Source organism: Heptranchias perlo, chromosome X (genome assembly GCF_035084215.1).
Source record: "Heptranchias perlo isolate sHepPer1 chromosome X, sHepPer1.hap1, whole genome shotgun sequence".
Classification (NCBI taxonomy): Eukaryota; Metazoa; Chordata; class Chondrichthyes; order Hexanchiformes; family Hexanchidae; genus Heptranchias; species Heptranchias perlo.
In genome coordinates this window covers 6,015,987-6,138,171 of record NC_090370.1, presented here as the reverse complement: position 1 = coordinate 6,138,171, position 122,185 = coordinate 6,015,987, and the positions used below count along the sequence as shown (strand labels likewise).

Sequence of the window (122,185 nt, the reverse complement as noted above, 5' to 3'; positions counted from 1 at the left end):
AATTTTTACCAAGATAAGAGTATCAATATATGGTCGTCAATATAGATTATGAGGTTACTAGTCTATAAGGCTAATAACTGTTTGTAATCCACATTGGTGAATCTATAATACTGGACCTATCATCATGTTACTATGTCCAGGCTGGTCACAATTCAACTCATTTGGAATATAATTATAGGTCAGCACTAAAAAACAATAATATATTCCTCCCTCTCCAGAATACAATTTACTGGTTGTTTGGGAATTCCAAGTCAGTCTTGAAACTGGAGTTCAATTCTTTGTGACATTACTGGTCCTCCATCTGTTTTGAAAAGGGAGGGTGGGCTGTCTCATGAGATGCAAAATAGTTCTTAATGTTTCCACATTTGCCTCCAGGACATTTTGAAGCACATCAGTTTTTCTTGTGAGATTGCAAACATTTTCTTTCAAATGAAACTATAGCATGGAGGTCTTGTGATTTCTCATCCAAGCTAGTTAACTCTGTGGGGCACTGAAAGATGGGTGGGTATTTACTACATTATCTGCCCAGGTTGGCATAAAAAGAACAATTAATCAAGTATGCCAAGGCTGTACTGTGAGGGGTGAATGTACATCATTAAAAATGTTTGTAGTTTAGTAAAATTCAGAATAGAGGTTAACCAACTATGACTGTATGTTAAAGCTCTGTATATTTGAACATTTCATAGACATTAAGTTGGAAGAAATTCTATTTTCCTTCAAAAGGATCAGGGGCTTTCCTTTGGATTAAAGAAATTAATCTTTGACTAAGTTGCCAAAAGAACTTGTTTCATAATACCTTTTACGCCCACTTTCCAGCTCCTGTGTTGGTAGAAAGTACCAATAGCCACCAAGTAGTTGCCTCATGTGTATTTTCACATCTAAAGGTTTATTGCCCTTCTGGCTTTTGTCTTGCATCTCCTGAAATTCATAAAAGCTTGATTCTTTTTTTGAAACTCGATATCTAAGTAGCAGGTATCAGAGATCAAGTAATGGGACAGTTCACTCCCAACTAGAAAGCAGACAAGTTCAAGTTGAGTACATTTCACGAGCTCACAGCCAGACACAGCTCTATGAAACAGCAAGGTCTTCCCGTCTCAGGAGTAAGGGAAATTGAGGCTCGTTGGAAGTCCCTACTCGATTTGCATGTCCTGCTCCCGGATTGTGCTGCACTAACAGCGGTCTTTCGGAAGTCTGCAGTCCTGACTGTCCCACCTCCTGGCTAGGAGAGGATGTATGATGTCAAGTGCTTTGCCATGGAACCAAAATATGTGAAAATAACACACTATATTCAACACATTATGTTGAAATAATGACCATGATTATTCAATTAAAAATATCTTCCAACCTCAACGATGACAGTAATAATGTTTAAGTAGGTCGTGGTATTCAACAAAAATGAATCATAGCTACTCTTCAGATTAAGACTTCTCCCACTTCAAAGTTTTACTCAAGATGCCTTTACAATGTGTTTTATAAAAATAGAATCAAATTTCCTTGTAAAACTATTATGACTGGCACCAACTTCATAGGAGAAAGATATAGCTTGAGTGTGAAGCTCTTATCAAGCCAGGATCTTAAGATAGTAGCATGCCAACCATCTGTTTTCAAAGATATTAAAAGTCTCTGTAATACTTTAATCATTTGATTTGGATTTTTTGTTTTTTTTTAATTCTGAGAACGGAACGCTTTTTAGTTCAACGGCTGACAAAAAATTGTCTTTGTTGCTGAAGAATTTGCCAAATGCACTGCTGGCAGACGAAGACAATCTAATGACAGAACAGTAAGTGAGTTCTGCCCAGGCTGACGTACAATTGGAGGCAACAGAAAGGAGATTGGCTTTACCAGAGTAAAAAAAAGGTGTGTGCTTAATACTGGCAGATGATAGGGTTGCAATTAGCAGCAAAGCAATCTGGTACAAAAGTACCTTCTTTGTACTATAATAGTTATTTTCCATTGGTTTGCAGTAAGTCATTAAGTAGCACGGTTTAAATATTTAAGTTTGGCGATTTGAAGGGTAAGGAGATAAAGGAATTGGGTAAGGAGATAAAGGAACTGACGGGTTAGGCAGCAATGCTGGAGACAAATGGCTCCACACAGTGGTGGTAAGCTTGGCTGAGAGAATACTAACCTTCTGCTATTAACTTTATTTTTGAATGATTTAATATAAGAAGAGAAATTAAAAGACTGCTTTCTTTGGTTTTCTTGGTCAATGTGTCCCTTTGCGAAGGGAGTCCTTTGTTGACTTTCCTTTTCTTTCTACATCTTTAAAAAATAAATCAGTGCTGTTGAGAGGTCTTATTGCAAAATCCTTCTCACAAAGACAAAACAAATGAAAAGCAGGAGTTCAGATACTTCCAACATTGACACTTCCCTCTGAAACAAGCTGATGGACAGGATTCCAGTGTCTTATTACACAGGGAGAGTCGGAAAAAAAATTGCTGGCAGTTTTTTTTTTACAAACCCACATCAAAGGACTTGCCCAACGGTTCTGAAATGTTTGCTGATTCATAGATAACACTATAGCTGTTCAACAAGGTGATTGGTGTCGTTTTAACATTCTATAATGTTTTTATACATGACAGAACTCAGTGTTTTAACAAAAATTAAACTACTCGGTGACAATACAGAATGCACAATACTTTGGAGTGGAACGAGTACTGAGATCTGATGCGTGAGGTGATTTAGTTTCACTCTAATGCTATGACTGGCTCCCATCTCTGATTTATAGCGACAGCATTTTCTACTTGTTTATTCTTGTTTTCCTCTTCTTGTCATTTAAGCAACAAAACACTTAAACGTGTACGGAACTGGCAAACTAATAACAGGTGAGTTGATTGAACGGCGAGACATCCTAAATTCCCTGCTTCGCTCTGATACTTCTGCTTAACCAATAGTTAGATGTATTCTGAAGACAGTGGAGCCGATCTTTGTCCTCACCGCCAGCAGGATTGGGGCGGTAGCGGGATGAAAATCGCGCCTTGGCACTTTTACCGCGCTGTTCCCGCTGTCTCTCCGTCCTGCTACCATTTTGGGGTGAGGACTTGAAATGGGTGAGCCAGGCACCCATCAAAAACAGGCAGGCACTTCATTAGCCCCTACAAATTGGAGTCTTATGACGCCAATAGGACCCTGATGCAGTTCTGAAGCACCAATGGGTGGAGCATGCGCCATGCCCGCTACGCCCATTGGTACTTGGCATTGAGTGGCCTAACCATCAGTCCTTAAAGGGACCGCTGCAGGCTGCTCCAAAAAAACTATTGTTTTTAATGTTTGCAATTATGGAATCAGGAGGAGCATTAATAGCCTCACAACATTCAACTCCCTTCCCGAGGGCTGACCCTCCCCTGGAATCGCCGCACCCCCTCCCCTGTTTTACTTACCATGACTGACTTAACCTCCAGGGGAGGGCCACATCTTTCCTACAAATCCTTGTCTGAATCTGTCCAATCAAATTTCCGCCCCTGCCACAGCACTGAAACAGCCCTAACTAAAATCACAAACGACATTCTCTGTGACTGTGACCGTGGTGCACTATCCCTCCTCATCCCTTCTCAACCTGTCTGCAGCCTTTGACACGATCGACCACACCATCCTCCTCCAACACCTCTCCTCCGTGGTCCAGCTGGGTGAGACCACCTTCGCTTGGTTCCAATCTTACCTATCATCCACAGACATGGGGTCACCTTCCACATATAAGGAGACGGCACCCAGCTGTACCTCTCTACCACCTCTCTCAACTCCTCCACAGCTTTTGTGTTGTCAAACTGTTTGATGGACATCCAGTCTCGAATGAGCCGCAATTTCCTCCGGTTAAACATTGGGAAGACCAAAGCCATTGTCTTCAGCCCCCTCCACCAACTCCATTCATCTGAACCAGACTGTTTACAACCTCAACATCCTATCTGACCCCAACCTGAGCTTCTGACACCCTATCTACTCCATCTCAAAGACCGCCTACTTCCACCTCCGTAATATCGCCCATTTCCGTCCCTGCCTCAGACCTGCTGCTGATACCCTCATCCATGTCTTTGTTGCCTCCAGACTCAACTATTCCAATGCTCGCCAGCCTCCCATCTTCCACCCTCCTTGAACGAGGTCATCCAAAACTCTGCTAGCCGTGCCCTAACTCGCATCAAGTCCCGTTCACCCATCACCCCTGTGCTCACTAACCTACATTGGCTCCCGGTCCCCCATACACCTCAAATTTAAAATTGTCATCCACATCTTCAAATCTCTTCATGGCCTTGTCCCTCTCTGTAGCCTCCTTCAGCCTTACAACTTTTCCCCACCCATTCCTCTGACTCTGGCCTCTTGTGCATCTGTCACCTCCCTTCGCCCCACCATTACTGGCTGTGCCTTCAGCCCTGTAGGCCCCACGCTCTGGAATTCGCTCCATAAGCCCCTCCACTCCCTACTCTCCTTTAAGATGTTCCATAAAACCCATCTCTTTGACCAATCTTTTGCTCACCCCTAGTGAGACATTCTAAGGCACTTCAGAAGAGAAAGGCAAAATCAGACACTGAGCAGGAATAGGGAGAAAGTTAGGGAAGGTGGGCAAAGGCAAGATCAAAGAGGAAGGTTTTCTGGAGGCTTTTGAAAAAGGGGAGAGAGGTAGAAAGGTGGAGATGTTTAACGACAGAATTCAGAGCACAGGAGGAGTGATGGCTGTAGGGTCTGTCACCAATGGTAGGTGGGAGGGGGAAGCACACAGTAGTCCAGACTCCAGAATGGAGGGTGTAAGCTGGGATGTAGGGCTGGGAGAGGTTGCAGAGGGATTGTAAATGAGGGTGCACACCTGAAATGTCTTGACCTGTATTTTCTCCTTACAGGTGCTGACTGACCTGCTGGGTATTTCCAGCATTTTCTGTTATTAACTGCGGAGACCGGCACAGACCAGGGTACACACCTAGTGGCGACAGCTAGCAACTGCAATGCCCCTTTGACAGCGCAATGGGGGTCCTTTTCAACGACGCCGTGTGGGGGCACTGCAGATCGCTCAGCCATTGTAGGATCCGCCCGATTTTCATCTGATTGACTTCAATGGGATCAGAATCGTGTGGGTTCTACAATGGGCAGGCAATCCTCTCCGTGAGGTTACTACCCAGGCAGCAAAGTTGAAAATGACCCCCATTCTCTCAAACCTTGAGTCTGTGTCCTTGTAGACTGCATAGTATCCCTAAATCTCTCCAATGTTTACCTGAATAGATCTGCCCCGAGACTACTGAGCAGTTATGAGAAGATTTCTGGAGTGAGAAACACTGACAAACTAACTGAGGTTCATGGTTTGGGTGGAAGTGCTCCCCAGCATTGGCTATTTTCTTACTGCTCCTGGGGGAGAAGAGATGGGGCCTCCTTCAACCCTCTCTCTATCTCTGCTGCCTGTTCAGCAAATTCTTCTGCGGGGACAACTCACTTTCCCTTGGGGTAATCTGTACTGTCTGACGACTGGTCCTCTGAGGGACTCCACATCTGATTAGAAATTGTTTCATTTGCGGAAGAAACAGATTCTCATGTTACCCTGTGCAGAAGAGGGAGCAGGTATTTCATGGGAGCTCAGTTCAGACCAGTGAATCTGTTCCTACAGGTCCAGTGTTGTATGTGGTGGCTATCACGTCAGTCACCTGATTATACTCTTGAATCCCAGGTATTCTCTATTATTCCATCAAAAAGGTCTTTTCCTTGTAAACACATATTATCCTGTGTCAAAAGGAGGGCTTGGAGTCTTCTTGTTTGAAGCTTTGCATGTTCATGGACTTGCTCTCTGAGAAGCTCCAACTGTCTTTTTGTGAACCTCGATGGGTCTTGAATCACTCACTGATTTGACCTTCGACCTGTCTGTTGATGGTACCACAGAGGGCATCTATAGGTAGACATGGGTTCCACTCAAATAACAGAAAACATGGGACATAATCCATAGTTGAATGAGGAGTGATATTGTAAGTATACAATTCCAGAAGATATTCAGCCACTGCTTCTTCTGGAGGTAATATCCGGACCAGGTCATGCATGGTTCCGTTGAATTCATGCTGTCCAGTTCCTTGAGGGTGATTAAGGAGTTATCCTGGACATCCTTATCCCACATGACTATCACAGCCTGGCAACTCTCAATGTTCCTTTCCTGATGGACAGGGAGCCTCAGGATCCATTTCCATGACGGTGGCCTTTTGATCCTAGTGAGAGCTGCCTGCATTAAGATATTTTCACAACCATAATTAAAAGATTCAAGGATGGTAAAGTCCACAGCTATCACTTATAATGGCCTGGAGGCCACTAGCTTTCCCAATGGCACCTGGATCTGCTCTAGTCCTCTCACCAACCATCACTCTCCTACTGATTTCTGCCACCAACTTTTGGCCTTATGTACTAGCCATTACTCAAATAAGATTTAACGTGGATATTTAGGCTCAAATCATGCTGGTTTATTAACATTTAAACAATAGAAAATAAATAGGAACAAAGGAGTAGAGGGTGATTGTGGCCTCCTTGGTAGGCTGAAGATGCCTCGAACTGGTTTCTGGCAAGACGGAAAATGGCCCCTGGAGCTCCTCTTTCTGCAGGCAGGAAATGAGGAACCATGCCCAGACCAGGATACATGCCATCTAGTGGCCAACATTAGTACCTGCATCACCCTGTGGAGAAGATATTTACCATTTGGTCACATCACTCTTTGTATTAATACAGTCTTATTTGGCATCAGTGAGCTTTCCCATTCAAGTTGTCATTAGAATTTATATCATCCATTATTGGCTCAATGTTTTTTCTCTTTAGTGTCACGTCATGGCACAGGAAAAGCTTTTCCTTTAATAGCTTGCTCAGTGGGCAAATACACTGCCTGGTGGGGTACTAACCCATACAGACCAGGAAGTTCTCAGGTTTGATCCCCAGTTTGTGCTGATTTAGCTAACCTTGGCCAGGGTGGCAGTAGGAGTGATACAATTAGCCACAGCAGGTGAAGAATTAGCTTGGGTTCCGATTACTGATTGTTGGATCACTGCTGCTTGTGACCATTATGTGAGGACTCAACTGGGATGCTCCCCTGGAGTCAAATAGCTGTCTCGTTTCATTCTAGAAGATTTCCCACTTGTGTTAGGCACTGGCCAGCAGCTGAAATACGTGGGCCCATATCAGCATGGGGAACCGTAACCCAGAGTGAGTCAGCACCTGCAGGAGAGGAGGGAAAAAAACTGGAGATAAATGAGAGTCTCCTAATGAGATTTTGATGTGTTACGAAGGCTGGTGTCACATCAGCTGACAGGAACAGAGTATTTTACTGAAATATCATACTTTTTTGACAGGATATCATCTGCATTACAAAAACTATCAGGATACATTACAAAGTGCGAGTGGGTCCTTTATTGGATTGTGCTTGTTTACACACTTGTGTCTGTCTCATTTGTGTCCACAATGGCCCCAAACCATCTTTGGACTGAATGCATCTTTGTAATCGAGCCCTGACCAATGACCATCCATTGTTGTCGACATCTTTAAAGGCAGTGCATGTTGTACTCACAGGGTTAATATTTTTAAGTCTAACTGTCTCCCTTTGAAGCTGAGACCGAGTAATGGAATGCCATAAACATGACACACGGGGCCCCAGAGGCTGTTCCAGCTCTTCCAGCTGTTTGATCTTTCAGACTTACCTGTGGTTAGGATCAGGCTCGCACTACTGTGGGAAAGCATCACCCAGACTGCAGGTTATGAAATACAAATTGCTTTTGATTATCGGGGTGGAGGGGGGGGGACAGGGGGGATGTGAAATTCAGCCCTTTGTTTTCAGCCAGTTCCTTCTGCATTTTAATGTTTGCTTTCAGTTTTCAGGAAATTTGTAGATCAAAATCTCCTTCCCATTGTCGTGGAGCATTCAGATTGTGTTAATGATTAAAACCAAATGCAGGAAGCACTGAATGTACATTTAATTACATCAAACTGCAATATGTTGTTCGTACCAACAGAGTTAATAGTTCTTTGACAGGGCTGATACCTTTCCGGGGATTGATGTTATCTGCTGTACAAAGTAACTGCCTTCAAGACCGGAAATAATTGTGTATTAACCGTACCAAACTATTAGACTAACCAATAGCCCAGTGTTCCATCTTATGTGGGACTACCATCTCCTACTGATAGACCTCGTGTGTTTTGCACTTCTCTGCAGGCTCTGAGCTTCAGTTTAATCAATGATTTGTCATTAAATAAATGATAAGTGTAGATGGGGAGAAACTGTTTCCACTGACAGGAGGGTCGATACCCAGAGGACACAGATTTAAGATAATTGGCAAAAAATCTAGGGGGGAAATGAGGAGAAATTTTTTTACGCTGCAAGTTAACATAGGAAATCGGAGCGGGAGTAGGCCATACAGCCCCTCGAGCCTGCTCCGCCATTCAATAAGATCATGGCTGATACAAGTTGTAACGATCTGGAATGCACTGCCTGAAAAGATGGTGGAAGCAGATTCAGTAGTAACTTTCAAAAGGGAATTGGATATATACTTGAAAAGGAAAAATTTGCAGGGCTATGGGGAAAGAGCAGGGGAGTGGGACTAATTGGATAGCTCTTTCAAAGAGCCAGTACAAGCACGATGGGCTGAATATCCTCCTTTTGTGCTGTATGATTCTGTTACCTTCCTTTCAGAACTTCCACCAATTGTATTTATTTCAGTTTTACAGCATTGTCATTAGTATTTCAGTTGGCTAACAATATTTTCATACCATCTCTACTTTTTCCTACATAACAAGAACGACTCCAAAAGTAATTCATTGAAGTGCTTTAGGATGTCCTGAGGACATAAGGCGTTAGGTAAATGAAAGGTCTTATTTTCTCTCAACTGAAAACAACCTGCAGTACAGTTACAGACCGTGTCCCTTCAAACTTGGGTTGTGGTCTGGAGAAAACATTTTAAATTTTCGAACACAGGGTGAAGTACTGGCAGAGGCAGAGATGGGAGCAATCTGAGGTGATTAACCGAGATTACAAAAGAAGCACATTGATGTATCATCAAAGCGCAAATAAATCATTTTTCCCCATAGTATATTGGCAGCCTCGCAACAACACTAGTTTATAAGATAAGTGCATATTAGCTTTTAACAATTATTATCTCGTGTATGCGGACTCGGCACGCGCCTCTGAGTCAGAAGGTCGTGGAGCGCATCACAGCCATGCCTAACCCTGTCCACACCCAGAAGGAGTCACTGGATTGTGATCAGGAACGTGAACCCTGGGTGATCTTCCACCTTCCTAGGCCAAGGGAAGAGAGGGCCATTGTAGGGTTCCCCCTATCTTTATGCCTGGCAGGGACTGAACAGCTGTCCGTCAATCAACATTATAACACATTTTGACACAATTTGTGTCATCACATTGCAGAGTTTGGCACACACACAAAAATGGGTTTCCTAAAACCGTTTCATGAAAACAATGTCCAATTAGTTCAGCAATTTGATACCAGTTTAACTGCCAGTTTTTGCATTGATTCAGAGCAATTTGGTAATGGAAACTTCAATTGTTGCTACAGAAACTGTCACTGTGCAAGGACAATCAGGATGAATTGGTAGTGTGATTTCTTGTGAAATATTGGAACACACTGGATAAGCCAGTCCATTAATAAGCCTCTTGAGACAAACCAATCTATTAGTCTACGAGTCTCCTGAGTGCATTCCTCTTATACAGGCCAGTCTAGAAGTAAGTCTGGTGAGTGGCATATTCTCTGTACAAGCCAGTCCGTTACCTCCTTTGGATAATTCCATCTTTCATAAACAGTATCAGTTTTCCTATTGCTGTTTTCTCTGTTCTGAGTCCATGTGCATGGCCCAATTGTCTACTTGACACATGCATGCTATAATGCCATGGCTGCCAAACTTTTCTGTTCATAGGATTCCCTGCAAGCATTGTCATCCTCCCAGCTGCCTCCTATCCCAACTTCCGAAAGGTTGTGTCAGCTACTCAAAGGAAAACGGAGCTATCATTGAAGAAAAGACTTTTCTTGTCATACAGCAACAGGTATAATGTGCTAGTAAGTCAACAAATGCAGAATTCTAAAGACAGCACAAGATGAGCCCAGCCTCAGCCAGATAGGAATTGAATGACCCGCCTTGCTACAATGCAATGGACTTAACATTTTTTTAAAAATCAAAGACTCTTTTAGAAAGTCACAATCTAATCAGTTTAGTCCCAGTACTATAGCCGTGTCAGCCTTGGCTCAGTTGGTAGTACTCTGGCCTCTGAGTCAGAAGGTCATGGGTTCAAGTCCCACTCCAGAGACTTAAGCACAAAATCTAGGCTGACAGTCCAGTGCATTACTGAGGGAGTGCTGCGCTGTCAGAGGTGCCGTCTTTTGGTTGAGACATTAAACCAAAGCCCTGTAAAGAAGAATACACAAATATGCACCTCATTGTTTTAATAGTCAGCCTTCATTATGGGAATCTCACTCTCAAGAAAGTTGATACAAGTTCCTTGCTCACTTGCCATTCCACAATGAAGGTCAGATCATAACATTATCACTCCAATGATAAGTGATAATTTCCACAACATTCACCTGAGGAAGGAGGAAGCCTCCGAAAGCTTGTGAATTTCAAATAAAATTGTTGGACTATAACTTGGTGTTGTAAAATTGTTTACAACTCCAGTGATAAGAACAGAGCTGTGTGAAACCCTCTAATTGATTGATACACAACAATGAAAAATATAAATGTTTGATCTTATTCAAGGAATACATTCAGCAAAGACATACTTTGTGGATGTGAATACAGTGGTAATTATTTACCTGCCAACCTACTAGGATTTACTGGAGTCTCAAGGTACCTATCCCTGTTTCTGCACTATTGCAGACTAAAGCTTCAGAATCTGTCACTACCTGCACAAGGATAACACAGGCTGAAGCAGGCCTGCTTAACAAAGACTAACCTTTACTCTTCTGAAAGTCTTTTTAAAAATTTATTCTAGGGATGTGGGCATTGCTCGCTAGGCTGGCATTTATTGCCCACCCCTAGATGCCCTTGAGGCAGTGGGCCTTATTCTTGAACCACTGCAGTCCGTGTGGTGAAGGTTCTCCCACAGTGCTGTTAGGAAGGGAATTCCATGATTTTGACCCAGCGACGATGAAGGAACGGTGATATATTTCCAAGTCGGGATGGTGTGTGAGGGGAACGTGCAGATGGTGATGTTCCCATGTGCCTATTGCCCTTGTCCTTCGGGTGGTGGAGATCGTAGGTTTGGGAGGTGCCGTCGCAGAAGTCTTGGCGAGTTGCAGCAGTGCATCCTGTGGATGGTACACACTGCAGTCACGGTGCGCCGGTGATGGAGAGAGTGGATGTTTTAGTGGATTTTTCTCCTCAGATCAATTTTAAATCCTTATAAAGCAAGTGACAAGCATTGCTTCCAAATGTAGCTTTGAAGGGCAATCTGAATGTAATGGGTCTTTCCATTTGCTGACCTCCTTACTAACTTTGCTCTCAGATAATATTTCATTTTCTCAAGTATTGTGAAGCATTTCAGTTTTATACATTGCTCTCTTGTTATACAAAATGCCTGGCTTTGTCCTTCAGGTACAAATTCAGATTTGTTCAGAATTCCTGGCAGCTCCAAGTCACAGTGTGTAGACAGCGTTGAACTTACTCTGTGACCACAGACTTGGGAAAGCCCAGTTTCTCGTGCCAGTTCAGTTATTTATTTTTTTACATTGAAGATAAACTCCCTTCATATTCTTCCCTGGGGATTTGCCCAGGCCATGCGTCAACTGCAGCTAAGTGGACAGATGGATTACCTGCTCCAAAGTCTCCATTACTGTGGCTCTGAATAGGACCCAAGGAGGTCGGCCAAATCCTGCAAGGTCTTCAAATGTGTTTATTGTAGAACAATTCACAATTATTGAGAATGTAGTCCTTTAGATATTGTTTCTCCTGAATTCATTTGTACTCTGCACAAATTCCTCACAATGGCTGAGTTTCTTCTGACTCCTTCAACTCTGACCTTTTAACATGACATCCACTTCTTGCTCATCATTGCAGGAAGTTCCATTACTCTCTCCCACTACAATATTGTCACAATAAAGGCTTTGCATAATACAAATACAAAAAGATACAGGGCAATGTATAAAAATCCCTAAACAACTTTCTCAATACACTCAGTTGGACCTTGTTATTAAAATAAATCTCTGGTTAAAATAATTTTTTCTGGTCTGCAAGTTTGTAATGGTGAGGATTGATAGTAAAAAAAATTCTAGAAAATTAAATTAAGTATCTGTTGTCATAGCAACAGGAACATGTAATACAGAATGGGACAACGTGATATGAAGTGACTAATCACCACTCTATTTATAATACGTTAAATTTGCTATGGGCGTCAACACTCCTTATTTGGGCATCACCATCCTGTGACACAGTTATGCCAGCAGCTGCACACTTCTACCATTAGATGGAGCTTCATAAGCTGCAGATCCCCAGCTCTGTAACTATAGCAACACTACTGCATTCTAAGGGAAATTTGCTTTATTTGTGTCCAAAGCCTGGGGAGATCCACTAGTGTATTAGGAAACACCTGGCCATAAACAGGATTGAAGGTTGGAAGGATAGGCCCAGATAGAGCTGATCGAATGCTGCATGAAACATGGTGAGAATGTCATGTTAAGGCAAGCAATCAAAACCGAATAATAATGTATGACAAAGTTAGAGAGGCATTCTGGAGTATTATTTGACAGGTTTTTTTGACAGTTTTACAGAATCTTTCCTCAGGATATTAAATGGGTTGGGTAGAGTCCGTGATAGAGTGAATTATATGTGGTCTATAGAAGGGATAGGCTTGATTGGCCTTTCCTCGTTCCATGCTTTCTTATATTCTGAAGACATAATTAAAGGTCTGACTGGCACAGTAGGTCAGAATATCACCTTTCACCTCTGGGATCTGGTTTCTAATAGCTGAAACTTCCATTGGTTGCATAAAGCTATGGGCATCTGTTGCCCTTCTCTCTGAAACATTGCACCTTTCTCTGATAAAAGCTACCAAATAAACGTTCCTTCCCTATTCTCCGCCTAAAAGCACTGCATTTTGATGTCCATAAAGGCGGCGATTCCCAATTGTTCAATCAATCATGGCTTTTTTCTGACATTGGAATACGTGGTGGGTGCCATCATCTGCATTTAAAATCATCCCTCACTCACTGCAAATAATCTACAAGAGAGAAAACCGCAACAGAAAAGACTGCTCAAAAGGTGTATATAAGAGAGCGTAGAATGGGCACCCCACCATGCAGCCTAGAGCATGGTGAGTCAGAAAATATACTGGTTTATAACGATGGGAGCATTACATCATGTAACGCACAATATGTTATTATACAATAACAAAGGGAATGTTTATGAAGGTAGCCCTTTCCTAATAAGCATAAAGAGACTGCCCGGTGGAAGGTTGTCTACTGCTACATGGAGCTGTGTTTAAATTAACCTGTCCCTTTAAGGCCACAAAGCGTCCTCCCTGTGGGAAAGTGCTCTAAATAGGCATCTCCTGAGGTCAGTTAGAGGCTAATTGCTATCGGAACGAGAAGTTTGTCTCTAGATTGCAGCTGCATGTAAATCTCTGGCATACCTTGAGGTCAATAAAAGACTAATTGCTGTTGCTGAGGGAAGCTAAGATTGTTCTGTTTAATGAATATGATATTTGAGCTCATCGGTTGTAAGTGTGACTGATGTGCCAGATGCAAGACTTTTATACATCCCTTGGTGTCACTTGCATTCAGTCAGCAGTCCCACTGTTGCAACGGGGTGCAGGTATGTGGAAATGGGGACGAGGTGCACCTGTCCAGCGTCAGAATTTAGAAAGAAGTTTGTAAGAGATCTCCTCAGAGACAGCAAAGTGTTTTTGGACTGGTTCCTAGAAAATAAAGAAATAAATAATTTTCCTTACCTGCTGCAGCAAGATAAATGTACGGATACCACATTAAATAAATAAATCTACTTATATAAAGAAAATGTGGGAGAGCAGGAATCCAGGCCACCTGCAGCCTAAGACATAGACCCTGGCCTAAATCGCAAGAATGGGGTCATGTCCGTAATCAGGGCCGGCGGACGGCTGGCATATGTATGGGCACATCAGAGGTGCCTGCCCTGTTGTGCCAATGGAACTCGGAGCAGTGGCCAGCCTCAAAAGGGGCATGCAGAGTGATAGAATGTCAGTCTCTGAGATATGGCTTTAAATTTTGCCCAGACCTGAAGTTATCGAAACCTCTTTTTTTTTGTACTATCTCTCTTACCCCCCCACGCTATCACAGACTGGTGAAGTGGAATCAGTCAGACCATTGTCCTTCCACCTCTGGGAAATAGAGAAATAACTTGAACGTAGGCAGTTTCAACTTAGTTTCCCGTGAAGGGGAGCCCACAACACAAAAGGGCAATCTTGAATTTCATTAACTGGCATCGAAAATATGTTTAACCCTCAGAGAAAACTTTTAAAAGCATTGGCAGCACTGAAGCTGACATCTACTGGTTTTAAGAGTTACTAATTGCGAACTGAAGCCGCTCAGCAGCCCGTACCTGTATTACACAGAGACTAAGCACTGATCCTTATGAATTGCAAAATACCCAGGAGTTTATTCTGACCATAAGAGTCGGGTTTCAGTGGTTTTTGAATAATGTAAGGAATTATCTCGGCCTGTGATACGGCCAGCTGGAACGGAGCTGTGAATCTGAATAAGGCTAGTAATGTGTGACATGCAGAGTATAAGTATATCATATCCAGGAGCTGCTACAATCACATCTGTGAATTTGGAAAAAAACGCTTAACTAAAATCATTTGCTAACAATCTGCAGGCCTCCTACTTTGTCTAGTTCTGAATATTTTTCAAATGATTTTTCACTATTTAAAACTATCAACTTTGGTCAAATGGATATCCATTGCCTTGTTAACTATGCAGAGAATTGGCAATGAGGATGCCTAATTAGTTTCTTTGTGAAATGAATGTGGAGATTGAATGTCTGTCTCTGGCTGCAGTCACGTGTGTGAATGTCACCAACTTGATATCAGCACTTGTCTTTAATTGTCAGGTTGATTAAATAATACCTCAGCTCAAATTGCTGTTGGAATTTTTGTGCCCACTTTCCAATGAACAGAAATTGTGTCCGGAATTGCAAAGGGATTCTTGAGTTTTGAGTTATAAACGAAAAGGAATCATTGTTGTTTTTCAGGTGTCCATTAAGATGAAGACTGCCAACCCTGCAGAACAGAACATTGGTCACATTGCATCTAGTGCTGCCAGACCACCACTCAGCCAGTTGTCAGAAAAAGAAAGATAGACTTGCGTTTATATAGCACCTTTCATGACCTCAGGATGTCCCAAAGCACTTTACAGCCAATGGAATACTTTTGAAGTGTAGTCACTGTTGTAATGTAGGTAACATGGCAGCCAATTTGCACACAGCAAGATCCCACAAACAGCAATGAGATTATGACCAGATCATTTGGTTGAGGGATAAATATTGGCCAGGACACCAGGGAGAACTCCCCTGCTCTTCTTCGAAATAGTGCCATGGGATCTTTTACGTCCACCTGAGAGGGCAGACGGAGCCTCGGTTTAACGTCTCATCCGAAAGACGGCACCTCCGACAGTGCAGCATTCCCTTAGTGCTACCCTGAATTATGTGCCAAAGTCTCTGGAGGGGGACTTGAACCCACAACCTTTTGATTGAGTGGCGAGAGAGATACCCACTGAGCCATGGCTGACACTCTAAGAGAGCTTAGGTATTTTTTTTTCCACATAATTTCTAGAGGTGAACATACATAGCACACAGCATTGTCAGCTATCAGCGTTGTCAGCTATTTTGCAACAAACTCCCCTGACGGCTGACTGAGTAAATGCACAGCCCAATGTGGTACCAAGCCATACAGACGTGGAAAGTCTCGGGTTTCATTCCTGAACCACGCTGAGTGAGCTGATATCAGCAGGGTCCTGCAATTGACCTGGTGATGCACAATACCAACAATTCACATCTGACTGAATTAATCTAGCATTGTCGGGGGGGGCGCGAGGGAGAGGGGGTGGGGAATGAGGCCGGATAGAGTGCTTCTGCAGATGTGAGTATCTTCTCTTGATTAAAAAAATAACAATTAACAACTTGCATTTATAAAACACCTTTAATGTAGGAAAACGTCCAAGGCGCTTCACAGGTGGGTAATCAGATAAAAATTGACACCGAGCCAAAGAAGGAGACATTAGGACAGGTCTTGGTCAAAGAGGTAGGTTTTAAGGAGCGTCTTAAAGGAGGAGAGAGGCAGAGAGGTTTAGGAAAGGAATTCCAGAGCTTAGGGCCTACGCAGCTGAAGGCACAGCCGCCTGTTGGTTACATAGAATTACTTAGAATTTTACAGCACAGGCCTGACAGGTCCATGCCGGTTGGTGTTTATGCTCCACACGAGCCTCCTCCCCTTACTTCACCCTATCAGCATATCCTTCCATTCCTTTCTCCCTCCTGCGTTTATCTAGCTTCCCCTTAAATGCATTTATGCTATTCACCTCAACTATTCCATGCGGTAGCAAGTTCCACATTCTCACCATTCTTTGAGCAAAGAAGTTTCTCCTGAATTCCTTATGGAAATAAAAATAAATATCGCACAAAGTCAAAATCTTCCCCAATCTCTGCAGCGTAACTGGCCCTGTCATTTTGTTAAATTACTGCAGCACATATGTTACCAAATTGTATCTGATAATGCTCCTGTGAAGCGCCTTGGGATGTTTTTACTTCGTTAAAGACGCTGTATAAATGCAAGTTGTTGTATAGGTCCAAATACATCATTTATAGTAAGATGGTCATTAATTACAAGGACTGGTTTACATTCTACACATAGACCTGTATGTAACCTGTAGATCTATTCCTCAAAGGCAGTTCTGTCATGCTGCCGAAATTCAGCTTGCAATAGAATTTTCTTTCTATTTTGAATTGATAATATATACATTGAGAAAATGTTATTTTTGAAAATATTATTTTTGGCTCAGCCCAGTATTAAAAAGAATAGTTCCACATAACATTGTGCAGCAATTTGAGCATGCCTCCAGTGGATGGAATGTACTTTCTGTTCTATCGACAGTGATGTGCAAAATGCTATTGTTTGCCATGGGCATATAGTCGTGGGGGCGTAGATTTTCAACTTGCCGCCTGGGCATAAAACTGGCATTGCGGATTGGTTGCCCATTATAGAAACCGCCCGCTTTTCATTTCTATAATGGGCTGATCTGCAACACCAGTTTCACACCCAGGCGACAAGTTGAAAATCTAGGAACATCAGACCAGGAGTAGGCCATTCAGCCCTTTGAGCCTATTCTACCATTCAGTTAGATTATGGCTGATCTGTATCTTAACTCCATTTACCCGCCTTAGGTTATCTTCCATAGCCCTTAATACCTGACAAAAATCTATCAATCTCAGTCTCAGCCTCAAATAGCTTTTTGGGGAAGAGAGTTCCAGATTTCCACTACCCTTTGTGTGAAGAAGTGCCTCCTGACAGCACCCCTGAACGGCCTAGCTCTAATTTTAAGGTTATGCCCTCTTGTTCTGGACTCTCCCACCAAAATCTACCTCATGTAGTCCTGGCACGGCATGTAATCACACAATTGAACATGCACACACTCCCCGCATATACACACATGTATAGCACATACATACATATACAAACATGCATAGCACATAAAATACACTGTGTTGCAAAGTGCAAAAAGAATCCATCAACTTGAATCACATGGTACATTATTTCAATTTGAATCTTATGGTGTAGATTTCTTTTCCTCCATTTGTCACGACTCAGCTTCATTACATCCTCTTTATCCAAACGTTTCTTAGTGTTTTTTTAATATTCTATTTATTATTGGATGTATTGTAAAAATAACAAACCTGTAGGAGTGCATTTCAAGCCAGTAACTTTTCTAATAAGAGTTCAGATGAAGTTCACAGACTGCTCAAGCCTTGCACTCGTTGCTTCTGATAGTTGAATTACTCAGTGTAGCGCTGCCTGGTAACACAGGTTTCTATTACCCTATATTTACATGTTTGTATATGCACAGGCATACGTGCATCTGTGCACACATATGCAATACGCTCTTTACACAGGGAGATGTACGTATCAGTGCTCAAGTGCACAGAGGTCTCATCATCCCTCTGCACAGATTTGTGTTCCTTGCCTTCAAACAGGTATTACGAGATTACCAAGCACTATTTGCTTCAGCCCCTAGCAAACCGCTCAAAAACCCGAAAACATTAAATCCCACTTAATTACTATCCGGCCCCTGGCAGATAATGGAGTCTTCTTATTTTACCTGAAATTGAGAGAGAAAATAAAAAGGTTCTAACAATTTGACTTATGTGTGGGCTGCTCTGGTGCTTCGTGTCCAAACAGGGAGAGTGCAAGCTCGCTGGCAGGGTGTTGTGGAGAGCAAGGTTAGTGCAGTGTCTGGGGGAACAATGGAGCCCACTGTCTTGAGTTGACAATGTGGGGCAGCGGGGAGCAGCACTGTGTAACAGCAATTGGCAGACAGGTATGACTGAGCAGTACCTTTTCCCCTCAGGCTGGTGAGGATCGCTCATGCACTTCGCCTGACCCGAGCTGCAGTCATTTTCAAACTTCTGATCAGAGAGAACTGACGATGCCTTTAGGGGCCTGCCTCTGCTCCCAAAGTATGAAAACGGCAGTTAATGTTTAACAACCAGCAACTATGAAACAGATAAGCTGCGGAGTTCAGTGAATACAAGGCATTCCAGTTCTGCAATCCTGGTGCCTCTGACGATATCCTTATCCTTGCATTAATCGTTTATATTGTACTACATACACTAATAATAATGGAAGCCTGGGAACAATTAAAAGGCAGCAATCACATTCAGATGTTGTCATAAGTTGGAAGCTTGAAACGTGTGCAGTTTGTAATCACCTGAATCCCAAAGTGAGATTTTAAGACTGTAAAAATCAAGAGGTGCTATATTATTTAAGAATATATAGATCAGGAATGGAAGGTCATTTTGTTCAGTTTGCATTTTTATTTTATCTATTAAAGCAATGCCACGGAATATCAATAACTAGTATGATCCATGTCACTGATGAGATAATGTTCATATTGAAGGATTGCAAAGTAATCATTGTAAACCTATTGAGTGATAATCAACAGTTGGATTGCTGTCAAGATAAGAGGTCGGCCATTTAGGATCGAGATGAGGAAATTTTTTTTCACTCAGAGGGTTGTGAATCTTTGGAATTCTCTACCCCAGAGGGCTGCGGATGCTCAGTCGTTGAGTATATTCAAGATTGAGATCGATAGATTTTTGGATACGAAGGGAATCAAGGGATATGGGGAGCGGGCGGGAAAGTGGAGTTGAGGTAGAAGATCAGCCATGATCTTAGTGAATGGCGGAGCAGAATCGAGGGGCAAAAGCCTTTTAGGAGTAAAAGTACTTTGCCTCAATTTTTCAATGATATCTTATGAAATCCTTTAAGAGATTAGCTGTAGTGTAGTGGCACTCATCAAAGGGCTATGAAACAGTGTTAGCAGTTTAATACATGGAGTGTGAAAAATTTACCATAATCTACCTGTAAATTGCAAACTGCCAATCTAAATTTTCTATACCATGTCACTCATGCTTGATAAAAAAAACGTGCTCTCACCTGTTCTTACTTTACAGCAGTGTTACTCAGTAACTTTTCATCACGGGCAACAATCTGAATAACTTCTTGTTTAAGGGTCCTGTCACGAGTGCTGGGACATAGCTGTCACAGTGAGCTCCTGGTTTCATTATGTCACATTGGGCTTTGCCCAGTGGAGGCATGGAACTTTGTCACAGGAAGAAGGAAGCATCGATATAAGGCAAAAGTTTGATTAATCGGTTCCATTTTAATAGGGCTCGTTACTTGCTGTATGGATGCTCGGATGACCCTGTCGCCTAGCAACGTAACCCTTTCCACCTTTTGCTGGAAAGCAAGGAGAGGGAACAATACTGTGAGGGAGTCCAAAACAAAGAGGCATAACCTTAAAATTAGAGCTAGACCATTCAGGGGTGATGGCAGGAAGAACTTCTTCACACAAAGGGGAGTGGAAATGTGGAACTCCCTCCCCCAAAAAAGCTGTTGAGGCTGGGGGTCAATTGAAAAATTCAAAACTGGGATTGATAGATTTTTGTTAGGTAAGGGTATTAAGGGCTACGAAACCAAGGTGGGTAAATGGAGTTGAGATTCAGATAAGTCATGATCTAATTGAATAGGGGAACAAGCTTGAGGAGCTGAATGGCCTACTCCTGTTCCTATGTTTCTATGAATCCCAGCTCAGGCATCATGCCACAGCCAGGCAGACTGTGAAAGAAAGTCCAGATGGACTGGGATGTTATAAATGGAAAGCCCAGTGGTGAAGGATAGAATACCAGCACCTAGTCATTAGTTGTTTCCAAGCCTTTATTCATAGAGATTCCCCTAACACACACACCACACCCCACATAAGCTCTCCAGGATACCAGAGAGTCCCCAATTGATACCCACCACCTGAATACAATTAGCACTCATTGATAGAAATCATACAATTGGGAGCAGCAAATCTGCAGAAGGCCACAACTAGGCCCTTAGCCCTTTGATGAGTGCTCTGCGCTACAGCAAATCTCTTAATGGAAACCAGGTGCTCTGGCAGGAAAACCAGCAGGTTGCACCCCCTGCACCTTCATTCCAGGGTTTAAAGTAGCTCTTGACTTTCACTGAACTACATTGGCTCCCAGCTGAATGCCAATTTGAACACTTTTCCTTCCAGAACAATCCTACGTCACTGCATCACTTGTCCTCGATTTTTGTTTTCATTTTTTTTTACTTTACTGATGTTACTTCAGGCAGGCTTTTGAAGTACATATTTTAAAAGCAACAATCATAATAGATACTACTAAGCCATGGTTCAAAGCTGGAATTTTTTTTGGGGGGGCGGTGGGATTTGTAGCAAATTGTGAATTATCCTGGAGTTTAAAAAATAAATGTGCACAAATCCCCTGCCCTGGATTGTATGAAGAGCTTGGAAGATTTTTTTCTGACGCAGAGAGAGTTGCAACTCATCACATAAAAGTTGTTTTCCGAATGGCCTCTGCAGATTGACAAGCTTTGTGACCACCGTCCTCTTAAGAGCATGTTGATCTGCAATCAATCTCTTATTCCATTTCCGCTCCACTAGATGTTTCAGCATGAAAAAGGTGAAGGAGTTTCCTTCAGTTTTTTTCATGCCGCGTATCAGATGGTCTTCTGGCACGTTTGCGCTCGTTTTGGAACTGGTTCAACTGCTCTTTACTGGTCACTGAATGATGGAAATGCCCACAGATTCTACAAACAATTGTAACGATCTTGATCACTAATCTCCAGCTCTGCAATATATTATTCACAAGATTTAACATATGTGCAAAGCGGGCCATTGCCAAGAAAGAAAAAGGTTTAACTTTGAAATCTTCTTCAAGATTTGTTTACCCAAAAACAGAAAAATCCAAGAATAATATTCCCATAAATGTCGCATGAAAACAGACTCCAGTTTCGTGTCTTCCTCCAACTTACGTTTTCTTGAGATTAAGAAAAGTAAAATAAATCTTATGTTAATGTTTTTCTTCAAGAGCAAGGCAAGAAACCGAGGCTAGTTTTCATGCTACTGATTTTAGTTTCTTAGAATATTATTCTTGAGCTTTCGACGGATTTTGAGGAATACAATTTTGAAAGGCGATTTGTCTTAAGCAAGAAAGTTATTCTTGGCAGAGTGCGCACTATCATAACCACCCATCTACATAGTTTCCAACTGGTTTGACACCATTGTCTGGGATAATCGTGCCTACTGTTAAGTTGTTTGGCTCGATCTACTCATTTGACGAGGTATAAAAAAGTATGTAAACACACATTACCGTTTGTTCCAGCTTAGGGTCGTTAACTGGATACATTATTCTGAACGTGTTAGGATTCATTTCTTGAATCAAAAATAAAGCTTTGCACAATTGAGTGATACCTCAGTGACGGGCCAAGGGCCATAGTGCAGGAGAGCACCAAGTTTGAATAGAGTAGGAGAGAAGACAGGGTAAGCCTAGAGGCAACAATCCTCAGGAAGCAGTGAAGAGAGGACGTCAAGGTTGGGTTTTAAAAGGCTGTAGATTGTAGGAAGCAGAGGGGACTTAGGGAGGTTAGCAGTACCATAAACAAAATAAATTAGAGTGGGAGACAATGCGATGAACTTTTAGAACCACTGGATTTACTGCACAGAGGAGCCCATTCAGCCCATCGAGCCTTTGATGCTACTCAGCTGTTCAATTGGGGCTATCTACTCTAATCCCATTTCCCTGTCCTTTATAGTCTTTGTTTTCAAATTTGTATCTAATCCTTTATTAAATGATGTTAAATTGTCTCTGCTTCAATGGCCATATCCTAATAATCCCCTGTGTGACCAATGTCTTCTATCATCCCTTTTTGCTCTTCTAATGATAATCTCCATCTTCACTTCCTTGTCGCTAAATTGCAAACCAGTGGAAACAATCTTTCGCTATTTACCCTCAAAGCTTTTCATCTCTTTGAAAACCTCTAGAAATTTCCTCCTTCAACTTCTCTGTTTCCATAGAAAAAGCCCCAATCTTTCAAGCCTCTCGTCATATCTGGAATCTCTCGTCCCTGGTGTCATCCTAGTGAATCTTTACTGTACATTTTCCACGGCTAGGGCAAACTCACTGATGCCAACGCTCCCAGCAGGGAGCTGTGATTGTAGGGAGCACGGGTCGGAGATGGAGCTACAACACCACAGAGCTGATTCTTCAATGCATCTTCCCTTTGAACATGGCGTCCCGCTTAGGGTGGGATTGATAAATTCACCCTTCTGTTTAACAGTGAGAATGCAGGGAGGAAAGAGAGCTAAAACTTCCAACGAAAGGCACTGTGAAACATCTCCCTGACTCCCAACGTGAAAACTCCAGGATACCCGCTTAATCTTACAATCTATATATTGTTCAATCCTGACCAATTACGTGCTATAGATGACATGTCTATGGTCCAAGCAGCACTAAAGCCTTAGTGTTCCATACAATATTTGACTGTCTGTACCTGTACTTAACCTTTTGGCTTTCAGTTCTGTTGTTAATCAAATATTCCTGCAGTCCCTTTAAAGGAATGAATCTGCACAGCATTCACTGTTATTGGGGGAAGTCTATTGCACATATCTACTGGGGAAAAATGTCTTCTAATCTCCAATCTTGCTGGGGCTTGCCGATTTGTGCGCTTGTGTCCTCTAGTTCTGTGATCTCAATTTAAGTTAAATAACCTGCTTTCATCTATATTATCTATGCCTGTCAGATTTTAAATATTTAGATGATGTCACCTCTCAATCTCCTTATCACCAGTAAAAACAAACTCAGTGCTCTGAGCCTCTTGAAAAACATCAATGTCCTTAGCTTCATTGGACTATCTCTGTGAAAGGTTCTCTAGCCTTTCAGTTCCATCTCTTGTCCATCTTCTCCTTGTAGCCATGTTTCTGAGATGTCAGTGAAGGCAGTATGCTAACTGTGCTCCTTGTATTAGGTTAAAGACATTTAATCTTAACCCTCAATAGATTCCTCTTCTTATTTTTTTTTTTATTCGTTCACGGGATGTGGGCGTCGCTGGCAAGGCCGGCATTTATTGCCCATCCCTAATTGCCCTCGAGAAGGTGGTGGTGAGCCGCCTTCTTGAACCGCTGCAGTCCGTGTGGTGACGGTTCTCCCACAGTGCTGTTAGGAAGGGAGTTCCAGGATTTTGACCCAGCGACAATGAAGGAACGGCGATATATTTCCAAGTAAATACTTTGACTCTGAGTTTCCGTTTGGATTGCGCTGGCTTTTACAGCGCAATCCGGCCGAGTCAGCGCGAAACATTGCGGATTTTTGATTTACACAGAGCGTAAATTACGCCCAGCGTAACTTGAGTTTCCGCGACGTTTTGCGATGTCTCAAAAAAAATTGCGTTGAAGCCGGCCCTGCTAACAAAACTGGCCGTGCCCCCCCCCCGATCAAAACGAGGATGGTGAGTTTCTGCCGATTGCGCCAGTTCGAGGGGGGGTCTTCAAATTAAGTTCGTTTTCTTAGGCGCACAGGCACTAGTAGACACATTTTAAACGTTTTTAAATATTAAAAAATATTTAATTTACTAAGAAACTGACTAGTGTACACCAATGAAAGTAGTAAATGCATCAGTATAGTTTTTTTAAGTAATTTTCAGTGATTTAAAATCAGGTTTGTCACAGGTACTTATTGTTTGTGATAAACCCATTTTCAGTTGTACGATTAAAACTGCACCAGGTTCGCAATCTTAAATACATCTTAAATACATCAATGAATATTTTTTATTGCAAAAATAAGAATAACCGATTACGTTATGTTAAGCTGCCGGATTGCGCTGATTTGTGGCAGATTTTCCGTTTGTGATTATGTTAATGCATTTCGTGGAAACTCGCAGTAAAAACCAGCCGGCGCAATTTTCAGGCGCAATTTGCGCCCAATTGCCGATTGCGCCCAAAGCGGAAATTCAGGGCCTTTATATTTGCATTTCTCTCTTTACCTTGGGCAGGATTATTTCTTTCTTTCTCTTGGCCAGAACCATTTTCTCTTCTGTGTTTACCAACAGCTTAGTCTCTCCCCCACTGAATCTAGTTTAATTAGCATCTCATGTTTTGAGCCAACAGTGTGGCTCCCACTCTCTTTAATTGCAGATCTTTCTTCCTGTACAAGTTAACAAGCTCCAGAAAAACTCTAAATTATCTACAAAGTCAATCTACAAAGTCAGTTCCCTTCTACACACACGATTTTACTAACTACTCGTTCAACTCAATTGGCGTGTTCATTCCCTCCATGTCCCCAGCTAGCACTGGAAGCAATCCAGATACTATCAGCTAGGTACTTTTCACTTTAAACTTACCTATCCTGTATTTATATTCTTTCTTTCGTTCCTCCAACCTGTGATACCCCATTTACCTTCACATATAACACCACTGCTGCTTTAAATCCCTACTCCTTTATCAATGCTTGTTTCTATTTCCCTTGCCCCTCTTGCAGCGGTAAACATACACTTCTATTAACATTATCCCCCAGCACAACAGTTCCGTTTCCAGGTACATGTCCCCATGTATGCCACAAAGATTTGCTGGCCAATCCGTTGCCCATTTACTGATGGCCCATGACAAGCCTTCGCACAACCGTACAGTTGACCCTGCATACCCATAGGGCACAAATTACAGCTGCAACTTACAATTGGAAGTCCTGGCACACTCACATCTTCAAAGGACATCACACACAAAAGCATTGTTATACAACAGTTACATGGGTAAGATGGGTATAGAGGGATATGGGCCAAGTGCAGGCAACTGGGGACTAGCTTAGTGGTATAAACTGGGCGACATGGACATGTTGGGCCGAAGGGCCTGTTTCCATGTTGTAAACTTCTATGATTCTATGAACCAAGCTGCATGATGCATGGTCACTTATTGACACACAGGATAGACTGAAGCTTCAGCTCGGATCTGTCACGGTGCATGTGCTCCTTAAACTTACAACATGTCAATAGATAGATCGATTTTTGTTAGGCAAGTGTATTAAGGGTTATGAAACGAAGGCGGATAGATAGAGTTAAGATACAGATCAGCCATGATCTAATTGAATGGTGGAACAGGCTCGAGGGGCTGAATGGCATCTTCCTGTTCCTATGTCAAGATTGCTACTCTCAAAGCAACACAAAACATCACCTAATACGAGGGAACAGCCCAAACAGGAGATGGGCTCAGAAATTAGAAACCCTTAACTGCAATGGAACAACGGTTCTGCTGCTCCCCTCATTACATTAACCTCCCCTCCATGGTCTGATCCAGAAAACACAGGAAAAATACATCAAACATTAGCTTCTTTCATGCCATTAAATCGGAATTTAACAGGCTTCCCTTTAATGGTAGATTACAATGGCTGGAAATACCGCTGGGATGGGCTTCTAGCCAAATAATAGATGTTTGAAGGGGTCTGCTTGTGGCCCTCATTAGCATGTTGAACACATGCATAATTAAGATCCCGCTCTAAAGGAGTGAGAGTTAATTGAACGGCTGTAAAGCCCCACCCAAAACATGATTGTGGTACAGGTTAGGCCACGACCAAGCAAGAGCACTTGCTACCTGATTTCCCAGTCCTTGCTCCCCAAATCCCATCGGCATAGCGATACTGCTGGTCGGAAAATCCACTGTAATAACTGATATGAAAGCGCAGCTTAGACATAGAATATTACAATATAATTGCCGGGTGCAGTGGCATGCAAGTGTAATCGAGCTGCTGGGAGGCTGAGGCTGCAGGATTGCTTGAGGTCAGGAGTTTTGGGCTGCAGTCGTCTGTGCTGATTGGGTGTCCACACTAAGATCAGTATCCACATGGTGTTCCCAGGAGAACCTGGGATAACCAAGTCTGATAATAATTAGAATTGCTGGTGGTAACTATACAACTATTTTATTAAGCCCGTGGCAATTTTCCACATTGTACAAATCATTTCATTTATTCATTTTCAAAAGAAAATATTCAAACATAATCTCCCAAAGGAGTATGGAACTTTATGGCAATTGTTACATTTTTGTCATCAGCAGAAGTCACTTCTTCTGATTGTAAAAACAGAAAATGCTGGAAACACTCAGCAGGTCAGGCAGCATCTGTGGAGAGAGAAACAGAGCTAATGTTTCAGGTCTATGACCTTTCATCAGAGCCAGCATCCCCACAGTATTTTGCTTTCATTTCTTCTGATGTTTATTTCATCGAAATCAATTTGGAATTCTTTACCCCAGAGGGCTGTGGATGCTCAGTAATTGAGTATATTCAAGGCTGAGATCGATAGATTTTTGGACTCTATGGGAATCAAGCAATATGGGGATCGGGTGGAAAGGTGGAGTTGAGGTCAAAGATCAGCCATGATCTTATGGAATGGTGTAGCAGGCTCGAGGGGCCGTATGGCCTACTCCTGCTCCTATTTCTTATGTTCTTAGGTTCTTAATTCTCACTATGCTGTTGTTTTTAGCTATGGATTTCAGTTTGCACTGGAAACCAGACTCCTAATGTGCTGCTGGCCCCTGAACATTGTGATCTCACCAGCTGCCTAGGTCCTAAGCTCTGGAATTCCCTCCCTAAACCTCTCCACCTCCCTCCCTAAACCTCTCCGCCTCTACCTCTCTCTCCTCTTTTAAGACACTTTTAGTCACCTGTCCTAATACCTCCTTATGTGGCTCGGTGTCAAATTTTGTTTGATAACGCTCCTGTGAAACGCCTTGGGACATTTTACTACATTAAAGGCGCTATATAAATGCAAGTAGTTGTCGTCGACAATGTCAGTTTACCACCTTGAGCTGCTCTGCTCTGTTATACTGTGGCAGCGGTGGAAAGTGCAGCCTCAATGCTACTGCCACAACTTGTGCTCAGGATAATCCTGTTTAACTCACACTCATTTTGCATAATCGTCCTTAAGTATAAGCCATCCCCTGCAGAAGTATAACTTATTTTTTACCAGATCAGGATAAGATGTGCTGTCTGGTTTGAATTTGCACTTATCCCTTAACTGTTTACTCTAAGTGGCAAACTGTAGAATTTCATTGAAATCTGTAATTTTACAAAATATCATTTTGTGACCAGCTTGTTCCCTGTTTAGGATTGCCAACATTTCCCCCAAGTCCAAACTGGACAGGAGTGAGTTGATGCAGGGCCAAGGGTGGGATTGTGGCTTGACATTTGCTTGGCTACAGGTGAAAATTAATTCAAAGCATTAATCATTACCTTCTGCACATCATAAAGTTTACAGATATAATCGACTTCTATTTTAAAAACCAAACTCTAAAATTGGTACGGTCCAAATCGGTATGGTCACACAATGCATCTGTGTACGCACATATTATGTATTTGGATTCACACGTTGTTCATCTGTGCATGCATTGACATACTTGTACACAAGATGAACATGTACAAGTATTGATGTATATATAGTCAAATTTGCAAAATACAGAAAAACATGTACAGGGTATAGCTCTGTGCTGGTGTACATTCACAATGTACATTAAAATCAGCCTCAAACATTGTATTGTGCTGAAGAATGTGTGGATGTGATCTACCTGTGCAGGTAGAAATGAACATGTACGTATAATACACTTGTCAGGGTACTGATAAAAATGATAAACCTATGCCAATATTAATGAATTACCATACACAACAAATCTTTATATCCCCTGCTGTGAGGTATTGGACAGATGATACATCTGTACATCATTACTATAATCCTGCCTGTAATATTATTGTTGATATATTCGGCTAATTCAGATTGCAACTTTGAAACTCTTAAGAACATAGCTGTTTTAAAGTGCTGCAAACCCCTCATGATGATTAGCATTTTTGATATAATTCAATTAGCCACTCTTTACATGCACGATTTTCTTACCTGTAGGTGACAATTTTTAATTTGCAATTTTCTTCCCTCCTCTCCTGAAGACGCTGACTCTTGCTGGGTTACAGATCCATAGGCACCGCCACTGCTCTGATACCTTGCCTGAGTGGCCGTTCTTCATGTATGAGCTTAGACAATGAGCGTTGGCAGGTTATTTGACCTTGGAGGGCATTGTAGCCAAGCCCAGTCCTGTCCTCACCCAATGTCCATTTAAGCACACCATCCAGTGGGGGTCACCAGACAATGATCAGGAGTGGAAAGCCTGGCTGATTTTCTCCTCACTAGCTTGGGGGCATTGAGGTCAATAGTACTGCTCCAATCACTGCCCATTTGACATCAGCGAACTCAGCACAAATTGGGAGTCGAGTCTGAGATCCTTCTGGTCCAAATGGCTCAGTACTGCACCATTTACCATGTAACCACTGATAAATTCTTGATTATAATAACCATTTAACAAGTGGTTAGTTTTGTCTAAAAAAACCAGCATTAAGAGATATAATTGTGAATTATAAATCTCAAACTGTCATTGTGTTTCTCTCTCTGTATACAACTTTATTTTATAAATTCTCTTATTTGCCATATTTCCCTCTGGATAAGATTAATAGTTATCTCCTGATAACTTTGATTGAACTTGGAGTACCTTCCAATCTGCCCTAGATACATGTTTAGTTACCTGTAGGATTGACATCTGGAGACATCTGGTGGAGCTCTGTGGATCCTACACACTGCACAGAATGCACGGAACTCTGCAGTGCCTAGCATAACCAGTATTTTGGAGAGATTTTTGGGGGCCAATTTTAACTTGTCCAGACTGGTGCAAACGGGGCGATAGTACAATTAAAATGGCAGTGCATGACTTACCGCCCTGTTTGCACCTCCATTGCAGCCGCCTCCATTTTGAAAGGGGCCTACCGCTAGGTGGCCAAAGCAACTGCCTGGTTCAGACAGCTGGCCCCATTTAACATACAATTTGGGGTCCTGGAGCTAGATAGGATCCTGATTGCCATTTTAGGAGAGAACTGATTGGTGTGTGCGCCGTGCACTCTCCGATCGGTTCCGCAGGCAATATGAGGAGAGGAGGCCCAGCAAAGGTAAGTTTGAAATTATTTTCGTGGGGCCAGGAAGGGGGGTGGGGGGGTGTCAAGGGGGTCCCAGGGTGAGAGAGGCCCAAATTGAACTGAATAGACTTACACCCAAGGCTGGATTAAATCTCAGCACCAAGAGATGAAAAGACAATGGTTAAACCTACGTCAAGTCCTTATGTTCACATTTCACCTCTCCATTGTCGTTGTGGTTTCGGCGTGAATTATTGAAATTACTAATCCCATTCAACATTCCGTCTATATATCTGTCTCCGCCATTGTTTCGAAAACGGTTTTAAAAATAATTTCTAGTTCTGTTTAGCTTAGATTTTATTAAAATACTCTGATTACTGGCAGAACTCCAGATTTCCAGACGCAGTTTGAAAGTTTTGATTAGCACAGAGGATGTGCTAATGTAAAATCATTGGACCCGAGAGCATTTCTTGCCTGTCTGCAGAGCCTAAACAGCCTTAATGACCTCTTCGACTTGTAACGGGGGATGTTTTTGAACAGTTTAAAATCTAAAATTTTCAAGATGAGCTTCGAAACTGTGTGGAAACATCACTATTATGAAAATTATAGTGGACTCAATTATAGTGGAATGTGTAGCCTCTGGCATCTTGGATAACCCCTGATTTGACCTCGTGTATTTTTTGGTTTGAAAGATTTATAGCAAGACGATGAAGCCTGTCTAAAACTTTGAAATGGAAGGAGATGTGTGTGGTCCAAATCGCTGTGGAATAACAGTTCAACCAGAACAACGTTTTAAGGTATTTATTATTTTCTCCTGCTCTCTTTCTGTTGTCTCACCACCCTGTGCACCATGTCTGCACTGAGAAGACGGACTGACAGCTTGCTCTCAGGCCTCCGTCAATGCCGTTCTATCATCAGTCACTAGGAGGTGTGGACGAGCCGCCGTGGTTGACCTCTTATTTAGTTTTCCATCCTTCCATGTGGGGAGCTGCTCAGCTTCCACCTGGTGCCCTCCTTACCAAGGGATGGTTGAAATTAGATACTTGCCCGTTGAGGAATCGTGGGTACAAGCTCGCATCTTGTCACTGCATGGCACAGGGTACTGGAGTTCCGACAACCTGCAGAACTCCACTTCCAGCCAGAACTATTTCTTAACCAGACAAGACTCCCAGCAGCACAGTGGGTGCCAAGTTTTTTTTAAAGCAGAGGTCATGTTGATGTAAAACTGTTAAGAACAAATCTGGAAGGATCGGTAATGCTGAAGCATAACAGCCAACCACTAACAGAATCATTCCATGCTGTAACAATTCTCTGCATAAAGGAATTACTCCTAACCTCTATCCTCACTCTCCTGAGCCCTGATTTTAACCTAACATGCCCGGCGAGATCTGCGTGCGTTTGGGTCCAACGCTCAATTTACAGCCCGCCCTATTTCCAGCTCCATTGAAGTCAATGGAGTGTAAAATCGGGATGGGGAGTATAAATTGGGCATCAGACCAGAATGCGCCCCATTCTTGCCAGGCATGTTAGGTTTAAATTGATGCCACCTCATTACTGATTCCCTTATGCATCCTACCAAAACCCTTCATAATTTTAAAAACCTCTATTAAATCTCCTTCTAGTCTCCTTTGCTCCAGTAGAAATAGTCCCAGTATCTCAAGTCCCTCTTCAAAACTATAGTTTCCCATCCCTGGTATCATCCTGGTGTATCTACATTGTAAGCTCTCTCTGGTTTTAGTGTCCTTTCTATAATGGGGCTCCCAAAACTGCACACAGTACTCTAACTATGGGCTAACCATTGCATTGTAAAGAGGAAAGGCAGGTTAACGTTGGTCTTATGTTTGGGACCAGTTAGAACTAAAGAGTATTCCCAAATTAAACACTTTCTATTTGAGGTGCCTCATGTCAGGGTTAAGCACTCCCAAGTTAGGTGCAGGGTACACCTCCCTTTACTCTGCCCCAACCCCACTGTAACATTCTTCATGGCCTCGCCAAGCGAAATTGCCTACATAGTGCCAGTTAGAGGCAGTTTTGTAATGTGGGCCAATGTGGCCTCTAAGATCTGGATTGAGAGTGTGCAAATTCTTGAAATTAGTGATTGTTTGTACAACACATAACTCTACAACATGTGCCTAGCAGTGCGTCAGCCAGCCATGTAGTGTGAATTGCCGTTATGTGTAGGCCAGATTGGGTAGGGATGGCAAAGACATTAGTGAATCAGTGGGTTTTTATAACAACCTGGCAGCTTTACAATTTGCCATGGTGGAGTTTGAACTGACCACCTCAGAGTTGCTAGTTCAGTACCACTACTGTACCATGTCACCATTCTAATTCAAGTGTTATGGAGATCAGGTGCAAATCTCATACCCAGGGCAATTTTAGATTTACTCTAATCTGAAATAGTTGAAAGGTAGCCAATAAAGTAGTGGATCAGGGAGCACAAGTTCTTCTAATTCTCTGAAGCAGATTAGGCAACAACTAGTGGGTGAATAACTCCCTTCTCACTTGGACTTCATACAAATGGTGAAATATCCGGTGAGAACAAGCAGTGGAATCCTCGAAGTTCCATTAATTTAATGTAATAATTATTTTCCAATCTGCCAAACACTAGGAAGTGAGATTTATCATTACAAAGTGCGAGACAAATTGCAAAGTCATTGAAACAAATGGAAGTCATGTTTATACATTAGAACAGGTTACATTATTATGTAAACATCCTCCCTGCATCCAGTCTGTCTAAAATTCTGACAGGGCTAGACAGACTGGAAGCAGGGAGGATGTTTGCCCTGACTGGGGGGTCCAGAACGAGGGGTCACAGTCTCAGGATATGGGGTAGGACATTTAGGACTGAGATGAGGAGAAATTTCTTCACTCAGAGGGTGATGAACCTGTGGGAATTCTCAACCACAGAAGGCTGTGGCGGCTAAGTCACTGAATATATTTAAGAAGGAGATAGATAGATTTCTAGACACAAAAGGCATCAAGGGGTATGAGGAGAGAGCGGGAATATGGTATTGAGATAGAGGATCAGCCATGATCATATTGAATGGCGGAGCAGGCTCGAAGGGCTGAATGGCCTACTCCTGCTCCTATTTTCTATGTTTCTATGTAAACCAAAACGAGAGGAACTCCCAGTGAGATGTTTCCTGGAGATTAAAAAAAAAGCAAAGAAAAAAATCCTTTTACTCTGCAGGGTAGTCAAAACGGAAGAAATGTTAGGGGTGAGACACTTAAGCTCGTCCAGTTGTGTTATTTGTAAGGGTGACCAGCATCAAAAGCAAACTGTCACTCCAAATGATTGACACTTGGCAGATCCGCAGCCTCCTGGTGAGTCACAAGCGGGAGTGACGTCATCGGGAATATGAATATCTGGTCTCGCGTGGTTTGGGAGGTGAATGTGACGTGTTTCCTGTGAGTGGCGGTTGGAAACGGAGGTAAGTGAGGTTCGGTTGAATTCATGGCTTCCGCGCTGGCGGTTCCTTTTGTACTGGGCGGAGGAGGCAGTGAAGGGTTTTCCGTCTCATCTTAGTGATTCGTGCCGTTTACTTCGCCCCCCCCCCCTTCTCTTTCGTACGCCAGTCCGTGGACAGCGGGCCGTCGGTGGAAAACAGGCGACGAGGCAGCCCTTCCGGCCCCACGGTTCGCCGGGCTGAGTGCGGGAGCGGCCTGGCCTGAGAGGCTGTTTGCTCCCTGCGGCAATCCATCCAGTGTCGGTACAATCCCCGTTTTTCACGAATCGATGGTAAAGGGTTTTTAAAGGCCGATTTGTAATCCGCGTCTGCAGATTTTGGAGGCACCGGCGTGCTTCGTTCAGCAATCGGTATCGTGGGTGGAATTAGTGAATAGTTATACAGGACTTAATAACGGTGTGATTTAAATACCTTTCTCTGTACTGTGAAATGCCATCCCTTCCCTGTCCCAAGTGTCAGTGTAAAATGAACCTGCAATAGGGAGAGGATGCTGATTTACACCCTTGTTGCTTTTTGGCTTTGCTTTTATTTTGCTCAGAATGTAATCTGTGTGTGCAAAAAATTAAAGGAAGAGTATTTGTGTTATGCTTCGTGTCTTGTAATAGATTACTCCTCTATTGGCTCACTGTAACTGCTGTGGGAATTGTCTGCTACTGTACCTCATTCTTGTATATAATAGCTTTTAAATTTCTCATGCAGGCTGCTAGTTGAAATATCTCACAAGGTACTTTCCATTTATGCTTGTTTTGTGAGTCTGTTGCCTCAGCTGTTTGTAGCAATGTAGAGTTGACCCCTAAATATGTTACTTCTAAAGTCTAAGAGTTCACTCATCCATTTTCAGACTGGAGCCACTATTGTATTCCTGAAGTCTGCAGTCTGGATCATCCTGTTGTGGATTAAGTTGGTAAGAAATAAAACTAAACACCAATGAACATTCTACATCTCTAACTAGTAACTCATTTGGCTTAGAGATGAATAGTGACCAGTAGTAATGTCTGTACATGGAGAGAGCAGTCACCTGTTGTTTTATTGGTAGAGAATTTGCATCAAATTTTGGTGACCTGCTTGGAAGGTCACCACAATGTGAAAGCCATTCTTAAAGTTGGAGTTGCTTTTTTTAAACTGCTTTCATGTTGAATTATATAGGTTTTCAATGCTGTAATGAAAATTTATTAAAGCTGACATTGCTGACTTACTTTAGTTTTATTTATCTCTGGTGCCCATCTGCCTTTTGCAGACTGCATTAGGTGTGTAAAAGAATTAGAGAATGATCATTGACCATAAATATTTGGCTTCTATTCCCTTTTAATATCTGAATTATTACACTTAAATTAGAATATCAGCATTTCAGCTGAATTTGTGGAAACTGGGGGTAGTTGTCTCTTCTGACAAGTGCTGCAGTGTCTTGAGTTTATTTCTTGGAGTGGGTGCTGAATGTCACCACTAGGCACAGTGACTGTGATGTACTATTACATTGAGAGCAGTTTGAATTGTTAAGAATGAGTTTATTCAGAATTGTCTTTGCAGCATAATTGAGAGAGATCATTCAGTGAGAAGACACCTGCAATAAGAAACTGGAGAAGGAACACAATCTCCAGTTATACTCATTTCCTTGCTGTGTGCATATAATGAAATGAACTCTGAATGGATCCTGAGTGTCTTCTCTTAAATGTGTCTTTATTATAATTTACTTGATGTTTTCCTGTAGAGGAACATTAACAGAGCTCCTGATGCTTTGACCAGCTTACAATCCCCATTGCACTAGAAAGCTTGTTGAAATCATTCTAATACACAGGAAAGAAGTGCACATCAGCTATTTAAGTAGCGTGACACTACTTTTGATGTGTAAAAAGCTGAGATTCTTTACCCACTGCTTTCTCTTTTCCTGTTTCCAAAGCACGACACATTACCTTTTTGATGTGTTTATAACTAGATCAGATTGTGCGGAGCTGCACTTGTGATAAACATATCAGAGTGGCTTCCCATCTAATGGAGATGTGGGGAGGGTTTTATGAGCACATGTAGTAGCTCAGGTGCACCTGTGCTGCTTCAGTTGTCACTTGAGTCATTAAAATGATTTATTTTCTGTAACTTGTATTTTCAGAATAAGTTTCTATTGACATTCAGGAGAGCGGTTGGGGATGTCTGATTGTACACATCTAGTAAAGACCGTTTTTGTTCACCTGGCCATCCCTAGAAATTGTTGCAAATAGTACTGCTGGCAATTATGGATGAATATAAACTAAGTTCACGTAACATAACGTGGTTTGGTTAGAGAATGCAGAAGGAAGAATTAAGGATGAGAGGAATCGTAGGTCAAGAAGAGGCTGGAGGTGACATTTAAAATGTAGGATGTTAGAAATGCACAGCAGGTCACTTAGCGTCAGAAAGAGCAAGGGTAACATTTCGGGTGGCCTTCAGAATTGTGATGAATAGCCAAAGCATTATTTTCTTTAAGTTGCTGAGTGGTACATTTTCTGGTTTTTATTCTAGATGTCTAAAATTGTAGTTTTTCTTTCTACTGGAAGAAAGTGGCTGGTTGACATGCTAACTTCAAAGATCATTCAGCAGTTATATGTATGATTCAAACTGCTAGTGAAACTGCAAAATCTCCTTGCCTGTCACTTGCTACATTGATCTGACACAATCTGAACTCCTTTTTATATAGTACCCTCTAACACAGCCCTGAGCTGGGGAGTAGACGGGACTAGACATTTAGAAGGAAGGAGCACAGGAGAAGTGGAACCCTTTCAGGAGTATACTACTATCAATATAACATAACTGTAAACTGCTTGGTAAGTGTTGGGGGGGGTGGGGGAAGACAAATGTGGGTGCAAGTGAAGTGGAGTAGGGAGGTGCCAAAAAGAAGTGCTTCATGTATAAAGCTATGGGTAGACTAGAGGACAGGGATGAGGATAAGGAGTTTAAAACTGTCGACCACCAAACTAGATGCAATCATGATTACAGGGAACATAAAACACATGTGGAAAGGCTTTTATAAATATATTTGTAGTAAACCATCTTGGGAACAGTGGAATGTCTGAAGGGCTTCAAAGGGGATGTTGTGTTAAGTGTTCCAAGGAATGGCAAGTATTCTAAGTGGATTCTTTGTGTCCCTCTTGATGGAGGAAACCTATCTGTCTTTCTACTATTGGGGTAGCATTTCTAAGGCAAGATAAGATTTTTTAAAAATGTAATCAATAGTGGTGTGGTGTTGGGCAGGCTGAAGGCATTGAAAAGTCAAGGCCCTCGGTCCAGATAGGTACACAAGGCAGTAGCTAATAAAATTGGATATGTTCTAGTGGGTAGCTTTAGGGAATCATTGAAAATTAGGACTATGCCTGAGGATTGAAGAAGAGAATGTGATGTCAATCTAGAAGAGGGCTGGTCAGTTGGATATCTTTTTTTATAGGGAAAGTACTGATGACCATCTTGGAAGGATGAATGAGATCGCCTGAAGAAATATAGAACAGAGAGCCAGCATAGCTTTATGGGGGAGATATTATGCTTGATGAGTCTGAGGAAGAATCAATTTTATGGCCGGGGGCCGGGGGGGAGAACTCATGTTTTAGATTTCAGCAAAGCTTTTGATGCAGTGCCACATAGATTGATCCACAAGTTTGGAAGGCTTGGCATTGGCACATTGCTTTTGAAATGGATCAAAAATTGGCTGAAGCGGTGGAGGCAAAGGGATCTGGATCAGCATGGATGGACGTAACTAGTAGCGTGTCCCGAGGGATTGGTGTTGGTACTGTTGCTGTGTACGTTTTATGTAAATTAACTTGGAAGTGGGAACAGAAACTTAAATACAAGTTTGCTGATGATACCAAGTGGGAGGGACTGGAAACAGACTGAGCAAGTACCGACTGACCTGGATGAACTGGGGAGCTGGGCTGATGAGTGGCAGATGTTATTTAACGTGAATAAATGCTAAATCATTGGATTGGGAAAGGAACAGTGGTAATATAAGCTAAATGTTAGTCTACAGGACGCAACACGGGTAAAGGTTCTAGGTGGGGTGGGGGGGGTTTATTGTGGATTAATAACTAAGCTGTCGGCACAATGTGCGGCAGCAGTAGAGAGCAGATAGGATCGTGGGCTGTATAAGCAGTGGCATAGAGCATAAATCTGAGGAAGTGATGAGTTTGTACAAAGTGCTATATTATAAAGGAGGCATCCAGGCATTGGGGAGTGCAGTGAAGGGCACCTAAATTGATAGCTGGCATTACTCACTTGAGTTATGAGGAGAGGCTCAGAATGTTTACACGAGAAGGCTCGGGTGATCTTGGACATCCTAAAGGGTGTAAATACAAGATGAATGCCAAAATGTTTATCGTAGCCACCGATTCTACAACAAGTGGGCATTGCTTCAAACTTGGGAGGATGAAAAGGCAGTTTCTGTTTAATTATTTATACAGAGGGTAGTGAATGTATGGATGGGCTGTCAAGCGAAGTAGTGTGGGGGTTAAGTTTATCTGCAAGCTCAAGAAGGTTGAATATCTGGCAAAAATATTTGAAGGGTTATGAGAAGTATCATGGGATATGCTATTTCTTAGACACTGGGACTGGCCTGATGGACTGCAATGGCCCTTTCTGTTCATACTCATTAGTGTTACCTTTTTCCAAAATCTTGGTCAGATTGCAAAACTTAAATCATGAATGTAACCACAAGGGCCATAAAACTTAAACAAAATCTGGGAATGTTGTTGGATCTATTAAGAGTTTAACATGATTGCCAATTGCATTTTAAAAAAAGTTACAATTGTGGTAGCTGCTTGTTGCTGTATGTGGCGTTATCATTGTCCAGTACAAAGTGAACTCTTACTTCCACCAGGGTTTGGTGGTTGGAATAGGCTGGCAAGTGCAATGGGCTTGGGCTTTGACTTTTAACAGTGCTACCACTGAACAGAAATGTGCTGAATGGAGGGGGTGAAGGAGGAGGAAAGAGAGACAAACAAGGAAGTGTGTGTATCGGATTGAATTGCTATTTGTACAGTGATGGGTCCTGGGGTTTTGGAAGCAGAAGATCTGAAGAGTAGTGTCGCAGCGCATTTGGGAGAATGTGTGCACCACAATCAACTCTGGTAACATTAGACTGACTTGGGTGAGCCTGTGCAGTGCATGTTTGTAAGTGTTCTCAACTATTTCCTGCTAAACCTGCACAGAATATTGCAATTTTTTTAAGCCTTGTAAGAATTTATAATTGAGTTGCTGTAGTGTTTTTGCATTCCAAATTCAGAGCTAGTTTACCAGAAAGTTTAGTATCTTGGGGCTTTTTTTTTTTAAAAAGAGCAAGAGGGTAGCAGATCAGCATAAATACACTTCAGATGAATCAGCCCACTGTCTGATTTACAGTGTAGGCTTTTGATTGAATTCCTGACTCATTTTGGATTCAGTGCTTTCATATCTTTCAAGCTCATGTTCGTGGCTACAGAAACTGTTCATACTGAGTTCTGTATTAAGTAGTCTGTTCCAAATTTGAGCTCAATTGTGTCTTGACCAGTGCTACTTTGCTGAGTTGCTAGAAGCAGGAAGCATGTATATAGAGTACTAATCTTAAATGTTCATGTATGGAACATGGTCACTACAATTTGGGAGTGTGTAGATTTTTTTTCCCTTTTTGCAGGTTTGCACTGTCTGGACACTTTTTTATATATAAAATCCTATTAAGGAATATAATCCTTCTCCTGTGTGCTAGTCACAATGTTCAGGCAGCTTAGTGTTCTTGCATGGATTCAGTCTTCATTGTGTTAGAAAATGTGTTGTGTTCTAATTAACTTTTTTTGAGCTCCAATGGAACAACATTTGCAAAAGATGGGGTATCAGTAAACAAATCTAATCACGTGTTGCATCCAGTAATAGATATTGTGCAATGTGTACTAAATAAATCCCAGCTATTGTGGGACTTGTAATTATAACCTTGCTGTACAGAACCAGTTAAAGATCTAAGGTGACTGGAAGAGATGGATGTTCTGTAAATGATGGTTTATGAGCCTACATCTAGCCATCAGTGGGAGTTCATTGAAGAAAAAAATCTGCTACCTTTTTTGAGGGGGAATCTTTTTTGGATTGCAACCTTTAGATGATGACTGGTGCCTACAACACACTAACCATTTACTGGATCTAGGAGGACTTTGTTAGACTTGCCCCAAAGAACTGTTACGTGTCCATTCTGGTGCAGGTGTATGACTTGAGTACTGAATGTACTTTTCAGCTCCTAAAGTGGCCTTTCATAAACTTGTAACATGGACTATAAATAAAACTAGAGTACATAGAACCACAATACTTCAGCTGTATTTCTGCTGTTAAGATCAAAACTAATGTTCTTAAAGCCTTAGGAATGATTCTGTAATTGGATTTAGATCTGAATTTTCCATGATTTCACCTATTCATTGTTTAGCTGTTTACCATTCACTGAAATCACATGTAAAATATGGTAGTGAAATCACAATCTCCTAGTGTGCATGCTGCTTTGTGTTTAGAGAAGATTGAAGACATTAGCTCATAACGGGTTGTTCTCTGCTGGCTCTTGACAGCTGTGCTTTTTGTTCAGAAGCTTCAGTGACTCAATCACCACATTGATCAGCTAAAGTGACTTAAAATTGTCTTGTGCAGAAAAAGCTTAAGATGTACTTGGGTCTTTTTACTATTTATTACATGTTAGTTTGGGTCCTGAAATGACACACTGGGAGGACATACTGTGGTCTTGATATTGGCCTTTTGGGACAAATCTCCATTGGTGAGAGTAAGAACGAGAGAAAATGGTTCAACACCTCCTGTGGTGAGTGTTCTAGGACCAGCTCTGACTATGTATCTTCTACCCCAAACGCTTATCCATTTAATCTCCTCCTGTTGTGTGCGCACCACTTTGTTTAGAGAACATCGCAGGAGCTCACGTACCAGATTTTACAGCAATCTTTTTTATTCAGTAGCTTCAGTGACACAATCACCACATTGATCCATTGTGTTTTTTTAAATATAGGCAGTGACGGATCTCCATTTCAGGAAGTTTCTACCTGCTTTTCTTTGTCGCAGATATCAACAAGTGATTGACCATGGGGAGTCTGATATCTGCTTTAAAAGGTCTGGTTGGAAAGAAAGAAATGCGGATTCTCATGGTCGGTCTGGATGCTGCTGGAAAAACTACCATTCTTTACAAATTGAAGCTTGGAGAAATTGTTACCACAATACCCACCATAGGTATGTTCAGCTAACCTTCCTGTCCAGAATGATTGAGTTATTGAGTTAGCCATACCACTTCAAAAATGCCTGGTTAGTATGAGTTTCAACTTCAGTAATGTAAATGGAAGTTCTTTTTAGAGGATGTATCTTATGGGCTGAATGGCATTCATAATTCTATGATTCTGGCTCTTCAATGTTAATTGGGAAATTGTAATGCTTCGAACCCATCTGCAGCTAAAGTGACTTAAAATTGCCTTGCGCAAAACAAGCGTAAGACTTGCGTCTTTTGTACTATTTTTATTACATTACATTTGGGTCCTTGAATAACACTGGGAGGACATACTGTGGTCTGATAATTAGCCTTTGGGCCAAATCTCCATCGGTGAGAGCAAGAGATAATGGTTCAGCACTTCCTATGTTATGGGTCAGCTGACTATACATCTTCCTACCCCAAACTCTTATCCATCTACTCCTCTGAATTTAGGATTGACCAGTTTCCTTTCTGAATGCTGTATAAATAGTTGGATGATTAAGTCTCCCTTTATTCCAGGTTTTAGACTATTGACTATTCCATAGGTGTCATTGCTGTTTCCTTTGTGGTGTAGTAACCTACCTGAATCCTGTAGGGTTCCTTTTTTCCCCTCCATTTATTGCATACTCATGAAGGCACTCATTCTTTGTCATACAGTCCCATGATTGCTTTCTGGTACTCAGCCTAAGTGGTCCTTATTTCTGTCAGTGTTTACTTCTGAGTGGTAGGTCTTTTACCTGCAGGGGGAATCATAGGTTACAGCACGGAAGGAGGGCATTTGGCCCATCAAGTCTGCCCCGGCTCTATGCAAGAGCAATCCAGCTAGTCCCACTCCCCTGCCCTTTCCCCATAGCCCTGCAAACTTTTTTTCCTTTTCAAGTACTTATCCGGTTCCCTTTTTGAAGGCCATGATTGAATCTGCCTCCACCACCCCCTTGGGCAGTGCATTCCAGATCCTAACCACTTGTTGTGTAAATATATTTAAAAAAATGTTTCCTCATCCTGTCCTTGTGCAATATCTGTGCATGAGCATTTCAAGGGTTGCTGGATAGTGATCAGGAATGGGAACTCTAGTCCTTCTAACTCCTCCCTCTTTTTCTTTCCCCCCCGCCACTTCCCCAGCTAACTCAGCACAGGGTTTCTCTGTTTTGTGTCTACTGTTTTGTTTCACAAACTTTAAGAACCCACCGATCAAAAGCTTAACCCTATTGATATCTAATCCCTAACGGATATGGTTTTGCTAGAGGTGGACTGATTGCCGTATCCAGCCTTTCACGCACTTGGGCATTTTGGCAGGGATTTGCCTTGCCTCTGGTGTCTGTTTTCTGACCCTCTGAGCTATAGAAAGAGTGTTTCTAGCACGTGTAAAACTAGGCACCTTTTTACTTAAAATGCCCAGTGCACGTGTCTGGCACATTCTTTGCTGCTTTATTGCTAATTTGCTGTCAGTGAATTGTTAATCAGTGCAAATGGGAGGGGAGAGATCAGCATGTGATTCACTTTTACATCACGCGGGAGCATTTCTCAGTAGTCCAAAGAGTTGATGGATCACCACAAGTGCAATATCAAAATATGAAGCATAGATAGCTGGCTTGCAGGGAGAGTGGTGTAGGTGCACTGTGAAAAGGTTACTAGCTAGTAACCTACAGTGGAGTCTGTGGACTTTTTCCACTCTTGGGAAGTTACTTTTTTAGAGCTGCTTGGGGTGGGGGGGAAGAAAAGGTGCCACTCGGGTCTTTGGGTCAGGTGCTGTGGGTGAAGCAGGCTGCAGTCATGTAATCTATCGCAAACCTCTGGTGCCTCCTTGTATTCGATTTGTTCTGTACCTACAAGTCATTCTGGGTGCAATTGTCTGCAGCTGTAGAAGCCGTACACTTTATGCTTGATGTCTATTCTATATAAATGACCAAGAGCTGATGCTAGTTTCTGATGGATGCAATTACCTCTGACTTTACAATTGCAGTGCATTTTACTCTTCAATTACTTTCTCTGGCTCACATTTGCATAAGTAATGTTCAGGCCTATAAACAAATTCCAGTCACTTTTTTTAAAAGGTCAGTCAGCATAAGGGGATACTCAGCCGTAACATTTTACAATGGTAGTTGGCCGTCCTCCACTTTGAAGGGTGGGGTGGTCTGGGAAATTCTTCTGGTCCCTGAAGGTGATTGAAGAAGCTCCAGGAGTTCTCGAGCAAGTTCCAGGAGATCTCGATGACTGGTATCACTAGTCTCAGTTGGCCCACCTACCTTCTATAAACTGTTAGCATCAGATTCCTATGATCAGCTATACAGCCTGTGCTACCGAGGTATGCTTTTATTCTGCCTTTACATTTTTTTTATTCATTTGTGGGATGTGGGTGTTGCTGGCAAGGCCAGCATTTATTGCCCTTGACAAGGTGGTGTGCCTTGAACCACTGCAGTCCGTGTGGTGAAGGTTCTCCCACATTGCTGTTAGGTAGGGAGTTCCAGGATTTTGATCCAGCGACTATGAAGGAACCGTGATATATTTCCAAGTCAGGCTGGTATAACTTGGAGGGGAACGTGCAGGTGGTGGTGTTCCCATGTGCCTGCTGCCCTTGTCCTTCTACGTGGTCGAAGTCACGGAGTTGGAGGTGCTGTCGAAGGAGCCTTGGCGAGTTGCTGCAGTGCATCTTGGAGATGGTACACACTGCAGCCACGGTTTGCCAGTGGTGGAGGGAGTGAATTAAGGACAATTAGGGAGTTTAAGGTGGTAGATGGGTGCCAATCAAGCAGGCTGCTATCAAAGCAGTAACTTCTTTATTCCAAGAGGGAGTCTAACTCGTGATTGCCCACTAATTTCTCTAATAGTGTTAGAGAAATTAATGGGGCTGAAAGTCGATAAATCTTAAGGACCTATGATCTACATCCCAGGGTTTTGAAAGAGGTGGCTAAAGAGATAGTGGATGCATTGGTTGTCATCTTCTCAAATTCTATAGATTCTGGAATGGTTCCTGCAGATTGGAGGGTAGCAAATGTAACCCCACTATTTTTAAGAAGGGAGGGAGAGAGAAAACAGGGAACTACAGACCTGTTAGCCTGACAGTAGTAGGGAAAATGCTAGAATCTATTATAAAGGATGTGATAACAGGACACTTAGGAAATAATAGGATTTGGCAGAGTCAACATGGATTTATGAAAGGGAGATCTTGTTTGACAAACCTATTGGTGTGCTTTTGAGGATGTAACTAGTAGAATAGATAAGGGGGCACCAGTGGATGTGGTGTATTTGGATTTTCAGAATGCTTTCGATAAAGTTCCCACACAGGAGATTAGTGAACAAAGTTAGAGCACGTGGAATTGGGGGTAATATACAGGTATGGATTGAGAACTGGTTGAGAGTAGGAATAAATGGGTCTTTCAGGTTGGCAGACTGTGACTAGTGGGGTACCGCAGGGATCGGTGCTTGGGGGGGGGGGCCAGCTATTCTCAATCTATATCAATGATTTGGATGAGGGGACCAAATGTAATATTTCCAAGTTTGCTGGTGACACAAAACTAGCTGGGAATGTGAGTTGAGGATGCAAGGAGGCTTCAAGGGGATATAGATAGGCTAAGTGAGTGGGCAAGAACATAGCAGATGGGATGTCATGTGGAAAAATGTGAAGTTATCCACTTTGGTAGGAAAAACAAATGCAGAATATTTTTTTAAATGGTGAGAGATTGGGAAATGTTGATGTTCAAAGAGAACTGGGTGTCCTTGTACATGAGTCACTGAAAGCTAACATGCAGGTGCAGCAAGCAATTAGGAAGGCAAATGGTATGTTGGCCTTTATTCCTGTACTCAAATCCTCTTGTAATAAAGATGTCTTACTGCAATTATTTCGGGCCTTGGTGAGACTGCACCTGGAGTACTGTGAGCAGTTCTGGGCACCGCACCTTCGGAAGGACATATTGGCCTTGGAGGGAGTGCAGCGTAGGTTTATTAGAATGATACCCAGACTTCAAGGGTTAAGTTACGAGGAGAGATTACACAAATTGGGGTTGTATTCTTTACAGTTTAGAAGGTTAAGGGGTGATCTGATCGAAGTTTATAAGATGTTATGGGGAACAGATAGGGTGGATAGAGAGAAACTATTTCTGCTGGTTGGGGATTTTAGGAGTAGGGGACACAGTCTTAAAAAAAAAATTAGAGCCAGACCTTTCAGGAGCAAGATTAGAAAACATTTCTACACAAAAGGGTGGTAGAAGTTTGGAACTCTCTTCCGCAAACGGCAATTGATGCTAGCTCAATTGCTAAATTTAAATGTGAGATAGATAGCTTTTTGGCAACCAAAGGTATTAAGGGATATGGGGCAAAGGCAGGTATATGGAGTTAGATCACAGATCAGCCATGATCTTATCAAATGGCAGAGCAGGCACGAGGGGCTGAATGGCCTACTCCTGTTCCTATGTTCCTACAATTTTGGTCTCCTTTTCTGAGAGGATATACTTGCCATAGAGGGTGCAACGAAGGTTCACCAGACTGATTCCTGGGATGGCAGGATTATCATATGTGGAGAGATTGAGTAGACTAAGCCTGTCTTCTTGAGTTCAGAAGAATGATCTCATTGAAACATAACAAAATTCTTATAGGGCCTGACAGAGTAGATGGAAGGAGGATGTTTCCACTGGCTGGGGAATCTAGAACCAGGGGTCACAGTCTTCGAATAAAGGGCAGGCCGTTTAGGACTGAGATGAGGAGAAATTTCTTCACTCGGTGAATCTTTGGAATTCTCTATCCCAGAGGGCTGTGGAGGCTCAGGCATTGAGTACATTCGAAACAGAGATCGATAGATTTCTGGATATTGAAGGTGTCAAGGGATATGGGGATGGTGCAGGAAAATGGCATTGATGTAGATGATCAGCCATGATCTTATTGAATGGCGGAGCAGGCTCGAGGGGCCGGATGGCCTACTCCTGCTGCTCCTATTTATGTTTTGCCCTGAAGGTCTTCAAGTGAGTTGCCATCAAATTTTTTGATTTTAAAGACTTGCGTTCAACTACAAAATGTCTCCTGTGTAAGTGCTGATACTGGAATAGGGCTGTTTAATGCCTCCCCTAGAAGAAAAATCAGAATAGTTGACTTCTGATGATGGTTATAAAATAGAGGTAGAGACTGGTACGCCTGTGAGGAGGTTGTCTACTTGTCCTTGCCTGAAAAGAACTGCTTAATACTTGAAAGGAAGAGAATGTTGACTCTCAGGAGGATCTGTGCTTTGCAATACTGCAGCTGAAAGTTTAAGATATGACATTGACTGACTAAATGCCAAGGTTTCCTTTCCTGTCTAATACCCTGGTTTTGACTGAGCAATTGAGCTCCAGAGAAGTCTGCAGTAGTGCTGATCAACTGTTCTGGCTGGATAGACTTGAGGGATCCAGGGAAAAGGGCAAGTGAAATGGATAAGTAGGTGAGAGTAAAATGTGTCTTTCTTTTCTCAGGTTTTAATGTAGAAACTGTGGAATATAAAAACATAAGTTTCACCGTGTGGGATGTTGGTGGCCAGGATAAGATCCGACCACTGTGGCGTCACTACTTTCAGAACACACAAGGTAAAGAGGTGATTTTTTTTTTCCTTCCCTCAAAGGTGTAGTTTGGCAGTAGCTGCTTTTTCTTTAGCGCTGCTTCATAAATGGAACTTCAATCTTGCAGCATAATTATCAAGAATGGGGGCAATGTGTGTAATGTTTGGTCTCTTGATTCTGTGTAGAATATGGCTTTAAGAATGTGAACCTAGTTTTAATCTAATCTACCCATAGAGAAGGTAATAAGTTAAACACTGGCCTTTCACCTCTGGGTTCAAATCCAGCCAAGACTGCTTGGATGAAAAATGAGGTCATCCACTTTGGATCCAAGAAAGACAAATCAGAATATTTGCTTCTCCACAGTTCCTAGTTTCTCACCATTCATGAAATTTGGGCGTCTCGAGTACACATCACTAAAAGCTAGTGCACAGGTACAAAAAGTAAATACAAAGGTTAATGGTATGTTGGCCTTTATCTCCAGGGGGCTGGAATACAAAAGGGAGAAAGTTGTGCTTCAGTTATATGGTGCAGTGGTCAGATCCCATCTGGAGTACTGCATTCAGTTCTGGGCACCACACCTCAGGAAGGATATATTGGCCTTGGAAGTGGTACAGCACAGATTCACCAGAATGATAGATGGTTAAATTATGAGGACAGGTTGCATAAACTTGGCTTTTATTACCTTGGTTTTAGAAGGTTGAGGTGATCTAATCAATGTGTTTAAAATGATTAAGGGATTCGATAGGTTAGAAACAGAGAAACTCTTTGTTCTGGTGGAGAATCCAAAACAAGGGGACACTATCTTAAAATTAGAAGTAGGCCATTCAGGAGTGAAATCAGGAAGCACCTTTTCACGCAAAGGATAGTGGAAATCTGGAACAATCCCCCAAAAGGCTATGGATGCTGGGTCAATTGAAATTTTCAAGGCGGATCATTAGGTATCATGGAATAGAATCTTACAGCACAGAAGGAGGCCATTTGGCCTGTCGTGTTTGTGCTGGCTCTTTGAAAGAGCTGTCCCATTTAGTTCCACACCCCAGCTTTTTCCCCATAACCCTGCAAATTAGCCCTCTTATAGGTAAGGGGATCAAGGGTGGGTAAATGGAGTTCAGATAAAGATCAGCCATGATCTAATTGAATGGTGAAACAGGTTGAAGGGCTTGCTCTTGTTCCTGTGTTCCTCTAGCTGTATGGTTCCTATGTGAAATGGCACTCATTTCTGTTCCTAGTGGATCTACAGCACAAAACCACCCCATATATTTTCTTTTCTATGCAAACCTTTTACATTGTTTATTTTCCAATAGTTTATTGTCTGCCCTTGGTTAGGGAATTGGTGTGATTTTAAGGGGAAGAGCAGGAGGAAAAATTAAACGTTTGCAGTCAGATGTTCAGTTCACTCTTATCTTTCTAGGGTTGATATTTGTCGTTGACAGTAATGATAGAGAGCGTGTGAATGAGGCACGCGAGGAGCTGATGCGAATGCTTGCGGAGGATGAACTGCGAGATGCTGTTCTACTTGTCTTTGCCAACAAACAGGTAAATGAGTCCTGTTGAGTGGGAGGTAGTTCATCGTCTCACTGGGACTGTTTAACTACCACTGTCCAATGTAAAACCTAAATTTTGCATGAATTAGTTAATCGCTCATCTTGCCTGGATTGCCACAAACTTGATATGTATCCCACTCGGGTGAACTTTAATGGAGCAAATGGACGTGTGACTTTTCCATCCCAGCCTGATGTTTCATTCCAGGTGCAGCAGCTACTTGTGACAGTTGATGAGCCAGACTTTCCCCATCTGGATGGGAGCATGAGTTTCTTTTCCTATGGACCCATTTCTAACTTATCTGCATCGCAAATACCGCATTCCAAAATAAGCCATTTGCAATTTGGCGCAATTTCACACAGCTAAAATGTTTTATTTGAATCATTTTCTGATTAGAAGAGTCAGAAGCAGCATTTCTCTTTGCGCATCACAAGCTGATAAAACTAGCAAATGCATTTTTCACTTGAAATAAAGATATCTGAATTGAAATGGTCTAGATACAATATTTTACAATCATTTAAGTTTCATCAAGAGTACAGAATAGTGCATATCTTATTTAATCCAGTGCATATACTATATATTATGTAAACCTTGAAGCAATTTGAATAATAAAACAAAAGCTTGCAGCACAGGAGGTGCCCTTTTGCCCATCATACCTGTGCTGGCTCTTTGAAAGAGCTATCCAATTAGTCCCACTCCCTGCTCTTTCCTTGTCATCCTGCAATTTTCTCCTTCAAGTATTCATCCAGTTCCCTTTTGAAAGTTTCTATTGAATCTGCTTCCACACCACCCTTTTCAGGCAGTGCATTCCAATTCATAACTTGTTGCATTCCACCACTGGCTCTTTTGCCAATTACCATAAATGTGTCCTCTGGTTACTGACCCTTCGGCCAGTGGAAACAGTTTCTCCTTATTTACTCATCAAAATCCTTCATGATTTTGAACGCCTCTATTAAATCGTCCCTTAACCTTCTCTACTCCTGAGAACAATCCCAGCTTCTCTAGTCTTGCCAAGTAACTGAAGTCCCTCATCCCTGGTACCATTCTAATTAATCTCCTCTACACCTTTAATTTGTCCTGCCACCTTCAAAGGTTTCTGTTTCTGCACCCCCTTTAAAATTGTAGCATTGCCTCTCATTCTTCGTTCCAAAATGGATCACTCCACATTTGTTAAATTTCATCTTGCCAATTCACCAGCCTGTCTGTCCTCCTGAAGTCTGCTACTATCCTTCCCACTGTTTACTACTTTTCTGGGTTTTTTTTTAACTTGTGGCATAAGGAATAAAGCTTGTTTTAATCTTGTGGGACTTTTGGGAGTAGCGACAGTTTCATGGGCTTCTCGTGAAGCAATGTAATCCTGAGGTATAAATGTTGCCTCTTCCTCCTAGGATCTTCCGAATGCAATGAATGCGGCTCAAATTACAGACAAGCTGGGCCTGCACACCCTGCGCTATCGACTCTGGTATATTCAGGCCACGTGCGCCACCAGTGGTGAGGGTCTCTGCAATGGTCTGGACTGGTTAGCCGGTCAGTTGAAAAAGAAGTGATGACTGTGCCCCCCCTACTGCTTTCCAAGGATTGTATATTTGGAAAGATTGACTGCCCTGATGAGGTGAATTTAGCCACACTGACTTTTTTTACTTTTCACCATTTCCTTGGGGTGTGGTGTCTTCCGGTGACTCTTAACTTGAATCTGGGATGCAGGCAATAGTGTCTTTTGACTTTATTGTAGTCTCTCTTCCAAGACCCTCGTCAAGCAGCTGCTGTTGGCTTAACGTGCGAAACTAGAAAATCTGAACTGGACCTGTGTAGAAAGATTTAAAGAACCAACAATGGATCAAGATTTGAATCGATCAACAATGCATTTCACATTCCAATAAGTGGAACTTTTTGCTCTTGTGTTTTTAAATTGCACTTTGTGAATACTGATCTAAACTCCAATGGTTCTGTTCATTTTCCCTGTGCTTCTCATTATTGCGGTCTTTCTGCTGTGGATTAGTAAGTTGTTCTGGGTATGTTTTAGATTATTGTTTAATGCATAGCCAGTGACTGAATAGGTACTGTAAAACTGGCCTAATTAAACACTTTACCTGTCCACCTCTGCAAAATAGTCTGGTTTTGGTATCTTTCATGGCTGAAATTGTAAAATGTGATTTATCTTTGAGAATGTGCCCAAATATTGACCCAAGGTTTGCATAGGTAGTATTGTGTTTAAAAATCACTGACATTTTTAAACTGTCTACCAATGGGTGTGGGAAGGTGGGGGAGAAACACCTGGAGATACTTGGATTGGCCTGAAGCCAACACGAGTCCTCTGGAATAATGGGCGGCCAACTACCAACAGTTGGAATTCGGACAGCTTCCCTGCAATTCAGTGGGCATGGGTGGACGTCCTAGAGTTGCTCTCCTTTCTACCCTTGTTTGTCTGCCTTCCGAGGAATAGAATATGAAAAGTAGGTGGGGAAGGGACCCTTTTACTTGTGATTTTAAGATTGTTGCTCTGCAGTTGGATGTTGATGCATGTCGTCAAGGTAATGTAGAGGTTGTAACTATCTGGCAGAGCTCAGTTTGGGGTAAACGGGAAGAAATGTTCCATCCTGAACACTTTTTAAAATAGAGAAACTTCTATTTTGTACAAAACACTAATTCCAGTTTCTAATCAAAAGTGCAGCTCAGTGGCACAGTGGGTTAGTACCATTCTTTCACTTCTGGGATCCAGGTTTGTATCCAGTTCAGGCTGATGTGAATGTCGTCTCTGGCTGTAAGGGCCATAGGCGAGGAACACCATGGAAAATCTGTCTGTTTACAGAAGCTGATGTTTAATCCAATGAAGAAATATCTGGTTCGAACCTTTTTAAGTTATCAAGAAGTATCAGATTAAGTGGGTTTTTTGCTTTACTTCCCTCTACAGTTAATTGCAGTTGTAATCACCTAACAGAAAAGCATTTTCTTTGATAACTCATGCAGTATTTATGCATAGTTCTGTGCTGGCACTACGTAAGTGTTGTGTAACCCAATATAGATTTACATCAGATGGACCCAGTACAAAGAAAGACTTGGAAAAATTGGGGCTGTTTTTTGTTAAACTAGCGATTTTAAGGGGCAATTTGATAGGTATTTAAAATTATGAAGGGATGGGACAGTAGATGGGAACAGATTTAGGATGGAGGAGGATAAACATTTTTACATTGAGGGTTGTGAGGCTGTGGAATGGACAATTGGAGTTAGTGATTGAAGCAGAGACCTTGTCAACTTTTAAGAACAGGTAAAGGGGGACATTTTCAGGGCTAGGGTGGGGGGGGTGGAAAAGCAGGGAGTGGGACTAATTGGATAGCTTTCAAAGAGCAGGCACAATGGGCCAAATGGCCGCCTCTTGTGCTGATCATTCTATGATTCCATGATCGGTGGTTGAAGGGGGTAAAGGGATATGGGAACAGGGTGGGCACGTGGGTTTAGAACTACTGTTCATGTGGAGGATAAACGCCATTGTGAACTGGTTGGGCTGAACGGTTTATAATTCTAATTTACCACTTATCAGAAACTGACAATCCCAGCCTTGTTTATGATGGCACTGAATTTTTTGTGATTAGCCGGTTAACCTGTGAGACACTAATTTGCTTATTTACCTGTTCTGTATTGTTTTAATTTTAAAATTTTGTACTGAATCATGGTTATTGGCCATGAAGTGTTTCTGAAGTAAAATCCTTCACCCATACAAGCTGATGGGCTTTGCTGTCTGAAGGCCGAAGGTCATGTGTATAAAAACATGAAGTCCATTCCATCCTCAAATTTTTAATAGGTTGAAGCTGTGGATCATAATGGTAGACAGTAATTCTTGTAACTTGTATGCAAGTTTATTTCTTCAACTTGTCTTCACTCTGCCTTACTATAACCTTTTTAGCCTAGATCAAAGGCCAGTTTCTGAGGTTGGAGGAAAGAATTTTGTACTGTCCAGTTCTGGGGAATCTTGACTTTGGACCCAATGTCCAAAGCATTCCTATGTTAAGTACATTGTACCTTAACTCTAACTGTTAGGTGGAGTAGCCATGCATCACATTTTGTTGCAGTTGTAAAACAGCCTTAAAATAGTAGGTGCTTCTGTGCTGCATCCTAAAACTGAAAGCATATTTCAATTGCAATGTTGCCTGGCTAAACAGCAATTAAACTCTGACCTGAGCTTATGTTTACTTAACAGCAATTATCCTTGGGGGTTATGGCTCTGCCTTAGTAGTGTTATGCCATATATAATACACATGGTGTAACACCCTTGTCTGAGTTTTTGACTTGCTGTGTGCAATGCCATAAGAGATCTGCTAGTGACTTCAAAAAAAAATCTATCAATCTGAAATATTCCACTGATTCTTTTGCTGCTCGGAGGGTAGATTATCTGGAATTTGTTGGAACAACCACTCAATTTCTCTTCCCCCCCCCCCCCCCCCCCCCCCCCCCCCCCCCCCCAGTTTTTACGCTGGTGACTGGGTGTTTAAAAGGACAGCTTTGTGTCTGAGGGTAACTATCACTTGATGGTGTTCTGTTTGTAAACTACCCATATATGGGAGCTATTTACTGTAAGTATGTTGAAACTCTCCAGAATAGGGAGTGACTCCTCTACTCACCTTTTTTGGATACATGTCCAAAGTCCACTGACTTTGAATGCTTGGACTTTTTTTGGACTTGAGCACCTGTATATTTGGTGATTATGGACAGGGTTTCCCTAAGTAGCTCATCAGCACCCAACAGTTGGTAATGGTGGAATGGTCTGGGCTTCACTGGGGGTGGGTAATTTATCTAAATCTGTTTAATTCCATTCCTCCAAAGAGGGGATTACCTGCTTTAGTTTGCTCAGTTAGTTTTCACTGCTGTGTGCACTTTCACTCGGTAAGACTGGGGGTGGGGGAAGAGGGAGGAGAAGAGAATAGGATAAAGCTAGCCTTGGGCGGGGCTGAGTAAACCGGAAACCTTTTTTGGGCTCTCGTCACCGCTAATCCGGCTCATTTTGCAGATGAATGACAGGAGCATTAGAAAAGCTCTCTGCCAGAATCACGGCCACACCAAGGTTCTCCTTGATCAGCTGTTGGGTCCCACTGGTGCCCGTGTCCGTCTCTCCCCCAGTACGAGCAGAGACACTGAGCAGCGGTTTGGGAGCCGCTCCCATCACAGCCCTATTCGGGGCAGTCATCACTCATCTGTCTCTTTCACTTTCAGCCTGTCCACATTGTTCCCAATGCAACCTCTCAACATCACATGTCGAAATGGTATTGACCCAGGCAGTAATCACATTAAATCATGGGGGATTCAGCCATTCTGTCTTTTCAAATGCACAGCAACTGACAGTGGTATGTAAGCGGGGAGAGTGGGGAAACACTGCATTTTCTAATCGAGGAAGAAGTGCACAAAAGACTGAAGACTGGCATAATAGACAGCAGCAGTCCCTGTGAAGAATTGTTCAGATTCCTCTCTCGTTGCTATAGAAGCGCAGCTCACCAACATCCCTCTGACTTCCCCACAACATTTCCAGTAAGATGCAGATCTCACACATTCAGATGCTCCTGAAATGTCTTATTTATTTATGAAAATAGAGCTCACTTCTCATTCTGCATTTGGATTGACCGCCAATGAAGCAGTGTATCCCAGTGAGCTCCAAGAGGAGGTTCAATCATCAAATCATTTCTTTATATAATTTTATCATTCCAATAATGGAGGTTCACAAATCCCACGTTTGTTTGAATACATCTCTAATGGAAGGTTTTTTGGGGAAGGCAAGGAATAGTGCAATAGGATTTTAATGTCTCTGAACAGGCACGTAGGGGGGGGTCTTGGTTTAATGTTTCAGCTGAAGGATGGCACCTCTGACTTCAGTACTGCACTGGAGTATCGGCCTAGATTATACGCTTAGGAACTTTAGTGAGGCTTGAATCCACAACCTCTACAGAGGGATAACATAAGGCAATTAAAATTTTTGGACAAAAGCCTGTTGTCCGCTACAATCAGTTGAAATGTAGAGGATCATAGAACATAAGCAAACCAGCACAATCCTACAGCCTATCCAGCTTCATTTGAGTTCATGCCTTGCTGTGCGGGTTGACTACAGATTTATACAATGTTTATACACTGCTCTTTGTGATTAAATTAAGAATCATTGTACTGACTCGTCAACTTTTTTCCCAGGACCTCAACTGGGAACTCCTTGCCTTCCTCCTGCAGTCAGCAGGTATCTTATTGCTGTGTGGGATTGTGCTGTGCGCAAATTAGCTGCTTTGTTTGCTGAACAAGTGACTGCAGTCCAAAAGTAATTCAGTGGCTTGTGAAGCACTTTGGGACTCCTGAGGAAGTGAATGGTGCTGTATAAATGCATGTCCTTTGCTGCCTCTCCTCCTCCCTCCCCCAATAAAATAAATGGCAAGGATTGAACAGTTAATATCTTCCAGTTTTCTGTTTACCCACGTTTGAATTTTGGTAGATCATTTTTACACCAATAATATGGTCTTTAGGAGCAATAGTAAAGTAATAAATTGAAAAGCTGCTTGCTGAGGTGCATGTTAGTGAGTTAATTTAAATTAGTAATTTAAAAGTGGGGATTTTTTTTAAAAACTGGAAATGTATTTTGCTCTTAATCTGTACTGTTGCCTAGTAGAGCACTTGGATACTGATTTTGGTTAGGAGGGGAATGTCATTGTTAAACGAAATATATACATCAAACTTCTGCAGAGTGTGGATATTTGCTGATGTTTGCAATTATTAAAGTTTGTAAGGTGTTCACCAAAGCCTAACGCTACAGTGCAGGTACTAAGTGCCTCATGAAGCTTAAGTCCTCAACCTAGTTTCCCATTGTTTCAGCTGGTTACAGCAGTGAGCAGCTGTGCTGTGGAGACCAGGAAGAACCCAGGCTCATTCTGTCAGTTGCTGGATCTCAGCTAGGGTAGTAATAGGAGACTACATTTAAGCTTTCATGCCACTTGAGAGTAAATATGTATGCATTGTTTTTTTTTCTGATGTGTACATGACTTTATAGGACAGAATATACCCCACCAAAAACTGTACTGGTGAATCATGTATTCTGTTTGCAAAAATATATATTTTTCTTTGCTATACTTTTTTTGAGCCTACAATTTATTGTTTGCAATGTTAGTGTGATATTCCTGTCTTCTATTTTAACATGTTAATCTACCTAAACTGGTTACCACATGTTGTATGAATGCCTTAAGTGTTCATCCACTGGTGTTGCCAGCGGTTGTTTCTAGGCTTTAGTTTCAAAATGTGTTGCATAATATATAAAAATGGCTTTCTTGCAGTAATAGCTGCAGTGCCTTTTTTTGAGGAGACAGCTGGCCACACCCCCTTGACTTCATCTCATTTATCACATGTGCTTTGAGCCAGGATTTGATGTGTTATTAACCTAAAGTACAAGACTTGCTGTTCTTTCATCACACCAAATTTACTCTGTTCATTAATGTGGAACTCTGACCCCACTTTAAATCAAAATTAACCCTAAACAATGCTAGAAAGTTTCAGCTGACATTCTAATGACAGCTTTGCCTTCCAGGGAGTGCTGCTACAGTTAAGGAAATGTATCTAAATAAATACTCCAACCCATCATTTGATTAATGGGTGGGGATTGAGCAGCTTGTGGCTGCAAACCCTTCATAATTATTCACTTAATAGCTAAAACTCTATTGGCCTATAATTAACTTGAGGGGGCCAATAGCCTCACTCCTTTCCTCTGCACTGAGTGACAACTCATCTGTGATTTCAACCTCTCAACTTACCTTGCCCTTTCCTGAATTCACTGCCTTCCCTTAATCTCTCCCTCCATATAACTTACTTACCCATATTAACGGCCACCCTTCGACCTGTCCATCTCACAGCTTCTCTCGCCCCATCATTTCCATCTCAGACCAGACCATTTCGGATGACTTCATTTGTATCCTTCACCGCTCACATCCCCCTTCCAACCTTGCTTCCTTCTGTACCTGCCCCTGGGAAATCTCTCCCGCCAAGTCACTTACGACTGCACTTTCAAACTCTCAACTGGCTAACCTTTTGATCCTCCATTCACCACAATACTTCTGAGGGTGATTTGCTCACACACACCCTCACCTCCACCTTTTTTGAGGCCATGTCCCCAGTAAAACCCTTACTTTCTCTCACCCTGGTCATTCTCTTTCTACTCTCCTCCCCCTGGGTACGCTCACCAAGGAGCGCAGATTTGAACGTACCTAGCATGCAACTGGTTTAGCCATTCCTCGTCTGATCTGGCTGGACTATATTGAGCACAGCTGGGCCTTATTCTCCTCTGCCAAAACTGCTCACTATTCCAGATTAATCTTGGAATGGAAAAATAACCCCTGGCTTCTTCTCCAATACCAACAATCTCCTTAAACCACTTTCATCTGCTCCCTCACCTCCGACAACCAGTACAATGGTCTCGTTTATACTTTGTTCAGCTGCATCTTTCTCTCCCATCTCCCCATATGTTCTGACTGAGCTTGTCTTGTCCATGAAACCAACCTCCTGCTGTCTTGAATTTTCCCACCAAACTGCTGACCACCCACCTTGCTGCCTTGATCCCCATGCTAGCTAATACTGTAAACAGTTCCCTCTCCTCGGTTACTGTCCTCCCTTTCAAAAATAGCATCACCAATTTCCCCCCCCCCCCCCCTTTCCAACCTTGCCAACTACCATTCTCTTCCATCGTCCACCTGAGTGAGTCTGACCTAGTCTAGTTCTACTCTTGGATCTAGTCATAGCCAGAGACACTCCTGCAGTGGCTTCTTGCCACTCCTGCACTGTTACCTCCTCGAGTCCTCCTTGGATCTATCCTTAGCCCCCTCCTATTTGGTGATACCATCCAAGAACACCATGTCAGTTCCACATGTATCCTGTTGACACCTAGCTCTACCTCTTGACTCCTCCCCTGCCTCTGACATGCAGTCCTGGATCAATTGCAATTTCCTCCATTATCTTTGCCCCCTGGCATCTAATAGCCTGATTTGACTCTTCCAATATTGTCCTGACTATGTTCCTTACTTCCTGGCCTCTTGTCCATTCTTTCCCCCCCCCCCCCCCACAAATCCCTTCGCCCCACCATTCTCAGCTGTGCTTGCAGCAGTGTAGGTCCTAAGCTCTGGAATTCCCTCCTCTGCTCTTTGCTCCTTTTTTAAGACCCTCCTTAAAACCTGCCTCTTTGACCAATATTTTAGTCATCCTCCTTTGATGCGGTGTCTTGTGCTTCTGTGAAGTGCCTTTGGGCATTTTTGAGGGAAATGTGGAATTTTGGAAGGCTAATGTGAATTGGAAATGTATAAGGATTATGCTAGTGCATCTCCTGTGCCATTGCATAGGCAGATTAGCCACCTTTTTTATTTTTATATTCCTACTGTGACACTGCTCTAAAGCAGCTGATAGAAGGGCCTACCTATTCGATTTGCAGATGAAAAATAGTGAATAAACTGTAGAATTTTAAACAGTGTGAAGTGTTTTTATTTGTGTGATATTGTGCAAACTCCACATGAAACTGCAACTCAGCACATTTTACCAAACATACCAACCGCACTCATTCTGACAAAACTGCAGTTGGAAGCATTTTAGCAAAGCATTTCAGCAAACCATCTGTCTACTAGCCAACATAGCAAGCTACATTCAAGCATACGGTAGGAGCATTCTCTGTCCGGCAGTAATTCACAAAGGAAATTTTCAGCAACAGCATTGGAGAAAAAAAAAACCTGTTAGTAGCTGTTGATGGTGAATAAAGCGCAAAGGCAGTACTGTTAATAAATGGAGCAATCAGTAATAGTGCAGGATTGCAGGGGAAAGGTACCTATTGTAAGCATCTTTTTCAAAACATAGCAGTAAATCTAATTCACCCACTACATAGAATTACCAGTACAGAACTGGTTTATGCGCCACACGAGCCTCCTCTCACCTTATTCAAATAACACTATCTGCATATCTTTCTATTCTTTTCTCCCTCATCTTGTGGCTGAAATGCACTGGTTGCAGTGTTTGAGCTGTGGGTCTGATTAAAATAAGCAATTCTTTATTTCCCAGCCAACAACTGAACTAGTGTAGAAAGTGCTTGGTAAAAGGTGAAAGTTAGGAACTGTTCAAAGTGAGCTGAAAGAGTTGCTGGTGACTGGGAGCCATGTATTTATCTGTGGTGATGTCCTGTGGAATAGATGCATTCATTATTTCCTGAGCAAGAGCTGAAATAGTGTTCATGCTTATTTTTTTTTCCCCCAGTCAGCAGCAGAAACAAACAGTACTTCAAGAAAAATTGAAAGCACTACAAAACATCTCAATTGCTGAAGGAGTAAGTTATCCAGGCTAATTCATTATTATACTTCTGGCAGGACAGGCTTTTCAATTATTGATTTCCTGGCCAGAATCTGCAGTGAAGTGTTAGAAAGTGCTGTTTATCTTCATAGGAAACCGCAAAAATTAAAAGAACTTGGAGCTGCAAAATCCCTTGGTTGCTGGAAGTGGCTGTTAATTTTTTTCAAATCCACTAAAGAGAGCAAGCACAACTGTATAGCATCTGACTGTGACCTTTATCGCACTGAAATTACCATTGTGGGATACACACGAGTAACTGGAGTCACACAAGCAAGGCTGTACTATTTTAAAATTTTCCTATAAATGACTATGTTGATAGCGGGGATATTTATGAAAATTAAACATAGCAGCCCCAAATTTCCTTGGATCCTTTCAGCGGTCAGCCTGCCAGTAGGGCAGGAATTTGCAGGGTCTGCTCATTTGCATACATCCCATGTAAAATGCTGGGTGTTTTGGTGGGGCAGGAAACTTGCTACAGGATTTAAAAGGCTGCAGCAACTTAAGGTGGCAACGGTTTCCTGGAGGGCTAGTGGGTAAGTGTTTTTTCTTCCCGCTTTTATCAACACGTGGAACTGCACTAAATTTGTTTGCTTCTTCAAGACTCTTTGTTCTGGTGCCCAGTTACTTTGTGACGTTCTCCTCAACTAATGTGCCAGTAGCCCCAGCCCGCTCCCTGGATCCAATAAGGTCTAAGTGCAGAACGCACAGTTTTTCAAATGCAGGGTCCTCATTAGCGCAACTGAGGAAAAATTGTGTGGGGCGGAGGCTGGGTGAGGGGGAATCCCTGACATCAAGAAGCTCATTCTGTACAAGGGCCAAGCAATGAAGCTGGTTGGTAGGCTCTGTGCTTTGGCTTTTGGTGACCACAGTCAGTGGGCCGGTTCCAGCTGCAGGTGAGTGTGTGCAAAGTGGTTTTTGCGCCTGCTGCAATACTTCACTGAATCGAGCAGCCAGAAAAATCCAAAGCATAGCTGTCTCTGTCTCGACCCTTGCTTTAGGTGGCGCATACCCACTCTTAGCTCCTTTTATCCTCTTCCACAGATCAGTCACAGCTAAGGGGGATAGAGAGGAGGATAATCAGCAGCTCTCTCTGCCTCTAGCTAAGGTTGCTGTCTTTCACCCCTGTGTCACTCGCCCTTTCCTACTCACCAGCCTAGAGACTTTCACCTGGGGTAGAAAGATAGTGGGGATGAGGAATTAGCACAGGGAGCTGGAGGAATGGAAGAGGACTCAGCAATTCTCTAGTTGGAGCTGTGGAGATGGCAGCCTTTAGCTGAAGTGGTAGCAGACTCAGATTTCATAGATTCTGCTCCAAAAAGAATGATTTCGATGAGCATCGCACCTAAATGCAGGTGCCGAGGTCTATCTCCCTGGATGTGCAGCAGATGGAAAGGGTTAGAGCAGAGTCCGTTTCCCTCATACGCGGCAACATCGGGGAAGGATTTTCTTTGTTGGAGACATCAATGGGATATGTGGTAGCTCCATTGTAGTCTGCAACCATGTGTACTCTACCCCACACAGAAGTAGCTTGGTACATTGGTGCCTCCTCATTGGAAGTACAAACTGTAGCTTGAGACTTTGAGAGAGAGTACTGCATTCCAGCCTCTAGCCACCCGGGGTCAGATTTTAGGAGCTGGTAGGAACCATTATACTTGCCCTCCTGCTGATCAGTGGCCATCCTGAACCTGGGCCTAGTACCAGTAGCATAGCTGGAGACAGTTAACATGATGGTGCTGCTGCTTTTCCAGGACAGCGTGGGTGAATGCAGGGCCGGATGGCACCCTGGGTGTTGTTACTGAAGTCCCCTGTTGCAGCCTGGAATGAGCCTGTGCTATAAAAGTTGAAAGCTGCACTCACTTTGACAACCACTGGCAGAGCTGTTTGGACGCTTGACCCTGTGCCCTACCTGAACTGGAAATTGCCTTGCCGGAAAACGGGATGAGAACAGGTTCTGCCCCAATTTGGCCTCGTACAGTGAGTTCCCTACTGTCTATACTCCCAGAGTGGACTGTTAAATGTGAAGGCCAGTGTGTTCATGTATGTGAAAGATATGTTATCGACTAACCATGACACACTACTTTTAATCATTATTTATACTGTAGCCTCCAAAAATAAACGGATTTACCCAGTACATACTACACTACACCCTGGCTGCTGATAGAGGAATGGGGAATATGAACAACTAGAGTATGCATATGGAAAAGTACAGTTGGCATAGATTGGCGAGGTCGGATGAGGCAAAGCCATGAAGGATCTAAAGATAAAGATCTTGTATTTGATCCATTAGTGTACAGGAGCCAGTGGAGCTTGGCAGTACAGGATTTGATATGGGAGAGGATGTGGGCTGTGGTGTTCTGGATAAATTGTAGCATGTGGAGAGCAAAGGCCAGCAAGGCCTCAAAAACATGGAGACACTGCTTTATAGAGCCCCTGACATGGGGTTTTTGCCACTAGCGAGAGCTAGTTTGATTAGTGCTTTAATCCAAGCACCTGTCATTTACTTCATCTGAACATTTTAGAGCCTCTGTCAAAACAGATCATCCCCTGTAGGAAAGAATACCCTATAACTTAGTGTGATACTGTGGTAAATATATCCCCAACTTGTTTTTTTTTCCAGGTTACAAAAAACATTTGACAGAGCTCAACTCGGCTCCCAAGTAAACAGAAGCAGTTTCTGACATTCCCAGTGACAGCAGCAGGTCAGTGTTGTATCTGGGCTGGACCTAGTCAAAAATTTGAAGTCCGCAATGTATCTGAAGTATTAGGCAGTGCATTGTTTATCTTCCTTGAATATAGAGGAGTTAGTTGTTTGTCAGTGGAGTTTAAGATTCTGTATGTAATATGTAGAGAAAGTATTGTGGACAAATCTTAGAGCAAAAACTATTTATGAAAATAGTATTGTTAATGGAATTATAATAAAATGTGTTTATTGGACAGCATCAATTCTTCTTGTGTTAATGTAAGTTTCCCAGATGAGTCAGAGAAGAAAGCATTCCTTACATCCATTATATGTTTTAGTAACTGGAATATTTGGAATCACTGTAAAAAGTGGTCACGAACTGTGTTAATAATTGTGGGTTGTCATTTAACTCGACTGTCCCTTCTTTAGTCTCTTGCTATTTTTCTTGAGTGATGTTTCAAATAAGTACTGATTCCAGTGATCCAAGCTGAAGCATCTATAGAGAGATGTTGCTGCAAGCATATCTGGTCTAGATTAATGTGGAGTGCATGCCTCTAATTGTGATAACTGTTGTGATTAAAACTGTTTGTCACAGTACATTGTGATGTTCTGTATAGCTCAACTCCAAAATATTAATAGAGTTGACCCCTAAAAATGTGATTTTGAAGATCTAAAAGTTCACACATCCATTTTCAGACTGGAGCCACTATTGTATACCTCACATCTGCTGTCTGGCTCATCCTGTTGTGGATTAAGTTGGTAACAAATAGAACTAAAATCCAAAAACATTTGATCTCTAACTAGTAACAAGTATTAATGTGTCTGTACATGGAGAGAGCAGTCAGCTGTCGTCTTATTGTTTTAATGGTAGAGAATTTGCTGCTTGGAAGGTCACCAAAATTTGAAAGCCATTCTTCAAGTTGGAGTTGCTTTTTTTTTAACTGCTTTCATGTTGAATTATATAGGTTTTCAAGGCTGTAATGAAAATTTATTAAAGCTGACATTGCTGACTTACTTTAGTTTTATTTATCTCTGGTGCCCATCTGCCTTTTGCAGACTGCATTAGGTGTGTAAAAGAATTAGAGAATGATCATTGACCATAAATATTTGGCTTCTATTCCCTTTTAATATCTGAATTATTACACTTAAATTAGAATATCAGCATTTCAGCTGAATTTGTGGAAACTGGGGGTAGTTGTCTCTTCTGACAAGTGCTGCAGTGTCTTGAGTTTATTTCTTGGAGTGGGTGCTGAATGTCACCACTAGGCACAGTGACTGTGATGTACTATTACATTGAGAGCAGTTTGAATTGTTAAGAATGAGTTTATTCAGAATTGTCTTTGCAGCATAATTGAGAGAGATCATTCAGTGAGAAGACACCTGCAATAAGAAACTGGAGAAGGAACACAATCTCCAGTTATACTCATTTCCTTGCTGTGTGCATATAATGAAATGAACTCTGAATGGATCCTGAGTGTCTTCTCTTAAATGTGTCTTTATTATAATTTACTTGATGTTTTCCTGTAGAGGAACATTAACAGAGCTCCTGATGCTTTGACCAGCTTACAATCCCCATTGCACTAGAAAGCCTGTTGAAATCATTCTAATACACAGGAAAGAAGTGCACATCAGCTATTTAAGTAGCATGGCACTGCTTTTGATGTGTAAAAAGCTGAGATTCTTTACCCACTGCTTTCTCTTTTCCTGTTTCCAAAGCACGACACATTACCTTTTTGATGTGTTTATAGCTAGATCAGATTGTGCGGAGCTGCACTTGTGATAAACATATCAGAGTGGCTTCCCATCTAATGGAGATGTGGGGAAGGTTTTATGAGCACATGTAGTAGCTCAGGTGCACCTGTGCTGCTTCAGTTGTCACTTGAGTCATTAAAATGATTTATTTTCTGCAACTTGTATTTTCAGAATGTTAAAAGCTTGTGTCCTTTGTTGCTCACAAAATAGATGGTTGTGGTTTGCAATGTGCTGTCAGTCAGTGTAATTTGACAGTTAAGTTTGGTGCTGCAGCTCATCACATAATGTAGTTGAAGAGAACACAGAACAACAACAACTTTGACATTAAGAAAATCCCACGGCAATTCACAGATATACATAAGGAAAACAAATGGCGAGCCAGTAAGGGAGAGATTAGAAGAACTAATCAACAGCCTGGTCAAAGAGATGGGCTTTGACAAGTTTTTTGAAGGCAAAGAGTGAGATGGAGACTTTTATGGAGCGAAGTCCAGAGAATAGGACCCAGGTGGCTGAAGGCTCTGCAACAGAGGAATGGAATATTAGAGGACGGGAGGATAGAGCTGGAGGTGGGACAAGTCCATTATTTCTTGGGGAGGGAAAAGAAACTTAATAAGAAACTTAATGAGGGCAAGGAGCCAATATATGTTAGTGTGGGACAGGATGTGTGCCGCAGAGTTTTCAACAGGGTTTATGGTGGGAGGGAGCCCAGCAAGCTGAAGATTGGAGTAATTGGGGGTGATTTTAAACCCCCAAGAACGGGTGGGTTGGGGGCGGGCGGGAGTTGAAAATAGTTGTTTTTTGGGTCGCGACCGCAACCTGGCTTTATTTCCGGAGGTTTAACGTCGGCGTGTAAAAGTACAGGCTTCCCACAGGGAATGCAAAATCCGGAAATTTTGCGGTTGCGACCCCAACAAAACAATTATTTTCAACTCCCACCCACCCATTCTTGGGGATTAAAATCATCCCCATTGAGTCTGGAGATGGTGAAAACATGAATGTGGGTTTCAGCGGCAGAGGGGCTGAAATAGGGGCAGAGGTGGGCAATGTTGCAGTGGTGGAAGTAAGTGGTCTTTGTGATGGAAAGCATATAAAGAAAGAACTTGCATTTATATAGCGCCTTTCACGACTTCAGGCCGTCCCAAAGCACTTTTCAGCCAATGAAGTATTTTTGAAGTGTAGCCACTGTTGTAATGTAGGAAATGTGGCAACCAATTGGGCCATACCAGTCATCGCCCCTTCGATGACTGGTATGGAAAGTGTTCAATTATCCTGCACTAACATCCTTCACCTTGAGGAGCAGAAAATTCACAACACAACTTCCATCACCACCGCCCCCCCCCACCACCGACCCTGAAAATCTTAACCTATTGATATGATGTGGAGATGCCGGTGATGGACTGGGGTTGACAATTGTAAACAATTTTACAACACCAAGTTATAGTCCAGCAATTTTATTTTAAATAAAATAAAATTGCTGGACTATAACTTGGTGTTGTAAAATTGTTTACAACCTATTGATAGTGTTAGTGGCTTCCCTCTCTTTTGGAGGGGGATAAAAAGAAGAAAGCATTGTCAGCAGGGAGTCACTTAATGAGTCTGTTAATGAATGACTCCAGAAAACTGCCCATCTGCCGGATTTCTTTCTGGTTCTCGATGCCATTTGAGATGGAAAATGATGATAGAACTAAATATTGCTGTGAGGTAGACACTAGATTTTTCAATCAGCATTATTTCAATGCCAACATTAATCCATTTATTTTAAACTAATGGTAGCAATAAAATAATTCTAAACAGACAATCAAGGCTTGTAACAAATGGGAGCAAAGAGTATTTTGTATATTCTCTCCTCCCGTCTCTTTCTTCCCCTCCCCCCGCCACACATTTTCCTCCTTGTTTAATAAGGTGCTAGTTGTGTAATGTTAGTATAGAAGTGATTTCATCTCAATATAAAGGTAGCTGCTTGCCGATGCTTCTACATGGACAAAATAAAGTGTTTGGTGGCAGAGTGCATTGGTATTAATGTCACTAATTGGCATGGTAATTGATGGGCTTGGAAATGTAATCCCCACATGGCAAGTTCCTCATCTTTTGTTTTTTTGGAGGGGGAGGGGCATGCAAGGAGGAAGCAAGGAGCAGAGGGGAAATCTGAATGTCTCAACTAATGGCCTCCTAGTGGCTGATTTATAGTGTACAATGGGAGATGCTTGAGAGCAGGTTAACTGCCTTCCCTTGGTCAGGCAATTGGTGTGATTTCAGGGATTTGGGAAGGAGAGGAGGATAGTGGGAGAAACATTTACTGTCTGCAGCCTGAGGTGTTCAGCTCACTTTCTTTTATCTTTCTAGGGTTGATATTTGTCGTTGACAGTAATGATAGAGAGCGTGTGAATGAGGCACGCGAGGAGCTGATGCGAATGCTTGCGGAGGATGAACTGCGAGATGCTGTTCTACTTGTCTTTGCCAACAAACAGGTAAATGAGTCCTGTTGAGTGGGAGGTAGTTCATCGTCTCACTGGGACAGTGGTAGTAAAACAGTCGCAATGTAAAACCTACATTTTGCATGAATTACTTAATCGCTGATCTCGCCTGAACTGCCACAAACTTGATGTGTATTCCACTTTACTAATCCTCCTCTCCTTCTCTAGTCTCAAGCCCAGACTTTCCCAACTGACCTGCCAGTTAGCTTAAATCCCCCACTGCTTACTTTATCCTCTCCACAAGGACATTCGTGCCATTTTGGTTCAGATGAAGGCTGTCCCTTTGGTAAAGTCTTCCCTCGTTCCAGAACTTGCTCCAATGGACCAAAAATGTGAACCCTTTTCTCTTGCACCGGTCATCCATTGACCTTTCTAATCCTCCACTCTTTGACCTGTGCCACGGGAAGCAAACTGACGATCACTACCCTTGAGGCCCTGTTTTGCAATCTGGTGCCTAAATTCCTCTGCAAGACCGTACATGTACTTCTAGCTATGTCATTGGTTCTAACATGGACCACAACATTTCGCTGCTCTCCCTGCCTTCGCAGAAATATTTCCGCCCATGATGTGGCATCAGGGACGTAACATACCATTTAGGACTCCCAGTCACTACTGCAAAAAAGGCTGTTTATTCTTCTGATTATAGAGTTTCCCTGTACTATTGCTCTCCTAGTCTCGTGGCCCACATGCCTTCCACCCTCAGGTAACACCTTGCTCCGCAGTGCCAGTGTTGTTCAGGACCTCCCTCCTTTGAGTTACTGTCACCGCCCACTTCACAGTTGTCCAACACTATGTATCAATGGGACATTTCCAGCAACCCGGGATTCTCTGCACCTGTGATTCCTGTCTCCCTCTGCTGCCCCTGCAGGTGGTCATCCGCTTCTCTCTTTCTACATTATCCATGTGTCCTGAACTGATTCTACCACAGGGTTTCCCTAAGTAGCTCATCAGCACCCAACAGTGGGTAATGGTGGAATGGTCTGAGCTTCACTGGGGGTGGGTAATTTATCTAAATCGGTTTAATTCCATTTCTCCAAAGAGAGGGGATTACTGCTTTAGTTTGCTCGGCTGGTTTTCACTGTGCTGTGTGCACTTTAGCACAGCATGACTGGGGGGGGAGAATAGGATAAAGCTAGCCTTGAGGAGCGGGGCTGAGTAAACCGGAAACCTTTTTTTGGGCTCTCGTCACCACTAATCCCATTCTCTGCTAATCCGGCTCATTTTGCAGATGAATGACAGGAGCATTAGAAAAGCTCTCTGCCAGAATCACGGCCACACCAAGGTTCTCCTTGATCAGCTGTTGGGTCCCACTGGTGCCCGTGTCCGTCTCTCCCCCAGTACGAGCAGAGACACTGAGCAGCGGTTTGGGAGCCGCTCCCATCACAGCCCTATTCGGGGCAGTCATCACTCATCTGTCTCTTTCACTTTCAGCCTGTCCACATTGTTCCCAATGCAACCTCTCAACATCACATGTCGAAATGGTATTGACCCAGGCAGTAATCACATTAAATCATGGGGGATTCAGCCATTCTGTCTTTTCAAATGCACAGCAACTGACAGTGGTATGTAAGCGGGGAGAGTGGGGAAACACTGCATTTTCTAATCGAGGAAGAAGTGCACAAAAGACTGAAGACTGGCATAATAGACAGCAGCAGTCCCTGTGAAGAATTGTTCAGATTCCTCTCTCGTTGCTATAGAAGCGCAGCTCACCAACATCCCTCTGACTTCCCCACAACATTTCCAGTGAGATGCAGATCTCACACATTCAGATGCTCCTGAAATGTCTTATTTATTTATGAAAATAGAGCTCACTTCTCATTCTGCATTTGGATTGACCGCCAATGAAGCAGTGTATCCCAGTGAGCTCCAAGAGGAGGTTCAATCATCAAATCATTTCTTTATATAATTTTATCATTCCAATAGTGGAGGTTCACATAAATCCCAAATGTTTATTTAGAGACATTAGTAACAGAAGGTTTTTTGGGGGAGGGGGAGGAAGCTTAAAATCTGTTTTGCAAAGTAGCTACCATGGCATTATTTATAGAGGAAGAAAAAGGAAGCATTTATATAACACTTTATCACCTCTCCCAAATGTCTCGAAGCCCTTCATACACAGTGAAGTAATTTGTAGTGCAATCACTGTTAGGTAAGCAAGCACAGCAGCCATTTTGCCAATGGCAAGATCCCATCGACAACACTGGGATGAATCGCTTGTGGTTGAGGGAGAAATGTTGGCCAAGAGACTACTCCCTGACTGCTCTTCTTTAAATCATGCCATCAGATTTTAATGTACCACAAGCATCGGTGCTGGGACCACTGTTGTTCACCATTTGAACTTGGGAATCGGAAGTACAGTTTCAAAATTTGCGGATGAAACCAAATTGGGGGTAGAGTTAATATTGAGGAAGACTGCGACAAAATACAAGAAGACATTAATAAACTTGCAGAATGGGCGTGTAAACGGCAAATTAATTTCAATATAGATAATTGTGAGGTGGTGCATTTTGGTAAGAGGAATAAAGAGGCCACATACTCCTTGAGTTTATATGGGGGAGAGGAGCCGAGGGATCTGGGGGTACAGATTCACAAATCACTAAAAGTAGCAATGCAAGTTAATAAGGCCATCAAAAATGCAAACAAAGCATTTCTCAAGGAATAGAATTGAAAAGCAGAGAGTTTATGTTAAACTTGTATAGAACCTTGATTAGACCATACAGAGTACTGTGCACAGTTCTGGTCTCCATATTACAAAAAGGATATCGAGGCACTGTAGAAGGTGCAAAAATGATTTACAAGGATGATACCAGAACTGAGAGGTTATAACAATCAAAAATGGCTGAACAGGCTGGGGCTCTTTTCTCTAGAAAAGAGAAGGCTGAAGGGTGACCTAATGGGATTCTTTAAAATTATGAAGGGATTTGATAGGGTAGATGTACAGAAGATGTTTCCACTCATGGGAGAGACCAAAACCAGGGACCATAAATAGAAGATACTCACTTATAAATGCAATAAGGAACTCAGGAGAAATTTCTTTACCCAGAGAGTGGTTAGAATGTGGAACTTGCTACCACATGGAGTAGTTGAGGCGAATAGCATAGATACATTTAAGGGGCAGCTAGATAAGTACATGAGGGAGAAAGGAATAGAAGGCTGTGCTGATGGGGTTAGATAAAGTAGGGAGGGAGAAGCTCGTGTAGAGCATAAACACTGGCATAGACCACTTGGGATGAATGGCCTGTTTCTGTGCTGTAAATTCTATGTAAGACACTCCTGTCCTTATAAAACAGCATATTATCTGACTTTGTGAGCAATGCCGGGGAGAACTGCTAGTATGTCTAATGTGTTTTGATCACACTTCCTGTGTTACACTTTGGCATCACTCATTATATGCAAATTATTTGAAGCTGTTTGACTCAGATTTCATATTCATAAGATAGCAACAAATAAACAGTCGAATGGTTAGGCGACCGACAAGTGGTGAGCAAGAATGAAAACCATCAATTATGAAGTTCACAAAACTACAAATCAAAATTGGGCAGTCAGCAACAGCTACCAATAAAAGAAAGGAGAAGCGAAACCAATCGAGTTGCTCCAAACATTTTGTGCAGTTCGTATGAGCTGCCATCTTGATTTTCCTTCCTGCTCAACATTTTTAGGGAGAAGTACAATTTCTAACATAAATCAGTGCTGTGTTGTAAATCTTGGTAAGAGTTTTCTTGCAGAGGCCTACTCCTGTATCATGAGCCTGAGTACTTGGGGAGCTTGAATTATTGGGTTGGGCTTTGCTGACCATTTTTCTGTAAATGATTTGGTTCCTCCTTATTGGGTGCAGCTCAAGTCAAACGGCCCTTCTCTTCATTTTGATTCCAGTGACACTATATTCAGTGTTATTTCTTTAGCGTTGTTTTACCTGTGTGACAAATAAAAGGTTTTGTTTTGAAATTTGGTATTGTTTAATTTTGATTGTACTTTGTAATGGTTATAGCAACTGCATTTCTTGTATTTATGTGTGTTTGAGAGAGAACTCAAAGCAATCAGAAAACAAAGTTACACTACATTGTTCTTATATCATACGACAGCAGGATGGTAGACAGCGAACTAGACGGACCGTGGTCTTTTTTCATCTAGCCATTCCTATGTTTCTGTGTAAGTTCTGGAAGGACTGTTACCATTATTCAGGCTTGGAGAAAGGTTCTGAATAAAAGTCCTACATTTAAACATGATAATTTAAATAAAACCTTTCAGTAACACTAAGTACTACTCATAAATATTTGGTACAAAAGGAAAGATGGAAATAAATTTCACATTTATTCTTATATTTCTTGACCATTATTATACTAACTCACACCTAGATGGGAGAGAGTGCCCATTTGATAGACTGGGTAAAGCACTGCTCCCTCCCTCCCCACCGTAAGGCATATAGAGACGTACTTATATGACAGGAACAAATTCATTTATCTACCTGCATTCAGTAAGGAAAGCATTAAGGCCCCGAGTTTCCCCGGGTCCCGATCCTCCACCTTGACTATAGCAGAGTGGGACTTCTGGATGCTGCCAAATTGTGTTGCTGACCCAGCCCTAATTGCCGGGATCAGGGGCGTTGACATAATACAGGCAAATGCCGGTGCCACTTTCACCATAACTGGGGAGCCCACCCCGGAGGGCAGGGGAGTTCACTGTGGCACTTTGCTGCGGCATCAATGAGTGGCTGGAAGATTGTTAAAAATATTTCAAATGGCCAGTTTTGGAACTTGCCACTTTCCCTGCAGTAATTGCTCAATATGTGATTGATTGTCGTAGGGAAACTGGCTTTTTAGATTGCAAGTGGCCTCATTTCCAACAGGATCACGTCCGAGCATGCAAGTATCCCTGCATCACGTAGGTGTACATTGTGGTGGGGGGCAGAGCTAGAAGGAATTTGGACAGAGGACGTCCTGCCACATATGCATCTTGTGACGTTCATATGGAAGGGGGCGGATGCAAGAAATAATGCCTGGCATGACATTTCCGGCTTTAGCTGGCTGCTAATGTCCATGTGAATTCCGACACTAGACCAAAAAAAAATTGTCACGAAGGTACTTCAGAAAGCAGAGAAATCTGCAGGTTGCCATCAATTTTTTTTTTGAAGAACTCAGCTTACTGTACCATACAGATCAGGAAGGTCCTAGGTTCAATCTCTGGACTCTGATCACAGCTAGCATCTAATGGAAATGTTCCAACTGGCCTCAGCACCCCTGGGTCAGGTTAGCAAACTGAGATTTATTAACGTGTCGCTCCATTCCAATTCAGATTGTTGATTAGTAAAGTGTTTGGTTTTCACAGAAAAATGGATGGAATCACGGAATGCAATCACTAAATCATGGTAAAAATCCTGGAATCACATAGTGTAAAAAATGAATTTGACTTATCCAGTCAGTAAACCAGTAAGTGTCACCTACCAGAGAAAGTCTTTGATTTTTATTGATTCGTAAACATACGTAGTGATGATAATGAATTTTCAATTATCAATTTATTTAATTTTAATTTTGTTTTAGATATGTTAATAAATGTTAAGAATCTCTGTGAACATAGAATACTGTGATCATTTGGCTGGGAGGTTGAGTGGGGAATGTAGTGAGGTGACCATAAGAAATAGAGGGTATCTGCGAGCATCACGGTAACTTTTATAAGTTTGTGTTAGTAACAGAACAAGGAAATAAACAAGTTATCAACAAGTGATTATTGATCTGATGATTGCTGCTTCTGGGAAAGGTGGACAGAAAAACTAAAAATAAATCACTTTTAATAAAATTCATGCTTTTTCAAGGATTTTGAATAGCAACGAGATTGGTTCCAAGTGAGACAAAAAAAATCCAAAATTAAAATGAGATGAAAATGATTGGAATTTGGAATTGGTAGAAGAGAGGTTTATGGATAACACATCCCAAAGTCCAAAAGCACCAGTTTTGGGGGGCACTGCCACAAACATCGAGAGATAGAGTAATGAGATAGAATGGGAGGTTAATATCTGGAGTTGATAACTCAGTTGAGTCAATACAAAGGAAATCGAGTAAATGTTCACAATTCTAACCATTAAAATCTACTTTAAATGAATCATACAGTAAAAGAGTTGACTCCAATATTCTACTCTTAACACATTCATTTTCTGTTTTGTTTTCTTTGTAAATTTACAGAGAGTGAACATCACAGGGTAAGAAATGTCGCCATCCTTGTGGTGGAATGTCGCCACCTGTTGGCACGTTACTGCATGGCTAGCTTTAGTTTGCTAACTCGGAAATAGTTCATGAGATGGGCATCACAGTGTCTCTTTCACTTAACTAGCAAGTGTCCTATTGAAACACTAATGTTGCTGTACACTGGTAAGTGTCCTACTCGTACATGTACTAAACATCTTTCATTTGATAACTTAATGGGAATTTTATTTAAGGGGAAGCTAGATGAGTACATGAGGGAGAAAGGAATAGAAGGATATGCTGATAGGGTTAGATGAGGTAAGGTGGGAGGAGGCTTGTGTGGAGCATAAACACCGAAATAGACCTGTTGGGGCCGAATGGCCTGTTTCTGTGATGTGAAATCCTATGTAATTTACCTCCCTCATTGGAATCTCTCCAAAGTAGAACTCTTCAACAAATGATTGAATAATCCAGTATTGCTCAGGCCGATCCCAGTCAATTACATTTCCTACCATGTCATATTTGTGGTGGATTTGCTGTATCACTGTGCCCCAAAATTGAGGGCAGCCGGAAGGTGCATAGATGAATTAAATGTGGATGATCATTTGTGATTTCAAAAGATGTCACCCTCTGGATTGATTGAGAAATTCCAGTACGAGATGTGATATGATTCCAGATGGAGATCCAGGTGGTAAATGTAAATCTTCAATTTTTCACACTGCTTTACAGAAAAATATGAAAACAATGAAATGCTATTTTTATTGTAAACTTTTATTATTGAAATTTAAAACTGTGGCAAAATCATATATGAAGATAAGTGTCTAACAGGAAATAAAAACAGCATCAACTTTAAACCCAATTGTGAACAAAGCATTAAACTCAGCAATGGTACACCTAGGAAGTGGCTGATATTGATCTCTGAAAGCCCTGCTTGTAGTCAGCCTGCTCGCTGCAATACTTCCTGACATTCAGGGTCATGGTCAGGAATGGGTTTTACCTCACTCTGATCTGCAGCCTGACTTGATTCCCCCAGGGTAATGATGCAGCACAGTAGTAAAGACAAAAGGGCAAGATCGGGAGGGAGGCCACAATTTCTCATCCCAACAGCAAAAGTTCTATTACTCATTGTTTAAAAAGGATTGGAGCAAGATTTTTTAAAACAGGAGAATGTTTTTTCCTCTGTTCATCCTCTTCCAGAATGTGCAATTTTAATTGAATTTTTAACCAATTCTTTTGACCATTTTAAATTCGTTTTTAACATCCCAAATCCTCCTGGGACATTTCCTCTCTCTGTACCTCTGACATTAATCCTGGATTAGTTTCTGCTTTTCACTCTCCAAATGTTAAAACCTCCTCCTCTGTCTTGCACTGCTGCTCTCACACCGAGTGGGAAAGAAGCTGCCTCCAATATCATCATGTTTTCCTTTGTGCTTTTTTTTAAACGGGAGGTGGAATTGTAGTTTAGGACACTTAACAAGATTAGGTTAAAACTGAGGGTAAAAAATCACATTGAATTTTTCTTTAAAAAAACATTTCATAAAAAATTAATGGGCCTTTCACGTCAGGTCTGTGGAAGTCTGTTGTTACTTCCTTCAGCAAGTACTTTCATTTACTGCATCTGGTTTCACAAGGAAGTTCCCCGAGAAGCCTAGGCCTCGACCACAACAGTAAGAGGAAGCACTCAGTAGAGGCAAATGACACTGCACTTGTGTGTAAATTTTTAATGGCCAGCTCTAGAACATCATCGGTTAAGGCCTGCACACCCCTCTCCATCAAGGAACAGTTTATAGTGTGACGGGAAGGAGGCTCAGAAAGGAGGGGCCTAAAAAAGAAAAAAAACTTTACCGAGGGACAAAAAATAAATTTGAAAAAAATGTATATGTGCTGGTTGTGACTCCATACAGTGGAACATACTCTCAAGACAATGGTAAATTTAAAAAGATTTAGTTTTAAAAGCTACAAGCCTAGAAAATACTGTGATGATATTAATGGATGAACGTTTAACAGGTTTTTCTAACATTCCTCGATCTCTTATTTTAATGGAGGCACTAATCTGTTTTAAATGTGTTAACACTTCAGTTACGATAGCTAATGAATGTCACGTGAGCATGTTGAGCATTCGTCTGCTAATATGACTCCAGTAATTTCTAGGTTATAATGAGCCATGACTTTATCACATCGTATGGAGTACATTTAAGAAATAACTCTTTGAAATTTTGAGCAACGTGAAAAATTCTACTCAGTAACTCGCGAGGTAAGTAACTTTCCAGCTTTGGTGACTGTGAAAGTAACCTGTCCAGTTGAAAGTTACAGTGGTGCATTTCCCCACTATCTCCTGTTGCTTACTTCTCTACTATCCTGTAGCTCCTGGTCTCTTCAAGCTTGATGCAGCTTTCTGCTGACAATATCAGAGGTGTATTTTATTCCTTATTCAGGATTGTTTCTTCTGTCCTAATGTTTAAGTGGCCAGCTTTGGTTGAGTGAAAGTCTGTTTGTGAGTTTATAACTTACCAATAACTTTTTAAAAATTCCACATTCCAGCACTGTGAATACAGTCTGAGATTCTATGTATTGTATCGGTCAATGCTGTATTGTTTTGAACTAATTCTGGAATTCACTGTTCAAATCAAACAGCTAAATCAGATTAGATTACAAAGGGAGATCAGGGATTGAGTGCCACAATGGGTTACAACACTGTCTTTTCAATCTGGGGACCTAGGTTCTGATCCAGTCCAGAATGATGGGATGAAAATCTCCTCTCTCCCAACAGAATGGCAGTGATTGTAAGCAATGACCATCAAGCTCGCTTCATCCAGTCAATAGTGCAACCTTGCACACCTATCACCCACTCCACGCTATCACACTATCTCCTGCGAGAGGCAAAAAAACTGGGACCAATTCAAGAAAGGCTCTGGGTCCTTAAGTCAGTCCAACAAGGTCCAGGAGATCACAGTGGCCCCTGACTCATCACAATCACAGCTAACTCGCAACTTAAGCCCAATAACTGGAAATGGCTTCTTCTCTCAGGAACTTATCAAATCATCTTTTAAAGGATTGTAATAATGCCTTACCCACCAGAGGGTGATGAATCTCTGTGAAAACAAATAATTCCCATATAGATTTTATAGGCAGGCCACCTGGTCCTACCATCCTTATCCATTTCAATTAATCTAACCAGTCTGTACTCAATCCTTTCATCATTTAAAAAACTTTAATTGTACCCCTCTAAGTCCTGTTCTTCTCTAAATAACCCAAACTCCTGAACCCTCTCCTCATAACGAAATAATACATGTATTATCATTTTTATTTTGACTGATCCTGGAGAATGGAACATAAATTAGTTCAATTCCACCAACAAAGATGAAAAAAGAAAATGATTTGAGTTTTGACTATTAAGTGGTTCCTAAAGTCCAGTCAGCATAAAGCTATTGTCAACAAAGTTAGTCAAGTGCTGGAATCTATTTCAAGGACATTTGATTAAATGTCAAAGCAGCTCGCTTTAACACTTCATGGTGAGGCCACATTTAGAATATTATGTGCTGTTTTGGGCTCCTTATCTTCAAAAGGACCAATGCATTGCAAAGGGTCCAGAGAATATAAGGGTTTTGATAGAGTAAATAAGGATACTTATACTAGTGGGAAGGATATAGAGGAGCAAATTTGCAGGGAAATTACAGAGAGGTGCAAGAGCCATAGAGTAGTAATAATGGCGGACTTCAACTATCCTAATATAGACTCTGATAGTAATAGTGTAAAGGGCAAAGAGGGGGAAGAATTTTTGAAGTTCAGGAGAACTTTCTTGATCAGTACGTTTCCGGCCCAACGAGGAAGGAGGCATTGCTGGATCTGGTTCTGGGGAAAGAGGTGGGCCAAGTGGAGCAAGTTTCAGTGGGGGAACATTTAGAGAACAGTGATCATAGTATCATAAGGTTTAGATTAGCTATGGAAAAGGACAAGGAGCAATCTAGAGTAAAAATACTCAATTGGAGGAGGGCCAATTTCAGTGCGTTGAGAACGGATCTGGCCCGGGTTAATTGGAATCAAAGATTGGCAGGCAAAACTGTAATCGAGCAATGGGCGGCCTTTAAAGAGGAGATAGTTCGGATACAGTCTAGGTACATTCCCACAAGGAGGAAAGGCAGGGCAACTAAAGCCAGAGCTCCCTGGATGTTGAAAGAGATAGAGAGTAAGATGAGTCAGAAAAAGGGGGGTCTATGACGATAATACAAGTTCAGAGGGACAAAGAGAGACTGGTGGCTAATATAAAAGGGAATCCAAAAGTCATCTGTAGGCATATAAATAGTAAAAGGGTAATAAGAGGGGGGATGGGGCCGATTAGGGACCAAAAAGGAGCTACGCATGGAGGCCGAGGGCAAAGTACTAAATGAGTACTTTGCATCTGTCTTTACCAAGGAAGACGATGCTGCCAAAGTCACAGTAAAAGAAGAGGTAGTTGAGATACTGGATGGGCTAAAAATTGATAAAGAGGAGGTACTAGAAAGGCTGGCTGTACTTAAAGTAGATAAGTCACCCAGTCCGGATGGGATACATCCTAGGTTGCTGAGGGAAGTAAGGGTGGAAATTGCGGAGGTACTGGCCATAATCTTCCAATCATCCTTAGATACGGGGGTGGTGCCAGAGGACTGGAGAATTGCAAATGTGACACCCTTGTTTAAAAAAGGGTGTAAGGATAAACCCAGCAACTATAGGCCAGTCAGTTTAACCTCAGTGGTGGGGAAACTTTTAGAAACAATAATCTGGGACAAATCAACCATCACTTGGACAAGTGTGGATTAATTAAGGAAAGCCAGCACAGATTTGTTAAAGGCAAATCGTGATTAACTAACTTGATTGAGTTTTTTGATGAGGTAACAGAGAGGGTTGATGAGGGCAATGCAGTTGATGTGGTGTATATGGACTTCAAAAAGCGTTTGATAAAGTGCCGCATAATAGGCTTGTCATCAAAGTTGAAGCCCATGGAATAAAAGGGGCAGTGGCAGCATGGACACAAAATTGGATAAGTGACAGGAAACAGAGAGTAGTGGTGAAACAGAGACTGGAGGGAGGTGTACAGTGGTGTTCCCCAGGGGTCAGTACTAGGACCACTGCTTTTCTTGATATATATTAATGACTTGAACTTGGGTGTACAGGGCATGATTTCAAAATGTGCAGATGACACAAAACTTGGAAGTGTAGTGAACAGTGAGGAGGATAGTGATAGACTTCAAGAGGATATAGACAGGCTGGTGGCATGGGCAGACACATGGCAGATGAAATTTAATGCAGAGAAGTGCGATGTGATACATTTTGGTAGGAAGAACGAGGAGAGGCAATATAAACTAAATGATACAATTCTAAAGGGGGTGCAGGAACAGAGAGATCGGGGGGTATATGTGCACAAATCGTTGAAGGTGGTAGGGCAGGTTGAGAAAGCAGTTAAAAAGACATACAGGATTCTAGGCTTTCTAAATAGAGGCATAGAGTACAAAAGCAAGGAAGTTATGTTGAATCTTTATAAAACACTGGTTCGGCCACAACTGGAATATTGTGTCCAGTTCTGGGCACTGCACTTTAGGAAGGATGTGAAGGCCTTATAGCGGGTGCAGAAAAGATTTACTAGAATGGTTCCAGGGATGAGGGACTTAGTTACGTGGATAGACTGGAGAAGCTGGGGTTGTTCTCGTTAGAGCAGAGAAGGTTGAGAGGAGATTTGATAGAGGTATTCAAAATCATGAAGGGTCTACACAGAGTAGATAGAGAGAAACTGTTCCCATTGGCGGAACGGTCAAGAACCAGAGGACATAGATTTAAAGTGATTGGCAAAAGAACCAAGGGCGACATGAGGAAATACTTTTTTACATAGCGGTTGGTTATGATCTGGAATGCACCGCCTGAGGGGGTGGTGGAGGCAGATTCAATCATGGCTTTCAAAAGGGAATTGGACAAGTACTTGAAGGGGAAAAAATTTGCATGGCTATGGGGAAAGGGCAGGGGAATGGGCCTAGCTGGTTGCTCTTGCAGAGAGCCGGCACGGACTCAATGGGCCGAATGGCCTCCTGTGCTGTGTATCCATTCTATGATTCTAAGGAGAAACTGTTTCCCCTGGCAAAAGGGTCAGTAACCGGAGGACACAGATTTAAGGTAATTGGCAAAAGAGCCAGAGGTGAGATGATGAGAATTTTTTTTTATGCAGCGAGTTATTATGATCTGGAATGCACAGCATGATTCAATAGTAACTTTCAAAAGGGAATTGGATAAATACTTGAAGGGGAGAAAATTGCAGGGTTATGGAGAAAGAGCAGGGGAGTGGGACTAATTACATTACATTGCATTACGTTGAGTCTACAACACATAAACAGGCCATTCGGCCCAACTGATCCATGCCAGTGTTTATGCTCCACACAAGCCTCCTCCCACCCTACTTCATCTCACCCTATCAGCATAACCTTCCATTCCTTTCTCCTGCATATATTTAGGTCGCTCTAATTTCACAGGCACAATGGGCCGAATGGCCTACTTCTGTGCTGTAAGATTCTATGATTCTAAGAGCCACAAGGATAATCCTTGGACTCAAAATGGTAAATTGTGATAACAAGCGAATAGAATTATATTTGTTCCCATTAGAGAAAAGATTGAAAGATCCAAGTCTTCAAACTACTGGGAGACATAAAGTGGAGGTAGGCAGATCGTCGCTGGGTCAAAATCCTGAAACTCCCTTCCTAACAGCACTGTGGGAGAACCTTCACCACACGGACTGCAGCGGTTCAAGAAGGCGGCTCACCACCACCTTCTCAAGGGCAATTAGGGATGGGCAATAAATGCCGGTCTCGCCAGTGACGCCCACATCCCGTGAACGAATAAAAAAAAAATCCAATTTTCCACTATAATTAATGTGTGGAATAGAATATCATCAACATTTAATGGTATACCAATTAAAAAGGTAGATATTTGATTAAGAATAGGATTGAAGATTATGGGGGAAGTAGAGTTGAAGATAAAGATGATCAAATACTCTTATGATTCCTATGTTGAAGCCTCTGAAATGTTGTCTGTGGATCAATATGAAATAACCTAGGTTCTGGCATTTGATTAATATCCTGCTTTTTCTAGATTGTCATTCGGAGGCAAGAGAGAAATTTCAGAGGTGTATCTTCTTGGAAATTTCCTCTGCAGTTATCCCCATTCGACAGTTAAATTCATTAGGTACAGTCCATCATAGACAGATTGTATGTGGTCTTCTAGCTGAATTGAAAGGTCTTTTTCATAGTTTCATAGCACCTTTAGGTCAATAATGATGAAATATTATACAGAAGTTAAAGTATGGCCAGTTTTTTCCCATTGTTATCCATGGAACTTTTGAATGATGGGATGAACAAATCCTGTGTGGTAAAAGGTATACAGACCAGGGAGGATCCCGGGTTCAATTCCTGGTTTGTGCTGAGTTTATTGATCTCAGTTGGGGGGAATCAGCCAAAGTTCCTGCTCCTGATGGCTACCCAGTGACTTCTGCTGAGAAACGGCCTCTGTGAGAGTTAAGTGGTGACAGGTTCCAGCTCAGCTGGTCCAGTAACCTGCTGACACTGCCCATCGACGCTCACATTTCAACACATGAAGACATGGTTGGTGAGGTTCCAGTGGTGGGAGAAGATAAAAGAAATTCACTGTGGAATAAAATCTATAACTGGGTGTAGGAAGACGATGGAGGAATGAATAAGTTTCCTAGTCACAAGTTGCAGGAGGTGGAAGAAACAACAGTCAGAGCAGCAGAACCCTCAATATTCATCAGTGGAGCTGGGCGGTGCTTACTGGTTGGAGGGGGTGCTGGGATAGAGGAGGACTATAGTTTCACTCCGATGCCGTGGGGGGATTAGGTTATGATCCAGGTGAGTGCCGGTTGGCTCTCACCATTCACTCACTCAGTATCCCTGATTCGGTCTGCTGGCCAGAATGAGCAGAGCCGGGCTCCTGATTCTGATTCTTGTCTCATTGGGCGGATTCTCGAGCCAGGATGAAAAAGTGCAAGAACTTAAAGTGGAAATCCTGGTGAGCAAATTTCTTATAAAAGGTCTTTCTGGGAGCTTTTATTTTCACTGTAACATTGTGAGGTGACAACTGTAAAGAAACACACCGCCTGTGTCTGCATTTCTCTTGATTTGCAAATTGTTTTTTTTAACAGCTGAAACCAGAGGGATGTCCCGAGCTGTCGACTGTTGGAGACACTCTACATATCCACTACACTGTGAGAAATACCGCAACTCTCCACAAAGTTGCCTTTTTACAAATTCTCGTGTAACCAGAAAATTTGAAGTGTTTTAATATTTTTTATTTGGAATAAGAAAAATGGAAATTGTTGCACGTATAGAGGCGGTAGGCGGATGGGGTTCTGACTGCAATAACACGTCAGCAATAATGCTTTTCGATATCCCCCCCCCCCCCCCGTCAATCTCCAGGGAAAGTATTAAGAGGAAGTACATTTCCAATTGGAACCTAACTGTAAATCAACTAGGCTCCGGGGACTTCAGAGCAGGAAGAGTTTTTAATAGTGATCAGAAAACTAGAGGAACTGACAAATGGCCACGTCAGTAAGTGAAACTCATACGTAAGTCCTCGTATTATCTGATCAGTTTCTACTGTAGCTCAGCCCTGCACCTCAAACAAATGAATTCATCTGAATCTGGCATGAAATGCAATATTCCATTCATATTTAGTGGAAGCAAACCAACAGCATTTACGTTTAGGAAATATGTTGAGTTATTTTTTTACCTTTTAATTCTGAAACTCTTTGTAGCTAAATCCCTGCTTTTGCAACACACTGTGCCCCTTGCAGCCCAGGAGAGTCATGTGCTTCACTTTTTTATTGTGGAGACACCTTCCCAAGTAGACTTACACATCTTTGCAAACAGTAACTGATGCACTCTCTGAACCCCTTTGGGCTCTTTTTCCGATAATGGGTGTACTGGGAAACATTGTCGATCATAATGGCTGCTGAGTTTAGCTTTGAAAGGTGACTGCCTTACCCAGCTAAATGATTTAAAACGGGCCATCCACCCCTCATAGGGATTTAGCATCAAGTCAAAACGCTATTCCAGTTTCAAGGAAAACTCAACTCTTCCAAAAATGGTACTTTTTAAAAAATGTTAACTTTCAAACACAGTCATCTGTCAGTTGCTCTAAATTTAATTGTATTCTGTTGTGGCAAAATTCAACCGACAACATTGTATTTCATTGGCTGTAAAGTGCTTTGAGATGCCCTGAGGTCGTGAAAGGTGCTCTATAAATGCAAAAGTCTTTCTTTCTATTGTATCTGAGCTGATGGGGGGGGGTGGGGGGGATTTCCACAAGGGCTCTCCTGCTCATCGACTGTAACTTCGGTGGAAGTGACACAGAAACTCGGGAAAAGGGCATAAACGGCCTTTATGCCATTTTTCCTGGGTTTCCATGGCTTTTCTGCCGATGTTATGAACAAGTAGGAACAATTTCTGCAGAAATTCACCCCCATGCGTTGTTTTGTTGCACAACTTTCTAAAGAGGGTGGCATTTCAATTGAGTGTTGACTTTCCCTGTTAAAGGACATGTACAGTGTCCAACTGACTCCCAGCATGGCAGGGTTTGCATGTGGTATAAATATAGTTCTCTCGGTTGTTACTATGATAAGATGAAGAGAAGAATTTGTATTTCTCTAGCACCTTTCAAGTCCTCAGGATGTTCAAGGCATTTCACAGCCAGTGAATTACTCTTGAAGTGTAGTCACTGTTATGTCGGCAAATGCAGATACCAATTTGCATATAACAAGGACCAACAAACAGTAAATGACCAGGTGATGTTGGTTAAGAGGAATGTTAGTCAGGACACTGGGAGGACTCCCTGTTCTTCAAATGATGCAATGCGACCTTTTACATCTGCCTGAGCAGGTAGACTGGGCCACAGTTTAATATCTCATCAGAAAGACATCACCTCCAACAATACACCCTCTCAATACTGTGCTGAAGTATCGTGCCTAGATTATGTGTTCAAGTCGTGGAGTGAGGCTAATACCCACAATCTTCTGACTTGGATGCAAGACTGTTAACACTGAGCCAAGTTGACACTTGGATATTTAACATCAATTTAAATATCTGTCAGTTACATTATTATCGACTCTGTTACAAAATCAGTGGTAAATGCTGATATTCTAAAAAAAGGTGAGTATGAGTTATTGGGAATACTGATACTTGAATGCTTGTAGAATATTGACTGTGGGTTAGATTGGGGCGATTGATAATGCTGGAGGTCATTGGGTATTGGGTTAGAATCATAGAAAGGTTACAGCACAGAAGAAGGCCATTCGGCCCATCGAGTCCGCGCCGGGTCTGTGCAAGAGCAATCCAGCTAGTCCCATTCCCCTGGCCTTTCCCCGTAGCCTTGCAATTTTTTTCCTTTCAAGTACTTATCCAGTTCCCTTTTGAAGGCTATGATTGAATCTGCCTCCACCACCCCCTGACAGTGCATTCCAGATCCTAACCACTCGCTGTGTAAAAAAGTTTTTCCTAATGTCGCCTTTGGTTCTTTTGCTAATCACCTTAAATCTATGTCCTCTGGTCCTTAACCCTTTTACAGTTTCTCTCTATCTGCTCTGTCTAATTTTGAATACCTCTATCAAATCTCCTCACAACCGTCTCTGTTCCAAGGAGAACAACCCCAGCTTCTCCAGTCTATCCACGTAACTAAAGTCCCTCATCCCTGGAATCATTTTAGTAAATCTCTTCTGCACCCTCTCTAAGGCCTTTGCATCTTTCCTGAAGTGCAGTGTCCAGAACTGGACACACTACTCCAGTTGTGGCCGAACCAGTGTTTTATAAAGGTTCATCATGACTTCCTTACTTTTGTACTCTATGCCTCTTTAATTATTAGAGGTATTGCTGGATATTGGGAGGCTACCTATTAATGGATAGTGAGAGATAACTGAATGTTGGATACTAGAGGTTACTGATTGGAGTATTGTTGAATGGTGGGTATAACGTGTGCTATGGATGTGAACGCCAGAGAGTTGATGCATTTTCTTTTCCGACTGTTTCTCAGGGTAAACTGGAAGATGGGACCTTGTTTGATAATTCCTTAAGCCGAGATCCTCTGGTGGTAGAACTGGGCAAAAAACAGGTTATTCCAGGTAAAATGTGACATATTCTCCTGCTGGAATGAAATGGTGCTGAAAAATGACCTCCTAAGCATAATTACAAAGATTGATCCAAGAATGAGGTGATTACATCTCTCTTTCAATACCATAAATTTGACTCTCGCTAAAGTAATAGTGTTGACTTCAATCCATATACAAAAATCTTCATTGAGATGCGATTGAGATCAGGAGACACATTTTGATTCAGGTATTTTAATACAATTCCCACTCTGAAACTGTTAGTGCAAGTGTATTTAAAAAGAATTTGAATCTGATTTTATTTTCGTTTATAGGATTGGAACAGGGTCTCCTCGACATGTGTGTTGGGTAAGTCAATGTGACTGCTTCAGTAATGTTATTTTATAAGTACTATTTGAAGTAAAATGCTGTTGATATTAATTGGTTTTAAGTTCCAAGATGTTACTAATATTCTGCGTCTGGTTAAGATTTTTTTCTGTCCTGCTCGCCTCTTAAGTCCTTTTGCTGGGGTGTTGGTTCCATAGGCATTTTGCTCGAGTGCCCATTCTTCACGTGATCCTGGACTCTTGGGGCTCGATTTTAAAACAAAAGTCTGGGGGTGGGGGGGGGGGGGGGGGGCAATGAAAATCGGCTTTTCGAGGAGTGGGCAGAAATCCCGGCTCCAAGACGCCGAAGAACATGCACGGCCCAGAGCCACCTGGGCTCGCGCGCCATTTCCGAACCGGGAAGTCCCACTGGCAATTAAAGCCGGCGGGACAGCACTTAAACCACTACATCACTAGCTGAAGTAGTTTAAAAATGAGTAAATGTAATTTACAATGAAGGCAAGCGATTTCAACGCTGCCTCAACATGTTTCCCGTGTTGTGTGACGGCTGCCGTAACGGGTTTCAGCCAGCAGCCATATGGCCATTTAAATGCCTGTTTGATAGATGGGGATAAAAGGTGAGTTATTGCAGCAGGGCATTCAGTTCTCTCAGACAAACTTTTGGCTGGGAGATCTTTGTGTTTAGACTGAAAATTCTTGGTTGCCACTCAGAATTGTTCTGTTTACAAATATTTACCAACTTTTCGGACCCCCTCAAACTGACACCATCAGGATGCGGGGGGCGGGGGTGGTGGGTGCGCGATGGCTGCTTTCACCTCCACATCCGAGGACGTGGAACATCACCAGCCTCGCCAGGCACGGTGTGCACCACCGCCACTTGTAGCTCCACAATACAGTGCTGCGTCACAGGCACCTGCACATGAGCACAGAGGGGAACAACAGAGGGACTGACGTCACAGGAGGCACTAATCTCATCAGAGGGTCTACAGACCGAGGCTCAGCCTCCTGGACCTCTCTGAGCAGCAGTGCATATGGAGGCTGAGAGTGAGTCGCCAGGTAGTCGCAGACATCTGCAGCCTCCTTCATGCCGAGCTGCTCTCGGTTGGGCCGAGCAGCATCTTCTTACCTGTCGCTGTTAAAGTCACCACTGCCCTCAACTTCTTCGCCTCTGGATCATTCCAGGGTGCCACCGGGGTCTCTCAGTCGTCTGCACACAAGTGCATAAGGCAGGTCACTGATGGCTTGTTTCACAGGGCCTCGCATTACGTCAACTTCCCCATGGATGACCTTAGCCAGACGGAGAGGACAGTGGGATTCCACTCTGTGGCTGCCTTCCCACGTGTACAGGACGCATACAGGGTGCAATCGATTGCACCCATATAGCAATCCGAGCACCTCCACACGAGCCAAGACTGTTCATCAACAGAAAGGGGTATCACTCCATCAACGCACAGCTCGTTTGTGACCACCGCAAGAGATTTCTTCATGTGTGCGCCAGATTCCCTGGCAGCTGCCATGATTCGTTCATTCTGAGGGAATCCAACATCCCAGACCTCTTCCACACACTGAACAGCCTTAAAGGCTGGCTCCTCGGGGACAAAGGATACCCCCTGCACATGTGGCTCGCGACACCTCTGAGGAATCCCATCAGCGAGCAACAGCTTCGATGTAACGACAGCCACATTGCCACCAGGTCTATAATTGAACATGCGATAGGGCTGCTGAAGATGAGATTTTGGTGCCTCGATCGTTCTGGGGGAGCGCTTCAATAGGCACCAGACAGAATGGGTCGCATTATAGTAGTGTGTTGTGTCCTGCACAACATAGCGCAACAGAGAGGGGTACCGGTTCATGAGGCCCCATGCCCTCATCCAGCGTCCACATCTGCCATCAGCAAGAGGAAGAGGAAGAAGAAAGAAGAACAACAACAACCCCTGGGCAGAGCAACGGCTCACCTGGCTGCTCGTGAGGCCAGGGAGTCACTCATATGTGAACGGTTCTCATAAGATCACAAAGTGAGAATAGTCCAGTCCTCACACCACCCGGAAAAACTAACGCCAACACCAGACACCCCCCCACCCCCCTGCACAAAACAGTCCTGCAACTACACATACACCCACTGTAAAGTCACCCACTGGGTGGCATCAAGTCTTTTCGATCACGATGAAGTACATGTAAGGGCGCTATCACAAAAGGCAGTCAAGAATGGGCAAGGCTTGGCAGTAGTGGTGAGAGTGAAGACATTTAATGTGACTTTAACAAAAACCAAATATAAATGAAAAACATGACAGTCTGTCAGACACTCTTGTGCATCCTCTTTGTGATCACAAAACCTTAGTCTTTCTCTTCCTACTACTTCTACGTGGTGCATCCCCTGTGGCTGCAGCAGAGGTAGTGACAGGTTGCTCATGTTCATGCCCTGACCGATTAGATGCTTTGGGCCTACGCCCTCTGGGTTTTGGAGCCCTTGAGGGCCCCTCCAAAAACTGCTCCACCTGCACCTGTGCAGGGGCTGACTCGGCCGCCTGGGGAGGAGGCAGGATTGCGGGTGCTGGTTGAGGGGGGGGGGGCAACGGGTGAGACGTGGGGGCGCTTTGAGTGTCGTCCCCACTTCCATGTTCCCTTTCGCCATCTTCCCTCTCCTGGACCAGATCCACACCACTCCTACCACTCTGCTGGACGACAGTTTAAAGGACATGTATGATGCCTTGGAAGCCCAGTTGTAAAGTTCCTGTCTGTTTAAGGCAGAAGAATGTTGTTCACCCTGAGCCGAACGGCCATTGTCAGGGCCTCAGTGGACTCATTGGTGAGCCGTGCTTGAAGCTCCATGGAGGCTAGCCTTCCCTCCGTCGCAGACATTCCCGCACTTACCCGCGACACTATCTCAGACATTTCTGCAGTTACCTGCGACACTATCTCAGACATTCCCGTACTTACCTGCGACACTATCTCAGACATTTCTGCAGTTACCCGTGACACCATCTCAGACATTTCTGCAGTTACCTGCGACACTATCTCAGACAGTTCCTCACGCCCCTTTAACACCATCTCAGCGATTCCCTCAAGTACCTGTGCCACCATTCCACTAATGCAAGAGTTGGACTCCTCCATCCTCTGCGCTATTGTGGAGAGTGTGCATGGCACCTGTTCTAGTACCTCACAAATGTGCTGCTGTCCCTCGATCATTCTCCTTTTAAAGGATGGCCCCCAGGGTTCAGCATCTGTGTCCAGCTGAGCAGAGCCTGGAGAGGAGTGCGCCCACCAACACAGACTCACCACAGCTGCCCCTGCCACCAGTGTCTGCTCGTGCTCACTTGTGTGTGGTGACTCACCAGCAAGGTTCCCTCTAATTTTTTTTGGCCATGTGCAGAATGAATTTGGGTTTGTGCACCGATATAAAGGCTGTGTGCGCCACCGTAAAAAAAATCACAACTTTAAATAGAACATCTTTTTGCTGGACTATAACTTGGTGTTGTAAAATTGTTTACAATCTTTTTAGAAAACATTATTCAGGGTAATTAACAAACAGAACAATGTACAAAATAATGGATAATTGTAACAATTTAATGTTATATTGGCTGATAAATTTATACAGTTTATGAAATGGGTTTCTTAAGTTGCATTAGGATTGAGCAGACCAGTTTCGTTACATTTTATTAAAAATGATCTGATGGGAACGATTCCAATCAGCTCTTTGTTGAATCATCTTAATGACTCTGATTCAAAGAGAAATAAATCGTGTGCAATCAGAATTTTTAGATTGAGTCAGAAATACAAAACAGCTGTCAAACCAGTCACAGAGAATTTGGGGATAGGGAACAGTTTAATTGAAGCTCTCTCCTCCCCCCCCCCCCCCCCCCTCCATTGAATCCTCAGCAGCGTTTAAAAAATTATTGCATTCCAATTGTACATATTGCAAGTCTCATTAGTTTTGGCTGCCTCTATGTATGGGCCCCTGCGCTTTGATTGGGCGGAGGTGCCTGCTCTCTGGGCAGATAGTTCCGGTCTGTGATTGGCCACTGACAAACACATCGGTTTCGATTTTACTTCCCGGTCTGGTTTCCTAGCAACGGGGTAAACAATGCGGCAGCTGGGGCTGGAGACTCGGACCTCCGGGCACTCCCCAGCACCAGAGGCAGAGCAGCCCGGCTGGGGCTGGAGCACTGGGGACCAGGGAAGCAGAGCTGGAGGTGGGCCTGGGGTCCGGGCACTGGTCAGTGTGAGAGGGGGGCCGAGAGCACTGGTTTGGTGTGCGGACGGACTGTCTAAGTGCACGGCACATAACAGACTGCTGCACAGCCTCGCACGCGCGCAGCTTCGAGGGGACAGTGCTCACCAGGTGCCAACCCAACTAACTGACTACTAGGACCCACCGAGGTGTGCGTATCTGCGCTGGTGGATGGCTCACTAAGATGTGACGGTGCGCCCTCAGAGGCCGGGAGCTCCTCTGAGGAATCGTCCTCTCCTGTCACTTCCATCACTGAAGGGCCTGGAAGAGAACAGAAGGCAATATTAAGAATCATCACAGATGTATAATGTGATGAGCATACTGAGGTGTTCAACATGCCAATCGTTAATAACATCAATTCATGTTGTGTGATGAATGTTAAAGTTGTGTCACAGACGTTTGTGGGGTGCCAGTCTCGGCATCCCCGATGGACAGGCACTCAACGGTGCTGATCTGCAGGGCCTCCTCCTCCTCCGCCTCTGTGAGGGCCACTATTTGTTGCGGCCCCCCCCTCCAGTCCTAGCCCTCTCCCATGCATTTTGCACTCTCTTCTACAAGGGGAGAAAGTACAGATGTGAGTGCGTGATGCTGAAGTGGTCAGCCGATGAATGCATTGCTTTGGGTGAGGCTGACCGTGAAAGAGGTGCATCAGAGGATTGGTATCAGACAGAGACATCACATTGGATCAGGATTGGGGTGAGTGTAAATGGGGAGGTGAGGAAGTGAAGGTAAGTTGACGATGAGCCTTAAGTGGGTGTGAGGAGTGATGTGATGGAGTAGTCTTGGCAGTGCAGAATGTGGGGGGGTGGTGGGTGATGTGGAACACGGAACACAGGAGAATCAATAAGTGTACTCACTTTTGCTGACCTAGTTAGGTCATTGAAGTGCTTCCTGCACTGGACCCAAGTGTGGGATATGTTGCTCCTGCTCGTGACCTCCTCTGCCACCTTGAGCCAGGCCTTCTTGGTGACAGAGGCACCTCCTGTCGGCCGGGTAAAATAGTTCCCTCCTCTTCCTCGCCGCGGTCAGTAGCATCTGAGTGAGGCATTGCTGAATCTTGGAGCAGCCTTGCCCCTGTGTTGCTCCATTAGGTCGTCTGGCTCTTTGCTCCAGCAAAATCCATTGGAGCAACGGCCCTTTAAATCCAGATGTTCCAGCTGACAGCAGGTCATGCGGATGCACAGTCTGCCCAGTGCGCAGTAAACCTGGAAACAAGATTAATGGCCAACAATTAAGTCGCGATCGCGTGGGGAACGGTAAGTTTTAATTATTCGCATTTGCCGCACGCCCATTGACCTCCCCCGCCCTGCTGCCCTCCCACCGCTCTTTTAAAATCATGCCCTCAGTGTCTGAGGGTAGGTTTACCATCAGCCTTTACTGTGGCTGACATCACAGTCAAGCTCAATTCTGTCCTTACCCAACTTCCCTATTCACTTTCCAGCAGAGGGTAAACAATGGCGAGCAAGAGAAGGAATCCTGGCTGGCTGATTTTCCTCCCTCTCAAACCCAGGAACAATGACCCCCCCCACTACTGTACTGACCGCGATCAGCTAAGTAATCACAGAACCGGGAAAGATCTATTTTCTTTGAAGGATACAAGTTTGGTTTCTTTTATTATTTTGTTCAATGCAGTTTATGCTCTGAATACAGTAGAGATCTTGTAACATCGGCAAATGGCTAATGTAGATGATAGTGATGTCACTACTTTTCAAATCACATGATTTGACCTTGGGAGCCTGCTGTCTGGGAAAAGTAAATTCCTAAAAATGGAATTGAATACCTCTAATGTTAAAAGTCTTGCGTATAGTGCGCAATTTCTGTCACACTTCCTGTCATACTTTCCCTATCATGCCTTATTGATAACACCCCTGTTATAAAACAGCGCACTTTCTGACTCACCATGAGCAATATCATGGGAGATCTGCTAGTTAGATTTTTAAAAAGCAGAAACTGGAGTATTTTTCAAGGATGTGATACATCATGGCACTGAGGTAACACTGATACCTGATAGCAACTCAGCCCTCAATGTGTCGCTGCTCAGACCATCAAGAACGCTTCTTATCCTGTAATACATGTTGTATATTGTGTGAAAATGCAGAACTTAGTTACAATACTGCTGTAGCAGACATGGTGTAGTGATTATACATAAATGATCTGCAATGAGTTGAATTATCATGCAGTATATATGGTCTAAACATCAGGCGTATCAGCCAGTTGATGACAACTTCAGCTGACATAAGGATGTATCCTGCACTTGGTGTGTAAGTGTCCAAAGCATGGGATCCTTGTGTGATGGTCACTCTGTTTTATTTAATTTATATTTGTAAAAATATCCTAAGTGTGTTGACTCTTTGGAGTTCAGTTCCACAGGCATTGGCTGCCCTCCAGTGCCTCGCCCAAATGCCAATTCTTCATGTGTGAATCTAGACAGTAACAGCTGGCATCCTAGCTGAGCCCCATCCTCATCCAGAATTCTGGCCCACACACTTTCCAGGAAGAGTCACCAGCCAGGGAAAAGAACCATGGCTTGTTTTCCCCTTCCTAGCCCAAGCATGCTGAGGCTAACTCCACTACCCTAACTACCAGCCTAGCTGAGGCCCATTCAGCATAGACCAGGGATTGAACTGGGGAACTTTGCATGTTGTAAGGGCTTAGTAATAAGCCGACTTTACCAACTGAGCCATGCTAGCATTCCAATGGTCGTAAGAAAGAAACCCATCAATTTCTCACCCATTAGTGATCTATATACTAACTATAGGATGATTAGCAGATAATGATACAGAGGAAAAAACATTATGTATTACAAGTGACAAGTGTTTTTATTTCCAGAGAGAAGAGAAAGTTAACCATTCCATCTAACCTAGCGTATGGGAAACGAGGCTTTCCACCCTCCATTCCAGGCACGTATCCGGTTCTAACTCCAATCTCGGCTTCAAAGTAGTTTTTTGGGGAATATTGTGGTAAATCATTGCAACATCGTATTGGGTGGCCAACCCATGGTGTGTTCGAATCCCAACCTTGCTGTAACTCAATGTACTGTTGCTCAATGAGCAAGTTTTATTAGTTCACCAACTGAACTGTACATCAGATAGAGACAGTTATCTGTCACCCTGTAAATATTTTTGTTTGAAATTATACATTTTATTTAATTTTTGATAATTAAAAAGCTCTGGGTCCAACAGCAGGATTTTGGTGACTCAGCCTTTCTCTAACATTTTAAATTTACAAATTATCAATGTGATAGGAGTTTTCAAGGAATTTTATACTTTAGTTTTGGTCTAAATAACATTTTTTAAATTAACAGTACTACAAGAATGCTTACCCTAAGCATTCTGCAGCAACAGACTACATTCTTTTCAGCAATTTTGTATTTATATAGTGCCTTTAATATGGAAAAATACCCCAAGGCTCTACAGATGCATAATCTTAAAAAAAAAACGACATTATTTAAAAAGATATAACTGCAGGTCAGTGTAGCGCTACACTTCATACATGCTGGAGTAGCTATGAGATGGATTTTGATTTCAACACAATGAGAACATCGGGAGAAGGGATAGTGTGTAGGAATACATATTTGGAACTTATCAGGCGCAAGCGAGGAACATTCCAAGGAGTACTCAGCATAATGGTGCAGAAGGCTGCAATTGAGAGAGAGCTGGGAGGCTAGAGATCAGAGGGAGATCACCTATGAAACTGCAAGCTTTTTCTAGTGTCCTGTTCAGGAATGTGGGGCAGGTGCTATAAAAGCCTTCCAGATATAGGATAGACTTGTGCTTTACACAGATAAACATTGTGGAAAGGAAAAGTAATATTTGGCCCAAAAGAGAGAACTGAGTTTCTTGGAGACCACTTTAGCCATGAAGGAGATGTAGGCATTCCACTCTAGGTCAAAGGAGATAGTGAGGGCCAGATGAGTACAGCAATCCATGTTCAAAATAAGTCATGGGCCTTTATTACAAGAGGATTTGAGTACAGGAGTAAAGATGTCTGACTGCAATTATATAGGGCCTTGGTGAGACACGCCTGGAGTAGTGTGTACAATTTTGGTTTCCTTACCTAAGAAAGAATATACTTGCCATAGAGGGAGTGCAACGAAGGTTCACCAGACTGATTCCTGGGATGGCGGGATTATCGTATGAAGAGAGATTGAGTAGACTAGGCCTGTATTCTCTAGAGTTCAGAAGAATGAGAGGTGATCTCATTGAAACAGACAAAATTCTTACAGGGCTCGACAGGGTAGCTGCAGGGAGGATGTTTCCCCTGGCTGGGGAGTCTAGAACCAGGGGTCACAGTCTCAGAATAAGGGGCAGGCCATTTAGGACTGAGCTGAGAAGAAATTTCTTCACTGAGGGTGGTGAATCTTTGGAATTCTCTACCCCAGAGGGCTGTGGAGGCTCAGTCATTGAGTACATTCAAAACAGAGATCGATAGATTTCTAGATATTAAAGGCACCAAAGGATGTGGGGATGGTGCAGGAAAATGGCGTTGAGGTAGACGATCAGCCATGATCTTATTGAATGGCGGAGCAGGTTCGAGGGGCCGAATGGCCTACTCCTGCTCCTATTTCTTTGTAATGTTCTAACAAACTGCACACGCTTCAATCTTTGGGTTTATGATGTTGTTGAAACCATTTTGGATTCCTCCTTTGTACATCGTTATACTGGTATTTCTATCATTATCGGAGGTTTAAATGCTGCAATAACCTAGATGTGAATGGACATTGTGTTTAGAACTTCACTTTCTGTATTTCAGGAGACTCTGTATTGTTGTTTGAGACCGAATTGGTGACTTTAGTGAAATCAACATATTGGAAGAAAATGATGGACAATATGATCCCAATAGCCTGCTTGGTGCTGGTCCCTGGACTTCTGTGTCTGATAGGCTATTATCTCTATTCAAAAGCAAATGCACCAAAAATCTCCAAACGGAAGCTCAAAGACGAAAAAAAGGGCAAAGCAAAAAATAAATAAATTTTCTACAAAATTGTTAAATTCTTGTTTGGTTTTATTTTGTAACTAGGGGAGAGTTGTTCTGCTTTCTTTCACATCACAGGATTATCCTCCAATTCTAGTAATGACATCTGTGAATAATCACTTGGTTTCAGACAGTTGATCATTGCTGCCTTCAAGTAATTATTCACAGGTTCAGCTTTAGGTCAGACACAGTGTTGCTTTAACTGATTGTTACACGTTCAGACGGCAGGGCAAAGGTGAAAGAGGTGCAATATTATAGTTGGGTAGCTGTGATTTTGTATCAGCAAAACATGTACCCCATTGCACTCCTGCTATAATCAAGGGTGTACGCCTCAAATGCTGGTCGTATGCACATTTCAATCATATCAGATTCTGTTATTTTAAAATAACATGCCATTCCTCCATTTGATTTTTTTTGATACAAGCAGAAGAGAGAATGTGAATACTACTGTTAAAAAAATTAATTTATGTTGGTGCAATTGCCAAGTATCAAGATACATATTGTCAAAAGCATTCAGATATATCTAAAGATACCAAACTTGTGGGCTGAAGATAATAAAATTGCTAGGAAAATGTGGTGTAGTATGAGCACGAAACCACCTAAAAACATTTTTTTGTCTCTGTAATGGTACATCTCTCTATGGACTCCTCGGCTGACAATTCTTTAAAAATCTCACCTCACTCTGTGCGGCCCAAGAATGAAATATTGTTGTAATAAAGCTACTAAGATGCAAAATGTTTAGTTCTTTAATATTACTATAATTGTTATATAATAAAAAATCCTGACCTGAAAATATATTTATAAAGCCATTACATTTATTCTGTCTTTTTCCTGCCCTCGCTTCTGTTTCTTATTTATATTCTCTATTTTATCATGTTATCTTTGGGAAGATTTACCTGCTTTGTTCTGCCTTCACCTCCCCACCCATTCTGGACCAGTTGTTTGGAGCAATTGTTTAAAAGCTGTTGCACATGGTTGGCTGAAGAAAATAGTTTAACGGTCAATTTATTTTTAGCCAATCAATGCTGCAGTTTGTAGTGACTGTGCCGTGGGCATAAATGTGTGACATTTTTGGGGACCAAAGCAAAATCAGCATTGTGCAAAGGAAGAATTATATTTATGAAAAGAACTCTTGGTACTCCTAAGCATGATGACTTTTTCTATGAACTGGTTATAATGTCTCCTATAATTATGCAGAGATGTATTGTTGCTTTAAGCCAACTCTCAAACTTGCTACAAACACACTTTGCCGTGCAGCATGTGCACAATAAAAGAGGAACGACCAAAACACTGGAGCCTAAAAATGAGTGTGATGTTATTGTACTTAACATGCTCATACCAACTTTTCTCTCCATTATTTTAATTGAGTTATTTTACATGGGTAAAATGGCCTCGAGTAACATAGTGGGAAAGAGGAATTTGATACAAACATGTTAATTGTTTTTAGAAAGCTAAGCCTGTACACTCAGTCCTGTGTTCAACAGCCAAACATTTAATTGAAGCAAGACATTAAAGATGTAGCCTAGTTCCAAATGGGTGTGAATACTGAATAAAACAGCTCATAATTCAGCACTAATTAGCACTGAATTGGTAGTCCTACTTGCAGAGACCACATGACAGCTGGTGTGAGAAAGGGAAATTCACACTGGCAGAGTTGTGTTCTTTGAGATTACAGTTAAGCAACGTTGCTGGGGCTGGGCAGAGGGAGCTTTATTTTGCATCCACCCATGCTATACTCGAGGCTGAGAGAGCTTGATGCTGAAATAAAAACTAGAAAGCTATTTAATTTCCTCAGCAGTAACATTCTTCACGTTGACCAAAACGCACTAAAAAGCAGTAAGCCTACACCTAGGAGCAAGCTGGTCTGGTGTCAATCTGCAGTGAGGCCTGTGTTAGCCTCTCAAGCTGTGTGAACAGCACAATGGAGAGTGGGGGGGGGGTGGCAGGATCCTGTAGTGCAGGATAGATTTGTCTCAAGTATTTTCATTATTTCAACTGTGACAGCTGCCACATGGAAAAGTTGGACTGAAGGTTAACTACCTGAACAATAGGTTGCTCCAAGCAATCACCATCAAGATACAGAAACAGGCAACAAAGTTAGTAAACTTTAATAGCTCAAGGGGCTCAGGACAGACAGGTCTATTGCTTGTGGGCATCACAGGGAAGATGGATTGACTGCTATGTATAGGGACCATACATCACCCCAGTAAAAAAAAGTTTACTCACCTTTATCTTTGGCCAGCTCCGGGCCTTGGTCTCCCTCATTGGTGCCTCACTGACTTTCGGCTGCCTCAGTAAGGGGGGGGGGCACCTCTGTTGCACCATTCGGTCACCATAAATCAGTGACACTGATATTATGCCCCACGTTGCATAAACACCCAATTGCTAAAAAACACCGTAGCCTCACATTCACCATGAGCAACAGGTTGAATAGCTTTGTTAACCTGATAGGATAAGATGGATAATTCAGTAGACAATTTGTTTTTACACATTATATTGTTGAATTAATTTTCTCTGTTTCAATAGCTATATATACACATTAAAAAAATATATAGAGAGAAAATTTGACAACTAGTTGGTGAAGTTTTGGATTCATATATTGTTTATTGGATGTTAAATGATTAGGTGAGTAGATGATATTTAACTTGATAATTAGGTATAAAATTGTCAAATGGTCACAGTTTAGCCACTGGTCAGTAAAGTAAAAGACGGACAGACAGCCATTTACACGAGTTGAAGTGATAGCTGCAAAACGTTAGACTGTACGATCAATGATATGTGCAGCTTCAATCACATTGTAAACTGGCTTTGGGGCTGCGGATTCTACCGCAGGTACATTCATTTTCACATTAGTTTTGTTGTTGATGACAATAAGAGGGTTCAGGTTTGACAGGATTTCCTCATTGACAGAGATTCCATCTAAGTACTGTTTCAGGAGTTGCCGGAGATGCCTATTCTCCTGCAGTAAGGTATATTTCTCTTGTTCCAAAACCTTCTGGTCCAAGAGGACCTTATTATAACGCTTCCAGAATTGTTCCAGAGCCACATAGTCCATCATCACCTTAAAGAAAAAAAAGGCACAAAGTGCAAATTTACTATAGTATAGAATCTAGGAAGATCAATCGCTTGCAGCAGATCTGGGAAAGCAACCTCCATATAAGCAAAATCCCAGCCTTTTGTATCCAAATCCCAATTAGGATCTATTTCAGTACTAATAGAAACACCACTTATTAAGATAAGCCAGAACCCAATTTTAACCTTCATTTCATTATAATATTTTACAATATGATGATAGTCACGAAGATGCATAATTTAGTCTGCTATCCAGTTGGACAGTAATAGTATCCTGTATCCCTGAAACACAGGGAGGTTTCATAAATTGAATGCAGCATGCATTCAAGTGAGCCAAATCTGGTCTATGTTCCACAAGACTAATTCATATCCTTCAGAGGCAAACCCCTCTCACATCTACCAGATCCAAACTCTACAATACCTATCTTCACCCAAACTTTAGCCGTACTCCACCCATTCCTACCTGAAACACCACTGATTCAAACTTCATCCACATCTTACCATAGTCAATTCACCTTTCCAATAAATTCCAACTTAACCAAACCCTGATCTTGAGATAGAGCGTATCCACCACTCACCTGCGCAAGCTCTTCACATGGCCTCGCCATCATCAGGTTTTGAACTTTTTTCTCCTCTTCTGGGGTCAGAGAGGAGGCATAGAATGGAAGAACTTTCTCTTCTTCCGTTTCCAGTTTCCTGCACATCTCTGCCATTTTCAGAATGTGTTCACCCTGGACACATCAAAGCAGTTAGCATTCACGACATGAAGAACAACAATTTTTCGAATTCATTGAGATGGGCTACAATGGTCATCCAAGTTTAACAGTACTGACGTTGGACCATGATCCACTTCTATACAAGAACTCTATTTGGGGAGGACTGGTATGTTGATAAAAGAGAATCCAGTAACACTTATTAAATTACTATCAGAGTTCTTCTTCACAAGATCCGAGTATATGTGGAATGCTCAAGTTGTGCATAGTCCAGTACATATCACAACACACAGTATTATCACACCGTGTAGTGTAGTTCCTGCTGGAATGTGCATAAGGAAGGCTAGATTTTGCAGAAGGGACAAAGTACTTCTTAATCATTTGTACAGAACAAACATTAGGTAATTAGAAGTAATCTTACAAACTGAATTGTGGCAACGTGCTGACAGATAAATATTCTGGAGCTTTGCTTGATTATCTTTCAGAATGGCCAAGTCATCCTTTGGCCTCTCCCCCCTACTCCTTTGAGCATCTTTCCCTCCTACCCCTCATTCAAAATCTTTTTCATTTACCCCACCCAAGCCCCACCCCAACGTCTTCACTTAGATGTCCTCCTTAGCCTCTGCACGGAGAAACTCCGCATCCTTGGTGACTTCAACCTACACCTTCCTAAACTCCCCTCGTCCCCCCTCCTCCTACTTCTATTCTCTTTCAATCTCACCGTTCATACAGATTCGGACCCACTTTGGAAATGTCAGAAATATCCCACTAATCGCCACTCCCTGCAAGCAACATCACGGGAGATTCTCTAATAACAGATAAATTACAATCTGACTCGCGTGACCCATGCATATCAATTGAATGTACTTTCCTCCATTCACTAGTGTTAATGAAAATGTTGGAGTGAATAAGAAGTGGGTTCCCCTAACTCTTTTCCTAACAGGTTTAGTTCTGGTACCTGAAACTTTACCTTATCACAGATGTTCTTCAGTGCTTTGATTGCAGCATTACTCTCGAGCGTTAGTTTGATGAGACGCTCATGCTCACGTGCTCGGAGATAATTCATCTGGCTTTTCTGCATCAGGAAGTGTTGCTTAATTGTTTCTTTTTCATCTCGTAGTTTTTTATTCTGTGCCTCACACTTTTGTGAATTGGCTGCTATCTTGATCTTAAGTGCTGCTATTGTATCCTTTTTGTAAAAGAAAAATGGAGTTGTCAAACTTCCAGTTACCTGTATAAGGATTAAACTTTATTTCATACTGATTTATTTTTTAAACTGAGAACTAAGGGAAAAGCCAAGGGCTATAGTGCAAGCAATACCAAGGTTGAAAAGGGTAGGACAGAAGACCAAGTAAGTCAGAAAGTAGTGATTAGATGATACCAAGCTTGAGTTTTAAATGGCTGTAGATAGTAGGAAAACAGACAGACGGAAGGAGGAAAGCAAGGAGCTACACAGTTTTAAGGTCCTGGTAAACAATGATATGGAGTAGCTGAGTCTGGTGTAGCGATTTTATACAATCATTCTCCCAACTTTTCCCACCAGGAGCGCATAGCGTGAAATTACAGGGGTTCTCCTCACAATGGCAGTGTGCATTCATAAACTCAACCCCTAGATTTCAACAGTGAGGATTTATTGGGGAACAATATGTCGGATATTTGGAGCTTACAAGGCACAACAGAGGAATATACAGAGGAGCTAGTATTCATAAAGCTGAGAGGGACAAGAAAGACTGCAACAGAAAGAAAAAGAGGGTTATTAATATTCTAAACAATAACTATCAAATGGCACACAAATTCAACCTCAGTAAAGTTGCAGCTGTAACAATTCTTGGTTTATAACTGGGGCATCTCTTCCCAAATATGGTCAAATTAAACTCTGCAATAGATGTGGTAAATAAAACAGGTAGAAATGTACTTAGTCAGACCTACTTGCATTCTCTGCAGCTTTTTCATCTGCATTTCAATCTCTTTTGCACTCTTCTCATCGCGTGTCTTCAATGCTTCAAATGCAATTTTCCGATCCTCGGTTGAGTCGATGTAGTTCTTCAGTGCATGTTGGAACTGTAGCCACAAGTCTTCCACTAACCCCTCCAGACGGACTCTGAGTGAATGCTTCTCCTCCAGGCTCTAAATGCAGCAAAAACATCATTTGTCTCACTAAGTACTAAGATTAAGTGATTTGGAAATAACAATAGGAATTACATAAATAATTTTTCTTTTCAGCAAGCCAATCTCGGGTTTTGCAGTAATTTCTGCTTGATAGCAACTCGGATAAGATTCATGAAAATACAATAATCAGTCTTGGTTCCTACAATGCAACATTAGTACTGATGAATTGGTCTTAATAGGAAAGTGATCTTGGGCTGTATTTGCTCTATGTTAACTTTCATGAAAAAGCCTCTGTGTATAAACAGTAAAAAGTATTAATAGGTTTCATCTGTTTGTACTGCAGCTATGAGTTGCTGCCATCTTAAAATCTAAAGAAAAAAATATTTGCTCAATAAGGACAGCTAAGAACTTTTTAAAGGCCCTTCACGAGAACCTCGTACAGAATTTGATTGGGGTGGGGAAAACAGAATAAAAAAAGGCGAGTCCTGAACCACATTAGTTGAATGAATGCCCAGATTTTGTAATATCACCAGAGCATTAACAGAAATGAATAATGGAGGAGTTTTCAGTCCCACAGCCTGGGTGCACTGGCCCATTGACAGCATCGTGCAATGCAGCAGAAGCAGAATATAGGAAGAGCTCAAATCACAGAACAAGCTACCCTAGGCTTTACAGTCGTATTCTTCCTTAACTTGCTGCTATTTTCATGACAAAAATACTGGACCTCCTTTCCTGCTACTCACAGTGATTGACCCAGAATTCAGATGCTCCGTGACATACTGCCACGCTGTTTATCTATGGAGTATGTTTGTGGGCTGCTCACCTCACCAAAAAGCTCATCCTGTTTCTTCACGGCCCAGTCGGCGAAAAGGTCTTTTCACGTTTTGCTATTGAGCCATTACTGATACATGTGCACATTCCACAGTTGGATGAACAAAACCTGTCATTTATGCCAGTTAATTGGTTTCTTCACTGCTTGAACGCGTGAAAAGAGTGTTTATTAAAGGCTTTTTGTGATTGGCCACAGTTTTCTGTCATTCCCATTAGTACATGAAATAAGCCACAGAAAAATCACAGTTATCTATCATCTTGAATGCTGGTCGTTAGGATCCAAAAATATCAGTTATTAACCATGTTCTTTTTAAAAAGTGGTAAATCATAGGGTAATTTTACAAGTCCAGACTGTTGGTGAGGAGCCTCGCTCCTGGCAGTGCATACTGGAAATTTGGGCGTGCCTGCCCATGATTTTCTGACCATTTTGAATCAATTGGCCAGAGAATCATGGGCAGTGTGCACCCAAATCTCTGAAATGTGCTGTCAGTGGGCGAGGCTGCTGATCAACAGACGCAGACTCATAAAATGACCCCTTGTGATGAACAGACTGAAAACTCAGCCTGAAAGTCGCTTCAGTACTGTTGAACTGTTGCTGATCTACAAAGTGCACGAATAGTTTGCTATCTTCTGATCTCTTTGTCTATTAATTTGATTGGGTCTATTAAATTGTTGCTGGGTGTTTTATTAACACAGTTAACCCTGTATATTGTGCATTTCTTGTTGCACTGTTTAATTGAACATTTTGAAATGATGAAAAGATACAAAAAATGAGTTTAATATTGGTCATACGTGTATCTGTCCAAGGGTTTGATTTCGCCATTTAAGCAATGAAGCTGTTCACAATCAGAATATTGCCACTGATATTTCATATCCTCTAATGTACATGTGAAGCAATAAGGGCTACTCGTCTACAATTTTCTTTTGGACAGTTCAAGACTTTTTTTTAAAAAGAAAAGTTCCTCCCTCCTTGCTAATTTTCTCCCCTCCCCTGTGGAAGCTGTTGACTCTCACTAGGATTCTGTTTCTCGGGCACCTGCCACTACCTCACCCAAGTGACCATTATTCAGTGAGATTTGGCAAGCTATTCGAATGTGGGATATCACATCTGAGCCTCAAAGGTCTTCTTGCGGTTTTCCCTGATGGCTCAATGAGTTTATCCAGTAAGTAGCTGAGCCATACAGACCAGAAAAGTCCCAGGTCCAAGTCCTGGTGATTTCAAAGTCCCTGGGCTGAGAAAGGCAAAATCAGTCTGTGTTCCAGATTCTGATTGTTATCCAGCGACCTCTGCTGGAAAGTGCGTGTGTGCAGACATTGGGGGAGGACAGGATTGGGCTCAGCTGTGATAGCCCCACAGTCCAGTAGCTTACCAACACTTGCTTGTTGGAGCTCACACATGAAGAATAGCTAATTTATTATGGTAGTGTCTTCAGAGGAGGAGGAGGGTGGTGGTTTCAGTATGAATACAAAAGTGCATTCACCATTTAGAAGTTCTGTGATAACATTTAGACCCAGAAAAACTACACACAAATTTAATTCACAGGATTTAATTTTAAAATTATATATTTTGTTCTTATCCAAATATTTCCTGTATTCTGACAGCACTTGATCGAATAAGGGCATCCAACCCCTTATTTTGCTGAATCAGTAGTGTCCAAGCTTCCTTACCTTGTTCTTGAGGTCATCCCTTGTGCTGTTGAATTCTTGACGCGCATCGTTTGCGACCTCACTGAAGATCTGGTCCATTGCATACATGATATCCTCTAGGTTAGTCATCTCTTGCTCATGCTGCGCAATCATCTGCTGTCTGTCAGATGTACATTGAATTTAACAATTACTATAATAACCACAACACATAAAATAGATCACTTAATTACACTTTGCACCCTTATGTAATTAGAAGAGCATCACACAAACGAAAAATGATTTATTTTCTCGAAGTCATCCACTGGCACTCTGGAAGGATTTAGTTTCAACTTGAGAGTTAGAGGGCCCTCCGCATTGCCTGCTGTATCAGTATATGCCAACACCTCTTTGTAACCCAAACCTACTGTCAGTAAATGTGCGAGTTGAACACTGACCTCTCTGTATCAAATTCTTCCTTTAGTGACTTCAACTCTGCCTCAAACTCATTCTCTAACAAGAGCAGTCTACTTCGCTGCAGATCCACCAGCTTATCTACGTTCTGAACATGGTTGCGCAGGGCTGTTGCATACTGCTCCTCTGCTTCTTCCAAATCCTTTGTTAAAGCCTGGAGGAAGAGGCATTAGAAATAGATTACTGGTTCCTCTGATGGCTGTGAGTTTAAATAGTCCACTCAACACCATACTCTGTGGTATAGCAGGTTGGAGTTCCACTGCCCTACAGTACCTGAAACATTTGATTGTAATATGAAAGCTACAGACTGGTAAGGTCTTGGATCTCTGATTCCCAATCCCAGTGACAGTATTAGTGCAAGGTGTTGAGTGGACATGGTGCTTCTCAACAGGAAAAGCAAGAAGTGAATGATAAATCACTCTGGTGCATCTCTCACCAGGTGCAGCAGTGGCCAAGGCTTTGGAGCATGTTACATTTGTCCTGTCAGCCAGTAAATAGGATATACTGCAGGCAAAACAAAAAGATTGAAAATATTAGCTGTTTCAGCCATGTTGTTGAACGGAGGATTTAGTGGCCACCATCAATCTGAATGCTGACGATGGAGAATGATAGCCATCGTCACTGCCTCAGAGAGCATGGAAATATCTCACTTTAACCGGCAGGCAGTCTCCCTGCAGATTCTTCACTTCACTGCTAATCGATTTTTCCTAACAAATTAGCTCCTTTGCTTTTGAGCATGGTTTCTGTTGATATGAACTTGAGACATTGTATTATTGGGAAATTTAAATCTTCATCCACCAAATAATCGCTCACACATCTGAATATTATTTGACGATCCTATGTGTCACATCACAACAGATGAGAGAATATCGAGCAGGAATTGTTAAATAACACGGTCATAAAAGCACACAGTTCCTACACTGTCAAGACATTAGGATCGATCCTATGACCCAATGCAGGAAGCCACGCTCACAGGAAGTGCAAAAACGTTTGTGTCTGTGCAGTGTCCAGCTCGCAGTTGGCCTGTCTCCTTAAAGAGGAATGAAAATGTTTGTGCCCAGTCCTACTTTCTCGCCTTATTCAAGTTCTATTTGTATCTCATGACACAATTCTGGGACAATGGTAATTTCTCCTCTCACCCTGATGACACTGTCTTTCCGATCTACAATTCTTTCAAAGGTTTGACTCAAGATCTCAATGTCCTTCCGTAGTTCTGAGGCTTTTGCTTCCCGCATCACGGTGCGCCACTTCTCATTTAGCTTTAGCGTATTGAGACGGGTGTTGTGCTCTTCTTTGGACAGTTTATCCTGTAGGGGAAGAACACCCGGTGTTTATGCAGAAAGAGCAAGGTAAATCACACCACAAGTGCAATAGTCAAACCATGAAATAAATACAGGATAATGAGATGTAAATTGCAGGCTGTTATACATCTGCAAATTAATTAAACGCTTCCGATAAGAGAAAGTTGGCTTGAATTCTTTAAACTCGTTGTCTGCCATTTGTTATTTTATGGGGTTAATTCAATAATTCTGTGCTCCCAACAAGGAAGTCACACTCTAAAGGAGTGCTGGTCGGATACAGGGCTACAACATTGCATCCCCAATTCTCCGACCTGCGCTCCCTATGAGCTTGGCTTAAATGTGTTGATACTTTAAAAAATAATTTTGCTGCTTTCCTTCCCGGTTACAATAGCACACTGAATGTGTTATTATAAGCACCAAGACTTACAATAAATGGGAATCAAGATGACAGTGACACAGAATCAGATCTGTTAAGTCTCATTTATTTCTAGTGATAGTCACTGTTTTATGCAAAACATATGACCTATTTCCATGTGTTTAACTATAAAAACAGTAACTCAAGTCTATTCAATGGGTTTGCAATCCAAGTCACTGTCTTTATTAATAATCAAACTGTTTCCAGTAACCTGACATTTGCAATACTGTGTAGGATTCAGAGGTAAAGGGCATCATGTGGTCAATCCTGTAAAGCAATATATTTTTCCCAGTAACAGATCACAATAACAGATGGCACATTACAAAAGGTGGAAGTGGCCCCTATGTTTCTTCAGCACCAGTTAATCCCTAGATTGATTTACAAACCACAACAAAGAGCTCAGAATAAATTAAATGCATACATGAACATATAGTTTTCAAAGTACTGTAGGACACCGATGGAGCAAACAGGATGGCTAATCGTATTAACCTAGATCTGTAAACATGTAGGAAAATAACAATTATATCCAACATGGATAAAAATTGATTAATTTCAAAAAATGCAAAGGTATATTATGTTGGATACCGTAGTTATAATGTGTTGCAATGATTTATAATGAATCCAACAGACCTACAACTAAGGATTTCATTTTATATTCCCCACCCCCTCCTTACCTAAAGTTAAGGAGTCATGCAGCCTTCCTGCAGCTTGCTGAAACAACCAGTCTTCATATCGGATTCCACAGAGTGAATGCTGGCAGGGTATTTGACAGTGGTGGTGGTTTGGGTGGGGAACATCACAGTCCAGCCCAATTCTGTCCTCACCGACCATCTACTGATGCATACTTTTCAGCAAGGGTTACTAGATGGTGATCAGGAGTGAGACGCCAGGCTGGTTTCCCCCAACTCAGGAACATGCAGACAAACTGTAACATTCCCATTGCTATGCTGGCTGAGATCGGATAACTCTGCACTGACCAGCAATGGAACTTGGAATCTTCCTGGTTGGTTTGGCTGGTTTGCGAGCCATTGGGGAGGCCACTTTTCTAGGTTCTTGTTTTTTCCTGAGAGAATTTAGTCCCTCTATTTTCTCTACAGCCCACCTACCACCTGCCACTTGCAGCTAAGAGGCGGATATGTTACCAGGTCTCCACTCGTGCCACTTTTCAGCTGACCTTTAGAAGATGCCGAAGAATAGCCATGTCTGGAGTCCCTATTAAATTGAAAGGTTGTCCAGGAGAGGGTGATAAACATATTTAAATCACATTCCTGAGGGGGGGAGAGGGAGGTCCATTGATCAAGAAAATATATCCTCCGTTGTCATGTCTCCCTACTCAGTGCTGCTGTAGCATTGTTTTTAACACCACTAGTGTGAATTATCACTTTCCTCAGCAGCAAAAGTATCAGGAATATCTGTCCAATAAAAACCTTTGCATTTGGTGACTTAACTCCATATATCTCCAAAGCATTACTTTTGTGCATTCTGATTCGTTGAAAGCAATGTTCAAGTGTCACATTCATGCATTCTCATTCATTTCAGAAAACCAAAACTGTTTTTAAAAAAAATCAATTAAATAAGAATTTATTTCTTAGATACTATTTTTGACAAAATCTAAACAAAACTGTTGGGCAAAAAACGTTCAACCAGTTTTTGGCCACTGTAGCAGTTCTTCTCCCCCTCCCCATCAGTTACTCTTTAATTCTGAGCAGTATCCTGAAGGTCATTCCTGGACATCCCTCTCACTCCTTTCCTTCCATGAATCTCCCAGGCTTCAGGTGCTCCACCACTTACTGTCCCAGGCCTGCTACTCTCATAGTGGCTCAGAATTGCATGATGCTCTGTTGCTGCAACTTGCACTATTCTCATCAGTTTTCCCTCTTGGTCTCATCACTGGCCTCTCGATCTGGCTTGCACACGTACACTCTTTAGCCTGACGAGTGCAATCTAAGCAGCACTTACATTTACTCCGCAACCTCAGTTTGTATCAGCTTGGCTGAGTTCATAGCACTGTTGCCTCTGAATCAGAAGTTTGCATCTTCTGCCCTCTTTTAGATAAGACATTCAATTCAACTGAGGCCCTCTTTAGGTGGACATAAAATAGCCAATGGCACTATTTGAAGAGCAGGGAGCTCTCCCCAGTGTCTTGGCCAACAGTTCTCCCTCAACCAACACCACCAGCAAAAGGTCATTCATCTCATTGCTGTTTATGGAACATTCCTCGTCACAGATTGGCTGCCGCATCTATCTACACAACAATGGTGGCTGCACTTCAAGACTAATTCATTGGCTGCGAAGCGATTTGGGCATAGGAGGTGCTATATACAAGTTATGCTTTTCTTTTCTCAGGCCTGCCTTCATCAATGAATGTAATCCTTCTTGGTCTCAGCGAGAATATTCAGGAGCATTTTCACTCACTCCATGACCTCGGGCTTACCCTCCCCAGCGAATAACTTCAAACAAAGGAATTTCTCTTCGGCATCTTTCACAAGGCAATGACATTTTTTCAGCAGTCTAAGAAAAGACTAGCAACCATCTCTATTCTGGATTGCAATTTTCAGTTTATACCTCATAAATAATAAATGGTGGCCCCGTGAGGTTGGAGACACAAAGTGACTCAGCAGGGCCTCTGACCATGCAACCCCTCAGATAATGAAGCAGTCCGTGCCCGCATGCAGCAAGACCTGGACAACATCCAGGCTTGGGCTCATAAGTGGCAAGTAACATTCGCGCCAGACAAGTGCCAGGCAATGACCATCTCCAACAAGAGAGAGTCTAACCACCTCCCCTTGACGTTCAACGGCATTACCATCGCCGAATCCCCCACCATCAACATCCTGGGGATCCCCATTGACCAGAAACTTAACTGGACCAGCCATATAAATACTGTGGCTACAAGAGCAGGTCAGAGGCTGGGTATTCTGCGGCGAGTGACTCAGCTCCTGACTCCCCAAAGTTTTTCCACCATCGACAAGGCACAAGTCAGGAGTGTGATGGAATACTCTCCACTTGCCTGGATGAGTGCAGCTCCAACAACAATCAAGAAGCTTGACACCATCCAGGACAAAGCAGCCCATCCACCACCTTAAACATTCATTCCCTTCACCACCGGCGCACTGTGGCTGCAGTGTATACCATCCACAGGATGCACTGCAGCAACTTGCCAAGGCTTCTTCGACAGCACCTCCCAAACCCGCAACCCCTACCACCTAGAAGGACAAGAGCAGCAGGTACATGGGAACAACACCACCTGCATGTTCACCTCCAAGTCACACACCATCCCGACTTGGAAATATATCACCGTTCCTTCATCGTCGCTGGTTCAAAATCCTGGAACTCCCTTCCTAACAGCACTGTGGGAGAACCTTCACCATATGGACTGCAGCGGTTTAAGGCGGCAGCTCACCACCACCTTCTCAAGGGCAATTAGGGATGGGCAATAAATGCTGGCCTCGCCAACAATGCCCACATCCCATGAACGAATAAAAAAACTACCCCTCTACAGCAACAGTCAGCCCTTCTTCAAGTGTGCAAGAACCACACTGAGAAAGAGAACATAAACAGCAAGAGAGGAAGAGAAATGTAAAAAAATAGATAATATGAGATAAGCAGAGACAAGGTGGAGACATACATTTTTATTTTTAGTTGTGAGTAATGCCATAGGAGATTGAATTACAGTTATTGGAATAACAAGCAAATAGGACTTAATCACTGAGAACCCACCCCTCAATACAACAAGAAAACACAACATATCACTGCTACGGCATTACAGAAAATCACTCTGAGCTCCTCAATACACAGGACTCGTTACCATACCCTAAAAAGAAATATTAACATTTTCAGAATGTGAACATCATCCTCATGATTTCCCCTCGTGGCAAATTGAGACTCAGTCATGTCACTCAGCAGAGGTATTTAGTGGAGGTCAAGCACTTCTCCACAAAAAGAAATGAAAACATTGTTTTCCTGGGTCAATTTAAAGTACCAGAAGTGTCTACCTAAGGTAATAGGTTACAAAGCTTGGCACATGCCTGGAAATAGGTTGCCTCCTGACAGCTCCACTGGGGAGTGCTGTGCAATGCAGAGAGAATGAAAGAGGCAGTAGAAAATAACTAAATAATTATAATGCAACTTCTTTAAAATAAATATGAATACCTTTACTACAACTTCTTTTATAAACAGGTTAGTTGATAAGAACTGGTTGTAATTACATGAAAGGAATTGGGCGATTCCAACCAAATTCCTAACGAGGATGGTGTTATGTTTTGGGGTTTTACTCTAGATATTTTTCTTGGGTTCAGTGTCCCAGACAACTCCCATATGTAAGTCCTCACTTCCTACGACCCAGAGTGTGCCTTTTCCTGCCCAATATCAAGGTGATTCATAGTAAGCTTCCAGGAGATCAAACAGAAAACCTTTGTTACTGTGTTTCAGCTGCTAGTTATAACGTGTACTTCCATGTGATCTTCCTTGACTTCAAAAAGATGGTAGAATCTACATTTCACTACACCTTGGGTTAGGCTATAATCTACCAAATAGATTTCTTAAACAACAAATGGATAAATGAACAGAAGCAGTGACATACTGCACATCCACAGTGTAAACAGACTTAACTATCCCTCCTCAAAAGAATCAAAAGCTCACAAAGATTGCCCAACCACACTTAAGAAAAACATTTAGATTTGAAACAGAGAAGTACCTTTAAGAATTGACTCAGCATGTCCTCTTTCTTTTTTTGCATCTCTTCTTCCTCCAGCATTTTCTGCTGCATGAATAGCAGTCGCTCCTCCTCGGTCATTTTGGCCATTTTTTTACTCCCTTTCTTCGGCATGGTGATTCAATCTGTAGACTCCTAAAGAAATTTGCATATCACCAATGTGAAAAAGCATGCGCCCACCCATATAAGGCTCTCCATTAGAATGCAATCTATTATAAATAAGGGTATTGGACCTTGGCTTCTGACCTTTTCAACTTTGTCACGAAAACACTTTAGAATATGCAACAACAAAAAATGGCTTCCAAGGACCATTTTATAACATGGCTGATCTTTATTATTATAACCTATAATACATGTTTTGTATATCTTGTAACATGCACTTGTAATAGCTATTTTGGTCACATCTAAACTATATTTATACTTACCTTTGATTGAGCCCTCCCAGCTCTGGTCTCCAAAGCACTGCGCTTCTTGCTCTCCAGCTCACCTGCTCAATCTCAAGCTTCTCCTGGTTTCTTTTAGCAACAGCCTTCACCACCATCTTGAGCCCCTGCAGCCAGCACCCTGACTCAACCCCATCTCAAGAAATAATTGAGGATTCCCCAGCTTTCTTGTCCTTATAAACCATTTTACTTTCCATGAGCAATCTATCAGTAGATAAATAAATTGTATGCATACATGTCTGAGAGAGAAATGTGTATGTTTATAGCTATAAGTGACTCACTCTCTCTAGGGAAGATTGACAGCATTCTACCAAAGACAGATAAACTGGTCATTGCTGTTTGTGGGCCCGTGCTGCGGCAAAATAATTTTTTTTAAAATTTGCTCTTGGAATGTGTGCAACAATGGCAAGGCAGTATTTATTGCCCAGTCCTCGTTGCCCTGAGGGCATTAAAATTCAACCACGTCATGTGGGACTGGAGTCACAAGTAGGCCAGACAAGGTAGGGGTGGCAGGTTCCTTCCCTGAAGGACATTGGTGAACTAGTTGGGTTTTTACAGCAACCCAGCAACTTTCATGGTTATCTCCCTAGTGCCAGCCCACAAATTAACAGATGTGCTGAGTTCAATTTCCATGAACTCAGGACCTCTATATTATTAGGAATTTCTCATTCAGTATGTGGATGGCCCGACTAGAGAGGGGGCAAAACTTGACCTCCTCTTGGGAAATAAGGAAGGGCAGGTGACAGAAGTGTTAGTGAGGGATCACTTTGGGACCAGTGATCATAATTCCATTAGTTTTAAGATAGCTATGGAGAATGATAGGTCTGGCCCAAAAGTTAAAATTCTAAATTGGGGAAAGGCCAATTTTGATGGTATTAGACAGGAACTTTCAGAAGTTGATTGGGAGAGTCCGTTGGCAGGCAAAGGGATGTCTGGTAAGTGGGAGGCTTTCAAAAGTGTGTTAACCAGGGTTCAGGGTAAGCACATTCCTTATAAAGTGAAGGGCAAGGCTGGTAGAAGCAGGGAACCTTGGATGACTCGGGAGATTGTGGCCCTAGTCAAAAAGAAGAAGGAGGCATATGACATGCATAGGCAGCTGGGATCAAGCGGATCCCTTGAAGAGTATAGAGATTGCCGGAGTAGAGTTAAGAGAGAAATCAGGAGGGCAAAAAGGGGACATGAGATTGCTTTGACAGATAAGGCAAAGGAGAATCCAAAGAGCTTCTACAAATACATAAAGGGCAAAAGAGTAACTAGGGTGAGAGTAGGGCCTCTTAAGGATCAACAAGGTCATCTATGTGCGGAACCACAAGAAATGGGTGAGATCCTAAATGAATATTTCGCATCGGTATTTACGGTTGAGAAAGGCATGGATGTTAGGGAACTTGGGGAAATAAATAGTGATGTCTTGAGGAGTGTACATATTACAGAGAGGGAGGTGCTGGAAGGTAGATAAATCTCCGGGACCTGATGAAATGTATCCCAGGACGTTATGGGAGGTTAGGGAGGAAATTGCGGGTCCCCTAGCAGAGATATTTGAATCATCAACAGCTACAGGTGAGGTGCCTGAAGATTGGAGGGTAGCAAATGTTGTGCCTTTGTTTAAGAAGGGCGGCAGGGAAAAGCCTGGGAACTACAGACACCGCGGTGAGCCTGACATCTGTCGTGGGTAAGTTGTTAGAGGGTATTCTGAGAGACAGGATCTACAGGCATTTGGAGAGTTATAACTTGGTGTTGTAAAATTGTTTACAATTATAAAATAATGAGGGGCTTAGATAAGGTAGATAGTCAAAATCTTTTCCCAAAGGTAGGGGAGTCTATAACGGGGGGGGCATAGATTTAAGGTGAGAGGGGAGAGATACAAAAGGGTCCAATTTTTTCACTCAAAGGGTGGTGAGTGTCTGGAACGAGCTGCCAGAGGCAGTAGTAGAGGCGGGTACAATTTTGTCTTTTAAAAAGCATTTGGACAGTTACATGGGTAAGATGGGTAGAGAGGGATATGGGCCAAGTGCAGGCAATTGGGACTAGCTTAGTGGTACAAACTGGGCGACATGGACATGTTGGGCCGAAGGGCCTGTTTCCATGTTGTAAACTTCTATGATTCTATTAGTCCAGCACCATAAACACTAGGCTACTGTGCCCACAGACATGTTCCCCTACATAAGAAGTCGTTTTAAAGTAATTAATTTTGCTACGCGTAAATGCAAGCCTCCTTTTTTTCCATAGCAAGTTCAAAGGAGACAATGCCTCAGATGGCCACCTTTTGCCAAATGGACAACCAGATATTATAATGGTAGAATTCTGGCTGGAGCCAGAATATGATATATCAAAGAGTGTGTCAGTAAAGTGCAGCAAATCCCAGAAACCTGCGATCACAGGAATGTCAAGAGAGCGTCACTATCTCCGTTTGGTCCGTAGAAGACACGACGCGATTCCACGAAAGTAAATGGGGAGGGAAAGGGGGAATCTTCAATATAAAAACTGGCCTTTTGGTCTCAAGTGTACATTTTTCTGGTCCGCCCCGTGTGACTCTCACTATCATCACCATCCTCATCCTCCTCCTAACAACGCCTCAGCTTCCTGCACAGCCAGTCCCCTACTCTGCGGGCCTAGCTCCGGGGGACATCTCCCTTCGTCACCCGGGAGCTCGGCCTGTGCGCTGTGGACAAGTGACTCCGCGCATTATCTCGCTGTTTCTCACCGCCCCTCGATCTCTTCTTTCTTCGCTCCTTCTGAAGCACCGCGGGCACGGCCCTCTCCTGCTTTCTTGCGGTAACCTAGCAACCGCTCGGTCGCTCAGTGCCCATAGCAACCGCCACCAACGAGTTGGAGGCAAGATGGTGTCTCAATTCCCCCTTCAACAACGACACATTTCGGACTGGAGGTAATGGGCAGCGGTGTGTTTTAAAAATATATTTTTCGAGGTCATCTTTAATCAGCCCAGATGAAAAATTACAATCTAAATTGATGTTATAGATAATCCAATATGCGAATGTATTTAAATCTTTTTTTTGTGCAAAACCAATTGTACAATTTGGATTATTAAAGGAAATCCATGGTGAGAAAACTTCAATTAAACCCAAATCACATTTTTTTAAAAAGTGACATTTAGGGTAAGAAAAAAGCAGCAAATAATTTTGTATTATATTCCTCGGGAAAATATTTGGCAAAATCGTGTGAAATAATAGCACCAGAAACTGAGGAGCTGTCAACATTGAGCAAATGATAAGACTGAGATAAAATCACAACGTAGAAAACTAGCAAAAGCTGTCAAACAGCTTCAAAAAATATTACAGCTCTGAAAAAAAAACTGACAATTCAAAAAGCAGCCTATGTAATGGAATAAATTAAATTCTGTTTTCATTAACTATGATTCCAGTGTTTGGGGATCACATGCCATTATTGGTCTGTTTTTCTGTGAAAACCAAAACCCAATAGCTTTACAAAACAAATAGTCACACCGAGAGGGCAGTGGGACACGAGCTTGTCATAACTTAACCTGCAGGTAGACCCAGTGCCTGTTATTTGGGTGATAAACGGTCTCCTAAGCCCCCAATATGATAGGCAGGAAGCATGCGCACATTTTCGACTGGAAGTGCGCCACACGCCATATTGGATAAGGTGGTTGCGCTGATGTCAGGAGAGCATGTCAGGAATATTTATAGGTAGAAATAATGTATTAAATTTCGGCTCCTACGCTTCTCAATTTTCGATCAAACCCAGTGCTTCACTCACCACATGCTGAACTCGCACAGCACAACGTGGCAGGAGGGCCCCCATACTTACATACGGTGGAGCCGGGAGGAGCAGGATCGGCTACCGATCTCTCCCCCCCATCCCCCTCCCCCAACCGGCCATCGATTCATCCCCCAAACCCCCCCCAGGCCCAGGGCCTGATCTCTTCCCCCTCCCCCCCAAGCCAATGATCATTCCCCCACCTAGCGAACCCCCCCCCCACCTAGCGAACACCCTCCTTGACCATCGGTCGCCCCCCCTTCCTCACTTAACTGAGGGCCGCTGCTAGCATCGCAGTGGCCTGATCGCTAGCAGCGTCCCTCGGCCCTCCAAAGCATGTGATACGTGTGCCAGGACAACCCAAAGAACCACTGCTACAAGAGAGATTCCTCTGTAGTTTTCAGGGTCACTCGACTTCCCCCTTCCTGTGGATACAAACCACCACTATTAGAGATACTAAGCATAACGTTATTAAAAAAGCATCAATTTCTGTCAATTGGAGCCCCACAGTTCTCCCAATGGTTCAGTCAGTAAATACACCCCCCCCCCCCCCGTGTGATTCTTTTGACTTTCTTTACAAACTTGCCTCTCTAAACTGCTTAAGCATTGACCACAATTTGCTACCAAATCACCCCATACAAACAGTCCCACTCTGAGTTGAGTTAAGAGCAGTTTTTTGCCTTTGTCAACTATTTTGCTTTGGATGCTGCCAACAGAACAGGCTCTGAGATACATCTACTAGTCCTTGGAGGGCAACATCTGAGGCTCCTCTTAGCAACAGGATTCTGATTAGGTGGTTGAAGCTAAATAAATGCTATAAAACTGTCTTCATTCTGACTGCTTTATAAACATAGTGCACAATGTAACATGTCTGGGATTAAATTACTTATCAATCTATTCAATCATGTTTGCTTTTTTAATAGAGATTTGATGCACTGTTAGACAGCAGTACTCAGTGGAATTGATTTGTGTGGTAACTATTCCCATTTATTTTTTCTGTTTACAGAGTTTTTTGTTCAAGTTGAGTTGGAGTAATTCACAGGAAAATGTTACATCAAAATTATGAAGCCCTACAGTTCTCCCAATGGATCAGTGGGTAAGTGCATCACCTGATGTGGTATTAGGCTAAATTTGATCCCTAGTCTGTGTGGAATTTAGCCCAGGCAGGGGGCGGGGCTGCTACAATTGAACTCAGTGTCCCTGGGCTAGGGAAGGGTTAAGCCAACCATGGTTTCCAGTCCTGATCACTATTAGTTACTGGAATTCCATGTGTGTGGGTGTCAGGCAAGGACAAGATTTGGCTTGGCTGTGATGATCCCTGCAGTTGAATAGTGCACCAACATTCACTGTCTAGATTCACACGTGCCCATTTTGAATTCCCACTCCTGCCCACCGGCCCTGGCATCACTCCAGCTGGTTTTGGGCGGGAGACAGTTCTGCCAAATTCAAATGAGGCCTGGGAGTTAAAATAGCTCAGGCCTCACGTTCAACTCACTGCAGGAGTTTCCCTCCTGCCCTGCACCCTGCCTGCCCCAAACGTGCCGAGAGTTAAAATCGGGGCTTCAGACTCGAAAAGAGTTGCCAAATAAAACCCACAAGATGCTTGTATTTGAATAAAATGGCAAGGCCCCACCCTTGGATATCTGCTGCAGGCATGACATAGATTCTAGGCTTTTGACTATCAACATTTAAAAAAAATCATTCTGGGGATATGGGTATCACTATCAAAACCAGCATTTATTGCCCATCCCTAATTGCCCTTGAGAAGGTGGTGGTGAGCCGCCTTTTTGAACCGCTGTAGTCCATGTGGTGAAGGTAATCCCGCAGTGCTGTTATATACATTATATATGTCTATTGGGTCCACCGGTAATACAATCAATTGCTGCGCCAACAAATTGAATTATCCGATAATTTGAATTAAGCATTTTTGAATTCAGAGTAGACTTTATACACAGTGTGCTGATCTCCTCTAACATGCGTTTTAAGAATTTTTAGGAACCAGCAAAGACCATTAGGAGTTCCAGGATTTTGACCCAGCGATGATGAAGGAACGGCGATATATGTCCAGTTTGGTAGGTTGGTGGAAGTAGGTAGCCCCAGTTGACATTGTATACCTTGATTTTCAGAAAACCTTTGACAAGGTACCACAAAATAGGCTACTTAATAAGATAGTGTCATATGGAACTAGCAAGCAGAGTTTGGGTTAGATAAGGAATTGGTTGCATTCTAGAAGGCAGAAGGTTGTTATTAATGGCAGTGTTTCTGTGTGGGGACTGGTTACTAGTGGAGTCCCACAGGGATTGGTGTTAGGCCTGTTGCTCTTCACCACCTTCATCAATGAGCTGGATGAAGGTGTTGGGGGAACTGTCCGCAAGTTCGCCGATGATACCAAGATTTGTGCAAGTCTTAGGATCTTGGATGAGGAAAATAGATTACAGGCAGATCTGGACCCATGTCTGGCAGGTGTCATTTAAGATAGATAAATGTAGTGTTATGTACGTGGGTAGGGCCAACACCAAGCATATCTACACCATCCAGGATTGTGAGCTTAAGACTATTGAGCAGGAGAAAGACGTGGGTGTTGTAGCACGTGAATCTTTGAAGGTTCAGAACCAGTGCCATGAGGCTGTTGCAAAAGCAAATGGATATAGGATATATTGCTAGGAAAATCTATTGCAAAAAAGCTAGGATATATTGCCAGGACAATTAAATAGAAGACAAAAAATACTATACTCTCCTTGGATAAGGCCCTGGTTAGGCCTCATCTAAAATACTGGGCAGAACTTTCAACTTCGACGGGGGCATAAAACTGGCCGTATCGGATCAGCCGCCTGTTGTACACCCCGCCCGATTTCCCTTTCCATTGATTTCACCACTAAATGACAGTCTGGGCGGGGAACGTAATGGAACTTCTACCAGGTGAGGTGGCCTCGATGAGGTAGAAAGAGTCACCATCCGTGAGCCAGGTTTCAATCAAGTCCAGGTTGAGATCGTGGATGGGAAAAGCCTTGTTGACAAGGCAATCTGCAGTGGGCTGCTAGTAGCAGACCCACCGAGGTCTCATCCGACTGGAGAGCGGAGTGGGGGTGGGGCGTGTGGGAATTGCCATTGCTGCTTTGGGATAGTGACAGAAGAGGAGGTTGGTAAAGTAGCAACGAATGGAACAAGGTACCACGTTGCAGTAAGGTTGTGGGGGGCGGGGGAGGGGGTGGAAGAGTGTCCAATGTGTAAGGCTGGGACCGGAAAAGGAGAAGGAGGCATGAGATGAAGGGAAGGTAGAGAGGGACTAGGAGACAGAGAGGTAGGGAGCCGAAGTCTAGAGGAGCAGACAATATGCACACGCAAGTGGACACAAAGAGGTAGCCTTGATTTACATATACAAATCATAGGAAAAGCTATGCATTGTTCAGGGAAGACCTTTAGGAAGGAGTCTGAGAAAGACAGTTGGGAGTTCAGGGTTCCAACTTCTGGCCAATATACAGGATCCAACTGGGAATTCAGAGAATGAGACTGGTGATAAGAGCCTAACTGGATAGTCCTGGATAGTCAGAAGTCTGGGGCTACTTGGTAATTCAGGGTCTGGGAGTCACCTTTTTTTGCACTGCACAGTTCTAGTAGATAGAGCATTGGCTGGAGAGAGATCTGGCCAGGATAAAATAGCAGATTCATATGGGTCATCAATTTGGGTGGCTAGCTGCCTCCTTTTATTCTCTGCAGCGTTAAAATCCGTCCCCACAAAGTCACATCTCATCAAGGGGAGCTCTAGTCAGGAAGTATGCAGTGGAATTTCTCTTGCACCACTGTTAGATTCAAGGCACAATATAAGTGAGAAATGTGTACATTTTGGAAACTAAGTACTCAAAGGAATAATGTATATTAATAATTCGTTCGAAAAGCAATTTTTATTCTGGGGTGAATTACAATAATTCACAGTTATGGATAGAAAAGTACATTAAAACATTGTCATTTTTTATTATTTACTTTTTGAACGGAGGCAGCAGATTAACTTCAGTTGATTCCTTGAGCCTCAGGGACCACTTTGTGAGATTTATTCTGCTAATAACACACCAAATGAGTCCTGTACTATATGGAAAGGTGACTTAGAAATCCAATGGGTGTCCTTCAACTCGGACAACTCCCAGTACACCGATTATCTTTTTTAAATCACTTAATGGCAGTGAGTTTTCAGCGGTTTAACCCATTTTGGCTTTTAAATCATTCCCCTAAATACTGAAAGAAGCTTTCCTGTGTTAAACATTCCTCTTTATCTGCAAACATTCCCCTGTGGGGTTCAGAAATTGTTTAAAAAGGCAGGCCGAAGTAGGTTGCAGATTTAGAGACCAGTATTGCACTTCTTTCCACGTCCCAGCATTGGCTGTGATGATGGACAGTAAACTACTTCTGATAGTCTTTTTCTTAGTGGTGGGCTACATGGGGACAGCAACATGTACTGAAGAGGGAGAGTTAGAATCAATCTACCAGGCAGATCATGAGGAGAGTCTCCCTGGAAGAATTCTGGCTGCAGTGGTAAGAATTCTTCCGTCTTTTCTGAATTCAAGTGATGATTTTAGTCTGTCATTTTAACTTTGGTTATGCTTCTGTGGGTTGTGATAACAGTCACTTTGCTGCACGTTTGATAAAAATGTCTTCTTTTAGTATTGGCAGACATGGGAACTAATAGTTATTTATTGTCCTGTCAGCTTTATGCACCATGACTTTGAAAAATGTAATATAGTGCGGACAAATAGAATAAGTCACCTATGGTGGTGCACTGCTCCATAACAGTCAATATGCACAGTCATCCTGTGTATCTTTTGTATAAAATATCCCCCCCCCCAGTTTATATTCCTTTTTCTCCCCTTCTCCTCTCCTGAAGGCACTGACTTATGCCGGGATACGTTCCACAGGTCTCAGCTATCCTCTGGTATTCAGCCCAAGTCGCTTTTCTTCATAGGGTAAATGCACCAATCCCGAATTCCCAGCAGGGAGCTCTGCTCAAAGGGAGCGGAGGTTGTAGAATTGGCCCTGCAGTGTCGTAGCTCTGTCTCCGACCGACAATCTCCCCGAGCACAGCTCTCTGCTAGGAGTGTGGGATCGGTGAACATACTCCCAGTTGTGAACCTAAACAGTGGGTGTTAGCAAGCGATTTGACCGTAGGAAGTGCTACACAGCTGAGCCCAATCCTGCCCTGACTGAATGTCCACGTATACACACTTTGTAGCAGAGGTCACTGGATAGTATTCAGCAGCAGGATCCCCGGCTGATAGCCCCCCTGGCTTGGAGGAGGACAACGACAAATTCTATTGTCCAAGTTGTTGCCCTCAATGAGGTCAACTAACTCAGCACAGACCTAGAATTGACACTGGGACCTTCTGGTCCATGTGTCTCAGTACTGCATTGAACAGTATATTTATTCACTAAGGCAGTAGAAGAGCTTTTTTAAAAAATAATTTCTCCACCATGTCCAAAATAATACCAAAGCAGAATTTTCTACTTCCTTTTGTTTGTTATAGTAGACACATTCCAGCTTTAAAATACACTTCTAAACTGTGTTCCAGATGTCTACACTACACAATGGTCAGGACATCTACGCAAGTGTTTTAAATACACAGATACATTCCAGGAGTCCATACTGCTAAAAGCACGAGAATGTCTGAGTTTCTTTACTGTGTTAGTGAGGTGTTACAATTCTAATGTGTCTATACTATTATTAGTGTCTCTATTGTGTTTGAGATACATTCCAGACAGCCATGCTGTATTAGATACATGTTCCTAGTGCCTATAACGTTCTAAGTACAGAGGCATGTTGCAGACATTTGTCTATATGGTTATAAATACAGTGATGTCATGGTATCTACACAGTGCTGGAGACACATTTCCAATTTCTGCATATTAACTATCTGTCATTAACAGAGCAACATTCAGAGACTTCGTAACAGCTGGAAGTTAGTGAGAGCTTCTACATGACTAGCCACTGAAAGGAGTGATCAAGAAAATGTACTCTTCATTTAGATATGTTACAATTTAATTAATACTATTATTGCTGTGCTTTAGATTTGTTAAACTGGGGTCCTCTCTGCCTGTTCAGTTGGACATTGAAGCTGTAATGGAAAAATGGTGGGGTTGGTATTTTGGAAGAATGAAATCAAATGGGCTGAAAGGATCGAGAAAAATGTGATTGTGCATCACAATCCTCATCTTCAGTTCTGAAATTTCTCAATTTTTAAAGCAAATGAATGTGAAGAGAATATTGTAATTTCAGCTGGTGTGCTTAGTAATTGGTTGAATTTGACTGTTGACAGGATGGGGAAGAGCGCAGTGCAAGGAGACTGGGAAATGATCGCACACTGAGCTCACTGATGAACTCCATTATGCACGTTCCGGAAAAATTTGGAAGAAGTGCTTCCTTCTTATTCCAGCCACAAAGGTAGGTTTCTACGAGGTGTGCACTGGAGCACAATAAACAGCTCCAGGTCTGTGTTGGATGGTCTGATTTTTGACTAAAGATTGTTGTTCTATTTGGTAGAAAGTTGCTATATACAAAACAGCAAATATCTCAGTAACACACTGCAAAAAAGGACTGCCTCAATTTTATTTCCAATCATAAAAGTTAGTTAGCCAGTTAGTTGATAGCCTACAAGTGTGGCAGTTGGAGTGTCAAAATTAGCCTCTGCACCCTTAGGTAGGGAGGGAAGGGAAATAATCAACTAATGTTCCCACTCCTGACTGCTATCCATTGACTATAACTGGAAAGTGCCAATGTGGAAATCGGGTAAGGACAAGATCAGACATGGCTATGATGTCTTGCAGTCACAAGTTCAGAACACCTCTGTATAATGACAATCATGATGTGGAGATGCCGGTGATGGACTGGGGTTGACAATTGTAAACAATTTTACAACACCAAGTTATAGTCCAAAATTGCTGGACTATAACTTGGTGTTGTAAAATTGTTTACTAATGACAATCAGAGAGAGAAGACAAACAAAGAGACAGCAGACAGAGGAAGGAGAGAATCTGAAATAGAGGCAGAGAGAAAATAGACAACCAGAAATAGGAATAGAGAGAGAGAAACATGGGTAAAATCAGAGAGACAGATGGAAAGAGGCAAAGATGGGGCTGCAAGAGAGAAAAGCAGAGAATCGGAGAGATGGAGAGAAACTGACAGAATCATTACTTTTGCGCCAAATTGCAGCATAAATGCAATGCAAAAATCAACGGATAGAGCGGCTGAATCTACTCTGGTTCTGTTGCCTTTGTTATGACCCGTCAAAAGTGGTGATCTGGTGGTCAGGTAAGGTTGTGCTGGCTCCTGTTTAATAGCTCACAGCATCATGATGCAGATTGGAGTCACTCTACACTCGCACACCAGCATGAGTTTGATCCCTTTGGGTAATGGATAGTGTAGGTATGTATAACAGAGCCTCTTAAAAGGAGAGAGAGGTGGAGAGGTTACACTGGGCACAGCACCTTCCTCCAAATCTCTGCCTCACTGTTCAAGCACAGGTGCATATGAAATATGCAGTGCAGCATGTATAAAGTGGTTCTCTGAGTTTTTGGAGGAAGCTGGAACACCTGAATCCAGCCTCGATTTTAAAATTCTCATCCTTGTGTTCCAATCCCTCCATGGCCTCGTCCCTCCCTATCTCTGTAACCTCCTCCAGCCCTACAACCCTCCGAGATCTCTGCACTCCTCCAATTCTGGCCTCATGCGCATCCCCGATTTTCATCACTCCACCATTGGCGGCTGTGCCTTCAGCTGCCTGGGCCCTAAGCTCTGGAATTCCCTCCCTAAACCTCTCCACCTCTCTCTCCTCCTTTAAGACGCTCCTTAAAACCTACCTCTTTGACCAAGCTTTTGGTCACCTGTCCTAATATCTCCTTATGTGGCTCAGTATCAAGTTTTGTCTGTGAAGCACCTTGGGATGTTTTACTATGTCAAAGGTGCTATATAAAGGCAAGTTGCTGTTGTCAAGGTAAGGTTAATGCAGTTCAATGGTGACAGCCAGGCTTAAATGATCCTTCGCAGTGATCACCTCTAACGACTTGCTCTTCAACAAACCACATTCATTTTTGTTTCTGCCTTTAAACGTTTCAGGTTTGGGCGTGAAGCTCGAGCTTCCTCAGAGTACAGCACCGAGGGTCGGATACACTCCCGGGGTTGGGACGTCATACCACCGCAGTTCTGGAGCATGGCAGTACCACAGCGTTTCGGAAAGAAGAAATAACTGAATTGGAAGGAGACGAGCAGCAGTGCTACCTACAAAAATATTCACATCTCACAGCGACCACTTTTTGTTAAGACCTGCCAACAGAACAAGAGTTCTTGTCACATTGGCCTGCAAAGGCTAAATTTAATTAGAAAACAAAATATTTTAGTCAATTAAAAAATCCAAACACACTGTTCTTAGAAATGAATTCATTCATGTGTGATACTAACAATTGTGTTTACTAATAATTAAATAAAGGTAATATTTAAGGAACCAATGTTATTTTCCTTTGGACGTATTGTGGATTTTATTCTTGACTCTGAAAACAATCCTTGCAGACGCTTGTCTTTTTAAAATGGGACTTTATGCTTTGCCATGTCAGAAAAGATGCTCATGCATCATTATATTCGGACACAGGCCTGTATACTAGTCATTACAAAGTGTCACAGTTCAAGCTTTTAAAACCACAATTTTCTCATTTAAATGGCAGGTTTTGTAAGTGGGCCATGTCCCTTAGGATCTTGAATCTGTACCTTTCACTTTTTACCCTTTGCCGAGATTAACAAAGTCCACGTTTAATAAATGAACCCTGATTATGGTAAATTGCAAAGTGGAAGTCTTGTATTTACATTTAAATAATATACAGAAAGTTATTTTCAGAACTCTCACCAACCCTTCTCCAGCAGTTAGAACAGTCTCTTGAAATTAAACTATCTCTTGGAATAAACCAGTATCTTGCATCGGTTTAAGAGTTTCATATGAAACACATGAGCCTCACGGAGCTTTGAATCTCAACACCCTTCAGAAATCCAGTCAAAACAAAGAAATCAGCAAAAAGTGCTGATTTTTATTCCCTCTTAATTACTTTGAAGATGTGGAGATGCCGGTGATGGAACTTTGAAGAAGCAATTTAATTGAATTAGAAAGCCAGACATCCTATAACGATAATCTATCCTTGCAATGGGGATACATTTTATTGTGGAATCAGAATCAACCAACATGGCTATCACGCAGATCAGCCAGTCTTTCTAACACCTGATAACAACTGTAAATAACATTCTTGTCAAACATCAAACCATAACAAACTACTTAGAAACAAGTTCTAAGACAAATACATTTGGTGGCTCATGGAAACAGTTTCACACTATATCATGCTGACAAACAGCTGGGCTGAATGGAGGGTTCCACAAATGAACATTCCATTTAATACTTTTAAATGAGCTAACTGATCTAATTCCACAGGAGGAACAAGCCAAAGTGAAAAAAGAAGAGTGCACCTAAACTCTCTGGGCTTAGGAAAGTGGGGTGTGTTTCTGTGGAGAGAAAGGGTGCACACCACATTAGGCAATTTTACTTAACTGGATTGGAGATTGTTTGGGTTTGCATTAGAACAGGGATTACAGGGGTGCTTTGATAGAGGTGCTTCAAATCATGAAGGGATAAGGACAGAGAACATAGAAACAGAATGCTTCCAGTGGTTGAGAGTCCAGAACAAGGGGACATAGATATGAGATTAAATTTAAAAGATTTAGACAGAGGATGGTGAGGTTGTAGAATGCACTACCGGAGATTGAAGCAGAGACCATGTCAACATTTAAGAATAGGTTAGATAGGTGGTTGAAGGAACGGGGAATAAAGCAATATGGGAACCTGGCGAGTGCATGGAATTACTACTCCTGCTCATGTGTAGGATAAACATCAACATGGACTAGTTGGGCCGAATGGCCTGTTAATGTGTTACATGGAAATGTTTCAGAAATTGTAAGTCACTTTTTCAATTAATTGTTAAAAAAATTTGCCACTTGCATTTTTGCATATCTTGAAATAAAATACCACAAATTGCACAATTTATGACCTAAAACACTGGCTCTATTTCAGTATTGCATACACAGTAAAAGTGGTTCTTAAGACCACCTGTATTGACAGACATCTTGCTAAAAACTCATGATTCAGATGTAAAACAGTATTCGGAAACTGTCTGAAGTCAATTCTGGCCTACAAAGATGCCCCCAAGCCAATTCTAAAGGTAGACAGCCTTCACTTTTACTATTGAACTTGTACTGATAATTCCCAACAGCCTATATTGGAAAGGGTTCAGTAAACCAAAGGAAAGGGCTTCATGGGGTGGGGGGAGACTGATAAATTAGTAGCGCATTGGATTGAAGTAGGGCTTTGGAGCAAAGAGGTTCGTAATGCTCCTACAAAGATAATGCAGGTAAATGTGGTTACTTTGGCTTATTGGAGCTTTTCAAATTTGCTCCAAACTCATTTTACACAAACTTTGTACAAACCTAGGGCAGAAAAATATGAAGTGTATTTGGTTAACACCAATGTGGAGCTAGCACTGGCACAATGGGCCAAATGGCCGCCTCCTGTGCTAAAAATGTTTATGATTCTAAAAGATTATTGCCGCTGAGACAGGAAAAACAGAAAGGCAGAGTATTATTTAAATGGTGATAGATTGGGAAATGTTGATGTACAAAGGGTGTCCTTGTACATGAGTCACTGAAGGAAACATGCAGGTGCAGCAAGCAGTTAAGAAGGCGAATGGTATGTTGGCCTTCATTGCAACAGGATTTGAGTACAGGAGCAAGGATGTCTTACTGCAGTTATACAGGGCCTTGGTGAGACCACACCTGGAGTATTGTGTGCAGTTTTGGTCTCCTTACCTAAGAAAGGATATACTTGCCATAGAGGGAGTGCAGCGAAGATTCACCAGACTGATCCCTGGGATGGCAGGACTGTCGTATGTGGAGAGATTGGGTCAACTCGGCCTGGATTCACTCACGTTTAGAAGAATGAGAGAGGATCTCATTGAAACGTATAAAATTCTGACAGGGCTAGACAGACTGGATGCAGGATGTTTCCCCTGTCTGGGGGGTCCAGAACTAGGGGTCACAGTCTCAGGATATGGGGCACGACATTTAGGACTGAGATGAGGAGAAATTTCTTCACTCAGAGGGTGGTGAACCTGTGGAATTCTCTACCACGGAAGGCTGTGGAGGCCAAGTCACTGTATATATTTAAGAAGGAGCTAGATAGATTTCTAGACACAAAAGGCATCAAGGGGTATGGGGAGAGAGCGGGAATATGGTATTGAGATAGAGGATCAGCCATGATCATATTGAATGGTGGAGCAGGCTCGAAAGGCTGAATGGCCTACTCCTGCTCCTATTTTCTGTGAGACAGCAAAAAACCAAATTATGAAAAATTTTTACGATTCTTGAAATCCCTGGGAAACTGTCATTCACTG

The 122,185-nt window shown here is 42.4% G+C and overlaps 4 protein-coding genes and 1 long non-coding RNA gene across 13 annotated transcripts; 4 read left to right on the top strand and 1 right to left on the bottom strand.

The window, feature by feature from the left end:
• The first annotated feature begins 32,864 nt into the window (after nucleotides 1-32,864).
• Nucleotides 32,865-64,417, top strand: LOC137307216 (ADP-ribosylation factor 3-like). Of its 6 annotated transcripts, none has more exons than XR_010959069.1 (7): nucleotides 32,865-32,909; nucleotides 33,787-33,849; nucleotides 39,928-40,145; nucleotides 45,597-45,707; nucleotides 47,092-47,216; nucleotides 60,172-60,253; nucleotides 64,330-64,417. XR_010959069.1 is itself a non-coding variant. In XM_067976625.1 (7 exons), the coding sequence occupies exons 4-7, from the start codon at nucleotides 40,001-40,003 to the stop codon at nucleotides 48,767-48,769; spliced, it is 540 nt and encodes a 179-aa protein (XP_067832726.1). In that variant the 5' UTR covers nucleotides 32,883-32,909; nucleotides 33,787-33,849; nucleotides 35,614-35,740; nucleotides 39,928-40,000; the 3' UTR covers nucleotides 48,770-49,330. The 6 variants fall into 6 exon arrangements, 5 of the variants coding, with proteins under 5 accessions (XP_067832724.1, XP_067832728.1, XP_067832726.1 ...); XM_067976625.1 differs by lacking the exons at nucleotides 60,172-60,253; nucleotides 64,330-64,417 and adding exons at nucleotides 35,614-35,740; nucleotides 48,611-49,330 and having other exon boundaries at nucleotides 32,883-32,909; XM_067976626.1 differs by lacking the exons at nucleotides 32,865-32,909; nucleotides 60,172-60,253; nucleotides 64,330-64,417 and adding exons at nucleotides 33,224-33,341; nucleotides 35,614-35,740; nucleotides 48,611-49,330.
• On the top strand, nucleotides 64,371-91,309 carry fkbp11 (FKBP prolyl isomerase 11). 4 transcript variants are annotated; one of them, XM_067976619.1, is made up of 7 exons: nucleotides 70,789-70,819; nucleotides 77,258-77,310; nucleotides 78,810-78,872; nucleotides 81,692-81,779; nucleotides 82,079-82,112; nucleotides 89,148-89,218; nucleotides 91,071-91,309. In XM_067976619.1, exons 1-7 carry the CDS (start codon nucleotides 70,804-70,806, stop codon nucleotides 91,286-91,288), a joined length of 543 nt encoding a protein of 180 aa, XP_067832720.1. In that variant the 5' UTR covers nucleotides 70,789-70,803; the 3' UTR covers nucleotides 91,289-91,309. The 4 variants fall into 4 exon arrangements, with proteins under 4 accessions (XP_067832722.1, XP_067832720.1, XP_067832723.1 ...); XM_067976621.1 differs by lacking the exons at nucleotides 70,789-70,819; nucleotides 77,258-77,310 and adding an exon at nucleotides 64,371-64,454; XM_067976622.1 differs by lacking the exons at nucleotides 70,789-70,819; nucleotides 77,258-77,310 and adding an exon at nucleotides 72,539-72,560.
• Nucleotides 91,310-93,877: 2,568 nt separating this feature from the next.
• ccdc65 (coiled-coil domain containing 65) lies at nucleotides 93,878-109,819 on the bottom strand. Its single transcript, XM_067976323.1, has 9 exons — nucleotides 109,689-109,819; nucleotides 106,527-106,679; nucleotides 101,254-101,421; nucleotides 100,099-100,268; nucleotides 99,686-99,824; nucleotides 97,007-97,204; nucleotides 96,048-96,266; nucleotides 94,943-95,095; nucleotides 93,878-94,353 (listed from the first exon to the last, which is right to left on the bottom strand). The coding sequence occupies exons 2-9, from the start codon at nucleotides 106,656-106,658 to the stop codon at nucleotides 94,048-94,050; spliced, it is 1,485 nt and encodes a 494-aa protein (XP_067832424.1). The 5' UTR covers nucleotides 106,659-106,679; nucleotides 109,689-109,819; the 3' UTR covers nucleotides 93,878-94,047.
• Nucleotides 109,807-112,787, top strand: LOC137306942 (uncharacterized). The gene is made up of 3 exons (XR_010958967.1): nucleotides 109,807-109,871; nucleotides 111,729-111,818; nucleotides 112,709-112,787. It is a non-coding gene; the product is annotated as an uncharacterized lncRNA (long non-coding RNA).
• Nucleotides 112,788-116,459: 3,672 nt separating this feature from the next.
• npffl (neuropeptide FF-amide peptide precursor like) lies at nucleotides 116,460-119,183 on the top strand. Its single transcript, XM_067976328.1, has 2 exons — nucleotides 116,460-117,149; nucleotides 118,821-119,183. The coding sequence occupies exons 1-2, from the start codon at nucleotides 117,082-117,084 to the stop codon at nucleotides 118,948-118,950; spliced, it is 198 nt and encodes a 65-aa protein (XP_067832429.1). The 5' UTR covers nucleotides 116,460-117,081; the 3' UTR covers nucleotides 118,951-119,183.
• The last annotated feature ends 3,002 nt before the right edge of the window (nucleotides 119,184-122,185 follow it).

Bases quoted from the DNA above. Each gene is read 5' to 3' on its own strand.
- LOC137307216 (XM_067976623.1), top strand. From the start codon at position 40,001: ATGGGGAGTCTGATATCTGCTTTAAAAGGTCTGGTTGGAAAGAAAGAA. The intron at 40,146-45,596 runs GTATGTTCAGCT...TTCTTTTCTCAG, and splicing joins TACCACAATACCCACCATAG to GTTTTAATGTAGAAACTGTG. The intron at 45,708-47,091 runs GTAAAGAGGTGA...TTATCTTTCTAG, and splicing joins CTACTTTCAGAACACACAAG to GGTTGATATTTGTCGTTGAC.
- fkbp11 (XM_067976620.1), top strand. From the start codon at position 78,581: ATGAGCAGAGCCGGGCTCCTGATTCTGATTCTTGTCTCATTGGGCGGA. The intron at 78,677-78,809 runs GTGAGCAAATTT...TTTTTTTAACAG, and splicing joins AACTTAAAGTGGAAATCCTG to CTGAAACCAGAGGGATGTCC. The intron at 82,113-89,147 runs GTAAGTCAATGT...TTTTATTTCCAG, and splicing joins CTCCTCGACATGTGTGTTGG to AGAGAAGAGAAAGTTAACCA.
- ccdc65 (XM_067976323.1), bottom strand. From the start codon at position 106,658: ATGCCGAAGAAAGGGAGTAAAAAAATGGCCAAAATGACCGAGGAGGAG. The intron at 101,422-106,526 runs GTACTTCTCTGT...CTTCCCCTACAG, and splicing joins TGCTGAGTCAATTCTTAAAG to GATAAACTGTCCAAAGAAGA. The intron at 99,825-100,098 runs GTCAGTGTTCAA...TACATCTGACAG, and splicing joins GAAGAATTTGATACAGAGAG to ACAGCAGATGATTGCGCAGC.
- npffl (XM_067976328.1), top strand. From the start codon at position 117,082: ATGAACTCCATTATGCACGTTCCGGAAAAATTTGGAAGAAGTGCTTCC. The intron at 117,150-118,820 runs GTAGGTTTCTAC...TAAACGTTTCAG, and splicing joins TTCTTATTCCAGCCACAAAG to GTTTGGGCGTGAAGCTCGAG.